A 121,804-nucleotide genomic window follows, 5' to 3' on the forward strand; every position below is an offset into this window, starting at 1 on the left:
ATGCTCAGTCAAAACACTCACAGTTGGTTTATAGATATCAGTGTGATGATGCACACATTTCATCACAAGGTTATTATATCACAGGTATTAGAGGGAACACAACAACGGTGACTATTTGTTTTATTGGGTTACTGTAGTTTTGTCATGCAGGTGTGTATAGTTTGCACATTGTGTATATGTCGAAATGTCATTTTACTGAAATGCATCTGACCAGTTTTGTTATTTTTTAAACAGAGCTAGCGATATGCAGTATGCTACACATTCAATGGGGTCCAAAAGTGTGAGTACACTAGTGAAGATACTTCCATTTTACATTTGTCTCATATTCGAACGTTCTGAATCTCTGAAAAGTAAACATGCCTTTCAAAATACACTACATTGCCAAAAGTATTCGCTCACCTGCCTTGACTCGCATATGAACGTAAGTGACATCCCATTCCTAATCCATAGGGCTCAATATGACGTCGGTCCACCCTTTGCAGCTATAACAGCTTCAACTCTTCTGGGAAAGCTGTCCACAAGGTTTAGGAGTGTGTTTATGGGAATTTTTGACCATTCTTCCAGAAGCACATTTGTGAGGTCACACACTGATGTTGGACCAGAAGGTCTGGCTCTCAGTCTCCGCTCTAATTCATCCCAAAGGTGTTCTATCGGGTTGAGGTCAGGACTCTGTGCAGGCCAGTCAAGTTCATCCACACCAGACTCTGTCATCCATGTCTGTATGGACCTTGCTTTGTGCACTGGTGCACAGTCATGTTGGAAGAGGAAGGGGCCAGCTCCAAACTGTTCCCACAAAGTTGGGAGCATGGAATTGTCCAAAATGTCTTGGTATGCTGAAGCATTCAGAGTTCCTTTCACTGGAACTAAGGGGCCAAGCCCAGCTCCTGAAAAACAACCCCACACCATAATCCCCCCTCCACCAAACGTTACACTTGGCACAATGCAGTCTGACAAGTATCATTCTCCTGGCAACCGCCAAACCCAGACTCGTCCATCAGATTGCCAGATGGAGAAGCGCGATTCGTCACTCCAGAGAACACGTCTCCACTGCTCTAGAGTCCAGTGGCGGCGTGTTTTACACCACTGCATCCCATGCTTTGCATTGCACTTGGTGATGTATGGCTTGGATGCAGCTGCTGGGCCATGGAAACCCATTCCATGAAGCTCTCTGCTGAAGCACTGTTCTTGAGCTAATCTGAAGGCCACATGAAGTTTGAAGGTCTGTAGCGATTGACTCTGCAGAAAGTTGGCCACCTCTTCACACTATGCACCTCAGCATCCACTGACCCCGCTCCGTCAGTTTACGTGGCCTACCACTTGGTGGCTGAGTTGCTGTCGTTCCCACACACTTCCACTTTCTTATAATACAGCTGACAGTTGACTGTGGAATATTTAGGAGTGAGGAAATGTCACGACTGGATTTGTTGCACAGATGGCATCCTATCACAGTTCCATGCTGGAATTCACTGAGCTCCTGAGAGCGACCCATTCTTTCACAAATGTTTGTAAAAGCAGTCTGCAGCCTAGGTGCTTGATTTTATACACCTGTGGCCATGGAAGTGATTGGAACACCTGATTCTGTGCAATAAAGATCCCTTCTGGTGACGCAGTGTTTTTTTATGCTAGATGACATGTCATGAGCAAAAATAACCAGTCAATGCCATTGCTCAGTCTTTCCGGCTTGAAACTGCAGTGTAGCAATGACAGTCTCAAAAACATTAGTTCAGACAGTCAGGGTTTCATACATTTAAAAAAAAACGGAACCAATTCTGTAGGGTGGAACGTTCTGTATAATGATTCTTCTTTAGAACCAGTTTCTAGTTCGCACACGTGTGGCTGAATTACTCCATCATATATAGTTTTACAGTGTTGGAGCTGGTGTGGAGTTGCATCTGAGTCCTTGAGTGGTTATTTTCCTGGAACAACTTCTAAATATGTCATTCTGATACACAAAGATGGGCTTTTAGAGGTCCATTTAGTGAACAGAGAAGGATTATAATATGTCAGTGTTGTGTCTACATCTCGATCCATTGCAAAAAAGTCAATGGATCGACAAGATGGATTGGTAGCTTTAATAAAACTACAACAGAATATGTTTAATAAAAGACTAAACATGGGGGGTCCAGTATATAAAACCGAATCCCTGGGGACATTTACTTTCTTTGATATCAGGTATCTGAAAGCGTCTTTCTGTTTCTCTACTTGCTCTGCACCATTCCCACAGTTATCCTCTTTCATTTATTCCAACTGGATCAAAGTGCTGCCCAGCAGGAGGAATGTGTCATGGGATACGTTTGCATGGAGGATCTTTCTGGTGCTAATAGAAGCAACTTGTTTGAGTGGCCTATTCCTGAGCACTTCATGTGAGTCACGGTGTGCTCTCCAAATGCATTGGCTACAGTGCGGCTAACAACACAACAGCAGCAGCTTCAGGTGTTGCTGTGAATCTAAACTGGAAAATAATATGATTCACTATTCTTGTACCAAAGAATAAAAGCAGCTGTCGCATGAAGATGGAAATCAGAATCTTTTTTCAGTGTAGCATGAGAAACTGAAGGAAAGCTCCTTTAATTAATTTTGTTTGTGTGAAATTTTCTTCATTGCCCAGCGCAGCAATCAGTTTCCTGTTGCAAAGTCTACCTCGATCCCTTGATAATCTTACTAAGTGCTTTCAAGTCACCTAATCCCTGCACTCATTTCATTTTTCATCCCATCCTCCTGAGTTTTGCTTTGGTGTGACATCAAAGAGGTAACACTACAATCACGCTGCCTTTCTCTTTCAAGTAATGGGAGATAATAGCACAAGATTACTGCCAAAAGTGATTTGTCCAAGTGCATTAAAATAACTGCTGAAACTTGGCAGAGGGCATCTTACATCAGAGGGGCTGCTTTGAATTACACAATTACACCTACATACAGGAGACAGGTTTGACGGAAATCAGATGTGAAGACGTAAACAGTATTTTTTTTATTTTGTTTCGTGTCTACCATATATTTCCTTGGGGCCCATAGAGCACATTGTTACCCCACGGAAAAGAGGAAAATGTAAGAGAATAGAGTGAAAGGGTTGTTTTTCAATGGCAGCAATAAGAAAACTGAGATGAGTCATGAGATGAGACTGAAATGGATGTACAGGATCTTAACTCTCCGCATGGAAGCTCTCACTTTATTTCCTACCACCTTTAAGGCCGCTGTTCATATGTTTCAGTCACCTCGCAACCGGGTCAGGTTTGTTTGAGCATGTGACCGGCTGGGCAATCTGCAGCATGGAGGGGAAAACTGCTATATTTAGTCGAGGGTATACTATGACATATCAAAATACAAGAAAATGTACCAGCAAGGCAGGATGTAATTCAGGGCTCAGGGAGATTTCTGAGCGAACTTAAGATTTAAAAAAAAAAAAAAAAAACACACTGGTCCGTTTCTATAGATGTTTGCAATTGTTGTAATTTCTACATAACACGGTCATGTAGAAATCCACATCTGAACCACAATTTAAAGGGTAAGTTAGTGGATGATCGTGGCATGATGTCTAATAGGCAACAGGTGTAGAGATCTGAAACATGTAACATGATCATCTGGTTTGAGTGTACTTTTACATAATGGCTTTGATGCCAAATTTTACAGGTGGTACGTCAGTCCACACAGGAAACAGTGTCGGCTAACATGGCTGCAGGAATAGCTCTGTCATTAACACATTGGAATTAATTAAAAGACAGCCAATAAATAGTTTTTAGTTTGCTCTTCACGACCAATTTAAACTGGACACAAATATAAATGCAACATACACATGTTCTTCCTTTCTGCCTTGGAGAAGAAGTTAAACATTCTCATTTCTTATGTTTTGGCTGGAAAATGATTCAGTTTCGTCAGTTGTGCTCTAGATGTTTTTCAGCTCTTCGACCATAGAATTAATCCACACGCTCTGGTCAAGTGTGTCTTTAAAGGATGATCGGGTAACGTGACCAGAAGACAGACAGTCTTTTAAACAGTGACTATAAAAGACCACCTTAAAAAGCATCTTTATTCAATGACATGATGCCTCAGATAACAAGAACAAATCATGGCGTTCCATACTTATTCCCCTATGTGAAAAGCAAAGGATAAAATTCAATGAAATATTACATATTGCATCTGTATTTTTGTCTCGTGGTTAGGAGGCTCTCAACAGACAGATCTGAATGGTCAAAACTGAAGCAGCAAAAGCCAAAACTATTCTAACTTTCACTTGTAAATATGGGTGAACACTGGAGACTTCATTTCCCATAATGCAGCTAAGTAGCATGTGTCATTAGACCCATGACGTCTGATGAATGACAGCATCTTTCCAATCTCAGGAACAAGTATGTGTCAAACAGTTAAAATTCAAGATACTCCCTCATGCAGCCTTTCTTTTGTTTTTAATAACAGCTGACAGTTCATTCCAGAACAGTTAAGGTTATGGCAGCAAACCAATGACTGTATTAAACTGAGCAATCATGTCCAAGAATTTAACTTTTGTTCTTAGGGAGGAAAATGTGTTATTTCTCCGGGTAAAGGTTACATAGTCTCATTTGGAAAAAAAACTCAGATTTTGAGCCACAGGAGACACTACACTGAACTATAACTGTTTGGACATGCTGAGCTGTACTCTTTGAATCTAGTCAACAGGAATGATAGAACAACATGAATCAAAGACAGTTTCTTTTATACAGTAATTTTTGGACAAAAGCTTGATCTACAGCAGGGAGTTATCTAAAATAAGCTAATAAATACTATGCTGTTGTCACTAAAGAGCATGAAAACTCAACTTCTCTCTTACAAATGAGAAAAAAAGCCTGTCACACAGTTCATGCTAGTTACTTTATTAATGTTACCAGCTAGAGACTCACTATGATACTAATGAATCTAAATGTTTTAGCACAAAATTTCAACATCATTCCTCAGTATAACTGATAAAGCTTTAAAATAAGAGCATATTAGAAAATATAAAAGTGGTTGTTGCTTTTTTTAAATTTTGGAATATCCTTAATTGAGCACAAAATTTGTCATCTTATGGGTAAAGTTGGTTTTGTGACCATAATTTACTATCATGACTCTTTCTGGCAATAAGTTAAGCTAAAAGCAACAGTTACAATTTCCCCACCACAGTCACAGCCTGACAAAAACTTGCTGTAAATCATGGATTCCCTTCAAATTTGTTGAAAGCTGCCATTTTAATTCAAAGCATCTTTGACATTAATTATTGAAATGTATCAAACTCACCAGATTTTACAGTCATTGATTGTCCATATGAAAAACAGGAAACATGACGTACAGATTGAAGTAAACATGAGTCGAATCAGAATCCTTTCACTGGCAGATGTTGTGAAACAATCAGCTCAGTCCATCCAGAGGGTTTTTATTAAAGTGTCTTATTTCTCTTCTCCACTTCCACAGCACTAAAATTCCATCTGCAACATAAACAGAAGTGCATCATTAAAGAACATCTGTAAAATGGCACACGTTTGTCTTCCATGATAATGATTTCAAGGAAGATTTCTGCAGTCTCATGCACCATTTGTATTTCACATTTGCCCCAAAATAGCCTTGTAGGTACATTATTTAACAAACAACAACAGCAACAAAATATGTTTATTCTCTATATAATTAAATATAGAACAGAAACATTTTTTCATGCTTGTGTCTAACTTGCTGCTTCTGATGCTGAGAGTGACAGTTTGATTTTCAAAAGCACCACAAATAACACCTTCAAGTAGCGGCGCGTAGGTGTATGTCTCAAATCAAAGTGACATATTACGAAATACATCTTCTGGAAATTCAATTTAGACGCCTCACAGAATATACCCCGCCAAGCTGAGCAGCTCGATGAGTCTGGCCTTACTGTGGTAAAATGAACAATGCAGGTGATGGCGATGAAGAGGAGGCCGATGATGATGGAAGCTACAGCAACGTAGAGAGCGTTCCTGCCCAATCGCCTGGAGCCGTCGTAGTCACCATGGAAATAACTGTTTCTAGACTGGGGAATGAGAAATCACTGTAAAACATAAAACTTCATCAAGACAGTTCGGGATTTTACCTCTGAATGTTTGACAAACCTCCAAAGTACAAAAAAAGGGGGCTGGTGGCACACTGTTTAATTCACAGCCTTTTATTGAGAAAAAGAAGGGTCCAATCACCTTTTTATATTTTGGAAATTTGCCATATTCAAGATGAGAATCACCAGTTTCGGCTGCATTTTGCTGGAAGATGCATAGAGAACCCTGCTTCTACTAAACCTACAGAACTAGTCCCCAAAAATAAACAGATTTGGTCCATTTAAATGACAATTGCTGCTTTCTAACGTGTTAAACTCTTGCTTAAATGGTTAAAATACACCTATTTCTTACATTTTTGGTAAAACAGAATACAGAGTTAACATTCTGCCTTCAGTCTGATTTAAAAGTTAAATCCATCAACATGCAACATGGAAACGTTTATTCGTTTTCCATGAGGGAAGATCATGTAAGTTTGTTTGATGGGCAGAGCAGGTGTCTGTGTGACTCGGTTACATCTTGTTGTCCAACACATCAGAACACTGTGTAACTGTTGAAGTAGCATAAATGAGAACACATTCATTTTCTCTCTGATATTATTTCCCTTAATGTTACATGTGTACTGTAAGATGACTCATCAGCTGAGTCAATCTGCGCAGTCCATTCTTACCATAATAGAGAAAACCAGAGCCACAATGTTGACAGGGTACGCAGGACAAAAGCAAGCGAAAATAGTCAAACAAAGGTAGCTGCGGAGTGGAGGTGGAGGTTCCTGCTCCTTTAAAGAACCGCGGTCCAAAAACGCACTCCCACTTAGGGAGCTTTTCACTTGCGTATTTAGCACTCCAAGTGCCATTGAACCTGGCAGCAACGAAACAGTCAGGGGGTGAAAAACACGCAAATTAAATGAAGTGAAAAGTTACAAATAACCTGCAAAACAGGGGAAAAAAAACAAGAACCTGAAAGGATGTAAATCCAACTTGAGAAGTTGAAATCCAATCTTTAATCTAGGTAATGTTTCAAAACCAGAGGCTCAAAAGTCTGCTCGATAAGTCTGATGTTGTCTGTTGGGTCTAATCCTGTTTGAAAGCTGGAAAAAAAGTGAAGTTTGTAGGAAGAGAGAGGGGAGAGAGGGGAGAGGATCACTAACCCTGCTGGAATCCATCCAGGACTCTGCCCTGACTACAAGTGTGAGGGATCAGACTCTGCTTACTGCTGCTGGCACCCAACACAAAAACACTCTCCACAGTCAGAGCCATGTAATATGTGTGAATGTTGTTAACACAGCAGAGTGTAGATGGCAGAGTCAGGAATTCTACTGCACCGTGCTTTTTTTTTTGTTTGTTTGTTTGTGTGGTTAAAATCTGGAATAGGTTGTAACAGTTGATACTATCAGGCCGCATATGTGAACATGTCCTCCATGCACAGTGAGTGTGTCTTGTCATTGAAGTGTTTCACTCCATAAACTTGGCACTTCAGTTTATTTTAAGTCGTTTTTCATGCAGCACTGCAGCCTGGGGGAGCACAGACACTCTGCACTGGAAATAATGGCCCTGCTCTGCGTGACCTTGCACTTTTGGTGTAAAAGTGACGTGTCACTTGTTCATATCTGCTCGAGGAGGGATGTCTTTTCTGACAATACCACTAGGAGTCACCAAAATCAGGACAGCTTGAGGTGATCTGGATGAACTCCTTGTGTGTAAGTTACATCTGAGACTGCATGAACATATGACATCAGTGGGAGTAAAATAAAACAATCACAAACGCTTTAGAATAATTTATTAGGATTTTCAAATTGAAATTGTCAGAAAAAAAAACAAGGAAAGCATTGCTGTAAAGCTTGGCGGGGGACAGCCCAAATCTTTAACTTTAACCGAGCTCACGTGGAGCTACAAGCTCCACTCGAAGCGTTGGCCCTTTTCTTTACATCAACACAACAAAATACATCATTAAAATCAATATACAAGGGGAACAAGATCTCAAAACAGAAAAATATAGATTCTTTTTTTTCTGAAAATAAGTCTTAATGCCGCAGAATTACCCACTTGTCGCCTGCCATTACCAATAATAGTACTATTTTCATTTGTAAGGTAAAAAATAACTTATTGCTTTATTGTAAGTTAAAAAGTTACAGTGTTGGTGTCCAGCAGTAGTTTTTTTTTTTTTTTTTTTTTATCGTGTCCCAGCCTGTCTGACAGAGGAACTACTGGCTGGATCAGGAAGTTTTCTGCTGTGCTGAACATCAAACAGGCTGCAGCAAGAAGGCTTGAACAAACAGGCTACTTGTTTTTGCAAATGTTGAATTTGTTCCAGCTTCTTGACTTTTCCTGCCAGCCAGTGTCGTCTTGTACTGAGGTCCTGTATCAGAGTCGACTGAGAGCGAGACCCTGTTCCATTTCTGGTTCCCTGCCCAAAACCCTGTCTGTTCACCACTACACGGAGCAGCAACTATATATAAACAATAATATGTTGGTTCCAGAGGAGCGCAAATTTATTAAAAACTAAATATGAAATGGGAGAGAGTCAGTGGAGAAGAGCAGATGAACCAAAGTGGAACAGGGCGACCTTTTTTTTTTTTTTTTTGTTCAGTACCAAAGAAAAAAAGGCAATCAAAATGCTCCTTCGATGCCAAAAGTAGTTCCATATTACACCTTGATGTATGCGCACAAACACTCACTCACACACACTCAGACACAATCACATGCACCTTCAATAGTGATAAAAGGACAGAACATGATCGTGAGTTTCTACAACTGCTTCTCTGAGAATGTCCTTCATTTGTTTTCACGGCGGAGAACACCGCATTAAAGAAACTTTTTTTTAAAAAGAAAACAATAAACAACAAAAAAAACATTAAGAAGTGAACTGCGCAAAAAATATATATAATATTTTCAAAAAAGAGGAAGTCAAGTCAAACCCCCCCAGATCCCATGAACCCCTGATTTCTCCTGTTTAAGGTTGTTATTCATCCGTAGTCTGTCATGTTTATCTGAAATTCATGAAGATGCAAAGGGACAAATTTGCTTTTTCAAGATGAAAAGCAAACAAGGGGATGACTTTGTAACAAAAACGGTTAATTAACTGAACAAATATACCAGACAAACTCCCGGAAGTTTATTTGTCAGCCGCTATCGTCGATGGCGCTGCGCTGAAGTGACGCTAGAGTGGACTGGCCCACAGTGTACACATATACCATATGCATACTGATAAAAGTAGTGAGATGAGCGCAGATAGTAGTAAATGACATCCAGTCAGCTGTTAACCCTTTTCCAAACCAACCAATGACATGCCAGCCGGTTCAGTAACCCATCCACCCCCCACCCCACCCCCACGTCTATGTACAATATCTTACAGGAAGACATAAAAACATTGCTTTAAAACCAATTACAGAATAAAATACCTTACAGATTATCATTATTATGTCAATATTAATAACAATATTACAAAGGTTTTGTTTTTAAAGACTACCAAAATATACATTTTAGTTTTTTTTTCCCCATGTTTCCGTGACACTTGAGTTAAAAAAGGACTTTGTTGGATTTGTTCTTCCTTTGTTAAAAATGGTTTTCAGACAAAGACCCATCTTGCACGGCTTTTTCTCTTTCTCTTCACATCGGTAACAGCGTTGAAGGATTTCATGATAAAATGACGTATCAGATTGAAATAAAATAATAATTAATAAAAAAAACTCAAAATAGTTCTCTGTGTCTTTGTCAAAGGTGACAAACGTTTCCTCAGAGATTTTTTTGCAGTTTTTCTTTTCTCAGCTTCAAAAGAAAAAACGGATAACTGAGGGGGGAATCTAGTTCTTACACTACATGAGGACAAAAGAGGAGAAACAGGGACGTTATGTTGAAGTGAGATTAGTACAGCAAAACAAGAGTTCTGGATTTAAAAAGATATTCAGTCGGTGGGTGAGCCACAGGGAGCCAGGAGAGCCTGGGAGAGCTTGTGGCCAGCCAATCAGATTGTGCCATCAATGGGCAGCCAGCATTGTGATTGGCTCATCAGCAGAGGAGAAACCCTCCCATCTTCTGTGACCTGAGTCTTCTCAGTGGTAGCCATTAGTGAACGCAGTAGCAATCAGAGGACCCTGAGGAGACATAAACAAGAATGAATACACTGTTCATTGGCTTTGTGAATGTGTGCGTTCGTGCATGTACTTAAGTGTGTGTGTGGGAGACGGAGGGGGTCTGTGACCTACCCCGAGACCGTGGCCGAACCCTGTGCTGGGGGCTGGGCTCGCGGCGCTGATGTAGCTGCTGACTCCTGAGTCCTGATTGGCTGCAGCATACAGGTCAGCCATTGGTCCAGGGCTGCTTGTGCCCAGGAAGCCAGCTGTGCGTGAAGGGGTGGAGCCTGAAAGGCAGGAGAGGACGAGTCAGGCTGCAACACCAGAGGGCTGCACACCACACACACATCTAAAAATATTCTTTTATTTGTCCAAGCAGGCCATTGTGCACACATTCAATCCGAGGCAGGCATACAAATATACAAAAATGCAGCCACCCTTTGTCTCACTATGCTTCACACACACACACACACACACACACACACACACACGTACCTCTAACTACTGCTGCTGCAGCTGCTGCCATTGGTCCATACGCAGTCAGGGGAATGGCTGTGGATTACACAACAAATCAAATTATTGCACAAACAAGTCATTGTGGCTCACTGTCATATCACATCACAAGTAATAATCTACAGCTCAGTGTGGTTGAATTGGCATCTGCTCACACATCTGTCACATCATTTAAATCCAACTGGCAGAGCGAGCAACACTGAAACAGCAACGGAACCGGTGATATAGCATCCAAAAGCATCTGGCTTCAGGTTCATAAATAAGAAAATAATGCTTGTAATAAGGACAAGAAGGACAACGTTTCCATTGTGAAGGTGTGAGAACAACTCAGAGCCACTAGATGTCAGTGTACAGACAGAGATGCTTGTAGATCACGGACTAGATGCACTAAATATCCAAAGGCTGAAGGTTTCTCCTAACTGGCTGAATCAGGATACACTTTGAAGAAACCTACAAGTTTTCAGTCTAAGTGTGATTCACAAAGCATTTCTGCACGAAAACAGGTCCTCTTAAGCCTAAGAGATGCTAGACTGAGTGGACTGAGGAGAGACAAAGATCAGCTCACAGGTAGCAACAGTCCACATCAGAATAATGTCATTTTAAATCACATTTTGATGGCAGGTGAGTTTCTGTAAGAAATATTCCTCAAACGAAAACGGCCGTTTGGATTCATGTTGGTTTGTTATTCAGTTTACCTTAAATAAACACCATATAAAATAATTAAATATAGAGATTTCCATTAAGTACTACATGTATCATTACCCCATTAAGTAATGAAGATTTGCTGTGACAAAAAAATGTAATCAATATTTTTAAAAATATTTTTTTTCACTTTTGAATTCAAATTCAATCATTGTTAATATGACTGAAGTTAACCTTGACCTCTACTGTTTTTGATTTTCAATTTATTTACCCCTTACTTTCTCTTGGCTTAGGTTTTCTCAGGATTATGAGTGGTTCTTCAGTGGAAAGTCATGCAGGAGGACTCCTAATGTAAAATTCCACATACCACCCCTGGATTCAAAGACAGAAATCTTATTTTGAAGATAAAAGTTCACTTGTAGAGACAGAGGATCTAACACTTTTCTAGAGATTTGTTTTCACAACGGCTGAAAAGAACATTTGACTGGAATGATTGCAGAAAGCTAGCATATTTTCACCTAAGTGAAATAGTTTATTAAACCACAAATGCTAATTGGTGAACACTGGAGCTACTTGTGGGTGGATTTTATCACCTTTGAGTAGAGTCAGGCTTGCTGTTTTCCCCTATTTTCAGTACTTATGTACTAAGCTAAGCTAACTGACTGAAATACAATTTCTTTAAACCTAAGCCTCATACAAAATGAAGTAAAACTGATCCTTGGACAGTGTAGCTGTTTCTCTACAGAACTAAAACGGTTCTGGGTGATGCAAGTTAACTGTATTCAGCAGCTTAGAAATCAAATACAGACTGTTTAATTTGGCTTTCTGCTGCTAAATAGCTTTGTTTTTCTCTCTGGGCCCTTGGAGGAATGAGGAGCCACTGACCTGTCAGCTCAGGGGGGTGGGATGATGTCAGGAGGGGGGTCCTCTCTAAATGGAATTCTAGAAACAGAGAAGGATGAGAGAGAGCGCTTTATAAATACAGTCACCATCCACCAGCCAGACTACAAAGCCATACGAACACACAGGCGGAGACAACGCCAACATGGGCGCACAAGCACAGAAAATTTTAAAAAACTACAGTGAGGACGAGGCAGGAAGGTGGGAGCAAAGGAAGAGGAGGGGCAAAACAGCCAAATGAATAGGGCTTACATAAGCAGATCAAATAAACAGAAGAACATCAAAAGAAAAATCACAAATCAAAGGTAGAACATCAGCCGTTTATATCTGAGACATAATCAGATCTTTCGGAAAAGAAAGAGGGTTTGAAAGAACAGACAGGAACAATTTAAATCACACTTGAATCCACAAGGAGCCACAAGTAACCATGAATGTTTGTGTGTCCATGAGGGTGAAACAGATCGGTCCACGTGGCTGCTGTTGTTCATACATGTTTCATGTCCTCTGCACCCACAGTTGAACCAGCTACATGCCACAGCCTGTGTCATTTAGCCTCTCTTCTGTCCCCGCCTGAAGACCTATAGTGGGTTAATTGTGTACTAGGTTTACACAGTCTTACCTGGGAACTGGTAAGTGTATCCGGGCGCAATGCCAGAGTAACTGCGGCTGGTGTAGGTAGTAGTTTGAAAACCTGGGTAGCCTGTTAGAAAGAGAGAAAATAATGAGTTTAGTTGACTTGGCTGAGTTTACGAAAAGCATGAAGACAAACTTATGAACTCAGAGGAGACTCATATAATAATAATAATAATAATAATAATAATAATAATAATAATAATAATAATAATAATAATAATAATAATAATAATAATAATAATGCAAATACATACAGACAGATCTAGACATGTGATCTATGCAGGTTTATTTTTGGAACTACTTCAAGTGTGCAGCCAAACATTTACCTGCTGCAAAGGTTAAACAGCCAGTCTGCTATCAGGTATTTCCTCTGTTCCAACACAGAAAGTATGACAAATATCCAAAGTATGTTTCACACTAATATCATTAAACTATGTGGATGTTATCAGTAAAAAAACAAAACAAAAAAAAAAACAATGACAACCATTGTTAAGTTTCAAATATTTCAGGTGATTTACTTGTTTTACTGCTCCGTTTCTCATCCTGGGTTCATTTTAACCAGCTGCTCAAAATTTTGAACTTCAAGTGAAGCTCCAGGTGACTGGGTTACTATTTTAACATAACATACAAGTTTCTGTCTGTATTTCTTTAACAATCAGAGGACTTGATCGTACAAGTGTTCGACTGTTTCTGCAGTCCTCTTACCTCCTGCAAATAATGCAACAAGTACATATAGTTGTAAGCAGTATGCACAAAACTGGGAGATTCTACTTTGTCATAATATTGCACCATAAGCTTGGAGTATCTGGGTTATATAACCACCACAGTCTGTGTGAAATGAATTGTCTGTCCACTGTCTGCATCTCAAGTTTGCTAATAGTCTTTCAAGACACTGTGACATGTGACGTATACTTTGCTGCATAAAGGATTCAGTATTGTGGGTCAGAATTGAAAGCATTTTGGTTTGTACACTGCAAAATCTGATTTAATGTGGTGGGGCGTCCTGCTGTGTTTGCTAAACTACATTTGAAATACTCTACTTTTATTTCTGGCATAAGGTATAATACCGTAAAATGTTCATTGACTTGCATTCTTGAGTGTGGCACAATCTCACATGGCCACTAGAGGGAGCCAAACAACCACCAAACATGTAGCCCTCAGTTGGTTTTCTCAATGAGAATCTTTTCAAACACTATTTCACTCCAGTATGTAGAGCCCTTCAGGCTGTGACCTCTAAATATTAGATACCTCACAGAGAATGATATCAGCTTAACAAGGGAGATACGTTTTATCCAAGTCACTAGTGCGTTTGTCACATTTTAACCCTGTGAATCTCGAGTAGTCTCTGGATATTTTCTGCTCTTGTCACTTTTTTGGGGCTCATTTTCACTGCAATATAAAGTTCTGTACCCTTATGGACAAAGCACATCCATGCTAAAAATAGCAGTTGATTTTTTTTTTTTTTTTTTTTTTTTTTTTTTTTTTTTTTTTTTTTAAATATTTCACAACAACTGAAAAAAACTCGAATGGACATAAACATCGTAAGTCCCCACAGGTGTTGTTACTAATACATTAAAATGTTGGCTCTGCATATACATATTAACTATCTGCATTTTGAATTGGTTTCTATACTTGTCTCCTATCTGTTCTGTATAAGCACAGCCTCTAGTTCAAAGTAGTTCCATCAAAAAGTCTTTAACTTTTGGTCACATGACTGTTGGTTGGCGTTTCACAGTTTCATGACAAGCACAGATTTTTTTTCTTTTTACAGTATCTGGTTAGCACAAGTGATTTATTTATGACAAAGTTTTGAAAGAAAATTAGAGCAAAGTGATTTTGCTTATTTTGATTGAAGCTTAGATATGGTCAGTTTTCCACATGGAATGACACTTCACGGATAAGTAACTGAAAAATGCCTTTCAAGCCGAATGAAAGGTTCACTATTATGTCATTTATAGTGTTTTTCCCCACAAGTTCAATAACTAAAAATACTCTTATTTAAATGTGGGTTTCAGGGTACAACTACTACTATCTCCAAATCAAGTTATGGCAGGTAAGTTGCAAGTTATGTCCACATAAAGAAAAATGGTGGCTAACATTTTCGTAACACCTGAATGTCAACATACAGCTACTTTATATGTATTTTTTTCTGTATTTAAATTCGTATCTTACCTAACATGCCGATGCCCAGCATGAAGGCGTCCATCCCATAAGGCATCACTCTGGAGCGGCCTCTGGCTGAGCCGGTCGGCGTCATCACCTCCTTGGGTTGAGCTTTCTTACACTCAACCTACAGCAAAGCAAACCAGTGTTCAGCAAAAATGTGCTTCATAAACTCACAACGCATAGTGGCAGTCAAACAAATCCTCATATCACTGAGTAAATAATGCTCACATCCGTACCATTTTATTGTTGATCTCATGGAAGTGGATCTCACACACTTTCTCCACCACATCTTCATTCTCAAAGGTAACAAATCCAAAACCTGGAAGAGACCATAACAAACTCTTAAAGTAATGCTTCAGCGGCTGATTCATCTGTTGTGTCTAGTATCGACTCTGCATACATAGATTTCAACAGTTGACCATGTGGAGTATCTCACATACTGTTAAAGGCTCCGTATCGACTCTGGATTTCATACAGTAAGACAATCACACAATCATATCTTGCAGGGAAGGACAAGAATGTCGGGGCTGATTACATGACAGAAGACAAGTGGTGGCTTCAGCCTCATCCTCTGCCTCTGCCTCTGCCTCCATCATCATCACAGAGAGCCGAGAGATGAAGCCTCGCATGACTTGCTTGTCAATCAGCTGTGAACATGGTGGAGGAAAGAGAACGGGGCGTGGTCCACCAAAACCTGAGCCCACTTTATCGTGACCAATTTCTCAAACACCCCCACATTCTTCTCCCCCGCTCTTCCCTCGTCTTGTGAAGTTAGATCCTCTCCTTTAACCATCCTGACTCTGAATCACGACCCCTCAGCGGGCGCTGCCCTCCCAACCCACACAGAGGACAGAGATAAATGAAACAGGGGAAGCAAGCAGAGGAAAGACAAAAGAATGTGATTGGAGAAAAATTCAGCCTCCTTCATGGAGGTTCACCTAATGACTCTATCACGCTGTTTCTCCTCTCATTTACGAGGACGCGTTTCGAGATGTCCCACTTAGTATGTCAACACATATTAACATAATGTGTGTGTGTGAACATGAGTGTTCGTACCTCTGTGTCTGTTGGTTGTTTTGTCAAACATAAGCATGGCATCATCGACCTGTGAGAACAAAGCAAAGAATAGATGAGCTTCGACATATTAACGCACGCACACACACACACACACACACACACACACACCATTACACAGCATGGGGTGCCATTGTCCCTCTTTAGCATTGGAGTAAGAGGGGAAAACAGATGGAGAGGGTGGAGGGGAGAGAGGGAGGGCTGACAGGTGACAAAGGAGAAAAGAAAAAGAAAGAATGAAAGGGTGAGAAAGGAAGAGAGCAATGGGGAAATCAGCGGAAAAGAGGGAGGTAAAGAGGGAGGGAGGGAGGGAGGGAGGGAGGGAGGGAGGGGGCCGTATAAAAATAAAATGACATACAATCTATCAATGTGAGAAAAGAAGTGAATGTTCTCCGTTCATGAGGTGCTGGAAGAAATTCTTTCAAATTCTGCGCTCTGTCTTGCCTGAGTTCTCACAAACTCTGTCCTGCTCTCGCTCTTTCTCTCCCACTCTCTTTTTTCTTTTCATTCGTTCACCCTCACCCTCTTTCTTTCCCTCTCTGCAAAGTTTACTATTCCCATGGAGACCCTGTAAAGAATTTCAATTAGAAGAACTTGCCCCCCTCCTCAACTCATTTCAATGAATAGGATGGAGAGAAAAGGGAGAAAAAGAGAGGGAGAGAAAGCATGTGAGAGAAAAAGGAGAAAAGGGGGGAAACGGAGGACAGATCATGGAACGATAAAAAAATCAATGTGGGTAAAGTTTTGATGAAGGACAGAAAATGTGTTGGTGAACATTCTTGGATTATAGAGCAGAGAACAACGTGAGCTGGGGTCTTTGTCAACACGCTCTCCTTTTATTCTCCTTCTCCCTCCACTTTCCTTTTTGCACTCACTCCACTGCCCTATTCATATTCCACCTCCTCCTCCCTCACTTGTCCTTCACTGGCAGGAAAGTTAGCAGCTTCTGCTGGAGCTCTGACGGCATGAGGGGAAGCCAAGGCCTGGGATCAGTGTGGAAATCAAACTTTTCTGTCTTTAAACAAAAAGCGATTCCCCAAAAATCTTCACATCATTGCTCTCCTACATAACACGAGGACGAATGGGGAGTATGACTACATGGCTATTTTCATTAGGCAGTACGCACTGAAACTCAAACCAGTGTAACATGAGTGTCAGAGGCCTCTGGATGGTCAGGCCATCTGATTTCTAACACTTATCGCAGATGAAAAGCCCACATGCTTCGTATTGTAGTCTGAGATTAAGTCTGTGCGAGTGTTTGTACCACGAAAAATGGCAAGTATAGGGAGGATCAAGGCTGCCTGTACAAGATTCCTGTCTCCCGTAACCCTCACCCAGCATATAGCATTGACACACAATCAGACCCCCCCCTCTTCTGTCCTTCATTCAGTTTTTATTCCCTCCCTCCCCTCCTCTCCTCTCCCCCTCACATCTTCCACCCTTCCGGTCGTCCAAACTCAATGACACAGCAGAGAGCCAGGGAACAGGACAGTAAGTAGACAGCTGCAAGCCAACATGTTATCATAAGAGTAGAGTTACACGCACAGCTAGCCCTCCTGTTAGCATTAGCAGCATCTATTCTGGAAGAGATGACCGACGGTTAACACTGCAGGAGATTTTGGAGCTGCTCTGCTGCTCTCATGGCAAATTTCCGAAGCAAAGGGGGACGGGGGGGGAGATCATACGGTGTACAGTCGTGCTAATAGTGTTTAATCAATTGTCTACCATGAGAATACATTGATGTGCAAACAGTTCTGTCACACGTGTGGGCTTATGCCGTGGTCGCACACCAGCCCCTTGCCCTTGCCAAAACCAATAAGGAGACGATCTCACGATGTCCACTGCCCAGGGTGCTGTAAGACAATCTGATTGGATAGCTGTGGGGGTCTGAGATTGGCTTAGCAGTGTCTCAGTCGCTAACTACTCCACATGCAAGCAGAGAGTAAAGAAAAGTTAAGGTCATATTCCCCAGTTCTGACATTCTCAGATGTACCGAAGCAAGGGTCAACTGAGATCCAGCCTTCGGAGCGCAGCATTAAAAATATCCAGTTCTTAGTGAAGCGTACAGCTATTGTCTGAAGAACAAGTGTTTGCTGACAAGTCCATTACACTTTTTTTGCGAGATTATGAAAGGTGGCATTCACATTTTTTCCCTGCTGTCTCCTCACATCTCCCTCTTTCATTCTGGCTCCCTCTCTCTCCGACCATCTCTCTCTAAACAGGCCAGCAGACAAAGTGTTCAGTCAAGCCTTCTAATCGCCAGCTCACATGGGTGAGTGGAGTCCCAACTTTTCCCGTCTGCCCTGTCCATGCTGCATTTTTCATCTTATCCACTCCTTCGTTTGCTTACAGCTCTAAAAAAAAAAAAAGAAAGACCTAAAAAGGGAGACTATAAATCCTAGTTTTTCATGTAAGGTACTTTAAGGAACGCAGTACAGGGAGGCAGGATAAACAGGCATGAAACCAGGGATTTCCTCCGGACTAAACATAATTTACTGTAAGGCTGAAATGCCTGAAATGCTAATTATCAAATTATCTACCTCCATGCCCAATTTACAGTTTAAAACACATTTCTGTGATGCACACAGGTTCTATAGTCAGCCTTGGCCTAAATGAAGGGGAGTGTTGTCCACTCCACCAGGCTGAAGGGGATTAGGAGACCTTCACCTCAGGATTCAGACTTATTTCATACAAACATGGCTACTGCAGCCTTATTGGCCTGGGGACATTTAGCAACAGGAGCTCAGATTTGTTCAGTTAGGAAACCACACATAAACACATGCCTCTGACTCCTCGGTTTGGTCCTAACACCTGACGTGTCAACCAGCAGCCATTCCAGTCCAGTTTAATGAAGTTTGCGTAGGTGTGCTTTCAGAAGTGGACTCCAAAAAATAAACTTCAGCCCATATCAAAGAGTTGCATAAAATGCATAGTGCATTCTGTGTTTTCCTTGCAAGGCGGTGCCACAGTATGAAAATAAACAGGACACTGAGTCCTGCTCCATCCAAACCTGCACCTTGTAACCAGGCTCAGATAATAAACAAGAAATACCTCCCGCTCAGCAGGAATGCACTGTGGGATTGCCGCTATCCATGATACAGCTTTGGTCTCACGTGTCCAAACAGTCCAAATATTCCCTCATCCTGCGGAGGGAGTGTTGTCTTAGATATGAGTGTCTGTAATCACCAGGGAGAACTGATTCGGCACAGAGCTGCAAACAGCCATTTTGGAAAGCTCAGTCAGGAAACATGACACATGTCACAACATCCACCTGAATGAGTGTGATGGTCACACACGTAATTCCCGGCCTACCAGGATCCGCAACTCCGAATTAAGAGACGTTACCTAAATTTGAACCAGCACCTAAAATACAGTAATACCCTGAGCATGAGTCAGAGGCCAACTGAGAGAAAATACAGCCAGACACGAGGCAGAAGGAGCTTCGTGCTGTTAATTTCTTCCAAGCCATTAGGCCTAAATCCTGAAGCAATGCTCATTTACTGACCGTCCTGCTCACCAAACGGCAGCAGAACCGCACACTTAATGTTTGCGACAACTGGATCGCTGGCTGTGAGTCTTGCTATCTGTCTGTCTGTCGGGATGTGGACAAATGTATGCAGGCTCGCCTCCCTCTGCAGCCGCCACGGTGCCACTGTCACACTTTCATGCACACACACACACACACACACACACACACACACACACACACACACACACACATACACACACACACACACACACACACACACACACACACACACACACACACACACACACACACACACACACACACACACACACACACACGTCTTTCCATTCATGCAAATGCACACTTCTCACATTTTTTTTAAAGGAAACAAAAAAACAACAACACTGGATTATACTGGGACAATGGGCGAAGGCAGGTCACCACGGCAACAAGCAGAGAGGGACTGGAGCAGGGTGTGTGCATGAGATGGGAGGGCGTCTGAAGTACTGATTTTGGGTGAGGTGGGGGGCTATTACAGGAGCAGCTGTTGCATTTGATTAGTTAATACTGAAGAGCCTGAACTCGACTCAAACACTCACCGAAAACCCCCAAAGTGTAGTTAGGTAAAAAGTAACCCCACATGTCCTGCATTACTTTTATACATTTAGCGCTCCTTCCATTTTTCTCTCCATGAAACGGTCACATTTGCTGCTCACCATCTCAACATTCCTCCTTTTCTCTGCCCTTCAACCTTTTCTGAGTTCCCCCTCCTCTCTCTCTATGGGGGGTCGCTTCTTCCCTTTCAGTCCCCTGCCATCTCCCTCTCCTCTTCCCCTCCTGCTTTTTTTTTTCTTCCTCCCTCTCCCCCGGCCACTCATCTGTCTCCACAGCATGTGTTTGCCTTTCACCAAATTTCATTCAAAGGGAGCTGAGAAGGACCAAATGCAGGAGCCGAAAACACTAAAATGTGATCAGAAAAGAGCAAAATAGCAAACAAAGGGGGAAAACTAACAAACTAAGTAAGAGTGTAGCCGACAGAGCAGAACCGGATTTTTCTTTCTTTTTTCAGTTAGCTCTCTCTCTCTTTCACTTTCAGTGTTCTCTGAAATTACGTCTTGACTCATAAGGGGAAAGGTGTAAAACCAAAAGGCGAAAAGCAAACAACATGTTTTAAAGAGAAGCTGAAAGGTGTCATAAGGACCAACTGATGAAAAATAATCTATCAAAAGGTATACAGTTCATTAGAGCAGTTATTTCCTACCAGAGGTACTTGGACCCCAGGGTGCACTTCACAAGGTACACGGAAAGACTGCAGGCTCTACTTGAGCTAGTAATTTTAATTACTTGGGCTGGTCCACATATTGAGTCAGCTTTAACACCTGAACACTACAAGTTGCCGCTGAGAGTCTGAAAACTAGTTAGTGAGTGGACAGAGGAGCCAAGAGTTAATGTGGTGTAAACAGCTAAAGTGGAAATGTTGAAGAATTTTGCTTAAAGTAATTGGCAGAAGTAAACACTTGAAGCAGCTTCAAATGAAATTATAAAAAATCAAAACTGTTTAGATTGACATATCTAATGTATAAACAGCTGAAATTATCATTTAAACTTAAGGGAAGAGCAGTAAGCAACTAACTGTCAGTTCAATGTTGGGAAAAAAAAAACATTATCGCATCCATTTTTAATATCCAAGTTAAAATCAGTGCAAATGTCCACATGTGTAAGATGATGTGTGGTGTCTGTGCAGGGTACACTGGGCTCAGACAGGAAAAAGAAGTGCATTAGACAATCTGAAAGACAGCAGCTTTTCACTGCGGTGGCTCCAGTGCGATGGCTACAAGCAGATAGCAGGTTTGTGCACAGTTTACCTTTCCAAACTGGTCGAAGTATTGCTTCACATCTTCGATGGTGGTATTGACTGACAGTCCTCCGACAAAGATCTTCTTTGTTCTGGTCACCAGCTAGCAGCACAGCAAAAGAAGAAGAAAGAGGCATCGTTTATCACTAATAACATTAGGTAGGGGGGTAGATGCCTGTGATAAAGAGACTTTGTGCTGGTTGGTGTTTATCTAATCTCAAAGGTTTCTGAAAGCTCTTGTTGGCATTAAAGCTATTTCAGTTTAAGGCCTCTGAGTGTGTGATACGTTGTGTGTACAGGTTAGCAATATGTGTGTGGCGTCATTTATGTGTGAGTTGAATGAATGGATGTGTGTGTGTGTGTGCGTTTGTGTTTATGTGTAGGGGGCAGCTCAGGGGTCAGGAAAGAGGGAACAGGGTTACGGTGTCAGGCTAGACAAGTGGATTGCAGCTCCTATTCAGTCACGTGTCCAACTCTAATCCCAGCCAACCAGGGCCCGATGATTAGGGGTGACACATGACATCATCACTGCTCCTCCTTGCTGTTAACCCCTTCAGGGTGCACTCACCTTCGGCTGAGCCCGGCGGGGAAACGCCACCTTTGGGTCGATCTGTAGGGAAGAAAAGGGTTGGGATGAGTTTTAAAACATAGCAAATGCTCTGATGTGAATTTGATTAGATTTTTTTAAATCAATATTAAGAAAAGCATTTAAGTGATAACCCAGTTTACTTGATTGGCCATAAAGGCATTGTTTCTACCACAAATACATATATTTACAATGAATTATATGTTATATAGCTGGCTAAAGGTCATGCACAGACTGCATTGTGTCTACAAGTTATTTATGTTTAGAGACAATGCCACCCCATAGAGGTCAATCTGTGTTACAACTCCAATAACAGAATTCCAAATACTTAATTCGGTATATTGAGTACACAGATTTGTACATAAAGTGCTCTCAACATCACTCACAGACAAAGAACATATGAAATCCACTGGACTTAACTATGTTTTAAATTCAAGGTCTGTGACAACACAAACATGAGTAATCCAGACTCAAACATGTAATTTGCTCTAAGACTTTAGTTCTGAAGTTAAAAAGGGGTTAAACAGTAAACTAATATTTCTTGTGTCTCTTCTGGGAGGGAGCCTGTGAGGCAGCACCCACCATTAAAATGCATCCACCCAGCTTATGTTTCTTTGGGAAAAGACACCAAATCTCTACCTGCTCCGGATATGTTGTTCGGTAGCTGATCCCACGCTTGTGTAAAGTCAATATCCCTCTGGGTATCAATGAATTATCACACTGTTAACTAACCCGAATTAGTTACAACACAAAGCCTCTAAGTCTGAACCCATCTGAAGGACTACAAGTCCAGAAATAGAACGTATGCTAATCTGCGAATATGTATAGTAGACCCTTGTTTATGCAAGCCCCCAAAATCCAAACACACCAGCCAAACAAACAGGCATGAGGAACAAAATACACAGCCAGACATGAATACGTACTTTCTCTGAACTGTGTGCTGAGACACAACTAAATGCATCTTAGCCACAAACTAGACAGAGCAGGGCAGTCTGGAATTCAAAATGAGCATTTAATATTCTGAATACATTTCAGATGGATAGATTTTTTTTCTAAATCTCACAAATCCTGACAACCACCATTTTGGATTAGCTAGACTTGACTGTATCCATATTTCTCCCCACTGGAATGTCTCAGCAGTGGTCAAGGTTACAGATAAAATTAGAAGTAAATGAGCTTTGAATGAGCTGGCCTTTAATAATGCTAAATATGCAAAGCCTGGCCTGGCATTTTAAATTTGTGTGGAATCTCATGTTATTCTCACTCAAGCCAGCAAGAGAGATGATTTTAGGTCACAGGACCTTGTAGTGTATTATGGTCTTAGAGTTCCATCTTTGTTCTAATAATTGGATGTGTGAAGCAAAACCCCTTGTGCCTCACACCGCCGCTATCAGAGGTATTGAATTGATATTGGCAAATAAAAGAGCCTATCGAACAGGCAAAAAATAATTACTTATAATGTGAACAGTACACACGATACAAGGCAGGCTGTTCATTCGGTATTCTAACAATCCTTTCATCTCTTCCCTGTGATATAGCCTACGAGGACCTTCAAGTGCCTCAGATTTACCGGGGCTTCGAGAGCGCAACGCTGTGTAACTAAGATGCAGCTGCAGCGTCCTTGGAAGGGATTGCAGAAGGACTTTGCACCTTGAAGTGGGACGCAAAGATGAGAAGAGTCATGTCACCTCCAGCTGGTCTAAGCACAAAGACAAAGGTGACAAGGACACGCAAAGCCACCAGCGACCATCGGCAACAGCAGCGCAACAACAGAGCGCACTCACAAACAATGACAACACAGCGTTTCTTACAGGGTCTCTGCTTAGTGGACCAAATGTAACATTATCGATGTGTGATTACGGTGACTTTATCTAACAACTATACATACCGTATGATCCTTTGTCCTGCCCAGGATTTTAGAAGAACAGAAAATAATAGAGGCCACAAATACTGCAAATAACAAGTGCTGATGTAACCATTTTTCTCACTGTCTCTCTGTTTACTAAAACCAATACAGTACAAGTAAAAGTCCACTTGTGCTACTGAAAAATAATTTTATGGAAAAAATATGACAAGCAAACAATATCTATAACACGACACAATAAGAAAATCAAACAACTACAAGAGGCAGAACTGAACCTAGTCCTATTCAATGTAGTGTGGGGTTATATTTTCCTGTAAATATATACTTTTCTAATTACACATTAGGGGTTGACTAATGTGATTTTTAAAGGTTGATCCAAGGAGACTGATGACCAATATTTTGAACCGACATACATTTACAGAAAAAATGAAAATCTTGGTGCCAAGATTTAAAATGACAAACTTTCCCGAAAAAAATGTTTAAATGCTTGTTTTTTTATGTTTTGATTCATTTTAAAAGAAGCTCTCCCGATTTGTGCTTCAGTGTCGATTAGCTACTACTCGTGACTACACATAGAGAGAGGCGGCGCCATTATAGTCAAAGTCGTGCATTTTTGAAATAATTTATGGGGAATTTGTTGAAAAATAACACTACCCATAATAGGAAAAATGCTAGAAATTGTCTCAGATAATCAGTCAACCCGTACTATACACAGTAATCCTGGTGTAAACTGGTTGTGAAATGTAGGCAGCGTGTCCATGTGCTTCTTCTGACCTCACGGTGCTGAGAGGTAACAGCCTCTCCTGTTCTGGTCGGCCCACCTGCCTTAAACTGTTTTAACACAAACTAGAGGACAGGAGCTGCCTCGAGGCCATTATGTGGCAGCGACACAGACCACGAGCTGACAATGACAGCAGTCAGAAACCACCTCATATCTGACAGAACACCGCAGTCACATAACGAGTACCACAGTAAAAAGAAAGAAAGAAAAAAAAAGCTACACGCAAATGTCGAATAGCCTTTTCATTAAATTAGGAGCATGAGGAGATTTTGAAAATAAATTTCCTGTCAATATATCTTTGTAAGATCAGTTTCTTCCTCTGGAGCTGCTTGGAAACACTGTCGTTTTCGTGTGAGCAGATCGTTACGTGTCTTTTCTCTCTTTTTTTGACTTTATCCAGTTAATTAAATCCCTGGCAAATCAAGATATGGCATTCCATTGATGCAGCAACCTTGTTAATACAACACAATGCAACCAGAGACATGAAAAACACACACCATGATATAAAGGTTGACAAATGTAACACGTGTTGTGGCATTTTGTCACATTGCCCACCCATACTTCACATTTTGACAAAGTACCAATGTTTCATAGCTTTCAAATCATCATGAGCTCTTGTAAAACAGCCTAATAATACTGAAGGTTACCAGCTAGACTAGGTTAGGCCTAATGCAAAATCTGTAGTAGTGCTACTACGGCTACAGTCATGCCATGCTGTTAAAAAATCATTCCACTCCAGTGAAATAACAGAATGTAGCTAACATGTAACTTCTACATCCGACTGTACTCGGAAGGAGGCAATAATAAATGAAAAATAAAGCATCTATCAGACTGGCAGATTAGCCTCAAGGAAGACAGATAGGCCACAAAGCAAAAAGTAAAATGACTTAGCCAGGTCACAGTTTGCAACACTCAGAAATAGCTCTTCAGAGGCTTGACATTTGAGAAGAGGCTCGGCCATGTAACAGGCCCAATCAGACCGGTGTGAAAATGCAACCGCTCATGAAAAATGTCAAAAAACCTTTCTAGGAAGAGGAAAAAAAAGTTGCTCTCCGCTGACTGCCAGTGAAGAGTTATAACTGAGTGTTTGTGAAATGGTCTGACTAACATCCTGCTTCATGACATCCAACCTCCGCTTCCATCTAAGCAGCATAGTGACAGCAGAGCCGACAATATGATTTTAGTGGTTTAGCTTTTAAGACTACGCTAATCTACGACTAAATAGTCACCTCACATGGCGCAGCGCATCCACCATTGTTACAAACTGGAAAACAAAAAAAAAATTAGGAAAATAAATAAATAAGAATGTCAAATCAATAGATGGATAGATAGGTAGGTAGATGGAGAGCAGAAATGGGAGAGAGAAGAGGTGAAAGAGAAAAAGCACAGGGAGAAAGAAAAGGCATTCATTTGGAAAACAGGCAGCTCATGAGAAAGTGGGCCTGTCCAGTGTAGCGGTGCAGTGGGGCCGTCCCAGCAGGCAGCCCCTCTGATTTCATTAATTAACAGGACAAAGACTACAAAACAGATGGGCCTGTAGAGGAACTGGGGCTCCTGTGCTACCCCCACAGGCACACATAACATATATACACACTCACAAGCACCCACATAATGTAGCACACATGTAACGCCGACACAAGTGACATATATATGCAATTAAAAGAAACACAGACGTCCACTCTTCCATATATAAATATTAACGCTCCTCTTCATATGTAGACACATTCAGGCTCTGACACACTGGCCAACCTGCCAAGACATTCTTGCAGCGAAATGGCAAACGCCCACACTGTTAAAAAGACGCCACAGGCAACCCCATTATGGTGGTATAATCAATATAAGCTAAACAAAAAGCCATAAACACAAGAGGAGACAAAAGGAGTTGGCATGTCAATACATGCACACACACATAGAGAGACACAGTGAGAGACTTAGTTTGGGCTCAGGCCAGCAGGGTCAATCTGCACAGCTCAACAATGGCACAGTAATTAGTTAACGAAGCTCACTAATGAGGACCTCCAACCCAACCCCATCTCTAACCCTCCACGAGCGCCCGACCAGAGGAGGTGGGGGTGATGGGGGTGGGGTTGTGCACATGTAGCATGAGCGAGAGCGTCCACCTCCAGAGCAGGTCCGAGCTTTATCCTCGGATCTGAAGCCACGCATGGACCTCGGAAGCCCAATCCAGTTTGTTTCCTTCAATCCGATTAGCTGCTTTTCAGATCCATACTAATTACAGCACAGGAGCCGGGCCTCCCTCTCTTTCCCTCTCTCCCATTCTCCACCTTCTCCACCCCCCCCCACCAGTTTTGTCCACGTCAGCATTAACAGCTAATCTTCCAGTCAGGAGCGAGGAGCCACTGCTAGCATCTAAACTCTCCAGGAGCCAGGTGTCGGACTAGTAGCCACTGCAGACTGTGGTGCCAGTGATCCACAGAGGCTGCTGCTAACATATGCTAGAGCTGTTATATTAGCACCTTGCTGACGACTGCTACTGGACCTTCATTGACAGTTGTGCCAAAAGCAGCAATTACCACTTACTGTAACACACTTTGGAGAAGGGCAGTCTGGTTTACTCACTGTAACATGAAAGGAAAATATAGAATCATCTGTACCTTCCATATTTTCCTTTCTATGAAAAATTGGCTCCCTTTAGGTTGTTAGTTTCGTATTACACTTAGATTTCCAGAGGTTACTTTAGGACAGTAACCTTTAAAGAAATAACAATGCTTTATTAGCACACATTATTGATACATCATCATCGAATACATAATTCATAAGCACAGCCAACCTCACTATGAATATGGCCAAAGAAATAATAATAAAGCGCACAACAATCCATCACCACAAAATAATAACATCAAAATCTAAAATCACTCCGTGCTTAAGCCGAGGGAAGGCAGAAGCAGCCGTCTTTCAGAGAATATCTCGTCTCGTCTTTTCTTCTTCCCGTAACTGGTTCCAGTAAAGCATTTCTCCGAGAAAACAAATACCAGTTGTGCCCTTCTTCTCTGTCCAGAGAAATACAGCAGCACACCACTGCCCTGAGGCCATACTCTTCCCCGACAGGAAATCTAACCTCTAACCAAAACAACAACCTCAACAGACCTCGGTCTGAAAACAAAAGATAACCTCACTTTTGTTGTACTTAGATTTTCTAGCAACACAGGTACTAACGATTATAATGCTGAACTGATATTCGGATCTGAGACTTGTCTTCTCCAGGGGGCAGATAAAACAATGCCGGATGTAACAGGACTGTAAATGTTTAATACCACGTGTAACCAGTGCTATGGACCTTGCACCAGTTAATGTAGTTTACTTCTTACAAAGCTCCTGTTGCTCTGTTTCATGCTGCTCTGTGTCTTTTTCCTGCTAAATGGCTCGTCTTTTCTCACAAACCAAATGCAGAAATGTCAGAGCATCAAATATACTTCCTCGTTCCAGGGAAGAATATCTTTATCATGCTGATTAAACAATAATATGAGAGAGAGCCCCAGGTGTGATGCAGAAACATGGTCCATGGAAAATACAGATAAGAACAAATACAGAAAACTGATTGTATTTAGAAGTATTTATGAAAACAGTGGCTTTCTAGCTATACCACATTTATCCATTTTCCGTCAATAACAGCTTATATAGTATTTCAAGAATTAGGCCACAAGCAAGAAGCAACACTAAAGTTGTTACACTTTAGCCTTGGCGAATATGACATTTCCAAGCAGACAAATTTTTAAAAAGAAAAATCTGGGGTCTTATTTCCGAAACGGAACGACAAAATGGCAACCATACCCCCCATTTAAAATGCCTGGTTGGATAAATGGTACCATGGCGTGCTTAGCCCCGCAGACTGCTGCCACAACAACCAAAGCTGCATTTGAGTCATTAACATTATTATTGTTTAGCCTTATGCTGTATTTTGGTTTATAATAGGGCACCGCCTCAGCCCACCAGTGCCCTGCCAAGCTGAGCTTCCAAAAGTGTCCAAACCAGCGTTCACACACACACACACACACACACACACACACACACACACATATATATACACAGGGTCTGGCTCTTTTAGACTCCGGCTGTACCTAGTTTTAAGAGGTAATATGACTCACTGGGTAACACTTTGGAGTTGCTTAGAAGCTACTTCCAAGCTACCTGGAAAAAAAACTGACAGTAGCAAACACTCATTTTGGAATAAACCATGTTGGTTTCAAATATTTACAATAACTTCCTAATTGTATAATCACCACCTCCATATAATCTTGTGCACACGTAGAGCGTAAATGTCATGACCTGACATTATCTGTGTGTGTTTTTGTGTGTCAGAGCTCTGCTGCCCAGGCGAGCCCAGTGTCTTAAGGTAATGCAAAATAGCTGAGAAGTTGTTATGGAGACATAAATCCCATTGGGCTGTGCAGTTCCAGCACCGTCTCCTGAGGCTGGCGTCACCCCCGGCAACAGGCTTGCTCCAACAACTAACCAGCTCTACCTTTTCTCCACCCCTGGGCTTCTGCTGCCTGTCTGTGCCACCGATTTTTACTCTCAAATGATCCTACTGTGTGTGTGTGTGTGTGTGTGTGTGTGTGTGTGTGTGTGTGTGTGGTTTGGAAGGACCACAAGCTGATGAGGACACACCCAGTCACCCATTCCTGCAACCGATCTACATGACCATGACAGCAACATTCACACCTTCATAGATATTCAGATCCAAGTCAGCAGCTCTGAGTCTCACCAAACAAACCACCAAAAGGTTCACGCACGTTTTAACGTCACTGTAGAATCAACTACGCACAAACACGCAGCCTGGCTTCTGTGATTTGTCCTATTTACCCACATTTGAATGTTCATGTGTCAGTAGCGTAGGAGGGGAAATTACACAGAAGTCCTCAATCAGAGCAGCTTTTTAAACTCTACAGACCTCAAGAGTTTACAGTAACATTTCATTTCATCTCATCTTGACCTCACAGACTTCCCCCTGCATCAGTTTGGGATCCTCAATCTCTGAAAGCTGCCACTTACACAAAAAACTGGGTGCTGTTACTTCCTATGAGAAGAAGAAAAAAACTTCTCTCTGCTGTGCATAAAAAGCTGTGAGGGTTTTGCACAGGGGCTCCTACCCCATTCAGGTCCCCAGGTAACCATGGCAATGAAGACCAAGAAAGAACGCTTTCATGTTGGCGCCCTGAACCGGGATTTGGAGGGGGAAATGAGCAGAGAGGGGGAGGAGGAGGGGGCAGCTCCTAAACGCACTCCTCGACTTTACAAGCCATACGGTGGGAGGCAAAATGCACCGAAGGGGGAGTAAAAAAAAAAACAACATGCAACACAGAATCCGAATAGGAAAAGTTACCCAAATCCAGCTCTCCAAAAAAAAAAAACAAACACAACTCACCGTTTTGGAATCCAACTCGTGTCTGTTTTGCGCCAAAACCTTCTCCACGCCAGCTTGTTCCGCGTATGTTACAAAGCCGAACCCCCTGTAAAATGACGAGGGGAAAGGGCGAAAATATGACCAAAGAACATCAGAAATCGGAATGCAAACTCAAACTCGCTCATGGAGGAGCATGAGGTAGCTGCTATCCGGTGATAGGACGGCGGTGCGCACACGCCTCCTTCTTACCTCGACCGCTTGGTAACGGGATCCCGCATCACCATGCACTCCTTCACCTCGCCAAATTTACAGAAGTACTCCTTCAAGCCCTCTGAGGAGGTGAGAAGAGAGGGAGAAATGGGGTTAAATGGGTAGAGGGGTGATAGAGAGGTGTCCTACAGGCCCCGGTGAGGAGCTGAGGATGGCCGGAGAGAGACAATGGGGGCGGGTGGACCACGTTGTGTTTGTGTCCCTCCGGTCCTCCAGAGATTGTACTACGGCTGCCTATCTGGCCATTCAGCATAACAGCCCATTAGGCCCTGTGGAGCACAAACAAAGCTACACTTGGTGACGATGGCTGTTTTGACACAGCAGCAGCCGGATAATAACAAGAATAAAGTGTATCCACGCGTCTGTCTGCGCTCTTAAAATAAATGAATGGATCGAGCGCAGCGCAGCGCAACATTAAGGAAAACATCAACTTCTGCTGTAATCGATCACTTTTTTTTGCTACTATCTTCCTCGGTTATTAACAACGATGGGAAAAGAAAAAGGGGTTGCATGTGCACGATTTCCAGTGTTAATCTCCAAATCCTAAGAGCCTGATCCGTGAATGAATAGCAGGCTTTGATTTAAACACGCTTTTTGTGCTTAACTTCAGGTAACAACGAGGGGTTATTTATGAGGACACATGCATGCAGGGGAGTAAATGCATCCAGACTTATTAAAGTAGCGTGCGGGACAGCTCACCTTGTGTTGTCTGCCAACTCAGACCCCCGATGAACATTTTGCTGAATGAGAGAATGGAAGAAGAAGAAAAAAACAAAAACAAAAAAGTACGCGTCATTCAAGCACAACAAAAGGGCAAACATTCAGAGAGAGACAGAGAGAGAAGAGGAGGGAGATCTGGAGGATTTATGTTGCATTATGAGCATCAATAAAGTAAAAGAAGAAAAGCATCGGCCATGTTGCGAAGTCACCAATCGGGCCAGTCGGGCCGTTATAATCCCCTAGAGGAGGGAGGAAGAAGAGAAATAAAGGAGAGCATTTTCCAGATGATTGGGAGGAAAGAAGTTGCAATGTGGTGGCCCTTGTGGATGGGGAAAGAAATAAATAAATAGAAGCGAGAGATAAATAAACAAATAACAAGAAGAGGAGGTTGGTGGTGGTGGAGGGGGGGGGGAGGGGGGAGGTTGGTGGTGGAGATGAGGTGGTGGTGGTGAGGAGGGGGGAGGACAGGCGGAAAAAAAAGCAGCGGTGCGTCTGAGTCTCCTCCGCTGAGTGGATCCATCCCACACATACATACATACAGAGGCGCGCGCACACACACACACACACACACACACACACACACACACACACACACACACACACACACACACAGACAGAGACAGAGAGCACATTACGCACAACACACGGCAGCGTGCTCGTCTTTTGTCTCGGCGCGGCTCCGCTCCCGCACTGAACTCCAAACTAAAGTCCAAGGTGAACTCAAACCGGGCCGAGAGGCGACACGGAGGAGAGAGAGAGGAGAGAGGGAAAGGCAGAGAGAGACAGAGAGAGAGAAAGAGAGGAGAGAGCCGGGCCGGACCGAGGCTGTTACCAGGGGTCGTGGGGGGAGTTGTCCGTGCCGGAGGACAGGCTGCTCTGGCTCCCTTCCGTATCCATTCCGCTCTCCGCTCTGGTATATTCCCGCACTGTGAAGGCGAGGAGAGGCAGCGAGGCTCCACTGCTGCTGCTGCTGCTGCTGCTCCAGACTCAGGGGCGGGCAAGCACGATGGGAGGGAGGGAGGCGGGGTGAGGGAGGGTGAGGAAGAGGTGGTGGGGGGAGGCAGCAGAGGTGGGGGTGGGGTGGTTTATTAAAAAAAAAAAAAAAAAAAAAGAGGAGGGGTGAGCGAGGAAACAGACAAATGCTATATACGCGCAAAGAGAGAGAGAGAGAGAGAGAGAGACTCCGCCTCTTACCTCGTTTTTCCTGTTGCCTCCCCCAGCCTCGGACCTCCCTCCCTCCCTCCCTCCCCTCCTGCACATTGCCTGCCTTTATTCATGCTGCCACTGGCTCTCTCTCTCTCTCTCTCTCTCTCTCTCTCTCTTCCTCTCTGTAGTGTTTCCCCGCCGTTCTTGTCATTGGCTGATCACAACAGCATGGCCCATTAAAGCATATTGAAGGATATGGAGGTCCACAGTAGCCACACTCTGTTTAGCTTCAACCACAACAACAGGAGAGCATGTTTCCAAAAAAAAGAGGGGGGGAAACTAGAAGACATGCAGGATAAAAATCCATCACACATGCACAAGTTTTGGAATTATTTTCCCAGAGCTTGCCCCCTCGTTGGTAGTCCTTCCACTTGAAATGTATGAGCCGGTTTTGGGCCAGAGGACGACATGATGGAAAACGATGTCATCCTGTAGTGCCATGTTCGGCCTCAGGTGAAATGAGGCATCTGTAGCCAGAATCCCAACTCTGTGTGAGGCAGCTAGCTGGCTGGCTGTGAAGTCACTCTCGTGTTTTCAGATTGCACATCAGTGAAATTCTGTTTTCTGCCTGTGTTATTGTGTTATTTGATCTCTCAGTGATGTGAGTCATACTTTGATCTAACTGTGTTGTGATCACACATGATGTCACTTAAACTTAGAGACCCATGATATGCAATATAATTAGACCTGCTGCCCTCTCAGATGTCTTCTGTGACCTCACAGATCTGAACTGTGACATCACCTGTGTGGTCGCATGCCACGCCAATCTTCGCCCGACATCACGCATTTGCCTTTTGGCAGGGTTGCTTAGCAACAGGGGCGACTTAGGCCTGGTCCGCAGGGAGCCAAAAGCCAACTGAGGACCCTCGAAAACAGCCACCGCTCATCCGATCTTCATCAAACTCTACACTGCACTTCCTCGGGTTCACAGAGATACACCTGCCATGTTCGAAGTGGATTAGATGCACAGTTTGTGAGATATGAGCAGACAGACACACGGAGACAGACGTATTCCTTCCTCTATTAATGACATGACCAGATGTAATGTGATTTGATCTTATATCTGATGTGATCTGAGTCATCGCTGATCTAATACGATGTAATGTGATATTATATGGTGTAGTTTTGTGGTTGTACATGTGAAGGGAGTCTTTGAAAACATCATGCAACAACTCTTTGAGTTTCTCTCTATCCACCAATCATTTGTGCCTCATCCAGCCCTCAGCCCACCTGTTCCTCCTTCAAGCCTGATCCATCACATCCAAAGCAGCTGTGATCACCATTTCACATCCCTCATCCAATCACAGTTCAAACCTGGCCTTACCCAGTCCCCCTTCTCTCTCCTCCCCATGTGACAGGCCGTCCTAACCAGCTAAGTGGCAGATTAGCAGCATTACCTCTAAGTCAACCATTCTCTTGGCCGTGGCGAGCCTGGTCAGCTGAGCAGCTTCATCACATACTTTTTAGCTGCTTCTGACAAAAAATGAAACAAGTGATCCCCTAAGTAAGTTGTGTGAAATGCACTTACTTAACCTGACACAAAAAAGTAGCTAACAGCATAATTCATGTAGCTTGGGTGCGTTTTTTTTTTTTTTTTTTTTGCAACAAATCCAGCTGAGATTGATCAGTTTCCTGTAAATCTGAACAATGTATTCAAATCACACAGCCTCTTGTCTGTGTCTACGTAGCATGGTAAAAGAAAGAGCAAGTGAGGACAGAAGCAAGCCCAAAAAAGAGACACTCTTTCTGCACCTTACTAAAAGTTATCAGCCGTGATCAGCTAAAGTTCCAAAGCAGCACATGATGATCTGTGCATGTGCCGGTTGTGCGATGAGCCGCAGGGTGTTTGTGTGTTTGGCAGTTGTGGAAGTCAGTGAGCAGAGGCAGGTCAGGGGGAGGGTGTGACTGTGGCCTGGTGGACCATAGCGAGAGAACAGTATGTAGGACAGGGCCTTGCTCTAGCTAACCTATCCTGGCTGGAGCCATGGTTGGGCGTGCTGAATTTCTGCATGCATGATCAATGGCACCGAATAAAAAAGAGAGGAGAAAGAAGAGCGGGATGGGGGAGGGGAAGGAACAAGTTGGAGCAATGTGAAAAGATACAGATAGATTACAGCGAAATTATTCGGCTTTGTTGGATTACTAATTTAGTTCCAACAAATATAAGAAGTGAAGAGAAAGAGAGATTTTTTTGCAGTTGGAGAAACTTCGACTGACTCGCTTTGTGAGCTTAAGCAACAGTTTTGGCAGATTTGAAACTCTTGTAAAGTATGTGTGAAAGCAAAATTTACACAACTGTGCATGTACTTACGTGTGTGTGTGTGTGTGTGTGGGTGGTCGGGTCAGTGTGAGAAAGGTTTTCTGTGCACTCATTCTCATTTCTGCCTTTGCTCTACTCTGTTTCCATCCCTCTGGTCTGCTGCCACCTCAACACACGGCAGCAGTTTGTCCACTTCAGGTCTTCGTTGCTTTTTGTTTCCTTGACCACAGCTGACCCAGAGTGGGACGCTTTTGTCTCTAAGCGACCTCTGACCCGTCAGGGCCTGGGACCTGCTCTCCATCACCCTCGAGGCAGTTTGAAAAAGAGCTGAGAGGGGGAAAAGAGTTAGAAAGCCAACTTGTGATCATCTGAAAAATTGGCCGTACGCTCAGCTGCAGCAACAGCTTTTAGAGGTGGCAGCCATCATTTGAATGTGATGCAAAGTGTAAACAAGCAACAAGTAGTTCGAGGAAGACTCCACTAAATCAAACGCAGTCAATGGATAATGAAAAAGGATAAAAAAAAATGGAATGTTTGAACAAGCAACTCCTTTTAAGCGGAAGCCAGGAGGGCATTTTAAAGCGCTCCATTTGCTGTGGGTGTTTTTCCCACCTGGCAGGTGGCGGGGCTGAAGAAATCATTACATGAGAGAGGAGAAGGGAGGAAACAAGCACACCTGTGACTGTGCCAGGAGCCCCACCTCCATTCTCCAGTCACAATCCCTGCATCCCCCAGGGGAAGGTGTGGCAAAGGGAAAGAGACAAAGGGAGGAGAGAAAGGCAGAGGAAGGAAGAGATTGTGGGGGAGATTTTCATGCCTCTTCAACAGTTGACTGAGGGTTGAGTTAACCTTTTATTAATCGTGCACACACAAAACAAACTGGACTGAGAGCTCTGAGAGGCTTCCAAAGGTGGCTGTGGGCTTCCTGTGAGTGCAAACACACCGCAGCCTGTTTACCTTGATGACACAGGACTATTACTGTGTGACGGAAATCTGCGCTGTAATACCACACAGACTGCTGGGCGGACGAATGCAGGAACAACACAACAACACCCAACACAGACGGCGCACAGAGGCTTCTGGTTACAAATCAGCAGAGGCCTAACACTTAAAGACAGATTGTCAATACTGCACTTGCCACCATGGAAATTGGTATGGGAATCACAGTTTGTTAAAGGACCGTCTATCCATCACCGCTGTGCTGAGTGCATTATTAACTCTCAAATAAGTAATTATCTGTTATGTCTTGTCACATCTACGCAGCTTTACTAGGCATGACATTAAATTACAGCATCTATTCAGTTTGAAATAAAAAGTTTATTCAAAAGTGACACGTATAATGTCTCTTTTTTTCTTAGTTGTCACTGCAAGCATTTCAAAAAGTAGCTGTGATGATGAACTGACATTAAAAAAAAACTTTTAAAAAAGGATGTTTTATCATGTTTACAGTAGATGCACCGTCCCACATGTTTTCACGTCTGTCCTGACCTCTTTCGGGGCTGAGATGATGTCACGGAGCAATAACTGGAAATGACACAATGACACATACGGATGGAGTCACGACCATCTCCGAGACCATCCTGGTGCTGACTGAAAAGGGACGACTGTACAGTGACTCATCACTTCTTTGCGGGTAATGCAGTGTTAACACATGATGGATTTCACACCGGGGCCTCGGAGCAGGACGACAGAAAGACGGGGCAAAAAAAAAAAGAGAAAGAAATGAAACAAGAAAGGAAGAGTGAGAACGAGAAAGAAATAAAGAGGAAGCGCAAGAGAGAGTACGAAGGCGTGGATGGAGGGGGTCTTATCTTGGAGGGGGTTCAAGAAGGAAATCTACTACCTCTAACCAAAGTACCTTCCAGACATGAACAAGTGGAGTTACAGTCTGTCCCTGTATCTCTTTTAATCCTTTTTCCACTCCCCCCTCCATTTCTTTTCACAGGACCTATCAACGCCATTCCTAGCTGCTATTTATAGGAGACCACTGCCCCCACCTCCACCACTGTCCCCCTGCCTGTGTGTAGGTCTAGATGTGTGTGTGTGTGTGTTTCAGGGGAACCTCAATAAACCTGTGCTTCTCACTCCTAATCTCAATGTGGTGTGATTCACCGAACAGAATATATGGGGAAGCCAGTTACAAAGATAGATGTGTGCACGTGTGTGTGTGTGGGCGTGCGTGTGTGTGTGTGTAGGGGGAGGGGTGAATGAGCTTGATTTATCCTACCTGTCCAGTTGTTTCCGGTGTGTGTGTGTGTGTGTGTGTGTGTGTGTGTGTGTCGATCCACGACTGACTGCTGAAATGTATTCCGCGAAGGCCTGAGAACCCACAAATCATCCCTGGAAAGAGTGTGTATTTATTACTGAGAATGTGTCTGTACGGCCGCATATGTTAATTGTACAGAGTCCAACTGGATATATTGGGATTTCTGCTTTACCAACACATGGTTTAGTAGAGCACAGCTGCTTCACTCATGTGCTGCAGTGTTCAGGCCCTACAGCCTGATGGAAGGCTGTGGGTATTGATTTATGACACCGTTCACCATTTGTGACTCACACCAATTTAAAGGAATACTTTACTTTTAGGGGGGGAAAAAATTGCAAGTTGGGTAAAGTCACTGATGCCTTTTGAACCTGCAGGTTGTTTGAAGGTATTTGTGATGAATAATGGGATTGGCTGAGCTTAGCCATGTTACTGAACATCTATTGGATCATGTAGATAGGTAGAAAAAATAATACACCTTTAAAAATCTTCAATAAACTCTTTAACTGTACTGCACTTTGGATTGTATTTGTTTGTAACATCGCTGAATTTGCCATTAAAGCTGTGTTAAACAATATTTTCATATTGATATACAGCAGATCAAGTTATTTGTTGTAAGCAAAAGGGAGTAAATAGTGACAACACAGTGTAGTACATTTTATTATCTGAGAGCTCAGTGTTTTCCATTTAGACCTTGTGGGCCACTACGTTTTACTGCCTTTTGAGCAGGTAGTTAAAGTTAGAAACTTACAGGTAATCATTGTAGCAGAGGCGGGCAAAGTACTCGGATCCTTTACTTAAGTAAATGTACCAATACAGCAATGTAAAAATACTCCAATAAAGGCATGAAAAATCCTACTTAAGTAAAAGTAGATTAACATTAGCGGAATTAAAGTAAAAGTACTGGTTTTGCTCCTCTGACTGATATATTATCATATGTGCCAATATTTCAATATTAACAGTGAAGCCCCAGTGTGTGAGCAGCATTTTACTGTTCTAACTATGAGGTGGAGCTAGTTTAAACTGTTACATAAAGGTTTATATACAGGGACAGCAGATAAATCTATAACGGTTGTGAGGTAATTATTGAGAAAGAAATGAAGAAAAAAGAATGTTCTGATGTATAAATCTGTGGTCAGTTTTTTTGGACTTTTCTCTAATGTTTTTTTTATTTTTTTAATTTGAACACCTACTGAAACCATGTCAGAAGCCGTTAATATCACATAGAAATCTGAAATATGACCCCAACTACACACTACTTTTTTGTGACAATGTGTTATATTTTAAAAGCGTGTTATATTATCCATTGTTTAAACTCTTCACCTTATAAGTAACTAGCAAACTAAAGCTGTCAAATAAACGTAGTGGAGTGGAAAGTGCGATATTTCACACTGACAGTAGTTGAGGGGAAGCATAAGTAGAATAAAATGGAAATACACAAGTAGAGTACCTCAAAATTGGAATGAAGCACAGTATTAGACTAAATCTAGTTACCTTCCACCACTGCATGTTGAAACATTTAGCAGAAAAAGGCTGCAGAAAAAAAAGAAAAGAGAGAAACAGAGAATAAATGTTGGACCCAAACAGGTTTGCTTACACCTTTCTAAGACTTTTCACCATGTTAGTGTTGTGTTTACACCTAAATTCTGCAGCTCCATAGTGTCCAGAAATTGAAAACTTTTGACCACATCCTGCCTGCAGAGCTTGACTGCCACAGCTGAAAAAACAAAGATTCACAATAATATTTAAAGATGATGGGAGACCCCAGCAGGCCGTCTGCAGCTTTCTAAGTGTCTATTATCTCACAGCTCCAACCTGATGTAATCTTACAAGGTATATATTAAGAGTGTAGTCAAGGAACAGATGATGGTGAAAATTGATACTGCTTGACAAAGAATTCATGAATGTATGAGAACACTAAGTGGCACAGAGAGAAAGAATGAATGCAGGAATTACAGTGAGAGAGTTTAGCCAGAGAAAAGATGGAGGAAAACGGCATACAAAGAATACTAACAGAAATCAAATGAGGAGGAAAGAGCAAAAATAAAAAGCAGATTGTGTATGTATTCTTAGATATCTCAGTGTGTGCTTCTGTGTGTGCAGCTGTGCAGTGACAGAGTGAAGGGAGGAGAGAGCAGAGGGGGTCCATTGTGGGTTTCTGTGTGGCTCAGATTGTCCTCGTCTCTGGGAAAGTGGAAACTCAACACTCCTCTCCAGAGGTCTGGTTACCAGGTGAGAGAGGAGGAAAGAAAAGGGAAAAAACAGAGCGGGAGAGCGAGCGAGCGAGAGCTGCAAAGGTGTGGAGAGAGAAATAGAAAAGGAGACCATGAGATTTTGGGCATGGGAGCTGGAAAGAGAGACGAAAACTGAGAGAGGCTGTGAGAGATCAAGAGATGAACACAGAGATAGGGAGAAACAGCCTGAGAAAGAATAAACAGAGAGAGATTTGATTTAAATCCCACAAGACTCCAAAAATGGATGATCAAAGCGTAACAATCCTGAACAAATTTCAAAATTTATTGCATGCTATGCTAACTTATCACATGTGGCCTGTAGAGAGAGTAATGATACGGAATTAAAACGATTTTTATCAGCGTTATGTCGCCTCTGCAGTGAAACCAAAGCCACAGACGGATATTAAGACATCAGATCATGACCTCATCTGGAGTTTGAAGCAAATACCAGAGATTAATGTCAACATGTCCTGGCAAAATAATGAAAAAAACATCGATGGGATCCTTTTTCCCAATAAAACACAAATCAACTGAACTACAGGGAGCCGGTGGTACTGATTTACAACTTCGTTATGGTAGAACTCCCCCTACTGGCCACATGTGGGACTCTTTTGTCCAATCCACTCAACTTCATTTAACTGTTTCCTTCCTCAGAAATGAACGAAATGTCACATATGTTGTATCCCAAAATGTACATTTATTTTCTCATTTCACTTTTTACAAACTATATATATATATATATATATATATATATATATATATATATATATATATATATATATATATATATATATATATATATATATATATATATATATATATGTATGTATATATTTTACAAACACCACCTTTAACTCTGAACACCAAAGTTTACAAAGTACAAAGAGGCGGTACATTACCTAGAAGAAAGATCACTCAATTTCCAGACATATTCCAACTTGATTCTAATGCTTTTAGATGTGTGTCATGAGGCAAAGATTGAAAGAAATCAGCTAAATAAACCGAGATGGAAAAGAAAAATGTGTGATGTCACATTAAAATACAGGAGCCCAAATACATTTCTTTTTATCCACACTGAATCTATTATACCATCACATGCATCATATTAGATCATTTCTGCCCCTCTCTGAAGTTATGAGGATTATCAACTTGATTTTTTGAAAACCTGTCATTAGATGAGGTTACCATCTTTTGTCGGCTTGCAGTGGACTGTCATAATTACATTATAAATGGCTGTAACCTGATATTTTTCACTTCACTATCAACCAGACAAAACTGCAAAAGCAAAAAAAAACAAACAAAAAAAAAAACCGGTGATGATCTCAGAGGCCTCGGATCAAACTCTTATACAGTACTACTGTTGATGTGTTTCTTTGGGTATGAAAGCGGGGGAGGATGGGGAGGTGGGGAGGTGGGGAGGGGGCTGCAAAAGTGAGGAGTGACCATATGTGTTTGACAGGAGTGTTTTTGTGGATGGATTCTCTCTTTTTCCCCCGATATTGTCTGGAGTGGATTGTGGAGGCGGTAGCTCTGAGAACAGCTGCTTCTGACAAACACTGCGTAAACACTATGTGTGTCACTCGGGGATTGAGTGTGTGTGTGTGTGTGTGTGTGTGTGTGTGTGTGTGTGTGTGTGTGTGTGTGTGTGTGTGTGCAAATGTATGTGTGCGTGTGTGTGTGTTGAATGGGTGGTAGGACACTGCAAAGAGGAGACTAACCATCTATCTGACAGCCATTTGGTCTGTTTGAGACACATGTTCCATGGCTACTAGTTATGAGCCCGCTTTTGGTATTAAAGAGATCTATCAACAAATAAAAACAAGAAAAATTAACTGATTTCAAACCTCTTTCCAACAGCAGCTTCCTATTTGTATGTCAGCGACCGATATAAACCTACATCAATATAAAATAAATCACCTGAAAATGATTGCAATTAATGGCAATTCATCCTTATAAACATAAGAGGCAACTCATCTGTGACTGTAGTTGTGTGTGCGTGCATGAGTGTTTGAGCTGTAAGCATGTGTGTACATGTAGAGCAATAAGTGAGAGAATACATGAGTGTATGCACATGTCTGTGTGTGTGTTTGTATGTGAGCAGGCTGATATCACTGTCCTCCGTTATAAGCATAGTCTGCCTTGTTGTGCATGACCAGTCTGTTCTCCACGAAGTAGAAGCTGTCTGACCGGGTCTCATAAGGACACTCCACCATCTGACGGACTGCAAAACACACAATACAAGCATGTCAGTGGCCCAGCAAAGGCTACCTAACATGCATGCAATTACAATGGTATAGAATTGTATAGAAACTAAAAAAACAACTTTAAAAATTGGGTCAGTACTGATTAAGCAATTGAAATGTCCTAATGTTTATGAAGCTCTGTTGCTCACTAGGAAGAACTCGCAACATGATATGACAGCACAACTAGTCATGTGAGCCAGGCAACTGACAAGTAACTTAATGTATTATTTTGTAAACAACACAAATGGTTCAGATTTTTCTAGTCTGTCTTAATACAGTACTGAAATGTGCATTATGTACAGTGACATATGCAGAAGATTTGTCTAAGTTAGCCCGAGTAGCCAAATTAAATTCGGTGACTTCCAAAGTTTGGGTCTTTTTTCCCCAAAATTCTCTCATTTTGTTTCATGAGCCACAGCAGAGCAGTACTGGGTAGTAATCACATGTAGATTTGTTGGTTGGACAAAACCCTGGCAAGAAACTTCCACAGACTGTCAGGGTTTAGATAATCACTTGATTTGGCTAATTCAAACCACTGAAGCCTCATATTAGCTTTGGCAGAACTTTAGACTACTTCTTTTTTTTTTTTTTTTTTAACACAGACTCAGACTGTAACTAAAGTGCTGATTTAGGTTTTTTTTTTACAGTGCTGTTGTACTAGAAAGACCACTGTGGAGATTTGGAAGAATTGCAAGTATTGTAGGTATAGTAATAAAACAGGCTTGAAAATCTAAACTTATTCTTTTAAAAATTACAGAAGCCCCATGAAATTTATTTTTTATCATTAATATGTACATTTATGTTGTAATATATTCTAAAACATAATCAGATCCTCTACTATATGATGGCAACCAGTGGTTTAAGTATTGGCTGTTTCATCTACATTATGACACACTGTCTCATAAATTAGGGTCTATAAATGCATAAATGGATAAAATTGTCCAATTAATAACATCCAGTGTCAGGTTGAACATAGTCTCAGCAGACCCATCTCTATGGTCTGGCTGCATCTCATTGTTCTGCAATAGTGGAAGACATGCTCTGGCTTATTTGTGTTTCTTTACACAATCGTCTTGGGCAGGGCTAAGAACAGGATGCATTCAAAACAGTGTCACAGGAATGACTGTCAACATTTGCGAACAGTGAGGTAAGCACTGCCATTAAAACGGATAATTTTCAGGGGAAAAAACTAGCAGGGCTTTTTTATTGCACAATCCAAACCTTCACCAATACTTGGAGGTTGTTGTTTCCTTTAGTGAAGGTGATTTTAAAAACAGTAAAATGTAGATAGCGGAAGAGAAGGAGAAAGCATGTGAAATGCACCACCACAGGCTGGCTTAAACCTGCAGTCTACATCTGGTGACTCGGACTATGTTGAACAAAGCTGCATGTGGCTGGTGTAAGAGATGAAAGATTCTGTCAGTGATGTGGGTTGCTGGTACCTTCATCACCCAAAGCCTCCTTCAAAAATGATCATCACACCACATGCTTGATAAATATTTTAGATAATGTTACATTTACTCTACTTTGACACGTGACTCAGAAGGAATCAAAGATGCCCTTTCAGGAAATATCACTGGTAAGAACTGCTGATCTGCTCTTATGGTATGCACAGGGCAAACAAATGTGTCAATCTGAGTGGTTTTTCCCTAGACAAACAACATTTGACAAAAAAAATGTGACAGTCTCATCCAGGCTCCAGTATACCTTGATACACTCGTGACAGGGAGTTTGGGCATTTGTAGGTTCTATAATGGTTTTGGGTTGTGGAAAGATGACTCACCAAGGCTCTCAGACAGCTGAGGAAACTCATAGATATGTTCACAGGTATTTCGGCTGTTTGGGATACAGAAGCCAAAATCAAAGTCAAAGCTCTTCAGCAGGTGATCACGGAAATAGTGCCTCTCGATCATGCGGAAGTTGTTTAGAGGCCGGTTGCCGACCGTGAATTCCACCCTGATTGGACAAAGAAAGGAAAAAGGAGATCAAGGCGTTACAACTGTAGGTCTGGTGTTCATGTGTGACTCTAACATTGCTGCAGTCAGTGCACGGATAAAAATAATCAGTGTGGGTGTGTAGTTGATAAAAGACAATACTGCGTTTGTTTTCATTGTTTGTGCATGGAACAGGTCAGGTGTGTGTTGATGAGGTGTGAGTCACTCACGTAGCTCCCACAGTCCGCAGCCGCAGGAAGGCTGGAGTGAACTGGTAGCGTACAAATCTGCCTGCGCTGGCATCTGCCTCTCTGTTCTCCTCATCATCATCTGACAACAGCAGGTGAAGACGATGAAGACACTTTGCATGATTCACACTGTAGACTATTTTTAATCAAAACAACCAGTGATGGATGTTTCCAAACCAAGCAGCCTGCTTATTTTAAGCCACTAAGATGCAGCTGTCAGCAAAGTCAGGACATTCGTGTTTAAAGGTTTAGCAAACACATACTTCACAGCTGCACTTGTATTACAGGACAAACATAGAAACAAAACATTTCAAGGAGCAGGCTCATGTGCAGTACCTGTATGTGGTGGTTTGGCAATCTCAAATAGGACCGTGTCAGTCTCCAGGTCTCTGATCTTGAAGCGAACAAAGTCGATGTTATAAATATTTTCCTCAGGTTTACAGAGGTACCCTGCAACAATGACAGACATGAGTTAGAAATCATCTTCAAGATTTTGCAGTTAATATGTACACTATTAACCAAACAGACTGCTTTGACAAGACAACGTGCAAAAACGTGGTCCAAACTTTGTGAAAAACTCTGATGTGTTGTAGTTGTATGTTGCTTGTACACACAACTTTGCATACATACATGGTGGTATATAACCATAAAAATACGATAGGGAAAAAACTACTGTATGGGGCTGCAGTATCATGACAGAGCTAAACAGTATATCTCACTATATATGCTGGTTTTAAGAAATAGACTGAAAGCATTGATGATATCTTAAAGAAATGAAGCTTTTCATTTAGTTTGATTTCATTTCATATTTTATATGTTGCCTGAACAGCTGTAAATGTAGGCCATGACACAAATAGGGAATTTAGCATGCTGTGTTTTTCCTGTTATTTAATACAGACCATAAAAAGGCCTGTGTGGTGAGTCCTGGTCTTAGTATCTCAGTGGTGCTCTGAGATTTGTGTCAGTTTGAAGTTAGCTAAAGTCACCATGTCACAAAACTCCTAATACTACACTGCCAGTGCCAAATGAGCTGCTTAAAAACACTGAATGATTAAGAATTCTTTGCGTTGTCAAATATGCAGGCCTATTTTTCTTGTAATTATAACATATATGATATTTAGTACGTCCATTTTCGTGTGACGGTCGGGTTAGCGTGTATAGCTTAGCTGCTCGTTCATTTCTGTGTTTTCAAAGTAAATATACTGAACTCGGTTACATTACGTTAAAGCAGCAAAACAACCAGAAGCTACAGAGAGACTCAAACCTCGAGTAGCTACTCTCAGTCCGAGCACGTCCTCCGGCGTGATGTGTCCGCTCTGTTTCCGCAGGTCGTCCTCCGTCACTGGCCTGCTGTCCACCTGGCTCCTCCGGGACTTGAGCCTCTTCAGAACCCCTCCACCGGGCTTGCGGTCCCGCGGAGGCGCCGCAGTGCCGTGCCCGCCGCCGCCGGACACATTTTCAGCAACAGGCGCGTCGCTGCGGGCTTTGGCTCCGCTCATCGTTCACCCTCCTCGGCTTCCCTCGCGTCTGCCTCTCAGGTAAACGCTGGGAGAAGAAGCAGAAGAACAAGCAGAAGAAGAAAAGGAAGAAGAAGAAGAAGAAGAAGAAGGAGACGAAGATGGCGTCGTGGATGTGGCAGGTGAAGTGTCGGTGAAACGGTCAAGCTCTTGTTTTTGTGAGCACATGCTGTACAGTTGCCATGACAACTCGTTCGGTGAGCCAGAGGAAGGAGTCGCAACGTCCAGCAGGGGGCGACCGAACCAACAGGAACCCTCAGGGAACCTCCAGGGAACGTTACCTGCAGTTCCCTCAAAGGTTCCCGGATGGTTGGCTTTTGTAGAATTGTACAAGGAAGTTGCAGTTTTTTTTTGTAAACAAACAGGAAACTTCCAGTGAATCTTCAGGGAACGTTTCCTATAGGTTCCCTGATGGTTGGCTGTTGTAGAATTTTACAAGAAAGTTGCACTTTGTTGTAAAGAAACAGGAACCTCCAAGGAATGTTCCCTAAAGGTTCTTCAATGGTTGGTTTTCAGAACTTTACACGAAAGTTACTATTTGTTGTAAAGAAACAGGAAACATCAGGGGACCTGCAGGGGATGTTTCCTAAAGGTTCCCTGGTTGTTGGTTTTTGTAGATTTTTTTGCAACAAAAAAATTGCGTCTTGTTTTAAACACACCCCACAAAACTAAAACCTTAAGTGAACGTTCAGGGAATATTCACTAATCGTTGTAAACAAACAGAAACCTTCAGGGAATGTTTCCTGAAGGTTGCCTGATGGTTGGCATTTGTAGACTTTTATAAGAAAGTTGCCATTTGTTGTAAACAAACAGGAACTTCCAGGGAATCTTCAGGGAATATTTCCAAAAGGTTCCCTTGATGATTGGCTTTTGTGGAATTTTACACGAAAGTTAGTTTGTTGTAAACAAACAGGGACCTTCAGGGATTGTTCCCTAAATTAGAATTTTACATGAAATGAAAGTTAGTTTGTTGTAAACAAACAAGAATCTTTAGAGAATGTTCTCTAAAGATTCCCCAATGATTGGCTTTTGTAGAATTGTTTGCAATAAGGAAGTTGCCGTTTGTTTTAAACATACCCCAGAAAACTGAATCCTTCAGTGAGCGTTCAAGGAACTTTCCCTAAAGGTTGTAAAGAAACAGGATTGTTTTGTAGAATTTTTATAATAAAGTTGCAGCTTGTACACAAACAGGAACCTTCAAGGATCATTCCCCAAAAGTTCCCCGATGGTTGGCTTTTGTGAAATTTTACAATTGCAATTTGTTGTAAACACAGCCCAGAAAACAGAAACCTACAGGAACCTACAGGGAAAAGTCACAAAGGAGGACAGAAGAGTAAATATAGTATACTGAATAAGCAGAAAGGAGAAAAGTTGATCTACAAGAGAATAAATATTTGAGAGCAAACTAGAGTGCTTCTGAGTCATACTGCATGAACTATATTTCACTATTTCTTAAACTGTCACCTGGTGCCTGAATTTTTCTTTACATAAATGGCCATAGGCATTGATTAAAAGAGGAATGCATGGGAAAGGTCCCGCTTAATATTTAAAACATGTGCATTTGTCTCCCCAATAAAAACATTAAAGAATGAAAAGTCTAACATTTACTCACTGTGCCAGAATTTCATGTTTTCCTTCATACAAATAAAGACAGTACTACCACAAAGTGATGCAGAAAAGATGAAAATTCTTATATTTCACTCTGAAAAGGCGTATAAAGTAACATCAAATGTAAAATTTCCTTTTTATTTGTTTAATTTGTTGTACTATAGGTTATTAGAGACAAAATACGAATAGATTTTCTTCTGTGGCTAAGAAATACATTTAAGATATATTCTACCTGTGCTGTATGACTTTAACCTCACACACACACATCACACAAGGAAATAAATGACCTAAGAAGTGAAGCTCTGAGGAGCCTTTATTTCTCCAATTTGCTGAAACTTCCCTTGTGTGTTGTTTCCTGCTCTGAGGCAAAGCAAATTAACGTTGTAAAGGACCAGGTGTTATGCAAATGCAGTGATGGGCAGTTCCTGCTGTGAAGAAGCCCCAGGTAGCCCCAGCTCTGTCCATAAAGCAGTGAGAGCTGCATGGATCCTTATTGCTTTTCACTCTCAGTAAAGTGGCTTTTCATCTCAGTCAGAACCTGTTTATCCAGTCCACTGGGCAGCAAACTGCAGTCAAGCCAGACACAATTAGAGGTAACTTCCTGTCCAAATTTCCACAGCTTTGCTTTTCAGTTAAGTTGTGGTGAGTCACTTCAATAGATATATTTTTAAAATCCTCAGCTGTATGTAAGCCTGACAGACAGGCCTAACCTTTCACTGTAGTGCTCACTTTGTATGAACTACTATAAACCAGCACGAGTTTTATTCCTGGACTTTGCACCGTGGAGCTGATTTTCATGTTTGTTACAGTCATTCAGTCACAGTGGCTGAACAGAAGTGGAATACTAAAAAACAAGCAGCGCAAACTTAACAGAGGAGCATTCAAAGAATCAAAGATACATACTTTACTTCCCTTCTAAATTATTAGCAAATTTTGATTGAAGTGACCTCTTGAGAAACTGAGAAACTCTCTGTCCAAGCAAGATTTTTAAATTCATGCTTTAGTTACCTTGAGAGTGAACTGTTTTACATCTCTTACTGACCTATTCAAAATGCTGTTGCTACAATACTGACAAACACCAAGAAGAGAGATCACATGACTCCAATTCTTAGTTACCTGTGCTTGCTTCCTGGTCAGTATAGAATTGAATTTAAGACCTTAATCATTGCCAACAAAAAAGTCTCTGAAAGGTCAGGGACCAAAATATATCAGATATGTGGTTGTTGAAGCCTGGAAGGTCTCTAAGATCTGGTCATTGTGTTGACCAAGTTCCCCTTGAAACTTAGATTTGCCTCAAATTTGTATTAAAAAGCTAAAGACATTTTTTCCCTTGCTGTTTTTAATTATTGTTTTTTTTTTTTTTAAATTAAAGTAGTTTTTTTTATCCTTTTCTGCTGTTTTAGTCAATCAGTTTTAATTATTCTGTGAAACTTGTACTGTTTTGGATTTTTAAAATCTAACTATTTTAATTTTATCCTGCAGTATTAAGTATTTTATATTTTTCAAGTTTAGTTTTCTTCCCTTTGCTTGCAAAATATTTTGAAAAACCACTGTGTAAAAAGTTTTCTACAAATTGCATTAACTACATTTTATTTGCTACTACTATATTGTTGGCAAAAGACATTTTTGCTGCAAAACAGTGAACTAAATACTGCAGTTATCTTGAATATAACTTTTGAACACTTTACAGAATGACTTCAAGCTCAATTTATTTATTTTCGATTAGAATTTATTTAATTTCTGTGTTTTAATTATATCTTTATTTTTATTCATTGGTTGATTTTTGTTTTTTTAAATTGAGTTTTTAGTTTACATACCTCTAACCATAATTTGAAAACTATTTCTGCATGTGTTGCTTTATTTTGACAGGATTAGACGCCTTCCCTTGTGTTTGTTTGCGCGTCTTTAGTCGGGCGGAGGGAGTGTCTGCTGGGCGCAGGAGCAGCCTGACGTCTTGTTGGTGTGAATGACTTAAAAAAACAGTCTGACAACAGCTCAGCAGGCGAGACGATCACGGAAAGCCGTAGAGCACTTTTTCTTTTGGAACTTCTTCCCGCTTCCACCCTCCCTCCACCTGTATGACTGCGTGAAGACGAAAGGTAGAAAAACAAACTTTGTACACATTGATTTCGTGATGATGGGAAATGTGAAGTTTCGCAGCAGGTGCACAATCCGTATTACTGTGTTGTAAGCCTGGATATCCGCATACAATGTCTGCAGTTTGGTTCACACGAAAAGTTACATTCATTTATCCTCCTTTGTCCACTTTCAGAGGCTGGTTCAACGACTGGGAGTTCATTGTTGACGCGTTTGTTAGTAACTTATTAACGAAACGAAATGAAACATACAGATTTAAAAAAAAGTTCATTCAACTGTCTGTCATTTTTATCGCGGTATTTGGTTGTTTGAGACTTAATTAACCAAACTAAGCGCTTGTCTGGCAGCATCACTCAAAGCAGGAGAACTAAATGAGCAAAACCTAAACATCCAAATCGAAAGGCAGCCAGTGTAACGTTAGCCTTGGCAGGGAAACAGGCTCTAAAGACAAACAAAGATAAAGAGAAGCCTGCAAGCAAAGTGCTGCTGCACACACACACACACACACACACACACACACACACACACACACACACACACACACACACAAAAATGATTCTCACTGACTCCTGCCACCCATGAAATCCATTAAACAAGCAATCCTCGTCCATCTGCTGCAGTTTTATCCACAGGACAGTGTTTGTTTCTTAGGAATTTAGAGGATGGAACAAACAGGACACGTCATTTAACCTCACTGGGAAGTGTGCACAGCTTTGATCCCATTGCACAATACCATGCATGCCCAGGGGTGATGTGTGTTTAAGCAATGTAGTAAAATAACAACAACATGCAAAAAAAAAAAAAATTAAAGTAAATGCACATACAGACTGTTGTTTGGAATCAAAGCAGTCCATGCAGACCAGCTGCAGATTGATAACATGACAGTGCTGATGCTGTGAGTGTGGCACAGTATCAATCTGCGGGGCGTGGAGTTACCGGTTTGGGCAAAAGTCTTACAGGCCAAACCAGATACGTGCCGTGTACAATGCCTGTGGTATTCAGTGTAACCGATTAGGAGGCATGACTGTTACTTTTTTTTCACATGGTTTACAAATTTGTATCGCTCATATGACAGTTTCAGGACGGTTGGAGTTTGTTTATACTTCAGTGGTTTCAGTTCAGGGGGAGATCTGGTGAGACTGTCATTTCTGTAGATCGTGTTTCAGGTACATGTGATGACTCATCAGGCCTGTCTCTGACGAAGCCTCCCACCTGCCTGTTTTCAGTCCTATTTGAGCAGTTTTTCCTCCTAAGTGCAGTGTGAAGTGACAGCACTGAAGGGCAGCTCACTTCCACTGTCGATTTTGGTTTTTCTAACTATGTAACCCTTCATATCTGTAAACGTTATCATGCAGACTTATCTGTGTCACATTAATCCACCTAATATCACTTTGAGTAAAGAACTGAGACTAGCAGGAAGACCTTTTGGAGTTACTGTTGTTTACTCAGTATGATTGAGTACTTTCTCTTCACCCTTGCCGTAGTAATGCGCTTTTAAAAAATCTGGACTAACAAGACCTGTCCAGTCTTCCTTGTGACAACGTAACCAACTGGCTTTGCCAGCTGAGAGTGATAATGTTTTACTAATGTATATATGTGTCTTGTATGTAAACAGGTCCTCTTCTTCTCTGCTCTTTTCTTTCAGCGACGCACCTATGGAGGGCACCGTTCAGGCTTCCCAGACTGGAGGCGCCTCAAAACCCAAGCCAGGTCTGGCCCCCAAACCTCGGCTCACTCCCAAGCCCTTCTCTCTGCAGAAGACCACCGCCATTCGCTCCATTCATGCTCCAAAGACAATCCCCGCTGTACCTAAGTCAAAACCAGACCAGACAGGAAAATCAGAGGCCACAGGTGTCCCCAAACCAACTTTGACCAACCCTGCTCGAAAACTGCCTCAACCAGCTTCCACCTCACTCCCCAAACCAAGCTCCGTAAGCGTTCCGACCAAAACTCGACCAAAAACAACCGAAACAAATGAAGCAGGCCTCCATGAAGAGGACACTCAAAAATCTGATCCAGTCTCACAAATAACTCCATCTAAGGAGACTCCCAAATCTGAGCCAATCCAGAAAGGTGATGTCGTCCAAACGAACCATAAAGAATCTCTAGATACTGTAACTAAATCAGCTTCCACCTCAGAACCCGAACCAAGCTCTGTAAGTGTGCCCACCAAAACTCAACCAGAAACAAGCAAAACAAGTGAAGCAGGCCTCCACAAAGATGGTACTCTTGATTCTAGTGCAGAAAAATCAGATCCTGTCCCACAAACCACTCCACCCAAGCAGGCAACCAAATCTCAGCCAGCCCAGAAAGACGACGGCGTCCAAACGAACCACGAAACATCTGCAGATATTGCAACTCGCTCAGAGCAGAAAGATGGAAAAAATAAAGAAGAAACTCAAGTATCTGTTGTCCAGAAGGTTGAGGAGTCAAGCAGCGATGGTTCCTCCGCAGCCAGTCCAACATTTCGAAGGGGCAGCACGAGGAAACGTCTCTCCATGGAGCTTACCTCAAAGTTTGAGTTAGGTGGTCTGTCTCTGCCCCCCCAACCTACTAAAGCCGTCTCTACAACCAACACCAAAGATCAGTCAAAAAAGCCACAACCAGAGTTGAGCAAGGCAACACCAGAGCCGCAAAACAGAGAGAGTGATGGAGCAGAAAAAACAGAGGAATACCATGGAGGAGACAGTATAAAACGCAGAATCAGTCTTCTGTTTGACTCGTCGTCGAGGCCGGAGGTCATGACAAAGAGAGAGGAGCCAGAAATAATAAACGGTACAGGAGGTGTGAAAGAACGAATCAAAAACTGGGCCGCAGAATCAAGTTCTGAGAGCCCAAAGACAGAGAAGAAGCCTCAGGTTGCACCCCGAACTCGCTCCAAGAGGTGAGTTCATCTGTTGTGTTTGGTAACAAGACCAGACATGAATCAAATGAAAGGAGCATTATCTTGCAAGTTTAATGAAGCAAGAGGTTTATTTAAAGTTGTGACACATATTATGATTGGCTATTGTGGGCGACTTTTCCTTATATTCATTTTTGACCAATCTTTTTGGGCCTTTAATGTTATTATTACCAATCCTTTAATGTGAATATGGATTATGTGGTCTTTCCTCTCTTATATATTTTCATGCAGCATGTTAATTTTTTTTCTTAACCGGAGCTGTTATTTGAAAATATAATCATGCATATATTATTTGAACCAAAGCGTATTTAGGATTTCTAGGTTGCATTTGTCATTTGGGACACCATATGTGTAGAAAAGAAGATTCTTGTAATGTTTTGTGTGGCATCTTCCAGTTTCTGTTGTGAAGAGTGCAAGTCTAGAGCTGTTGAGGCAGGAAAGTTTCAAGCATAATCTTCTTTCCTGTCATGTTTGATGTGTCTGGAGAGTACGGGTGTGGTAAATGAACATTGTTGCTTGTTATATCAATACTGTGGCCAGATTTCTGTCCTTAAATAACTGAGGTTAGATAAGAGCACAAACTAGGCCACTGCCAAGTGTGAGTAGATATTAGATGTCCAAGTTGCTGCACGAGTGCACGCATAGACGAATGAAGGATCATTTCACCTATGTTTTTCTGTTGCCCCAATTACAGGTAGTTTGGATGACATTCAGGTATTAAATTGTTAGATTTCTGCTGCTATTCCAACTACTCACAATGTTGACAGTTTAACAGCAATACATCTTTTAGAAAATCAGTGCCTTTGCTGTTTTGGAGAGAGTTTTCACTGTCAATAGTTTTCATTGGAACTACTACTATATGATGATATGTTATGTGCTGGAATATTTTTGGAGACTCCAAGAAGTCATTAATCTGATGAAAAAATATTTTTAGAACATAACTCTTTGTAAAGTTGTAGCTGGTCTGCATTACATTTATGTCACAAAGATATGAAGTGTTACTCGGTGAGGCTTTCAAGGTGCTGCTCAGCTAGTTGTTTCCCCCCCACTTTCAGCCTTTATGCTAAGCTATGTTAGCATAAACTGCAGGCTGTTGCTTTGTATTAGGTCGTGCAAACAGGGTGGTATCCGTCTTCTGATGCAAACTGTCAAACTCTTAACACTCTGTGATCAGATTTGCCTGACTATGTTGAGACATGCCTAAGCACTGCTATTAATCAGTAAACATTTTTTAAAGCAAGCATCATCATTAAACTCTGATTTTCACAATGAATGATTGATATCTCTTCTGCAGCTCTGAGCCTGCAGCTGCTCCAACAGCACAGGAAACCCCCAAAATCCCACCTGAACGTCCTGCAGCAGAGACATCACCTCAGCCTGTGGATCCGATTTCAAAGGTGTCACCTGCTGAACAACCAACAGAGACCCCATTGGAAGTATCGAAAGACACTCTGAGTAAAGATAAATCACTGGAAAGCACAACAGGGACGCCAGAAGAGCAGAACAAATCGCCAGAAGGTGATGTCCAGCCACGCAGTTGTATCCCATCTACAACCAACACTGGCAACAATGAGGGCGACTCAGCAGCAAGTGAAAGCGGTGAACCTGCACTAAAGAGGAACAACGTCAAACGTCGCTCTGTTCGCTTTGGTATCGTGGAGAGAGATGATGGCGGGCCTCCACTCATCCTGGGCTCAGCATCTGAATCCAGTTCAGAAGAAGAAGAAGAGGCTCAGGGGGATGAAATTGATGAGGAAGTCCCCGTTTCAGTGCCTGTCTATAAAAGAGCAGGAATTCTTCAGAGGAAGAATGACGAGATCCAAAAAGAAGAAGAAGAGGAAAGACTGAAACATCTGGAATTTGAGAAAAAGCGACGAGCAGAAGAACATGAGCAGGCAAAGCTTCAGTTAGAAGAAGAGCAGAAACTAGAAGAAGAAGAGAGGGAGAAAGAAAAAGCGAGACAGAGAGAGGAGGAGAAACAAAGAGAGGCGCTGATGCAGGAGGAGATGGAGAGACGGAGAAAGGAGGAGTGGGAGAGAGAACGGCTAGAAGAAGAGGAAAGAGAAAAGAAGAGAATGAGAGAAGAAGAGATGGAAAGGGAAAGGCAGATGGAGGCAATGTTACAGAGACAGAGAGAGGAGGAAAGAGAGAGGGCAAAACAGGAGGAAGACAGACTTAAACAAGAGCAGGAAGAGAGGGAAAAGGAGAGGCTGAAGGAAGAGAAGAGGAAAGAGGAGCGATTGAGGGAGGAAAGAGAAAGACAGAGGCTGAAAGAAGAGGAGGAGAAACTGATTCAAGAAAAAGAAGAGCACAGATTGGAGAGGAAACTGAGCGAGGAGGAAATGAATATAGAGAAACAAAGAGAGGAGGAGTGGGAGAAAGAATGGGTGAAGAAGACGGAGACGTTGAATGGAGATGAAAGAGGCAGGGAGAGAGAGAAAGAGGAGGAGAGGATGAGGGAAAGGCAGAGACAAGAGGAAGAGGACAGAAAACGAAGGGAGCTTGAGAGGAAAATGCAGCAGGAACAAGAGGAAGAGATGGAGAGAATGAGGCAAATGGAAAAACAGAAAGAGGAGGAGAGGATGAGGGAAAGACAGAGACAGGAGGAAGAAGAGAGTAAAAGAAGGGAGCTTGAGAGGAAAATGCAGGAGGAACAAGAGGAAAAAATGGAGAGAATGAGGCAAATGGAAAAACAGAAAGAGGAAGAAAAAGCAAGGGAAAGACAGAAAGAAGAGAGAGAGAAAGAAAGATTAAGAGAGGAGGCGGAGGAAAAGGAGAAGCGATGGAGGCTGGAAGAGGAGGAGAGGATGAGGGAAAGACAGAGACAGGAGGAAGAGGACAGAGAAAGGAGGGAGCTTGAGAGGAAAATGCAGCAGGAACAAGAGGAAGAGATGGAGAGAACGAGGCAAATGGAAAAACAGGAAGAAGAAGAGATGATGAGGGAAAGACAGAGACAGGAGGAAGAAGAGAGAAGAAGAAGAGAGCAGCAGGAACAAGAAGAAGAGATGGAGAGAAGGAGGCAAATGGAAAAAGAAAGAGTAGAGGAGCTGGAGAGTAAGATGCGAGAGGAACTGGAAAGAAAGCAAGCAGATGAACTCAAAGAACAGCTTAGAAAAGAGGAGGAGAGAAAAAGAGAAGAACTTGAGTTGACCAGCAGGGAGCAAGAGTTGGTAGCAAACAAAGAGGAGCAAAGCTTAATCAGTTTTGATGATGATGATTTGGCTCAGAAATCAGAAGCACCACAATCCCCCTCAGCAAAAATCTATGAGCCTTCAGAGAGTGTCCTAGATGTTGTTTATGATGACTTCTCAGTGAAAAAGCCTCAAATCGATGTGGATTTTGATGATTTTTCAGTCAAACCAAGGAAAAGGGCCTTGCAGGCCAAACCAGAAACTACTACCTATAGATGGGCAGCTGATCTTATGGATAAAGAGGAGGAGGAAGAGGAGGAGGGGGAGCTGCTGGTGCCGCTGGATGTCACATCTCAGAAATACAACATATCAGAGCAGGTGGACAAACCAGACAGCCCTGAACCCACACCGGCTCAGGAGGAGGCAGAGGAAGAAGAGGTGGAGGTGGAGAAGGAGAAGCCAGAGGAGGAAGAAGAGGAGACGGAGAGGGAGGAAGAAGAAGACAAGCAGGAGGTAAGAGTCGTGACTTGTATTTGCTATCATACGTAGTTTTCTACTAAGTTTTCTTTTGCGATCGTCACCGTGGTTACATGGACAGGTTAATTGTTCAATTATGCAGAAAGGGTGAGGTTAGGAACAGAGGCAGGAGTGTACATGTAAATGTGGTTATTTCACCGCTGAATCACACCAGCCCGGCAGACACACACCTCACCTGCCCCAACACATTGCCATTCCTGTAGCACAAGGAAAAATATCCTGTCATACTCGCTTCTGCATGATTAAGTTACAGCTTGAGAACTTGTGCTTGTGTGCATGGCACGTGTTCATGTGTACTTTATTACTCACATGGTTCGTATGCAATATAAAAAAGTATGGATTTTGATTTTAGTCATTTCCAGGCTTGGATAAGTATTAAGAAATAACTTTCATCTTTATAAAAAAGTAAAGTTTTAAGCTTCATTTTAAAAGTAACGAGGGTGTTTGCCTCTCAAACTCCTAAATATTATAGCAAGATGTTTATGTCCAGGCTGTTTTCCCTGTTATTTTTTTGGAAAATATAAAATTCAGAATTTCTAACTATATATGAATCATTCAAGCAAAGTGTTTTTCACCTCATTTTGAGCAAACAGCTGTGAAAAGTTCACCTTTGAACTGGACCAAATCTAGACATTGAACAACAAATCATTTGGAATTGCATACATCCATTGCATCACAGATAACCAAATACTGTGTTTTTCTTAACACTTGTTAGTTTCTTTAGAAGCAGTGATGTACTTTTCAGAAAAATAAACTGACAGTCTTTTCTGCAGAAGAAAAAACACACATTTATGGCTGCATTTGTCATCATTTCCATGGATAGCAAATAAACAAGGCTGCACTTTTGAAATGATTTATCACTGAAGTGCTACTAATAATTCTTTGGGCAGAGATGTTGGTGTTACTTGTTGGAGTACTTAGAGATACAATATTCTGGCAACTCTTTGGTAACATAAGTTGAATTTTAAAACCATTAATTTACAAAATAGACATTTTGCCTTTTGTACTTAAATGTCAGAAATGAGCTGGAAAATATACCAAGACATCTGGAAATGAGTCTGAAAAAGTATGGAATTTTGAAAATGGAAAAAGGTATAGGAAACTGTACCCATGTGGTGGCATAAATCTCACATGGTGTCAGAAAGTAGGCACCCAGCTACTTTTTTGGTGACAGAAAACAAGTGGACATAATGCAGTAGTTGTGATTATGATGAGGATGAAGAAAATGAATTTAAGTCAATCTAAATAGCAACGCAAAAGAGGAAGACTTGGTATTACATGTAAAGGAGAGATGGATCATTTCACATTTTCACCTTGAATGCATCATCTCTAACTGCTAATGGTGAGACTTTCCATACTGAAATGTTGCCTCACTAGGGTTTTTGGTTGTGCAATTGCAAAGCCACATCAGCAAGTTTTGCCTAATACGTTTTTGATTTAATGTCGTGTAGTAACTTTGAATTTTCCAACACTGTAGTGAACTACTTGAACAGAAATTAGTCACCTGCAAAGGCTCCGTCAACAGAACTGTTAAATGCAGCATGTGAATGTGATGTATCTGGAGAATGTGGCAGTGTAGCTTTGAGCTTCAGTGAAAGAAGATTGTGATTTGAAAGAGGTTTTGCTAAAATGTTGGAATCAAGGTCTGTGGCTCAGGCATTTTTAGACAGGTTTCTGGTATTATGGCTGGGTCATATGATGATATACCATGAGACTTGACCATCACAGATTTTGTCATATTCTTTCTTTTAACATCTCTTGTACTATTAGTACATTGTAAACAATTTTGCACATCGATAACTGTGACTGGGTGATAGTAAAACAGAATTTTTACATGATGAAGTGTTATGAAGTACTTTGATTTATCAGCTTTCCAGAGGTATAGTTCAGCTTTGTCATTAAAATGTTTATTTACAGTTTAGCAGAGAGTATGAAAAGAAATTTGATACGATTACTGAATCAGCAACAAATCGGCAAGTTGGATTATGCTCACAACAAACTGAACCACAAACCAGCACCATAACAGTTCAGCAAATAACAGGTTATATCTTGTTTGGACAGAGACTGCTGGAAGATGACAGAAGATTCATATTTGGCATGACAGTGGTATTGATCTTCTAATCTAACTTTCAGCATGAAAGCAAGAGAATATTTTCTTTCTGCATCTCTGTCAAAACAATCCTTGTCTGTTTTTTCACCCATTATAAGTGTCTCAGTTGATTTCAAAATAATGTGCCAAATTGAGATTATTTGAAATAAACGGTAAATAATAGTTTATTTTAACGATTTAACAATATACATGCATTGTATAACTTAAAACAAATGGCTAATCATTTTAGGCTGTTTTTATTTTCACCCATCCATAAGTAATTTGCCATCAATATTTGGTTTATTTTAGGTCTGTAAAGCTGGGATGTCAGTAGCTTAGCATGAAGCTGGAGAACCACTGAATGTTGAAGACTCTGAGTATTAATTATCAAAGCAGTGCAGATTATCTCATATAATAAAATACAAGAAACTTAACGTGTATTTTCTGATTGAGAGAATTTGCATTCAGAGACCTGTTGAAGTTCTGAGGCAGTCACCAAACCATGTCTGAACTAACATCTGGGTGGATCCACAAATACATACACAGTGTTGTGTTAATCAGCTGGGCGGGGTGTAATAGTTGGCTGTTTTTAATTTTCAGTCTCCTGAGCTGTGTTAGCCTTAAGGTATGTAATAGGTAGCATGCCAAAGATTGCAGCCTAAAATATAAAATAAACCACTTGTTTGGGCACGCAGCAAGGTTGTTTTTAGTGATATTATGTCTCTGTCTGCTGCATATGTGCTTTAACAAACAAACCACAACACACAAAACCTAGAAATGTACTATGAGGAGGCCCTGTACAGAATTACATGTGTGCTGTAAAGACTATCAGCTTTGTTGCTTTGCTAGTCTCGTCTGTGGGAGCACATCCTCATCTTCTCCGCTGGGTGGCGCTGCTGCTCCTAGAAATCACACTTCCTTATTCGGCACCACAGAAACCATCAAGTTTATCTCATGCAGAGCACCGTACACTCCCATGATAAGATCACATTTACACTAAGCAGCATAGTTTTATGAAGTAAATGTTTCCTTTTCATGTTGGAAGAAAATCAACAGAGTGGCAGAGAGAAGCTTTTCATTTTGACAGGACAGAAGGAAGAAAATATTTACTGAGTAAACACAAGGTCTGCAGCCACCCGTGCACCCTCATTCAGGCTACTGACCTAAAGACAGACAGACGGATGGATGGATCTTCTAGTAAGGAAGACCCTCTTGGTGTTATGTAGTCAGCATGGCCTCATTTGGATCTCCAGCATGTCAGAATGACCATACATGGTGCCCCTATCTGTTCTCATTTTCTCTCTCTGAATCTGTCCAGCCTGTTTTCAGAGAATGAGCCCATCTCCCCCCCCAACACACACTCTTTCCAGCACACATGCACACAAAAGAGGATGGGCTAGTCCACAGACAAGAAAGTTCACATGTCTACTGTTCATTCTTTCAAACCAGTCATCCCAGTTGCTCAAATGCTCTCTCAGCCATCCACTAGCCTTCCTGTTTTCTGTTCCCCCTGCCTCTTTCGCCTCACAAAGACCTGGTTCATTCACCGGCTGCATTTACCTACGGGAAGAGAGCAGTGGAGGGAGGTCCAGAAAGCACCTTGGCCCAGCCTTCCACACCTTCCTTCCTTCCCTCGGGATTTTCCACATCCGAGCACAGACCTCCGCTTTGTTTTGACATGCTTTGAAATCACTCAGGTCGACAGGAGATAAAGGGGTGATCTACCTTCTTGTACTTTGGCATTGGATGTTTGGAGTGGCAGATATTTCCCATGCTGTGTTTTTTTTTCCCCTCTTTTTGTAAACTGGGACGTAGCAAGCAAGCAAACAAGCTTGACTGTGGCAGAACAAGCTTTAGCCAGAGAGAGAAAGAGGCTGCATGAAGAGGTAAATCTTCAAATTTAAACTTCCTCAGTCTTGTCTTGCTTCCAAAGATGCAATGAAGAGGAGTTTTTGATGCAGACTTCTGCCCGTTTAAATGAAAGATAATGCAGTGATGATAAGACCTTTCTTTGGGATGCTGCTGTTTGGGATGTCACATCCATCATAGTTAATGCTGCAGTGGAATAGTGTTGTCACAGTGCAAACACATGGCCGGCCGGACTATTTGCTTCTTTACTGAGAGCAAATAATTGACTGTTCCAGGAAGTTTGTGTGAGCTGAACCATAAAAATATGTCAAAAGAAGAAGGATCTTGCCCAAATGAAAGATGGACTATATCTTGTTCTGTATGACATCAGAAACCTTTCATCTGTGCTGCCTGTAACTTCTGCTGGGCTAAAATGACTACTGAACGGCAGATGACAGACCCAGCTTTCTGACTCACCCACAAAATCCCTTCATCTCTAACAAAGCTGAACCTCAGTTTCTCCAGTGACCCAGTTCCCATGGTGACCCGAGCGTCAGGACGACCAGCTGTGTGAGCTTTTCAACCATGCAGTACTTGGGAGGGAAACTGTCGGCTGCCCAGCTGCAGGTGGCAGGTTGGGTGGGCAGCATGCGACGGTCCTTGCATGGGGCTCTGGAGCTGGTGTGGGGCCCCTCGGAGGAGAAGCAAGACGAGGAAGAGGATGATAAAGAAGAAGAAGAGGAAGAAAGTGGAGGAGGAAGATTTCAGAGAGCCATGTCGCCGCTTCGTAGCTTCGCCAGACGTAGCAGGAGATCCTTGCGTCGCTTCTCCGTGAGGAGACAGCAGACTGTGCAGAGGAGAACCACGGAAACCTGCTCTGTAAGAACAGATATTAGTATATGACAACTAAATACTATGAAATGTTCTACACTCCACATACTCGGGTCAAATCTAATTATTAGACAGGCACTGCATTAACAGTCTGTTTGCATTTATGTGAGGTACAATGATGAATGAACATAGCAGCTTTTGAGGCCTGGGCTCTTCAAAGTAACACCCAACTGAGGCATTTTTAACTTGTTTGCTGCAAAACTCCTTGAATCCCATGTATCTAATTTCCTAGTCCAACACTTCCACATGTGTTAGCAGATAAGCATGCAAATCTAAACAGGGAGTGCAGCTGACAGCCGCAGTTTGTTTCAGGAAGGACGGAGTTATCTGATAAAATTCTCCGAATGTAGTGTTTTATCAGTGTACATGCATGCTCTTTCCCTCTCTGTCTGTGGTGTGTGTCAGAGATAAAACAGAGGACAATAACAAAGTGGAAAACACTTAGGTTTGTTCGACACCTGCTCTGTGTGTCTGTTTGTGTCTCTGCCCCCGAAATGTGCTTCTACTTTATGTTCAAACTACTTGCCGTCTCACTTCATGCGCATCATTTGCATTTTTTCCACGATATTTCATTACGTAAGTGCCCATTACGTCAGAGTATAATCTTTCATTTTACAGAAAATTGTCCAAAAAAATTTGAGCAACACAAAATCTATTATAGTCTTTGTATTTTTGAAATGTGCATTGTGGCTGCAGCTTGAACGTGAGTGTAAATGTGTTGTCTGTGTCTATGCATGTGGGTGTGCAGGAGACTCAAAGGCCAAAAGGGAGGAAAGAACCTGCAGGCTATTTTCACTCTTAATGTAATAATCCATGCTGATTCAGCTGATGCTTTGTTGACAGCTATCCTGCATCAGGGACTCATATAGTCTTGGTTAGTTGTGCTTGTGGCATCCTTAGGATGTTTTCCTCTCCACTTAACTGTAAACAAGCTCTGTAACACATTCCATTGACTGACAAAAATGTGATGCAGGTAAACTGTAATGAAGCAGACTCTGTCTTAACTTGTACGGCACATCCTCCACCTTTACAAGCACATACTGTCTTGGCACACAGAAGTCTAGTTTTCAGCTTATATGGAAGGTATGTCGAGACTGGTATAAAAGTTCTTGGCTTAAATGCTTGCTTATTACCAGTAGAATAAGCAATCTGCAAGTATGCATGCTCCAATAGAGTTTCCACAGTCTATATGAATCTTTGTGCAGGTTTTGATTAAAGCGGCACTAACAGGTATTTTATACTTACAGTCACTAAAAGTTAAAAAGTGCTACTCAAAAACCTTGATTATATCAAAAGCATCCACAACCTTTAGTTCCAGGGACTAATGTCTAGAAACAGAACTGAAGATTCCTTTAGCTATTTGTTGTTTGTGTTTCCAACACAGTCTGAAGTCCTGTCAATATCATGGAAATTAGTCAGCTGATCATAAAGGGATGACTGTTTTACTACATTGTTTTTGCATTTGACAGTGCAAAACAATGTTATCCTCATATTATTAACAAAATATCAAGATAGATCGGCGCCTCCTATTCACACTGGTTCTGGTAGTGCTGTTTTTGCATTGTAGCTCATTGAACAACAACTAAAACATTTTTTTTGCCATAGCAGGCTTGTTTTTAAAATGTTGTAAAATGCAGAGAGAAACACTGTTTTACTCGACCAGTTGGCAAGTCCCATCTTGAATTTTCTTCTGGTTTTATAAAGAACTGTCCCCCAAGCATTTGAGGGGTTGAAACAATCTCCCTGGTGCTTTATTTAAACTGTGGTTCCTACAGTGGAAACACGGATAGAGGAAATAGTTCTCTTCAGCTTTAGAAAATATTTAGCACGTTTAAGCTCATTGTTTTGTTTTTATGCCCACAACAGCACTGTTTTGTTAAATTCTCATTGTATCATCTTTGTTTTGAGCTGCAGCAGGCAGCCGTTTTAGATTAAAAAAAAAACAAAGCCTGCTTGGCCACTATACACAGATACATTTATCAACCACCACATTTAAGCCAATCCAAGTCAGAAGCAGTGCCATCTCTACAGTTCTGACTCATTGAGGCCTGAACTCCACAAGACCTCTGAAGGTGTGCTGTGGTATCAAGCACCAAGATGTTATTTTCAGATTCTTTAAGTCCTGGAAGTTGCGAGGTGGAGCCTCTATGGAGTTATCCAGCAGATCTCAAAGATGCTTGATAGGATTGAAAGCTGGGAATTTTGGAGGCCTAGACAGCACCTTGAACTCTTTGTGTTGTTCTTCAGCTCATTCCTAAATAATTTTTGCTGTGTGGCACAATACATGATCCTAAGACCTCTGTCAGCAGGGATGTGGTTACCATGAAGGAATATGTGTGGTCTGCAAGAATGCTTAGTTAGGTGATACAAATCAACTTAGCATCCACGTAACTGCCAGGATCCAAGAGCATCACACCACCTTTGTTGGCCTGCCTTCTTTCCATAGTGCATCCCTCTGCCATCTCTTCTCCAGGTAAATAATGCATGCTCCATGTCCACATGATGTCAAAGAACATGCGATTCATAAGACCAGGCCACCTTTCTCCATTTCTTTTGTTCTGATCCGGGTGTCTGTCATGCTATTAAGGTTTTGAGCAGTGTGCTGCACTAGCTCCTGTGTGGGATATGACCACACATGGCAGCCTTTCTTTTTTGATATCCACTGCATAACGGGACTCCTACAAGACCTGCTGTTTTGGAGATCCTCTCGCCCGATCATGTAGCAATCAAAATGTTACCCTTGTCAAAGTTACTCACATGCTTCCAACACATCTACTTCAAGAAATGGCTGTTCACCTGCTGCCTAATAAATCCCATCCTTTAACAGGTGCCACTGTAACAAGATTATCAGTGCTATTCACTACACCACATAGGATTTAAATGTTGCTGCTGATGGGCATATTTGTGTCAAGAGTTGGTAGAGACCAAAACAGGGATAAAAGGAAAATGAATATTGGACATATTTGTCAGATTGCGACAAACACAACTCTTAAGCGTGGCTAATTTTGCTCAGTGTTTGCTGAATGTGTGAATAGCTGGCGAACATCTAATATACCTCACATGTTGAAAACCTGTTCTACTGCATTAAAAAGACATATTTTTACTACTTTAAAGCAAATACATTTTCTTTCCAGTGTACTTAAGTGAAGTTGTCAATTTTTTTTGTGGCAGAGTTATGTTTTTATAACACAGACTTGAGATCTGCTTCATGTTACTATGCAAATCATACTGAGATGCACTCGCCTATTGTATCATTAATTGTTGCAAAAATGCACCTTTGCCAAACAGGTAATAATTTGAAAATTAATTTAGTTTCTTTTTGAATTTGCAAGAAGGTGCCACGGTCCTTGAACTTGTTTTATGGCACTTACCCAGGTTGTTTTCTCCTGACTAGATCCTTGCTTGTGTTGTATCTACTCTCAGATGTACGTCACTTTGATAAAAGCATCTGCTAAATGAAATTGTAAAAGTGTAGAAATTGTAGCTATTTCGAATAGTAGAAAATGGATAGGACTAGATTTTAATGATGTGGTGAAAAAACATTAAAAACTATTTGAGCATCACTGGCTACTTCTGTGGTAAAGGTGGCACAGATTCTGGAGAAAAGGCAGTAGAATTGTATCAACTATCTCCATTAGAGCCGACTTTGTTTATTTCTCTACATCTGAACGCAGACTGCGGTTAATGAAAATCACTAGAAGCCTTTTCATTCATGCTGTGATGCTGCCAGATAACAGGAAATGTGCAAATGAAGCTGCTCTGTGAGTCTTGAGTAATAAATGGGCTCATGGCAGATGAGACAATGGCACGAGTGTTTATTTGAGTGTTGTGTTGTATCCAGGTGACAGTATCAGGCAACACAACACTGGGATGTGCCTCTTGATAAAATGTGAAGTGAGCTTAAAGGAATGTTTGTGAGGAAGTTGCACTGTGTGTGTGTGTGTGTGTGTGTGTGTGTGCGTGCGTGCGTGCGTGCGTGCGTGCGTGCGTGTGTGTGTGTGTGCGTGCACCCATGCATTCCAGCATGTGGGCGTGACATCGAGAGTGTGTTTGGTGTGTCTGTGTGTCGGCATATAGGTGTGTGTGCGTGCATGCGCATGTTCCTGGTGTTTATTGAGGACAGCCCAGTCTCTGTGACCGGCTCATTAAAAGACGCATGCTTGGCTGGTCCTTCGTCCTCTCTCCCTCTGTAGTTAGTGATCTTGGCTCAGCACACAGTCCATTTTCTCCCTGTCTCAACTCCACAATATGAAGTTCTAATATGCTGATTTGCAAAGCAAAGACAAACATATCCTTCATGATAAAGCACCTAATCCAAAACAGTATAGGTTTGATTTTGAAACTGGGGTTGAATTTAGCAAATATGTCTGAAAATATAAAAAAAAAAAAAAAAACTTCATTTGATTTTACTCTGTTGCATTCTGTTGCATGTTTTTCCTTTTCTAGTTTAAATGAATTTTTGTGTTCACTTCACAGGTGCAGGTTAACAGTTTCTCCACAATTGATGACAACAAAGACACTGATGCTTTGATAAGCAGTGAACCAGACCCGCAGGATGGAGTCTGTGAACTAACATCTGAAACCGGCAGGTAGGAAAGAGATTGCATTACAGAACAAACCCTGCTGTGACTCTAACATTTGCCTCATCTACTGTAATAGTGGCAGACGGGATTGGGCAGGTTTAAGTGTCATCTTGCCATTCCGATCAAGGAGTGGCTTCACATTGAAGTGATTTGATTAAAACTGTGTACACCTGAAAAATAGAAGCCCTATAGCTATCTGAGACTGAAGTGTTAAAGTAAGTAGCCTGGGGGTGCGAGTTGGCGGGCCAGATTTAGCCATGGTTTCTTAGTATTATCAGTGAGGCATGCTGTGTAACCGATAATAAAACACATGCTTGCAAAACTCTAGTAAATTTCTTTTTCTTATTTCAATTTTTGTTGACCAAATATGTGGTTCAGATGCCAAACTAAATCATCCAACTTAATAAAACATGCAATTTAGAGACATAAATCCTGTAGCAGTATAACTAAGTGCAGCTGCACAGTAAAATGTGCCACTAAGTATTTGCAAAACTTGAGCTCCCTGTGCCCCCTTGTGGTTAACAGAACACAACACAAAAGAATTAACTGAACTAAAAGCTGAACTGAACTCCACCTGTGACATATGATTCTAAGTAACTTTCATTGTATTCAGTTCGGAGCTTGTTCCTGAAGATGCTGATACCACTGATTTGCACAAAGAGCCAGAGTTGGCTCCTTTCCCTGAGGTTGGTGACTTTTTGTTTCTCAACTTTCCTCCTTAATAAAAAAATGACAGTCACTATGTGCTTGTTACTTGCGAATGCAAACTTGCCTGAGAAAACCACTTTTCTTGTATCTGCATTTTAATATTGTGACACTGTGTTAACACACACCGGTAAATACGGTGTATTTGATTTATTGCTTGCTAGATTCAGTTTGTGTGTCTCTGCACAGAGCTCCACTCCTCTCCTTGACACCAGTGCACAGAGATCCAGGGCAGACCTGGGTAAGAGGCGAATCCGATCGCGTCCGTCACGCTCAGTCCACACAGGGATGACACAGATGGAAGGACTCGACTGGAGGGCCCATGACTCCACAGGTTATAACACTGTTTGTAGTGTTCTCTAATCTACCGTTCAAAAGTTTGGGGTTCGCCTAGAAATGTCCATATTTTTGAAAGAAAAGCTTTTTTTTCCAATGAAGATAACATTAAATTAATCAGAAATCCAGTCTAGACATTGTTAATGTGATAAATGACTATTCTAGCTGGAAACAGCTGATTTTTAATGGAATATCTCCATAGGGGTACAGAAGAACATTTCCAGCAACCATCACTCCTGTGTTCTAATGCTACATTGTGTCAGCTAATGGTGTTGAAAGGCTAATTAATGATTAGAAAACCCTTGTTCAATTATGTTAGCACATGAATAAAAGTGTGAGTTTTCATGGAAAACATGGAATTGCGTGGGTGACCCCAAACTTTTGAACGGTAGTGTAAATAAAGAGCTGCTACTCAGTGATTCTTTTCGGTTCGATGAAAAAAAGCCATGTCTTGACCACATGCATCCACTCCTAAAAAAACATCTGACAATGTTGATTTATTGCCTGTTTTGACTGATCTGCCAATTCTGTGTTTTTAGACCCAAAGGAGGCAACTTTGAAAGAAAGGGAGTCTGATTCTGAGGAGGATCAGCCTCCACCAAAGACCGGCAGTTCTCTTCCTCCCGCTTCCCACAGAGTCCCCGTGTTCCCTGGTTTGAGCCCTCCAGGTCTACTTGTAAGCTCTCAGCGCTCAGCCTGCATAACTTTATTGTGGGAAATATAATGCAAATGAGTGTCAGCAAGTGAAATGTACATGCTTTCTATTTAAGGCTTGGCGTAAGAGAAAAACTAGTGAAGGAGCAACTTTACCACATGAAGAAAAGGCCAGAGAGGAGAAAGAAATTCTAAATGAGGAAGCAGCACCATCTCCCTCACAGCTCTCGCGCTCTCCTCGCTCTGCTGCACATCTCGCAGGGGCTGCACGGGTGCTGCCACCCATAGGCGGCAAGGACGGAGGGTAAGAGCAGAGACTGCCCGCAAATATTAACAAAATGGTATAAATGCTGAGACCACACCAACGTTATTGACGTATTGACTCTGTGCGTCATTTAGTGCCGTCTCGTCGCCCGCTTGGCTGAAAGAGTTGAAGTCTAAGAAGCGTATGAGTCAGCATGGTGGTGATTCTTAGTCAGGTGAGTAATTTCATATTATTTAAAAAGCAGAGACACTCATATTATTAGTAAATGTTATATTAAAGCATCTTGCTAGACCGATTTTTTAGGCTGAAATAATGGACAGTTCTGTCAGAATCCTACTAATAAGCGTCAACAGGAAGTCAAACACTTGTGGGTTTTTCTATATCATACTGTTTTCACATCGAATAATCAGTGTAATAACATCACTCCATTCACATTATTTGCATATTAATAACATAATTTTTTTTAATGCATTTTCTTTCTTTTTTGGCCTTTTTGTCAATTCATTCAGATTTTGTCAAACACACATTTTAAGTCTTTTCTCATTTAAATCAACCATATGGCCATTTTATGCAAAAAAGCATCTTTTGGATGACTTCTATTTGAACAGATTTTTGCTTTTAATACATTTTTGGTAGGGATGCATGCAATTAGATTTTTGCCAACATCTGATATGCTGATATTTTCCAACTCATTTTGGCTGGTTGTCGGTGCCAATATATGCACATAATTTGTCCACCTAATTGCAGAGAATATTAGGTCTCTCTTGTAGTAAAATTACCATTTTATTACGCCAGCTCTTTTGGTGATGGCCCACTGGTAGATACAGACATAAAATACAATGTTTTTCATATAGCAAAAATGAGTAATGTAAAATGTGCCATATTTGTTTTTATGTAACTTTTTAAAATAACACTGTAAACTTTTAGCTTGTCAATGTTCTTTTTGTGCCGATATTATATTTTAAAACCCCAAATTGTGTAGAGTATTAACAGACTGAACAGAATGAGCAGTAGGTGAACATTAAGCATGAAAGATTTGACATTTGGCTTCTACAGTGCATTACTGTAATATTGTAGAAGTGGAGGCATTTTTAAAAGGACACATTTTCATGTGAGTCATAAATGAGTGGTGAAAAATTTCTGGCATTACAGTCAGGAACATTCAGATTATTTAATTTCAGCCAGCTACTGCACCGACAGCAAAGACAAAAACAGGAAGCTGGCCATTATCCCTGCGACATTTTCTCCTACCATCACCAAAGTTGCACAGTGGGTAAAAACATCTTCAGCGTACCAGAATGCACTTTACTCTGCTTGGTGCACTTTTACTCGCCTGTGAAAGTGCAGTTCCCAGCCATACTTTGCTCTTAAAATTTTAGGCACATGCTAAAAAGGAATGCACTCAAAGTAGTGCAGAGTACTTATAAACATATCCAAGAAATATTATACTATAAAAGCTAAATATATGATAGGAATGAGATGTCGGTTGAAACTTACATTTGAACTCATGTTTTGTTGCCTTCAGGAGACACTGCTGCTGCTGTTCAGCCAGAATCAGTCCACTTGTGCTGCTACTCCTGCTGCTGACAGACACCTTGACATGATTGCTGCATTCTGCACTTCGAGTGCCTTATTTTGGACCTTTATTGAGAATTTAGGCTTCTGCTGAACACAGAGGCAATCAAGAACTTTTTACAGCTTGTAAATGAAATATAGTGCCAAGGCTGTGTGCCCAGGCTATGATGTGTCAATGCCAAGGGCATGTTTTTTCAACTGTTGTATTGAGGCTCAGTGGGATGCCAGTGGACTTCAGAGCAAAGCCATGGACTGTCTTATTGTTTCAATGTATCTGTCACACACTGACAAGGACTGATGACAGGAAGCCTTCAGCAGGGAATCTACATTCATACACATGCCTTTATATACTTGTGAGGACACTCGTTAACATAAAACATTCCTTTGCTCCTTATTCTAATCCTCACACATCACAACTTAATATTTAACCCCTGATTTACATCTGCTAAAACCCTAGACCATAAGATAACCCTCTAAGAACCCTGAATAGACAACCAAAATCCCCACAGTGGTTTTAAACTTAAATCTGTCCACATAAATATAGAAAGACATGTAAAAGTATAAAGATATGTACATAAATACTGAATATAACAGTGTGTGTTTAGTTTAAATTTTACAAATTTCTTTTACACATTATAACCAATCACAAGTCGTCTCAAGTAAATCTTCAAGCACTTTAAGAGAAATTATAACAAATTACTGTCCATACAATACATCCAAGCAATAGAATAATCCCATATGTCCAGAGATGATTTTTTTTGTCTAGTTTATTTTTAAAAAAAAGTTTCCTCAGGACTTAAATAAGTACTACCTGATATTACTAATACACTCAGTAGCTGGTCAGAAAATCAAAAGCAAGATGAGATAAGATATTTGGGGTGTAAAAACAGAACCCAGATGTTTGGTTTGTACATTTTTAATTCTAGAAAAATGCAGTAATCTGTTCGAGATTCTTTTATGTGCCTTTTTAATGTGCACAAATGACTGTCATGAATTCTGTAATCATTTATGATCAACATACTGTATATTAAGAGGAAATTGAGGGAATTTTATTAAAACTTTTTTCTATGAAATGAAGTTGCGTGTTTGTTTTTGATAGTGGAGCTGTCACGGCGTGAGGGGTGAACCCGAGCTGAGAGCACACAAGCGTGGAAGCGGGGCTGAAGTAAAAGGTGGATTTATTGTACTGAAGGAGTGAGGTAGAGAACTAATAAGTGCAGAGTGAGCTAACGTAACTAACACAACAGGGAGTGACGGTACTGGGAGCCAGCGGTCCTGGGCGACGTCCGGAGCGGTGTGGGCAGGCGGCGGAGAGGGAGCAGGAGAATCCAGCTCCAGGAGGGGGGAGGACGGTCAGAGCAGGCAGGGGATCCGGAAGATGCAGGTGGTGCAGCAGGACTGGGAAAACCGGGCAGCCGGGTTGGCGATCTGGATAGGAGAAACAGGATTAGTTCACGAAGTATTACTAGTAACAAGATGTGCAAAAAAGGCAAGAGCGAACGAACTGCGTCAGCAGAGTTTCCGATCTGGCAGGGAGTGGACTGTGTGATCGGCTTTTATTGTGGAGGTGATAATCAGGTGTGCCTCACTGCAGCTGCCCGGAGTTCTGTGGATGACAATGATTATGAATGAACGGCAGCTGTGAAGGGCAGCTCCACCCTGCGAGAGAGAGGGAGAGAGAAGGAGGAGAGGGAGAGAGGGAGAGGAGGAGAGGGAAAGAGAGAGAAGGAGGAGAGGGAGAGAGGGAAGGAGGAGAGGGAGAGAGAGAGAAGGAGGAGAGGGAGAGAGGGAAGGAGGAGAGGGAGAGAGAGAGAAGGAGGAGAGGGAGAGAGGGAAGGAGGAGAGGAAGAGAGGGAAAGGAGGTCAGGTGGGGGCGGAGGAGGGGGCCCTGACAGGAGCATGGAGAATTTTTTTAACATTTATGTTTTTACAATCTTTTCTGCCTCCGCCATACTTTTTGGTCAACTTAAATGTAATTAATGTACTGAATTATATATTTTTTTAATTGGTACACAAGAAAGCAGAAAGTTGGATGCAAATTTTTGGATGGTAGATAAATAGAAAGGTAAAGAAACAGGTAGAAGACTAGAGAGTGGAGAGCAAGATAACTGGGTGGGGCCAATAGTGCTGAGTGAGACTGATCGCTGTTCATTCTCTTGGCTGGCAGTCAGTGCGTGTGCCCACTATAGGATAATGGTCAGGATGGCAGCATGGGCAGAGCTAGGCAGCGTTTGCCAGTGTGCCAGGGACAGAGGGCAAGCCTATTGAGACGCAGTGTGATGGACACAATGGGTGCGACAGACTTGCTGCATCAACAGGCTTTTTGCTGCTGTGGCCAGAAATAAACCATAAATACCCCCACTGGCATCCACCAACCGCTCGCCAGGCCTCCACAACCGCACACACCCTCACACTGAGACAGACAGGAAAAAGAAAGAAAAGAAAGAGGGAAGACGGAGAGCTTGGCTTGTACGGGGTGCGGTGAAGCACAAGCCATCCAGGTAAAAAATTATAATAATGAAATCATCCTCCTCTCAGATAGGCCTTTCTCTTCTGTTCTGTCCCTGTTATCTCTGTTTTCTGCATCCAAATGTTTGCTTCTTAAACAGTGTTTTGTGAATGAACTGTTGATGTGTTATTCCTACAAATACAGCTTACACAACTAGGATATGAGTGAAAGAAGCAAGTGTGCAAATGTCTTCTTGATTTGTGGAGAACAAAATTATAACCAAGCAGTTCTGACAACACATAGGCTTGTAGCATTGCAAAGAGGTAAATTTCCTTCATGTATAACTGTTAAAAACCTATTTCTGAAATATTTTTTGCTTTAGCTTAAAAAAAGTTGTACAGCTTACAAATATGTGTCGTAGATGTAACACTAAACAGTTCAATTGCTGTGCATTGTAGAGATAAAAATGACAGAACAGCAGGGAACCCCTGACCAGCTGCCTGCAGAGAAGGGACAAGGAGGGGCTGGAGCCACATATAAGGTACCAGAATTAACAAAATTAGCTTTTTAGAAACTTTGCGCATCATACCAACAGATAAATGTTTGAGTTTAACTGAAAAGATCTCAGAGACACCATGAGATTTAGACTGTATTGTTCAACTCTCCACCTGTTCCTGTCTTCTAGCTGACAGTATTTGAATATGAGAACTTTCGTGGCAAAAAGATGGAGTGGTCTGGAGAATGTAAAGATGTGTTTGAGAAGGCACAAAGAGTTGGCTCAGTCATTGTGGAGTCGGGACCGTGAGTGACTCAGTTACCCCTCATCAAATCAGTTCTTACTCTGTCTGAATCATGTTTTCTAGTTGTTTAATTGCTTAGCTTGAATGTGTGTATCGCAATTTCTCCATATCGTCAGATGGGTGGGGTTTGAGCTTCCAGGTTTTGCAGGAGAGCAGTACGTGCTTGAGAAAGGAGAGTATCCTCGCTGGAGCACCTGGACCAACTGGCAGACTAACTACAATCTGAGCTCCTTCAGGCCTCTGAAAGTGGTCAGTACCTGCCACGACACTGACTGTAGATTGGCAGTTTTGCAAAGGCATCTATGCAAACAATCAGGATAATATTGCAGATTTCTGCTGATCATATGTAAACAAGCTGTTTCTCCACCCAGGATAGTGCGGATCACAAGCTGTTCCTGTTTGAGAATGCAGGCTTTGAAGGCAGAAAGATGGAGATTGTTGATGATGATGTCCCCAGTCTGTGGGCTCATGGTTTCCAGGACCGTGTGGCCAGTGCTAAGGCTGTCAGTGGAACGTAAGATGAAACCCTCTCGGTCATAAATGTTACAGTAAATGTGAACATGGCATCCACTCGGTCAAAATCAAAAAATGTCTCCTCTGAAGGTGGGTGGGATACATGTATCCAGGCTACAGAGGGCGCCAGTATGTGTTTGAGCATGGAGACTTCAAGCACTGGAACGATTGGGGAGCCACTGCACCTCAGATCCAGTCCGTCCGACGTGTGCGGGACATGCAGTGGCATAAGAGAGGGTGCTATATTGCCCCTGCACCTGCCCCCACCCCTGCACCTGCCCCCACCCCTGCCCCAACCCCTGCCCCAGCCCCGACCCCCGCTCCTGTCCCTGCACCACCCAATCCCAAACCCAATCCCAACCCTGCTCCCAACCCCAAATCCCAAGCTCAACCCCAACCTTAACGCCAAACCACTAGCACCTCCCACAGTCACTGGGGAACGCTGAAGGCAGCTGGCCAGGCCCCAGTCTCTCCTCCATGCTCCTTATTAGTTTAGGCAATCTTAACCTGCAACTTTGGAAAACAAGAACTGACAATAATGAAACATGTATCTCTGTTGGAAATAAAGGTTTTGGCCCTGATTTTGGTTTTCTTTTTATCATGTACAAATCATTACAAGGAAACGTGGTAATTAGAGTATTACAATAGCCTGTGATATTGTTTAAGCAAGCAAATATGAGGAGAAAAGATCATTTAAACTGGAAAACAGTAGCAAAACAATTGCAGTAATTGAGGTCGGTTTAAGAGGCACTTATTTTTGGGAGGAAAAAAGTTTTTTGATGTATTTGTATGGGAAAATACATTTATTGATATCAGGATTGGGATTATCTTGGCTTGAGCTTGGAAACAAATTTGTGAGAAACAGACTGGGTTACAGACAGAGTTTTTAATAAATGGAAAATACAGGATAAGTGTTTCCTGGGGCTTGACCAATATTAAGAACTAAAATGGTGTTAGTTTCAAATGAAGAACATTACCACAGTGAAATCCATCCACTGCCTAAATTTTCAGAAGACCGTGACCACTGGATTCATCTCCTTAAGGCTAAATCACTCAAAGTCACTGTACCTAGGTATCGGTCAGACCTTTCTGTCTCATCTGCAGCTGGTGCAGAATGCTGCTGCAGGACTCCTAACTGGTACCAAAAATGGAAAGTAGTACACCTGTTTTTAGCACTCCTGTACTGACTACCTGTCAGTTATAAACAGAATTTATTTTAAGGTTATTTTATTTATTTATAAAGTCATGAATGACTTAGTACTTGTTTTTTTTTTGCCTCTACTTTATCTCCAGGCCTCTTAGATCCTCAGAACAACCCCTTTTAACTGTCCACCATTAGGCTAGCGATATTCTGTATTGATTTTAGAATTTAATATTACAAGTTGTTTACCTGTTTAGCTTTTCTTTGTTGTAGTTTTTTTTTATTTGCTTATTTTTGTTTTACAAATACATATTTTCATTGCTGACTGCTATATATAATTCCCAGCACTTTGGTCAACTGTGCTTGTTTTATAAAATGCAACATATATAAACACGCTAAAAGTCAGCTAAATCTGGTCCCTACTGCTTTATAGTTTTCTGAGCAGGCACCATATTAGTCCTTTTAAATTTATCAATGTGTCCCAACAAATAAAACTGTTTGATTTCAACAGAAAGCTGGTGAAATAGATATTTTGCCGTTTTTGGTCAGCATGAACTGCCCGTCAAGTAAAAAATCTACTTAAAACTTTGTTTTTGCTTTCTGATTTTAATAACAACGCATTAGTATATTGAGAAAATGTTCTGCTTTTTGTTCTCGACGTAAACAAACATTGACTTGTTATATACATGCCTTTCAGAAGAAGTGTTCCTTGTGGTCCATTGTCAGTCATTGGTCCAAACTACAGCTATTCCCGCCTATAGAGACGCGATCAGCCAATCAGACACCGTATTCATCATTAGGCTTGTGAGGTGGGCGGGGAACGCGCAAAATTTGAAAGTTGACCGGAACCAACGGAGACCGAGAGGAAAACAGTGTGCCTTTCAGTTCATTAGTGTTTGTGTGAACTAAAATAATTATTAGAACTACCTGCATGGCAGTCTGGTGAGTAATCCTATACCACATCGTTCTGCTTTTATAGATATGAATGAAGGACACTTGTGTGTGTTGCGTTTAACGTTCCTGTTTGTTAGCGAAGTGAGAAAACGAACGTTAGCCAGCGTTAGCTAAGCAAGCTAACGGGACGTACTGTTGACAGTTCGGTTCCTTGTTCCGTAGCTGTCCGTATCCCGTTAACGCGCTGCATTTTTGTTTTGACTCACCGTGTGTTGCTCTCTCAGAGTATCTCCCGTGTAGAAGCCATGTTGAAGTTCAAATACGCGAGTCAGGGCAGCCTGAAAACACTGTCGTCCTCCGCTGACCCCATCACCAGCCGCAGCTCGCGACTCAACCAGGTGTTTCAGGTAAAGTAATATGTAGCTTAAGTGTTCTCATACTAATAACCCCACATGTGTACTTTCGCACACACTTCAGATCGTTTTTAACATGTGTACTTTCGCACACACTTCAGACCGTTTTTAACCAGAAGCAGGAACTGTCAGTAGCTTACCTTCCTGTCCTGTGTTTGTGTACTGTCCCCAGGGCCGAGTCAGTCTGTGTGGGCAGCAGGCAGGATGCTCTCTAGGCCGGGAGGAGTTTGTGGAGGCTCTGCTGCTGCTCTACCAAGAGTGCACGTCCCCAGACCTCATGAAGATACGTCATGTGGCTAACTTTGTCAGTAAATGTAAGAATATATTTTACACACGTGTAAGAGTTCTGTGTTTATCTGATAAGTCCAATCTGTTCTAATACACCCTGATAGTATCAGTTGATGTAATTAGTTTAGCTTTTAAGACAAGCCTTTTTATAATAACTGAGTTGTTTATGAAGACTATAGTACTTTTATTCTGTTTCTAGTTCATTTTTTGCAGTCTCAACTGGCATCAGTGTGAATGAAGTCACTAGAATTACACAATTAGCAAATATTGACCATAAACAAAATAATGGACTGATGCCATGTTCTGTTCATTCATTCACTTTATTTAACACATATACCATTAGTATGTCCATAAAACTGCGTACTTCTAATAGAATAAGATGTTGTGTTGGTGGTATGTTAAGAGGTTTACATCTTGATAGTGGTTTCGTTTGAATACCTAGTTGTGTGTGTCTGTGATACAGTTTCTGAAGTGGTCTCAGAACTGCGGGCACTTCAGCCTGCGCCTCATGACTTTGAGCTTCGAGCAGTGGTGGGTCGTGGCCGCTTTGCCGAAGTTCAAGTTGTCCGAGAGAAGTCTACCGGAGACGTTTGTGCACTTAAAGTCATGAGCAAGACAGTTTTACGCACTCAAGAAAATGTAAGCTTTATACAACTTGTTCAAGTTCAATACTGTAACAGAATAGTTTCTATTTATTTTTTTCATTTGATGACTTGGCTTTACCACAAACTAGGCATTTAGTATGTCACAGCAGGAAAAGCACAGGTGGAAATATTAAAATCAGTGATGGCTGGGTTTCCACTAAGCTCCACTTTGAGGGTTCAAGTGCATGCTGACTCACTGGCACATTGTCATGGCTTACTGGGACACATAGTCATTGTAAATGTTATTAGTAACACTTGCGTTTTTCCTGCTATGACAAATCAAAATGTCTGCTATGAAAACAGCCCATCTTGTCTGAGCATTTCACATTTCAGGGAGTATCAAGAATGAAAGCCAAGGTGCAGTTATGGGATTATGAATGTTCAGTAATGACTTTAGACATGTTTCATATTAGCAGAAAATGGACATTTAGAGAGAATGAGAAGTATGTACAAGGCTGCTGCACTAAAATTATTTTCCAATCTGTATATATGTTAGACCGAGAGTGTTTTTATTTTATGTAGTCGGGATTCTTGCAAAAATTTTAAGCGTGCATTAATCCACTTGGTACTCCAAAACTGTAATGTTAAAAAGGACCACTGGAGTGTGCTGTAGGGTTGAAAACAAAAAATAAAATTTGGATATGTTATTTCACAGCTGTGTTCTTTCGCATATGACTAATAGACAAGATCTCAGTCAGAATAGTACATGAGCTGTGACAAGAAGGGATCTCATGTGAACAATTTCAACGAACAAGAAATATTTTATTTGTGCCACCTGTGAATATTTTTCTTAATTAAAATGACATCTCACTTATACAATAACAGCACAAACTGAAGCAAGAAAAGGAGAGCATAAATTATAATCATAAAAAGGTTATGATATTTTTATTAAGGTTATTGTCAGAAAGCATTTAAGCCACATTAAATTACTCGTGGCAGTAAGTTTTCTGTGTTTTAAACGCTGCTGACTAGCAGTTTCTGTAACATTGGTGTTGCTTACATTACATGTACATATACTGATTGCATGCCTTTTCAATTCTTCTTCAGGTGATTTTTCATGACGAGGAACGGAAGATCTTGTCTCTGAACAGCAGTCCTTGGATCCCACAGCTTCTGTATGCCTTCCAGGATAAAGATAATGTGTACCTGGTAAGGCTGCAACATGTTTTTTTATCTAAAGGATGAACTCCGATGTATATTTTTCATACATATCTCTGTTTTAAGGGTCTTTTGTAAATTTACATAGACCAAAGGGGATTATTGAGTAACAAAAATGTGGAGCAAATGGCACATACAATGTGCTTGCTGGTGTAATATACATTCTATAAAATGTGCAGAAAGTGCAAATCTGTTATGTTGTAGTACAGGCCTGGATGTAGTCTTTTTGACTGAGATATACAAACTACAAAAATCAGCACCACTGTCTTCCATAGCTCAGTGATTGTTTGCGAGAGTTTGTTTTAACTGCAGATTTAAGTTTAACAAACCAAACCTGTTGTTGGTACACCCATTTCCAATCCACTGACAAAAAAAGAAATGCTCTAAAGCTATTAAATTTACATTCAGTAGCAGAAGTTTGACACTGTTTGTTGTAGAAGTTAAATTGAATAGCCCAGAATTTTCTAATCTAGGTTTGGTGTCCTTGCACAGAGAGTTACAAATATTAAAAGTAGTTTTATTTGTATTTAATTTTGAGTTGTTGATGTATTCACGCAAAAGCTTAAACAGCATCTATTGAACTGAGCTGCACCGTTGTGGCGATTGTCTTAATCATTTAGATGCCTCCTCGGTGAGTGTCTTGTCTTGTGGACAGATACTAAACTTAGTATCTTGGGGTGCAGCTGACGAAGCTCTGTTCTCTGGAATATCTACCATTAGCTGGAGGACAACTTCTATCAGAACATGCAGCAGTTGGAGAACTGGTTCATGCTAAGCTCACCAAGGCTGCAGAGCAGAACAAGAATGTCATAATGTCTGCTCATGATGAAATATTTGACTGTCTTCGCCAACTACAGTCCAAGATGGTGGAGTTAGAGTCCTTCTGCAGGATGAAAGACTCACTGGAGAGGCAGCTGAATGACATTGAGAGGCTAGCTGGTTAGCAGTGACGGGACTTTCAAAATGAAATATTTGCATATAGCATCTTTAAAGAAATTTTACTTGGTATGTTATTCACATTTGTTGGTCGTTCTTTGAGTTAGTATTTTTAGTGTTTTCATAATCAAAACAGAAACAAAAAAGAATTCAGGGGAATTTGCTTTCATGCATGTCATTATTTGTCCATTGACTTCATTGTGTACAAGTTACCTGCCCAATAAAACCCCTACATTGTCTTGTTTACTCTTTCTACATTTAATTTATACACAGAATACAATATATTCTTTATTTCAATGTAACATGTTGTATAAGAAAACTGCACTGGTTGGTTCCTGCACCTTTTTTCCATTTCAACGGTGGTTTCCTGAATGTGACTAATAATACAGTGGGATCTGACAGAATAGTACATTAGTTGTTACAGCAAAGGAATCTGAAGTGAGCAATGAAAGAAATAAGGAAGGGCTCTGAATCAAAGGGCAATAGTAAGCCTTCTTTTAAAGTGAAAACAGATCACCTCACAGCAACTTTCAAGTTTTGTTGTGTCATCTTGTTGGCCTGCAGGTTGGCCACCAGTACATTCAATAGTCTTCAGGATTTTGTTCAGATTAATAACATAATTCAATGCTGGCTTCTCTGTGGGACACGGCCTCTTGGTGCTGGGGGCAATCTTAGGGGTTGCCTTGATGTGATTTGTTTTCCAACTGCAACTAAAATCAAAATGTCACATTCTATAAATTACCACTGGGAAAAGTGAGGAGGAAAAAAATCAAGAGCAGAGCTCACTGTTTCCACAAGCTTTTCCCATATAGATTACATACCCCATGGATCTCTGTACTTAATGTGTATTCATAGAATGAGTGAGTGATTTGACTCCGTTAAGGAGGGTAACAGACACATTTCCCATAATGTTCGGCCCTTTAATGGTCTCATCTTCAGCTGCAAAACACTCAATTTACTCCTCACAGAGAACATCCTGTGTAATCATTGTGATGACTGTTAACCTCACATACAATCTATTTTTTCCCTGATGACCTAGACTGGCTTAGGTTTTAGGAGAAAGCCTTTCCTGGTCAGCCAAGCCTTGTATTGTGTACTGCCCTTTGTTTTCTTTCTTACCCTCTATGTACCTTCCCTCATGCCCCCTGCATGTCTGTCTCAATTCTTCCTCCTCCTCTCTTTTCACTCCTCCTCTGTCTCACCCTGCTTCCTAACTGAGCATGGAGGAAAATACAAAGCATCCATCTTTATCCGTGTGTCAGCGAGGCACCCAGTCTCCCTGTTGCTAGGTAACACTGGAGAATGCTCCCGTTCATTCAGACTCGCCGACCATTCATGCGCCAGGGGCTCTCGCCTGTTATGGCTGTATGGCTGCAACCATATAGCTCAAATCAACTTGACTGTTGCATTTAATCTCAGGGTGCAGACAGCAGAAAACATTATGAGTCATCAGGAACAAGGTTGTTTTGTGTTTCCAAACTTTCAAAACTAGATATCTTTGAATAAGGGTTGTTTTTGTTGTGGCATTTGACTGAAAACATGTCGTCTTTCACACGTTATGATCACAGATTCACAAGCTACATGGGGATGTTGCAGTTATTCATGGTGTATTTTTAGCAATTAAAGACCAGTGCTTTGACTGCAGTATCACTGATAAATCTGCAATAGTAACCAGCGTTACATAACTGAATCTGTAATGAGGAGAGCCACCCTGTAAGCTTAAGCTGAACACAGCTTTGATGTAAGCTCAATCACATGTGGATTTGCACTTGTTGCTTTGTTTTTCCTTCTAAATATAGACATATTTATAGACCTTCATCAATGTTTCAACAGCATTTGGTACCAGACCAATCAAATTCAAACACAGCCCTTCAAAATCCCACGTGCTGGTTATGGTTTTATTCTGCCAATTCCTCATTGTATACAAATATGTCTTTAGGCGATGGAGTATTTGCCAGGTGGTGACCTGATGTCTCTGCTAAACCGATATGAGGATCAATTTGATGAGTCCATGGCACAATTTTACTTGGCTGAGCTGGTAGAGGCCATTCATGCTGTCCACCAGCTCGGCTATGTCCACAGGTAAGACATTGGTTACGAAGTGCAACCTCTGATTTAGGGTGATAGAAAGTCTAAATGAGATATATATCACTGTAATTTAGCGCAGAGTACAGCGTATGATGGTATATAAAATATTGCTGCAGTTCACAAATGTATTCCATTATCATCAGAGCAGTAGACTTCTGCAGTACTTAGGCAACAAACAGCGCAGTAGAAGCATTATCAAATGTCTTCCAAACTATCCACTTGCAGAGATGTCAAACCAGAGAACATTCTCATCGATCGGACCGGTCACATTAAGCTGGCCGACTTTGGATCAGCTGCCAGGCTGACTACTAACAAAACAGTAAGTGGATTACACAGTTTGCTTTATGCATTAACTTCAGTGTTCTTGGCAGTGACATCATTGTGTTTTATTAATGTTTCTCCAGGTGGCCGCTCCCACAGTGCCTGTTGGGACCCAGGACTTCCTTTCCCCTGAGGTCCTGGCAGCCATGAATGGAGGCTCTCAAAGCACCTATGGAGTTGAGTGTGACTGGTGGTCCCTTGGAGTAATTGCCTATGAGATGATCTATGGCAGGTCGCCTTTTTCTGAAAGCACTTCTACCAAGACAATCCATAACATCCTAAACTTCCAGGTGTGTAGAATTACTTCTGGTCTGGTACTTGATTTGATCTGATCTGAATCAGTCTGTAACTTGGAACTCCAGAAAACTGAAAAAATAAACTGTCTGCTTAGTGTTCCCAGTATAGTACATAAAATATGCAGTCTTAATTAAGTAATATCTGATCAGTCTATATATTATGTAACAAATCCTTGTTCATGCTGTGTGCCCACAGCGCTATCTAAAGTTTCCAGAGGAATCACGGGGCAGTAAGCAGTTTGTAGACTTGGTGCAGAGCTTGCTGTGTGGAGCGAAAGAGCGACTGGGTTTCCAGGGACTCCGCTGTCACTCTTTCTTCTCCAGTGTAGACTGGAACAACTTAAGACAAGGTGAGGAGATTCCTCTCCCTTGAGACTCTGTTCTTCTGTCTTTCTGGTAAACATGCTGAATTTGGTTTGAAACGCCAAAGGTTTGCTGCAATCATGTTAGTGGATAGATGATATATGACTATTAAGGTTGTTTACAACACATATATTTAAGTGTACCGTGTGGGTGCACATAGACAACAAACAGCCATTGCATTGCCAGTGGTGTTGTCGGTAGTAAAATAATGAGATTCTGTGAGCCGTTGGCAGTAGGCCAGCTCTTTCCTGAGGACGAGAATGGGAGGGAGGCAGAGACGAGAAGCGAGGCAGACAGAGTAAAGATCTGCAACTCATCTGCTTCTCAACAGACGCAGCACAAATCTTTTACGCAGGCGACACCAGACACGCTTTCTACGGCAGAAATACATGTGCATTTGTTGAATGTCATTGTTGCCATTGAGTTTGGCATTTTCAGCTTGCCTTCTGTTAGAAAACACACCCATAAGACTCAAATTTGTAGACATTTTAAGTAAAGGATGGTCACATTGAGGAACCACATCCCTACAGTGGTTCTGTAATTAACAAGTATACAGCTGCAGGGGCGATGAGTGTTTATTTTTCTCTTCAGAATAGCTTCTGTCTCCAGATGAATAAACCCTCCTCTTCTGAAGTGATTATCAAACATTTCTATGCCGTCATTTCCTCTGAGCTGTTTTCTAGTTATGATGATCCTATCAACACTGAATACTAATGAAACTTGTTATTTTAAAACCACATTATAATTGTTTGGATTTTTAGAGTTATTAATGCAGTTTTCTTTATGTTAATTATCTTAGAGTTACAGCTATATAATGCCACATAAGAAGCAGTGTCACATGTATAAATGTTTGTGTTTTCAATGCAGCCCTGCTTTATTGACACTTGAGCACAGATAGAGCTTTATGCTACAGCATTGGCTCCAGCTGATTAGCTTGCTCTGCTGCAGTGAGGGAGAGAGTGAGTGAGCATGTGTGAGAGAGAGAAGAGAGGAGAGGAGGGAGGGACAGAGGCAGCATGTGCATCAACGCGCGACTTACCGCACTCTAGGCTTCCACCGCTCTGCTCTGTTCCTCCTCCCTTCCTTTCTTCCCCCTTTCTCCTTGTTGTGTTTTTTTTTATTTTTATGTTTTTTGTTTTGTTTTTTTTTGCTACCTTGTTCATCACCGCTTCCTTTTTTTTTCTTGCCCTCTTATTCTCTCCTCTCATCCTCTTCTCCTGCAGTTCTCCCGCCTTTCGTTCCTGCGTTGCATGCTGAAGATGACACCTCTAATTTTGAGGAGCCGGAGCAGGCAGCCCCCTGGCCGTCCTCAGCAGCCCAGCGAGGAGCTCCGCCAGCGGGCTTCCAGGGCCAGGATCTGCCCTTTCTAGGGTGGTTCTTCAGCAGAGCGTTGACAATTTTGGCCAAAACTGAGTAAGTTCTACCTGTTTACTTGGCATTGTAGGGCTTTTTTCCAAGTCGAACCCCTGTTTTTCTCTAGTCAATGCAGAGACCTCCTGCATACCCCTCTATAACACCTTTGTTGGTAAAGACCCCAGACTAGCACTGGCTGCTGTTCTGCCTTTAGACTTCTCATTATCACGGCAACAATTTCCAGGTAGTCTTGTTTCAGGTGACCTAGCATGGTGGCCTGGGCAGTTGGTGTTGTCCCTGTCATTAGTGTTGTACCTGCTAGGGCTAAAATGGGTTTGGCCATATGCTGTGTCAGACAAGGAATGAGGGAGGGGAGGAATCCCCCCTGTTCTCTGGTGCTCTCTTGTTCTGATTCCTGTATTTGTGCCTTGAGATCACACATAGTTTATCCAATGCATAGATAGATCAAATGAATGGGCCAGAGGATGTGAGCTGGCGTTATCTTGCCATCGACACTGATTGGTATGCGGCTGAGTGTGTCAATGAGGTTTGCTGAGAAGAGGAACCCCACACATAGACACACTCCCACCCTCGCTGCTGTTATTGTGCTTTCTCTGTTACTGTGAAGCATAATGGGCTCCTGACTTTTATAGCACGGGTTTTGGGACTGTAATTATGCCTAATGGTGTTTGGCTTCTTAACCTCTGATAATAAAGCGAGAGGATGGGTTTCATTTCTATAGCCCCATGCCAGTGCTCTAGCAGGTTAATGGTGCTGGAGACTGCGGATCATGACAGCAGCAGCAACAGAAAGGGAGGAAAAAGCGTTAGCAGATTAGACAGGAAAAAGAATGAGACCTCAGATTCGGGAAGAGAATCTATTTCTATGGTTACTACTGTGATGTTTTTTTTTCCCAGTCCCCACCCCCATCTTTACCCGTCTCATCTCCTCCTCTTATTTTCTCCCTCTTCTAATGTCTCTGTCCCTTGCTGTTATACCATCAGTCATCTGTTCATGGTTTTTTTAGTGAAGCCAGTCATTTTCTCTGCTGCATTTGATTAAGAGGAGCTCAGAGCTCATAGAATGTGTCAATTGTGTGTGGGTGCATGCATATGTGTGTACACCTTCCTCATTACAATGCCAAATAGGAAAAAGAAATGAACGCAGAGCAAAGCATAATGAAATACCAATCATGTGTTTTGGAGCTTCCTGGTATTGTGGAGGGGGGTTTCATTCTTTCTGAACTTGTCTGTCTGACTCCTCATTAGGAAAACTAAACAACAAAATCCCCTTAACAGCTTGCCTCAAATGTATAAGCAGTCTGGGGTTTAGTGTCAGAAAATCATCTTTGCTGTGTGGTTTTAATGAAGACTCATAAATATCCAGGAAAATATACCCTTTTGAGGAAGTTTTGGTGTTTTAGAAAATGTACAAATATTTTTTAGAAGTTGTAGTTTTTTGCCCACTAGTGATTGGGCATGACAACAGTGTCAGCTGTTTGTTTGTCAGTCATCTAACACTTTAGTCAAGAATAGATACTTAAACAACTACTGATCTGATCAGAATGATTACTGCAAATGGCTACAGTGGGCATATGTGGATATACATAGTCTCCAGAGGATAATGGCTCATAATTTAGGTGACTTTGATCTTTTTATCTAGTGCTATCATATGGTTTATGGTTTCAGTTTGACAAGCCATCTTAGTAACAAAAGACCACATTTTCAGGAAATCTGTTGAGGACATTCACAGGCTTTGAGAATTGTTTCTTATGTTTTCACTGAGCCCTGAGCTTCCTTGTAGCGCCACCATCAGGACAAAAGCCCCATTTGAACACGCGCACAAAACAAAAAAATTCCACAGGAGATAAACCCCTTTGAACAAAATGACCCATGTCTTTCAGTGCCACCTATTTGAAATGTTTTGATTATTTACCACCATTACTGACAAGAATGGAAAATAATCAGTGTCTTTTTCCTTCTGTTCAGCACTTTCAGATAGTTTGAGTTTAATTAGTCGATTTAGACTTTTCAAATGCAAGTGGACCCATTTCTGCACAACTTTAGGGAGGAACGTCAATGAGTGTATATCTGTAAATGTCAAATGATTATTTTTAGAAGCTGCATTTAAATGAAAGCAAACAAAAAGTATTATACTTTGCATTATATGATCTGGTGGTCACATCTTACCCCCCTTGTTTAGAATCCATTTGGAACGACTAGGCTAGTGCACTCATCCCTGCAATTTTGTTCACATTTTAATGCAGGTGTATAAAAGATATGTTGGACTTGTTTTGTTTAGTTTTTTTGTGTGTAAACTTATTGCATGTGTGTAGGATAATGTGTGTGTGTTTGCATTTTTATGAACTATATTCTCTTTTTGTACCAGGTCAGTGCTGCTAAGCTTTTTACTTGCATATTTTGCTTGTGTCCCTGTCTTTCTTTGATTCTCTTCAATAATGCAGTCTGCACTGGCTACTCATTTATTTTTCCTCCACAGTTCAAAGACATGACAACTACCCAATTCCTCAGCTGTGAAAAGAGTGGCCTCGCATTTTCTCTGTTATAAAAAACAAGATTTCTCTTTTGCCTACATGATGCTTAGAACTCTAGACATATTACATATGCTACCTTCAAAACATTCTTGTTGTTTCCATTTTCAATTTAAAGCAGACACAGCAAGAAGTAGGAGAAATCAGAGGAAGATAGTGAAGAAGAAATCCCTAAACTCTCCATAGTTTTAAATTTAAAAAAAGATGTTGAAAACAATGCAATTCAATTCAAAAACCACCGACTGATGACTTAAATTGCCACATTATCTGTACACCAGCCCCGCTAAACTGTTCAACTAGGCACTGGAGAACTGAATTTTGATGTTGGACATCAATTTTTTATTGGCAACACATTCAGCTAGCTGGAACCCGTTCTTTACTTAGTCTAGATTTCTGTTAAAAAAAAAAAAAAAAAAAAATACAAAACTGGATTGTACTGGACCATTTTTGTTCATGGCATGAGTCAAATGTGTCTGTAGTTCCTCTACATTCTAAATCTGTCTTTAGTATACAGTGTATATATATATATATATATGTATATATATATATATATATATATATATATATATACAGATATATATGTACACATGTGCCATGTATTTCTGTTTCCGGGGGACATTTCTCAGTGCAGAGATGCAAAGGGAGCCGTGCTTCGTGATTATTTTTAACACAGTGACTCAGTCGGAGTCAACTTTATTAAAGATCCCTCTGCAGTATTTGTGAACTCATTCATACAAACCCATTCATTTATTCAGAAGACTTCTACTCAGAGTGGTGTTGTCTCTGGTTAACAAAAGAGTGAAAATTGACTTTTCCATCTGAATTATTCCAAAAGATGGGAAACAAAATAGGGCATCACCTTACATAAACAAGAAAAATGAGTGCACTGGACTCACTACAGAGCTCTGTGTAAACCAACCCCAAGCAACAACATAGCCCAAATTCTCCTGTCGCATTATTTTGTCAGGCAAACGGCAGATATTCCCAGTTCTACAGGACTGTTTTGTTCATGTAGTCTGTTTTGTCCAGAATACACGACAATGAATATAGTATATTTAGCTCTTTCTCTCTTCCAAAATGCTCTCTTGAATGTTATCCTAATTGTTATCATGAGCTTTATTGTTATCACTCTTTGACGTACTCTTCTCATAAAGGAAAATTGAGTCAATGCAGACCTTTATGCTGTCACTGCTCATTTGTGATGTGTGGCTGTTGTGTCTGCATTGTATGTGGTTTAATTACACCTACAATAATGTTGAGGATTGCTGTTGTGTTATGTGTCTATGTCATGATACAATAATGCTGGTCATCCTCATTCTGAGTAGCTTATGTGATTTGGAAATTACAAAGTTACAAATTCAAGTAAACATTTAGTTATTACAATGCACATTTCATAAATTTTACAGTATATTGAAATGTATGAAGTAGTTGTTTTTGATTTGTTTAGATAGTGGTAAAGAACTTTTGTAATGTTGCTTCCCCAGATCGGTGTCTGCAGGCCTCAACTCTCCTGCTAAGACCAACTCCATGGAAAAGAAACTGCACCTTAAAAGCAAAGAACTACAAGAAACTCAAGACAAATGTCACAAGGTAAGGGTGTACAGTCTCTTACTGCTTTCGTTCATGCTATTTGTTTTATGACAGACCTCTGTTAACAATTTGTAATATTTAGAAACTTGAGAATTAAAGCACTTTAGTAAAGTCCGATATTTTTTTTTTCTGTTTCTACTTATCACGGCAACTGCTCAATATGTTGACTTATAAATAAATACGAAGCAATATCTGGGAATAATCTGTCTTTGAGGCGACACTAAATTGGATATTTGCATATTGGAAACTGTAAAATTGTGCTTCCATATTTAGGAACTTTGTATTGAAGACAATCAGTCCATCATTTTGCGTTTTATTACCAGCTTTCTTATATTTATTCCAGCTGACATAACACAGACCAAGGAAGCTTCTGTTGCTGCTGTAAAAAGCCATGTTAATGTTGTGTGCATTAGAGTAACGTTACAGCTGCATGTTTTAAAGCGTTCCTTGTTGAGTGATAGATCAGAGAAAGCATTTATGATTTGAATTTATGGTTGATGGTTCCTTCTTATTTACAGCAAATGACCTCTAAGTACCTTTACAGTTCTGCCGCATTTAAGCAACATAAACCACTAATATTTGAAAACTGCTGTAAATGATCAACTTGTAGTTATTGGCGTTGAATAAGGACATGTGACATTTTCTCTGGTGAATGCAGATGGAGCAGGAAATCTCCAGGTTCCAGCGTAAAATGACTGACCTGGAGTCAGTGCTCCACCAGAAGGATGTGGAGCTGAAGGCCTCTGAGACTCAGAGGAGCATCCTGGAGCAAGACCTCGCCACCTACATTACTGAGTGTAGTGTGAGTCATACTACCAGCTTTGTCAATTTGCATGTTTTCACAAAAAACACTCTAGCAGAAGTTGGTATCTGTGAACTTTTTTATTACTGACCTTCAACACTTAAAAAATCTGCATCAAACTGGACCAACAACAGCCTTGAGTTCATGTACGTTTGTGTGTTTGCAGAGCCTAAAGCGAAGCTTGGAGGAGGCACGTGTTGAGGTCTCCAGAGAGGATGACAAGGCCATGCAGCTGCTGCACGACATACGCGAACAGAGCAACAAGCTGCAAGAAATTAAGGAGCAAGTATGTAAATTTCCTCATTCAAATGATCCACTGTCTCCTCCTTCTCATCACGATAATGATGTGGTGCAGTTAAAGATTTTTTTTTATAAACACTTAAAGGTATGTATACCAAAAATGTGTAGTCAAATGGGAAAAAAATGCCCGCATACATCCCAAAAGCTGTTGTCTTATTTGAGGATATTCTGCTATTTTCAAAAGTGTTATCATTATACGATAATAGCTGATAGTGGAGTCAATGGAGAAGCAGTGAGATTGTACTACTTCTCGGTGTGTCCTGGTCACACTGACGGGGCTTTCCCTCTGAGGACTCCCTTGTCCTCAGCACTCATAAAGGTCATCCCTGCAGATGGCATCCCTGCAAGGTGCAAGAGTGGAGACTTTGATCATTAGTCAAGAGATCCACTCTCCCTCCACTCAGGGGAATGACATGTAGTATTCATGGTATTTTAATACACACTGATAAGTCAAATGAGAAATAATAATAATAATAAATAAAACTTGTTTCTAAAGCCAAAACCCCTTAATCTCATTTATGAAATATGCTCAACAACAGTTGTGTCATTCCTGCCTATTTGAGTATCCTGAGGTGGTGACTGGTTGAAAATCTTGGTTCACATGAATTGACTCATCAAAAAGGTAGAGTTTTGATTTGCCACAGAGTTTACCAACATCAGTGTAACCTGATTTGTCTATAAAGATTTTTACAGACTTGAGCAGTTATTTTTCCTTTCACTTGGACCCCCATAGTGCAAAATTGGCAACTACAACTTTAAAGCGGTAATTCTTGAGTTGTTATCCTTGATTTTGACAGTTTTGGTGATAAATGGTCATTGCTACGGTGCACTGCAGGTTCTATAGATCACTGCACAATGAAACCGTGTCAGCAGATCCGTGAAGTATATCTTTGTCTGTATACCACTGGCTGCAAATGCTGCCTGCACTAACAGCTCAGCCCCTGTTCAGACTTCACCAAACAAACCTTACTGCTGTTGCTATCGCATTGTGATAAAACATGCAATGTAAAAATCTGCTGATTGATTTTATTTTAGGAAAAGCCAAAATACAGTACCTTATTCAAAAAACAAAGAACAGCCAAGACTTCCCTGTATTACTTTATTGGTTCAAAAATGTTTCTTTATACAAAGACATTAACAGTTACTTGTCTTTAGTTTGTACAGGATTTTTAGTGAGGTGTGTTGAACCTAAAGTAAGATATTGTAATGTTTTGAGGGTGGCTCTCTTTTTAAGCTGCTGGATCACAATGATAACTTATTCTGCACAGTTAATCTGCTCCAGAGAGAGCAAAAAAAAATATAAATATTCTATGCATAGTCCTGATTTGCTGCCAAGTCTGTTTTACGCTGCTGGAATTGCAGCTAATAGAACACAGATTAGAAATTTAATTAGTCTATTGGTATTTATCACAAAGAATATTCAATCAATAACATTAGTTTCACTTTGATTTGGCAAAAAAATAAAGTGATTTCCACATATCTTTACTTACATGACAGTGACTGATCTAAATGCACTTTAAGGAATATCATGTTTAACTATGAATTTGCGAAATATAAAGCTTAAAAGCTCTACTGTACACCTGTCACATTAGGAAAAAACAGGTGCGTTGAGAGTGCAGTGATTGGTGAAACACATATATTAACTTCCAAGATTAACAATTTTGCACTAGCATCCCTGTAATTCATCATTTGCAGTTGCAAATAATAATGCATTTTTAGATTCCTCAAAGCTCTCCATTATAACAAATGCTTCACCTTGACTGATGTAGGCGACACACAATCAGTCTATTTGGTGCGGAAGAGGAGTCAGAGGGCCTCCATTATGGCAGCATGCACAGAGCTTGATTAAAAAAAAATAAAAAATAGATTAACAAAAAAATGTTCCTAACCACTATTGTGAAACATAATTTACCACTGATTTTTGTTTTTTTGAGCCAGCTAATACAAAGAAAGCAGGCATGCGTCAAACTTGTTTTGTAGTTAACAACCTCTGGTTTTAAAGTTTTAAAATTTCATAGTTTCAAAGAATGTGACAGTGTGTTCAGGAATTTGGTTTAGATGTATATATAACGATGATCACAATGATAATACTTGTTATGGCATCACTTGAGAGTATTGCATTATACTGTTAGAGAAAAATAACGTAAACATACATGTCACACATAACTTGTTGACCACTTTGTGCTGTTCATTGGCTCCAGGAGTACCATGCCCAGCTGGAGGAGATGCAGGTGACCATCAGGCAGCTGGAGGAGGACCTATCAGCTGCCCGGCGTCGCAGCGACCTCTATGAAGCTGAACTTAGAGACTCAAGACAAACGAGTGAAGAGCTCAAGAGGAAAGCCGTGGAATACCAGCAGAGAATCCAAAAGGTATGTTTTGCACCACAAATGTTTATAGTTCATGTAATACAGATGTGCATCAAATAGCAGGACGAGGATTCACTTTTTGTCCTTAAGGAATGTTTGTATCCTTTATAAACTTTTCAAATCTTTGTGAAGCAAATCAAAAGTACAGCTTATTTTGTTTGTTTCTCAGACTACATCACACAAATTAAGTGTGAGTCAAGTGTGAGTTCCTTTCAAAATACAGCAAGCTGTCGGTTTTGTTTGAAGAGTACAGCATTTAGTAGTTGTGTGGATCTCAGTTGAAATGGTGTCACATGGTCTGGAAACCCACTGAATGCCTCTCTTTGGAAGCGATCTAAACATGCCAGACTTAAACCCCAGAGCAAACTCGGGGCACACTACTGTGGTGATAACATCTCCCTGATGGCCTGGAAGCTCTTGGGGGTCTTTCCAGAGGAACTCCAAGTGGTTTATGATGAAAAGTGCTGTCTGGGCTGCTGTGTTTGCCCTTTTGCTGAAGAATAAATGAATGAATCGTAAAATGCATCCTATAAATTCAACAAGCACAGCAGGAACAACACAATGCTCACTTATTTTGGCAGTTTTTTGCAGTCAATATCACGCAAGTTTTGATTTATAAATCTATCATTTGTAGATTTCAGAGTCAGACTGTTTTTATTCAAGTGAAACAGGAGTTTCAGGGAGAAAATTATTGATTAATCACTATTATGTTAATTATTTTTCAGGCCAAAGAGCAGGGGAAAGCTGAAGTGGAGGAGCTTCTCTCCAAACTTGAAAAGGTAAAAGAAAGACCAGACTGTTGCTCTTTGTCAAATATGCCATCGGAGCTGTAATTTTCCCAGTTTTTGTTGAGTGAGCTTACTTTGTTTTCTTTCTTAAGACTAACTCTGAACAGCAGGTGAAAATCCAAGAGCTCCAGGACAAACTGTCTAAGGTAATTCTTTGCTGTCATTTTTTAATTTCCTAGTTTCCAACAAGATTTGTTCTTCTTTAAATTACTAAAGCCTTTTGATCTGCTGTCTTTCCTAGTCATCTGAAAAAGCATTAAACAGTTTTGTCATTTTTACAGCCTGCTATGGTTCCCCATTTATTCTCCAGTATAGCTGTTTTTCTCCTACTGTCTCACTGGGTAGAATTTGTCCAAGCATATCGAGATGTTTGTCTTGGGACTCACTAACAGCCTTTGACCTTTTGATTTTTCCCCAGGCAGTGAAGGCGAGCACAGAAGCCACTGAGCTGCTGCAGAATGTCCGGCAGGCCAAAGAGCGGCTGGAACGAGATCTGGAGCGCTTGCGAGGCAAAACCGACTCTAGTGACACATTAAAGCGCCGCCTGAGAGAGACAGAGGTACCAGACTAAACCCACTATGCTAAATCATGCAGATTTGTTAAATATTGCTTCTTTGTTAAATATACTTTTTTGGTAATTGGACCATTCCAGCACAAGTCACTACTAGAAACTTGTCCATGCAACTTGTCTTATGTGATCTTTTTGGTTGTGTAAGCAGGAGGGCAGGAAAACCCTGGAGAACCAGGTAAAGAGGCTGGAGATGGTTGAGCGGCGGGAGAATAAGCTGAAGGATGACATTCAGACCAAATCCCAGCAGATCCAGCAGATGGCTGAAAAGATCCTGGTGAGAGAGCTACAGATAATGCTTGCTAATACTCTGCAGCGCTCCACCCCTAATTTCACCCCACAACCCGATGCCCACTCCTCCCACTGATCCAGCCCTCTCCCAATCTATCCTCATCAGTTATCACATGTCTATGCTATACACACTTTTCTTTAGAGAACTGAGCCCTCACAAATGGCTACTAGTCATCCAGTGTGAGTGCGTAGATAGATTTTGACATAGATGAAATAACTAGTGTCAACATGAGCAGGCAACGCTTCAGTCGACTGGTGGATTTCCAGCTTTTCAATGCAAGTTCCATTTTTTCTTTTGTTTTTCTGTATTTGGTGTGAGAGCAGACTTGGAATAGTTTTTGCTTTGTTTTTCAGTAGATTGTGCCATATTGTCTTCTGTAAATCCTGGGTTTTAGGCTGCTTAAGTAAACACCCCAGACTTATATTTCATCTGAGTGTTGTTTTTGTATGGAATACACAAGAAAAATTTTTTCTACATTACAGCTTGTAGTATAATTGTGTGTTTACAGTTATGGTATTAGATATATCCAATTGTACTTGTAAATTCTCCAGGAACTGGAGGAGAACCTGAGGGATGCCCAGTCAACAGCTCAAAGAATGGAAACCCAACTGGTTCAAAAGGAGAGGCTTTATGAAGACAAGATCAAGGTGCATAGATGTAATATTTTCCAGACCACTGAGGATATTTTTGAAATGTTTATATGTATATTTTTGCAGTAGTCTCTCTGAGTCAGTGCTGACATTTTAAATCAGTGTTGTTGTGGATGTAAGGCAAAGCTGTCACATGTTTTACGGTGAGATCTGACACCGCACTAATTAATGTATCCACACCAGGTTGTACATTTACAACCATGTCATGAATGATTGCTTTATCACATAGCAGATTACAGGCTTAAACCTAAATATGAATTTGCCGAATCAAAACTGCCACGTCTAATATTCACGGGTTGTGACTCAAGGTTCTGGAGGCCCAAATGAAGGCAGATCTGGCTGACAAGGAGAGCCTTGAGGCCAGAAGGGCGCAGCAGGAGGAGGAGTCGAGGGAGAACTGCAAACTTATCAGCGAGCAGAAAGCAGTAAGACAACACATCAGCAGTTTTTGAAAGTCATATTCCTCTCTGGGATTTGCTCTTAAATTATTTACTGAGGTCTGCAGGAAGCTTGATTTAAACCAACTAAGAGTAATTTTGGAATATTAGAGCAGGAACTGTATATACAATTGTCCGGCTTAAAATTTTCTGTTGTTGTTTTGTTTTGTTATGTTTTTTACCTCATTTGTACTATGAATGTCCAAAGCACTAAATGCATAAATGTCAGTGAAGTTAAGACTTGTTTGTAAAAATAATATTTTCTTCAGAGATTCTTCTGAGAATATGACAGCCAGACTCAATCCATGTTTTTCATTTCTGCTTCTTTATACGGTAGTTTGTTATAGTAGTTCAAATGTATTGGAAAGTACAGTTAAAGAAGAGCGATTAAATTGCAGTATGCTTCATGTTGCACTATAAAGCCTGGGCTTAAATTCTAATCTGGTCAATGTGGTAGAATTGAGGCTGTTAAGAAGCTTTTAGAGGTAGTCATCTGACATTGACAGCAGACGATTCAGGTAACACCTTAATGGACTCTAACAGGATTTTGCTGAAGTACAACATTCTGTTGCCTATAAAAAAATCTTCCTGCTGAAATATGTGTGTTCCATGATTCTTAGTAGGACTTGGTTATCAATCAAAGAAGAACATATCCTTGCATTTGACTCTGTTTGGATGTAATTTACAGTATGTTATTGTGCCTCCCTCCTACAGACCATTAATGCTATGGATTCCAAGATGAAGAACCTGGAGCAGCGTATTGCTGAGCTGTCAGAGGCTAACAAGCTGGCTGCTAACAGCAGCATCTACACCCAGAAGAATATGTAAGTTAACTAGAAACTCTGCCCACACTGCGCTTTCATGAGAGCCCCCATGCACACTGCCTCTGTCTCCAATTGCTTCATTAGCGTGCACTCCCAACAATATGAGCAATGGCTGATATGTTGCCCTGTGCATAAACTGTGTGTCATCTCATAGGTTTAATATTGGAAATGCAGCCTTAACTAATCTTAATGAAGGAATGTACTTAAGGAATTTTAACAATAATTTATTGTCAACAGAATTCTCAAGCTTGTCTTTACTAAAATGAATTAGCTACAGTACATTGCACTAAGAACAACTGAGGTTTGTTCTAACTTTTGGTTCACATAACTACTACAGAATGTATTTGACTTAGACTTGTAATTCTAAAGTTTTTATATTTTAAATAAATGCTGTGCTACTCAAGAGCGTTTTGAAAGATGACTGCTTCTAAACAGGCACTATAATAGGAATCTGTGTGTGTATTTTTGTCAGGAAAGCCCAGGAGGAGATGATCTCAGAGCTTCGACAGCAAAAGTTCTATTTGGAGTCTCAGGCAGGCAAGCTTGAAGCCCAAAATGCCAAACTGGAGGAGCACCTGGAGAAGATGAGTCAGCAAGAGCAGACCAAGAGAACCCGGCTGCTGGAGCTGGAGAGCCGGCTGCGGGAGGTGAGGCAACAGGAGGCAGAGAGACAGTGCAAAATCTGTTAGCTCAAGATTAAGTAATTCACTTTAACAGGCCCACAGTGTAGCTTTACATCATTACCATCCACAAAAGGGATTAAAGCAACTGATCAGCAAGCAAGCACAGATACCTTTCAGATAAACAGCTAATTAAATACAGGTCTGTAATGGCACTCTTTGCAAAATTGCCAGTGGCTTTTTTCCTTTGTTATCTCCGGAACTATGTTGTTGCATGGCTGACAAAAGCTGAGAGAATATTCTATAACCATAAAAAAACAAAGCAGGAATTTGTTGCAGTCACCACTTTACTCTAAAAGTGGAAGACTGTTTGATGATCACCTAAATAATTAATATCGCATTAGGTTTAAGTACATAATGTTTCTCCACCACACTGAGAAAGACACTTCCAAATACATTATTTGTTTGTACATTCAGTGCAAGTCTGCATTATAAAAAGAGGTTTTGACATAATTGAGGACCACAATGTCCGTTTTCTCCTGAGAGCTCTCACCCCCTGGTGAGCTGTCTGACGATGTTCCTGTTGGACAGCTTGCTGACTGGATGTCATATCTCTACCTCCACACTCTTCCCTACTGAGACGTGATACACAGATTGGCACTAATTGCAGACCTCTCAGCACCCTCACTTGCAAACACACATACACACAAATGCATACATTCAACTTTGATTGCCTGTTCCTTCTCTGTAGCGTCAGTATTCTATAGAAAACCTGAATGCACTCATGTCTATTCATTTTTTCATATAGTTTGCATTTCTGTGTCTGATAGTTGAACTTGTCCTGAAATCATCTAATTAATCTCCTTTTGTGCTTTTTCCTATCCCAACTTGACTTGCATAACCTAAGATTAATTAAAATGGCATACTTTGTCTAGCTTTGTCGTTTCATTACTATTGTCCTGCTTTACACCTACAGTTTGGTGCTCTATGAAGGTTAAAATAGATATATAAATACAATCTGTTACAGGTCTGAGTTACTATAATATGAACACAGTATTCACCCTTAGCCTGTCTTTCTTGTAGATGGGCTTAGAACATGAAGAAGAGAAACTGGAGATCAAGAGGCAGGTGTCAGAGTTGACCCTGTCCCTGCAGGAGCGCGAGTCCCAGATCAGCAGCCTGCAGGCTGCACGTCTTGCCCTGGAGAGTCAGCTGCAGCAAGCTAAGACTGAGCTGGAAGAGACCACTGCTGAGGCTGAGGAGGAGATCACAGCCCTCAGGGTAAGACAAACAAGCACATATGTGTGCAATCAGTCACTCACAAATGCAGGTGCAGATGCATTCAGTACATTTTGATTTAAGTCTGTATTATAAATGCAGTAAGAAGGAAAGTTCATGTTACATTTTTAAACAATCTGTTTTGAATAATGCCGTCAGCAATACGTCACTCCTCATTATAGTTTCTGTTACTCAGATATGGATGTATTTTTGCTCTTCATTTGTTCTTGTTTCTCACAGAATCACAGAGACGACATTCAGCGCAAATTTGATGCCTTGAGAGACAGTTGCTCAGTAAGTGCTGCCACGGGCTTTTGTCTCTGCTTTCAGTGGCAGAAGAATAATTTGTCAAATGATTTTCTAAGACCTTTGAATGTATGGTGATTCATGTGCAACTCCAAAAGTTCATATGAATGTAACAATGTTGTCCACTGAATCATGTGTCAGGCATCAAAATGTAGCTATTACAGAGCATTGTTCAACTTTTTCTGAACACTTGATTCCAGGATTGTTTAATACATACACTTGGTAAAAAATTTTCTTACAGTTGTCACAGACATGAATCCTTTTTAATGCACTGATTCATAGTGTAGCACATTATTCCAGTTACACACTGTGCATTGTACGACTTTGTAAACATGAAGAACTTTAGGCACATCAACTATTTTCTTTGATGTCACTGTTACTTTGGTTCTTTGCCTATTTAAAAATAATGAAATATCCATTGTCATTTGAACATATATCTTTTTTGATAAAGTTAATAACAGACAAAAATGCTTTTGTGCTTTGCATTCTGTACATGTATTCAGTCAACAAAATTGAGCTATTCCTATTGAAGAGTGAGTCATTATATCAGGGTTGATACATCCATTCAATTCAATTCAATTCAGTTTTATTTATATAGCGCCAATTACAGTCAAATTGTCTCAAGACGCTTTGCAGAACCCATATGCCTGACCCCCAGAGCAATCCCCAAGGTGACAGTGGCAAGGAAAACACCCTTTTAACAGGGAAAAAACCTTGAGCAGAACCCGGCTCTAATGTGGGGGGACCCATCTGCCTGCTGGCCGGGCGGGTTGAGAAGGACAGAAGAGGTAGAGAGGTAGAGGGGTGGAGAGGGTGAGGGATGGGAGAAGAGGGAGGTGGGGAACAAGGAACATATAACACACCATCTGTCCATCCAATATCTATACACCGCTTAATCATCATTGGAATTTGGAGTCTATCCCAGCTGACTTAAGGTGAAGGCAGGGGACACCTTGGACTGGTTGCCAGTCTATCGCAAGACGACACTTCGAGACAGACAAGCACACTCACATTCACACCTACGGACAATTTAGAATTACCAGTTAACCTCAGCATGTATTTGGACTGTGAGAGGAAGCCGGAGTACAAGGAGGAAGAACATGCAAAAATGCAGAAAGCTCCCAGGCCAGGACGTGAACCGGGGATCTTCTCAGTGCTAAACACCAAGTCACCATGCAGCCCAGGGTTGATGCAGTACTTTTTTTTTCGCATTTGCTGTGAAAGTAATTATTGACAGGATTAATATCTTATGCTCAACACATCACTTTATTTAACCTGAAACTAAGATATCTAGGGAAAATGAATTTGATATTTGGCATCATGAAACACCAGTTTACCACATCTTCGTACCAAAGATTTTTGTTACTAGTGGGGCTGGGATTAACTGTGTTTTTATTGTACATATTGTAGCTGTAGATTATCTACAAGAAACAGCAGCCCAATGACTTAAATGGTTATGACAATTATTCTCCACCACTCCAGGCTTTTGTTGCCAAAACCTTAAAATATCTTCGCACTTCCACAAGCAAGGCTAACACCTCTGCCTGTTTGTGTTGCCTCAGGTGATCACTGACCTGGAGGAGCAGCTTACACAGCTGAGTCAGGAGAACGCCGAGTTGAACCGGCAGAACTTCTACCTGTCCAAACAGCTCGACGAAGCATCAGACGAGAGGGAGGATCAGCTGCAGCTCAGCCACGAAGTGGACCGCCTGAGGAGGGAGGTGGCTGACCGTGAGATGCACCTCAACAATCAGAAACAGGTAACACACACATTTACAAATTAGAGCAATTAAAGTACATTAGCTGCTAACCTCAGGTCGAAAGATAAGGTGGAAAGATATATTACATAATTAAAATGATATTATTCGGATATTATAGTGATATGAGTAACTGATTAATGTCAATGTCTGACCTGGCCTTCTTTTTGTATCTTTAACCTGAGATACTAATTTTCACAGCCACAGAAATGATGCTGTAACAATTTAGCCTAATAATACTTGGACCATGTGCTGTTAGTGAAAATTCAGAGACAACAATCACGTGGTATCACCAAAAGCTGTGAAAGATGTTCTTTTCAGTCTGTTCTTTCATTTATGCTCTCAGAACATTGAGACGCTGAAGACCACATGCAGCATGTTGGAGGAGCAGGTGGTGGAGCTGGAATCTCTAAATGATGAGTTGCTGGAGAAGGAGAGGCAGTGGGAGGCTTGGAGAGGAGCTTTGGAAGATGAAAAAAGCCAAGCTGAGAGACGCACCAGGGACCTGCAGAGACTGCTGGACAATGAGAAGCAGAACAGGTAACATTGGAGCATCTACATTCTTACATTTACATGTACATAGAAAATGATATTGTATACCATTGTATTTATACATTAAATGTTTAACCATTATGGCTTGTTATTGTGCTGTTCAAAGGCTGCGTGCAGACCAGCGCAGCAGTGAGTCTCGCCAGGCAGTGGAACTGGCAGTCAAAGAGCATAAAGCTGAGATACTGGCATTACAGCAGGCTTTGAAGGAGCAAAGACTGAAGGCTGAAAGTCTGTCTGATACTGTGAGTCTGTTCTCTATAGTCTAACTTTAACTATCTTCACTCCTTTAAAATAAGTGTCTGGCCTTGCCACAATCAACAAATATGCATTTTATTAAAATGGAAAATCAACACTGGGTTGTGTCACCAGTTAATGTGTTCATGTTCTCACAGCTCAATGATCTGGAGAAGAAGCACGCCATGCTGGAGATGAATGCCCGCAGTTTACAACAGAAACTGGAAACAGAGAGAGAACTGAAACAGAGGCTGATGGAGGAGGTAGAAAATCAAATACAACCAACCTACATAAAATACCTACACATAACTTTCATTTTATTACATTTAATTGACATGTTATTCACTATAACTCACTCATACACATTCAGACTGTTTTTAGCTAAGAAATATACTTAAAATCCTTTTTAAAAAAATTTTATGCCTCTGTTTAAGACATCTGTTTGGGATACATATCTGTTTATGTGGGTTAATTATATTTGTGTCCACTTTAAATGTGGCTGATTTTTAAATATGATTTTCTTATTTAAATATTTGTGTGATGGTGTTCCACGCAGCAAGGGAAACTCCAGCAGCAGATGGACCTCCAGAAGAGTCATATTTTCCGTTTGACCCAAGGCCTGCAGGATGCCCTGGACCAAACTGACATGCTCAAGACTGAGAGGACCGATCTGGAGTACCAGCTGGAGAATATACAGGTGCTCGATGCAATGCTTTTGCAATTAAATGAAATACAGTTGTCTCTGGGGAGAAAGAGAGACCTAGTTAGATATTAAAATAGTGCAACTGATGTTGGCAAGTAACAAGCTATCTCAGTGGGACTAAGAGGACAAAGAAATCTTCAATCATATGTTCCCAAAGAGAATTTTTTTTAAGGTTTTCTTCAGAGGTATTTCCTTCTCTGAGCTCTTGTTTTCCTTCCTGCAGGCGGTGTACTCCCACGAGAAGGTGAAAATGGAGGGGACAATCTCCCAACAGACCAAACTAATTGACTTCCTTCAGGCCAAAATGGACCAACCCACCAAAAAAAAGAAGGTATTTTGATGATAACTATGTAAAAGCTATATTAGATTGACAATCAGCTTCAAGGTATGCAGTGTTGTTTATGTGTAATATTAGTATTGTCAACTGTGCATATTTATAAATGAAATTCAGTACCATTCCCTCTATGAACAGGGTATATTTGGTCGACGGCGGGAGGATGTAGGCACCACAACTAACGGGGCGGTGGCTCCACAGCCCCAACCAGCAGTTCCCATGCAGTACAGTGACATGAAAATGGCATTGGAAAAGGAGCGCTCAAGGTGTGCAGAGCTGGAAGAAGCACTGCAGAAGATGAGAATAGAACTGCGATCCCTTAGAGAAGAAGGTAGGGACAGCCCTCTTACACATCGATATAGCAGAATCTCTTAGATTTTATATCCTAATAGCATCCGTAGACAAGCTGAGTCCCAAAATGTCCAGGAGTAAGATGGAAAATCTCTGCCAACTTCACAAATGTTGTCTGTGGCCAAGCCAAGATTCTGATCCTCCTACAGAAGAGGGCAAATGTCTCAAGTACAACGATCCTGTATCAAGTATCTGAGTCTCTGAAAACCTGTTTTTAAACTGTTGTCAACACTAAGTCAGAGAGATGTTGATTTAACTCCTTCAATCTTATTTTTCCCTCTGAACTCATACCACCAAAAGTTGAAGTCTGCCATCTGAGAAATTACATCAGTCAGCTCAGGAAATTCTGTTTTATGCTTCATCCCTTATCTTTTCCCAGACATGTTTTAACAGAGTTACCATGGCAGCATCTTGCTCCATTACCTGCCAGGTCCTATGAGGTTAATTTCAGAATCTATTCATTTTTTTGGTAATGGAGTCAAATGTTTCCATCTTAATAGCTACTGATCTAATATTAGGTTACTTTATTTGCTTCTGTTGATGCAGCGGCTCATTTCAAAGCCCAGGAACATGTGGGTTCTTCCACACCAGCCCAGGCTCGGCATCAGATCCTCATGTCGGCCATCGTCAAATCCCCAGAACATCAACCCAACCCCAGCAGCCTGCTCAACCCCTCCACTCGCTGCAAGGAGACTTCTACACCTGAAGGTTAGTGTAATAAACACACACGGATAAATCCGGTGCAACCTCTAGCACATCAGCCTGAATTCAAACCATGGATTTCCTGTTTTGAGGCTGTATACTTTTCCTCACAGGAGCATTCGACCTTATGCTAACAAATGGACTCCCTGGTCACTTGTTTTGTTTATGTGGTGTGTTTTATGTGTGTTCTCTCAATGGCCAGTTTTACAAAACAGGATTATAAAGTGAAATAAAATGGATAACTATGCTCAGTGCATTTAAGCCTGGAACTCATTCCGAACCAGGAACATGGACTAAAGTTTAAAAAAAACAGATGGACAGTTTTGGGTTTTATTCACTGTGCATTTATCCAACTAACGCTGTAATCCTGCTTGGGCCTGTCTCACAAAGTGAAGCAACAGTGGATTAGCCAGGTAACATTGGTTTTAATCCAAGCCTTCTGCTATCACAAAGCTAAATTGCAATTTTTATGGAGTTGATCACCATGGAAACTGAACCTTTGCAGCATATTTCACAGCTGCGTAGCCTGTTCAGTAGACCACATCCAAAAGTGTAAACAACCCATTGTCTAATAAGCTCTGTGTAAAAAATCTAATGACAGTCCTGAAAGCACTGCATTCACATGGAAGTGAAAAGCTTACCAGACCAATCGAATCTCCAGCTATAATCTTTAGAAGCCCAAAAGAAAATATTTGGCTGGGATAGTTAGACTTGCTTTGTGAATCAGGCTCTTAAATGTCTGTGTTCTTTTGCTTTCACTTAGCTATTGTTAGACTGCTCTCTCCTTTCTGTCTCTTTCCTCTTGCTCCTCACAGAAAAGAGGAGGGTCACGTTTGAAAGTAAGTTAGCAGTCACCATAGTGTCTCGTCAAACAGTTAGGAGCTCATCTACTGTACATGCATGCTATACTGTGCACAGGCATGCTCATTATCACACTGTACATCTGTTTTATTGTCTGTTGGCTCCCTGTAACTTGACCAAAAACTTTTTTCTTATTGGTCAAGAACAAGGTTCTTGTCTCTTTTTGTACCATCATTCCTGGAGTCATAATTTAGATAGCATATGGTAGCATAAGCAGTTTTTCACCTAGAAACATTTTCTTACATCCCATGCTCATTGGCATGCGCAGTCTGATTCTGATTGACTATTTTGGAATACAAGAACATTCATATATACCATTTATCTGCAATTAAAATTCATTATTCAAATTGACCCATATGGCTTAAAAACAGGATCTCATTCAGCTGTTGCTGACTACCACAGCGATTAAGCCTGTAACAAAATATTATGGTGCCACATTTTCCTCACTTCAGTAATTCCTATCACTGCCCACTTCTACTTCTCCTTTTGCATTGTAGAATTTGGGCGTCGTGTGAAAGAGAGAATGCATCACAACATCCCTCATCGTTTCACTGTGGGCCTCAACATGAGGGCTGCCAAGTGTGCCGTCTGCCTGGACACTGTGCATTTTGGACGGCAGGCTGCCACTTGTCTAGGTCTGTATCCTGCCCTGTAGCTGGGCAGACTGAATGTGAAAATATTTAAATATTTCAGAGGACACGTTATTGGCCAGCCTTGACAAAAATACTGGAAATAATTCTTGTAGCACAGCCATCACATTAGTCTCCTTCACATGGTGGAATCAGATTTTCTTGTTTTGGCTGTCGTCTAAATTCCCACTGTTATGAGTCATAGAAAAGAAAAATGTGCAAGTTTGATGCATTTGCAAGCCAACAGTGTTGAGGCAGTGTAAAAGCACACATGGTAATGTGAAAAACACAATAACCTTCCTATTGTTATTGGCACTTATTGTGATAACAAGTGCAGAAGAAATGATGACAGCTTTTTGGATATTTTCATTGTGATAATCCCTACCACGCGGTGCCTATGTTCTCTCAAACATGAATCTTTGAAAAACTCTTGATTGTGACATTTTAGCTACCTTGGAAATGACAGGACTCTATTACAATAGTGTGTAATGACCTGAGTGAGAATTTTTGAGCCCTCTCTCTGTCTTCTTGTAGAATGCCACACCCTGTGCCATCCTAAATGCTCACCATGTCTTCCGGCCACCTGTGGTCTGCCAGCTGAGTATGCCACTCACTTTTCAGAGGCTTTGTGCCGAGAAAAGGCAAACTCACCTGCACTACAGGTCAAAGAGGCCAGTGGGCATGTTCGCTTGGAGGGATGGATGAAGCAGCCTAGGTAACTATTTTGGTCCTTTCATGCCATGTTGAACATGTGCAATACATTGCATAAGCAACATTGAGTGTGTGTATGTGCATATTTGCTTACATAGAAACGGCAAGCGTGGCCAGCAGGGCTGGGAGAGGAAATATGTGGTTCTTGATGGAACCAAAGTGTCCATCTATGACACTGAGCCCAGAGAAGGTCTGCACTATTTTTTAATTATTGCATTTTCATTCATAATAGAAGCAATACTTTTAAACTTGACAGAAAATTGCCGATCCAATCTTTAATGAGGTAGTTTTGTCATAATTTAACTATATATGTTGGCATGTAGATCAATACTGCAGAATCCAATAGAAATCAAGCTGTGTTTTTCTTCAGACTGCATGAAGGCTGAGGAGGAGTTTGAGCTCTGTCTGCCTGACGGAGAAGTGACCGTTCATGGAGCTGTTGGAGCTTCTGAGCTCATCAACACTGCCAAGTCAGGTACTGGATCAATACTCGCTAATCCTGCTACACTCAGACTATTCTGGGATTGAAGTGTATCATCTTCTCCCCAAATTTTAAATTGAATTCTTCTGTCCCTTCCATACTTTTAATCCCAAAATACAGTAAAATGTTGACAGTTCTGCTCAGCTGTGATATTAAGCCGCTTGCAGAGTAGCCAATCGATCCATCTCTTGTGTCTGCACACAGACATTCCCTATGTGTTGAAGCTGGAATCACATCCCCACACCACATGTTGGCCAGGCCAGTCCCTCTACTTCATGGCGCCCAGCTTCCCTGACAAGCAGCGCTGGGTGGCGGTACTAGAGTCTGTTGTGGCTGGTAGCCGTGGATCTAGAGACAAAGTGGATGCTGATGCTGTAAGTATCATATGTGGCGTATTAGATGTTTCTTTTTGTTTCAAGCGCTCAAAATTTAAGCTTACTTTAGTGTATCTGAGGTGTAACAAAAGCCCAATGCCTCCTTCATACAACACAAGCTTGGTTATTCAGCCCATTTCAAATGGTAACTTTGGTGTGAAAATTGGGAAAAATATATTGAATGCCTCCATTAAACATCAGCCAGTGCCTTCACTTCTTTTTCTCCCCCTCCCTCTTCTTTCTCTCTCTGCATGTTCTCAACATCCACATGTTGTATTTGTTGTCATTGTCTTTGTTTATGTGATTATACTGTGCGTGTGTAAATCCATTCAACTCGGTTGTGTGAATCATATTATAGGCAGGTGTTTCTAAAAGACAGAAGAACCTATCCCCTCTGGTTCAGGTACAGTAAGCAGCTGCACGAACGCTTGGGCTTCAGTCGACCGACCGACTGAGCATGCAGTAGCCATACACATCTACACATTTGACACAGATGCTCTTTAGTGCAGGTCAACACAGTCTCAGAGTTGGTTACTGAATATGATGTGTGGGAATAGCTGCCCTTAAATAACAGCTGCATTCACACATAAAGTTACATAGTGCATGGGTGTGAACAGACTGCTGTGCACCTTTGACTTGGTGTCCTTTACTATGTCATGCATGCTTCTGCAAAGGCCATGCACTGCTTAAACCCCCTTCACTGAAACATGGCAGATGCTTAAACACACACACACACACACACACTTAACTTCAGTATGCAGACAACTGCTATTGGTGCTTATGTGTTTGTTATAGTTTTAGAAGAGGATTTTAGTCTCTCCTACATTATGTGCCAAATGACCCTTAAAAATTATGTTGCATTTTTTCCTGAACTGTGTGTCAACATTTCTCCTTGATTAGTTGTGTTTCCAATGCCAATATGCATTTAAAAGTTTAAAATGCAGCTTTTTTTGCTTGACAGCACCACACTGCAACTGACTATTAGACCAATGTGTGAACATCTCTTTTCATAACCACAGGCAATAATATATTTCTCTAACAGCCTCCACTTTTTTAGACAGGCTATACACAAGATTTTGCAGGATAGCTGAAGAATTTTATTCCCATTTCACCACAAGGACATTAGTGTGGTCAGACATTCATGTTTGGAGATAAAGCCTCTAAACCATTATTTACTGCGAAAATATCCCTGTGGTATTCACAGAGTTTGTGCTTGATTGTTTGATTGATGTGTTGGCTAAGAGCTACGTTCCAGTGAGTTCATTACAGCCATGGAACATATAAATGTTCTTATACCATGGCCTTTTGCCATTGAAATGTTACATGTAATCAAACTTAAAATGCCAGTTGTTAGTGTATAGATGTAGCTGAGATTGATCTTGCTTTCCTGTTTCAAATGTTATAAAACATAGTTCCAGAGTCTGAGATTTTCTGCTGTTTGTTAGTCAACATCTAGCTAAACAAGAAGGAGTTTGCAAGGCTTTAACTAAAGTTATATAACCCTGACAAGTTTTAAAACTTGTCAAGGAAAAATAGCAATGCGTAGTGAATAAAACTGTATGTCCAGCAGGGATAAAGTTACATAGTTCTCTCGCTCTCTCTGTCTCTCTCCCTCTTTCTCTCTTTCTCTTTCTCTTCTCTGTCACAGACACTCAGATAGTTGCCTTCTCGATGTCTCTCTCACTTCCTGCCTCTCCATATTTCTTTATTTTCTGTTAAGTTTGGTTGGATTTCCTCCTCAGTCTGCTCAAATCTCCCCTGCAGCTTTTCAGCAGCCTCTTTCTTCCTCCTATTGTTGGGTCATTTGGACTTCCAGATTCACTCAAATATGATACACATTTAAAAGGATGTTGCCATGGTTCTCACCGTTAAGCTCTTTGTCTTTTGTTTTTGTTTGTTTTTTGTTACACAAATAACCCATAACTCCAGATTCTAAACCTGCAGTTAAATGCTGGCTACATTATAAATTAAAGGTGTTAGGGAACTAAAAGTTATTCCACACCTTCCAATCATCAGAATCTAGGATTTTCATTGACCATGGTATAAAAACGTGAAACAAGACAGTGAGTTACTTTGTAAAACAAAACAGAATTGTGTTCATACTTAACTGTCGTGAAAAATATCAAACAATGCTTTGCCCAACATAAAAAAATAGTGATTTTATTGCATCTTTGGAGGAAATATGTCAATTTTCTGGATCAGACATAGCGTCAACTCAACCTAATAACGATCATAGAATAATTTGGTGTTTGTGAAAGCTTTCTGGCTGCCATCTTTGCTGGGTTAGCTTGTCTTGCTTTTAAGCAACTGGTCTGCAGGAAGTCATCTTAACCAGCCTCCTTCCCCTGCTCCATGTCTCTCTCTTTGTTTTTCTTGCCTCGATAGAAACTTCTGGGCAATTCTTTGCTAAAGCTGGAGGGAGACGACCGTTTGGACATCAACTGCACTCTGCCACTCACTGACCAGGTACAAAGACAAAAACTTGCAGCAAACAAGGAATCTGAATAGTTATCTGTTCTCTGACTGCTATACAACCATTTCACTTTTTAAATTCCTCTGTCTTCCTTTCAGATTGTCTTGGTTGGCTCTGAGGAGGGTTTGTATGCGCTGAACGTTATAAAGAACTCTTTGACCCACATCCCTGGCCTGACCTCCGTCTTCCAGATCCAGATCCTGAAGGAGCTTGACAAGCTGCTAATGATCACTGGTCAGTACGCGGAGGCCATTTAAATACAGGGTTTCTGCGGGGCAATAAAAAACATTAACAGTCATTAAATTGATTTTGCGAAAATTAAGGCCTTAGATGGCATTAAAAATCATTAAATTTGATTCTCAGTGGCATTAAAAATTCTTTCTGCAGTTTTCAAGAAATATATTTGATAATAATAATATAATAATATGTAATTATAGACTGCAATTTGTCAGATATGTGCAGCTGCGTAAACATGCAGAAGCATTGCGATAATTGTTCTGACTGGTCAGGTACAATTGCCAAAAACTGCATTTTGGAAAGTGGCCGGCCAGTTGGGCCAGGTGGAGGATAGCTGTGAAATGGGGAAATGCAAATTCCAGCAAAAATGGCTAGAAAACGTGGAATTCAGAGACTGACTGCAGCCTGTCAGTGGTCAGGGGTGGTTTCCAGATTCAGAAATAGTGAAATGTAGGGACAGTTTTCATATGAAAATTATCTTTTACGAAAAAGCAAACCTGTGTAATTTGTTGAGTTCACGGTCATGGCATTAAATAGTATAGCATTAAAATGGCATTAAAAAGCATGAAATTTGACTGGCTGATTTCTGCAGAAACCCTGAAATAACATTACAAGTCATTGCAGATCATTTTGATTCTTAAAATAATCTCTCATTTCAGTAAAGTTTTTACTATAATGCCAGATCATTTATTTCACACTACACCTACATTGTGTTTCTCTCTAATAAACAATTATTCTAAATACAAAACTGATTTTCCTTTGAAATCTGATAACCCTTCGATGTACTTTAACATTATGGCTTACTCTTTTAGAAACTGTCTCATGTAACTGGGAATAATTGTGTATGAATGTACTGAAGTAAGGAGCCGATTGCTTGTAGATATCATTATACATTTGATGTGTCATTCAGGGGAGGAGAGGGCTCTGTGTCTGGTGGAGATCAAGAAGGTGAAACAGTCTTTGTCACAGTCCCATCTCCCAGCTCAACCTGACCTCAACCCCTTCATCTTTGAAACGGTGAAGGGATGCCACCTCTTCTCCTCTGGAAAGGTGAACCAGGTTGCTGTTGCTTACACCAAACCAAATCCCTCTAGACTGTGATTCAGTCAGAGTTAATGAGCTCACATCACATCACAGTAATAGCACTGCAGTGTGCTGTCTGATTGCAGATATTTACTGCTGTCCTGATTGCAGAGTTGTTCTTTCTTTACAGATTGATAATGGGACCTGTATCTGTGCCGCTATGCCCAATAAGATTACAATTCTGCGACATAATGAAAGCCTCAACAAGTTCTGCATCAGAAAGGTGAATGAACCGTAAATGTGAACAGCTAATAGATGATGTCATAAGGGCGAGTGTTGTATCAGTGTGATGTTCTGTGTTTCTTCAGGGAGTAAGGAGTTTGAAAAAGTGGCACAGTCACAGTTACAAACTTTTGTTTGTATTTGCAGGAAATTGAAACATCCGAGCCCTGCAGCTGTATCCACTTCACTGGCTACAGTATCATCATCGGCACCAACAAGTTCTATGAGATTGAGATGAAGCAGTATGTGCTGGAAGGTAGGTCAAATCCTCTACCGATGGTATCATTTTTTTCTTAATATTATTTCTTGGCAACCCCAAGTCTGCGCGAGTGTGATTCTGTCGCTGTGTGGCTTCAGCTTTCACACCTGAACGAGCTCACTGATCCTGACGATCCTTTTTTCTACAGAGTTCCTGGATAAAAACGATGTGACGCTCGCTTCAGCTGTCTTTGCTGCGTCCTCCCACAGCTTTCCAATCTCCATCATCCAGGTCACGACGGCTCCACAGAAGGATGAATACCTGCTATGTTTCCATGGTTAGATATTTCTCTGTGTGGGCATACATGTACAGTGCATTGTGTATACACTGGAGCACATCCACCTGTGCAGAAGCCAACATTTAACAGTTTGTGTGAGGATCTGCAATCAGTGAATAGTTTTTGTTGGCATACAATTTCTGCTTAGTTCTAACAAAACTGTTTTTATTTGTGTTCACAAGAAGATGGGTTTGAGCGACAAGTGAAATTTTTCTTCCAGAGTTTGGTGTGTTTGTGGATTCATACGGCCGTAGAAGTAGAACTGATGACATCAAATGGAGCCGTCTGCCTCTCTCATTTGGTTCGTATAAATCAATATGTTCTTAGTGATGCTTGAAAATTTCTCTTTATTTTATAGTTATTTATATGTCAACCTGTAAATTGATTGTGAGTGGGGTTTTGTTATTTCAGCCTATAGAGAGCCCTACCTGTTTGTGACCTATTTCAACTCACTGGACGTAATTGAGATTCAGGGACATGCTGCTCTTGGGTAAGATTGTTTTCTTCTTTTTTTTTTTCTCACATTTCTTAGGTTCGATTACTGCCATGACTCAGGAGACACTTTGAGAAAAATCATCCATTTCAGTCACTGTGTAGTCAAAATGTCTGATTTTCTTCTCTCTTTCCAGGCCTCACTCATATGCACACCTGGATATCCCAAACCCACGCTACCTTGGCCCAGCTATCTCCTCTGGGGCCATATACCTGGCCTCGTCCTACCAGAACAAACTCCGGGTCATTTGCTGCAAGGGAAACCTGGTCCAGAGCCAAGAAGGTGGAGGAGATCTGCAGCGTAACGGCTCCGGACGCAGGTGAGGACAAACACTATTTGTTGAATCTGCCCGAGTTCACAGTCACCTTCTCTTGTCTATGATTCAGTTTGGTGTTATGTTAGTAACATATCCGATCCACAAGGTGCCTTTAAATTTCTGTTTATTTTTATTTATGCTATGTCAGGAATACTTTATTTATTTTGTTATTGACTGAAATGTGTATGAGGCACTGAGTATCAAGAACTGTCAAGTTCTGAAAGCTGGATTGATTTTGTGGCCACATTCGTAATGTTGTTGTTGTTATATTTCTTGGACCAACAACTGCCTGACATAAATCACATACATTTTACTATTTTTAAACAATTTTATTTAGGCATGCAGAGAGATAAATTATATTCATTCCTTTGTTTCTTTATTCAATTTATGTAAATTAGATGGTAAACAATAACTGTGGATTGAAAATCTTTAGATAAAAGTAAAGGATAAGATTAGAAATGCGCATTTCACTGGCTTATTTATTTATTTCAGCACACTATTGATTCATTAATTTATTATTAGATGAAGTTTTGTCTTCTGCTAGGTTGGAGACTGTAGATTTTTAAGCACACTGCACTCTTTTATCCCGGGTACACGGGTCTTGTGGACAGGGCACTGGGCATAGCTGGCTGGCACTGAAGGGCACAGGTTGGCATCCACTGGTGGTGATGGGAAAAACCTGCCTTTAATGATTGACCTGGTTATAAAACAGGAGAGTAACACCTTCATTTTGTTTTTCTGCAGGAGGAGGAGTTCTTTTTTTATCTGTAACAAATCTTAAGATGTCCTTTTTTATTTATTTTTCTTTACCCTATTAAAGTTGCTTTTAAGAATGCCTCCTGTCAACTGTAGAAGGGAAAACGTTGAATAAAGACTGATTTCTTTTATGTCCCGAGACTGGTCTATTGCAATCTGAAGCTCACTAACAACTGCGCTTTGCAAGCCTGTCAGCTTTGTTCTTCAGTTATTGTTGTCTGCTACTGACTCTACTCTCATTTAGCAAACTAAATGGAGTTGATGGGTTCAGTCTCTTCTAATTACATATTGTAATGTTGTGTTTGTTAGCTTACTGAATGAGCCTGATTGCGAGTCCATCTATCTCACCACATCCTCTGAGCGACCTGACTCCCACGGTGCCAAGCAAAGCCTATGACCTGAAACACAAAATAACTTTTTACTGTTAGCAATGCTGCGTGCTCGTCTTTATTCCTCGGCTCTTCCCAACAGTCCTAACAAGCGTGGGCCTCCTTCCTACAATGAGCACATCTCTAAAAGGCTGGCAGCCAATCCTCTGGTCCATGGAGATCCTGGTACACCTCACCGCTACCGAGAGGCTCGCACAGAGTTCAGGAGGGACAAATCCCCCAGCCGTCCACTGGAGAGAGAGAAGTCTCCTGGCAGAATGCTGGAGAGCCGGATAGTGGGGTCTCCTGGCAGGGCCATGGCCGACCCCCGGTTGGAGCGCTCCCCGGGCAGAGCCATGGCAGACCCACGCATGGACCGCTCCCCTGGCAGGATGATGGACGTTCGTAGGGAGAGGTCTCCTGGACGATTTGAAGAGCGCCAAAGGCTTCATACTGGCTCTGGACGCACACCCATAAACCCTGTCAACAAGGTTTGTCAGTCATTTCTTCCCGATGCTCGCTATTTATAACCCCACAGTTGTTGTCTGCAGCAGAATGCACTATAGTTACTACTTAATTACAATGATGAGGAGCTATCTCAACAACTTCTGGGATCACTGACTGTACATGTACTGCTCCCTGCTAAGTTTAAGTTTTTAGTGACATGTATTGTCAACTGTTGAATGAACCTATAGTAGATAGGTTGGCTTAGTTCAAACTTTCATGGTTCCCTGATGACTGATCCAGTGGTATCGGTATCTAGTGCCGCCATCAGGTTGGCATTTCCAGTTTTTAGTGGAATATCTTGACAACTTATTGGATGGATTGCTGGGAAATAAGCGACAGATCTTTAAGTAAGATCTGTACCTCTTTTATCTTGCAACATCATCCAGTTGTTTGATATATATCATTTTCATCAACCTCAGCTGTACTGAGTTAATTAAATGGTTACATGATAAGAGGTTAAACTAAACTTTTAAATCCAATGTATATTACTTGCAACGCATGTTAGTGTACTGAGTTAATAAGCGGGGAAAGATTACATGGTTATAGATTCCTTGTCTAATTGTTATATTAGTGACTTTCAATTGACATATCTCAATTCATTGCAGTTCTCTAAATTGTGGCCTTTACTTCTCTGTGTATTAATTTGACTTTATGTGTTTGACTTTTTCCTTTAGGTGTGGGACCAATCATCAGTTTGAGGAGCCACAGAGCCACATACCCATTATGGACAAAGTCATCTTTGGAATGAGAAATGAAGGAGCAGAGAACCAGTGAGAATGTCACCAACTCATGATGAAACACTGCCACACATCTGTTTTGCCTGAAATCCAAACTGAAAAACCCACAGAGGGAAACATCTGTAGCTGTCAGAACATAGAGAAACTAGAAAAATAAAGAGATGTCATTAGAATAAAGTTATCTTTTTCAATAAAGGTCAGCAAAATGCCATATTAACAACTTGAGCAGGGTTTTTTTCCCAGTGTATCTGACCATGTATTCTCTCCTCTGAGAAGGGATTAGTAGTTAGTTATGATTTGTTCTTATACAAAGAAAATCTGAGATACGAGAGCTCAAGTTATGACTTGACTTGGTTGGTTTTTGCTGGCTTCACTTAACTCCGGACAGCAGTGATGACACTAGATAAGCACAGCCGTAGCAACTGTATCTTGCGAGTCATGCCTAGATGATTACAAAGTCACCAGTGGCAGAGGTTCATTCAGAATAGCATTAACACTACTGGCTCCTTTCCACACTCAGCTCTGTCCACAGTAGCTATAGATCAGGGCAGATGTGTAGCAGGTCACGTATTGTACATCTAGTCATACTTCTGGCTCCAACCCTGCGCCCGCTTGTCAACACACAATCATTATCGGCTAATTACAATCATTTTCAGCTCAGTCGTCTGTCGACACTTTGATCAGTTATGCTGGCGGGACTTGCCTGGAGCACAAAGTAACAGAATAGAAATTAAATCAACCCTCCCTGAACAATCCGCCCTGTAGAACCACACAACAGATAACGATTGTCTGCCTTCAAATAGGTTGACACTAAAACTGCACTACCCACACTCCCCAGCAGCAATGGAGCAGGACCTTTCTAATCCTCCAGAACGCTATCTGACTGTACATAGACGAGACATAATTTTATATATATTGAGAAGGAATTTCAAGGCTGGATAAGCCACGTCTATTTTTGTTAAAGAAAAAAGTGATAACGTGTCCTCTTGAATGTCCGATGAGTATTCTTTTAATATGTCCAAACGTCCTTTATCAAGTGAGTGATTGTATCTGGATCAAACTCGTGTATGCACTTCCATGTGTCCAAGGCAAAACCTCAGTGCTGAAATAAATGATGGGAGGCAAAAAAAAAGATCATGTTTGAAGCTTACAACATAGTACTTGAGCATTTCTTTTTGTACAATGTCCCTTATTATTGTATATAACCCAAACTGTTTAAGGTGAAGATGAAAATAATCTTTGTTTTTTTTCCTGATTCGTAAATGGCATGGATATGTATATCTGAAATGAAACGGAGTGTTGTCTTCTGCTTCTGCCTCATTTGGGTTATATTTTTATTCCACAACTTCACAGCGAAGCACGTGAATTATATCTCCTTTCTTTTAGCTGTTACCTATTTGCACAGTGAATTCATAACATGATTGCTAAATCTCTTCTTTTTCTCTTATTAAGGCACTCTTGGCAAGTTAAAACATCCAGTCCAATCTGAAAATACGCTAAAATCCATTTAAATTTATTTATTTCACTCAGCTGAGGGGATTTTATTTCTTTATATCGTAATCTGATCTATGGAAACAATATTCTTGTGGTTTTTAGTGATGTTTTTTGAATGTAAGCAGATGAGATGCCACGCTTTAACTTGCCCAGTGTGTTTGTCAATAGTAGGCACTTGTTAAGAAGACATTTCTTCAATTTTGACTCCACTATGGTTCTTTTAAGACAGAAAAAAAACACGTCCTGAATGTATTTTAGCCAAGAAGATTAGAGCTGAGTCTCTGGTTTTATCAAAAAGCACCCGATGCTACAGATTGCACACATTTTCAGCTGGCCTCTATAGGACTCTGTACAAAAGGGTTTTCCATCTTGTTTGATTTTATTTTTATATTCTTTTAAAAATGGATTTGCTTTCACATGGTCCTGAATCATAATGCTGTAACGCTGGATATGATATTGATGTCTGCTAACAAATGATTTATTAGCGTTCCCTGTAGAGATTTTGTCACAGAATATTAAATATTATAATCATTGTCTTTCGCTTCGAATTTGCCTCCTTATTGAGTGATTGTGTGCCTGATGTCATGAACTGTAGATAAAGTTGTAACGCTCTCTACAAGGTAAAAAAAAAAAAAAGAGAAGATTTGAGATCATATTTGAGGCCATTTTCTCTCTTATCTTGTGCTTCTAGACTTTTTAAAACTGCCAGTGAATTGGCCATTTGTCCACGTCCATTGTGTTAGAAGAGGTTAGTCTATTTATAGGCATCTGATCGCAGCGCTCAGCCAGTGACACAATAGGCTGCCATTCCAGTAGCTGCAGCGGCTGCTCAGAGCCGAAGCAGAGAAGTTTTCAACAGTAGCATCTGCCTCAGTCAACAATAACTCGTCTAATTCTGACCTCCTTGTACACGACATGCTGTGAAATGACACCGATGACATGTGCTCTTAGTTCGTCCGCAGCCGTGTATTCGACAGTAAAGCGTGTAAGGAGGCTTTCAGCGCCTCTCTTTATATAGATCACACACCTGTGGCCTCACCTCCTAACCTCGGCCCATTCAACTCATTTTCACACACTGTCACTTTTGTCGACCTGGGAGCCACAAGTCACGCTGGATGGCTTGTTAATGGTGCGGAGACATGGCACATTGTAAGGATGTGTTCAGTGTCAGCAGTGTCACACTTCACTATGTCACACCTACTGCTGTTGACATCCCTGAGCTTAGTTTCACGAGCTCTGCAATGCAAACAGAAGACTGAAGGACATGATTTGAAGCTGTTGTTCCCTTTGCCTGTATAATGTTTCCTCATTATCGGTTTTAAGAACTTAAAGACTATGGACGGAGTAGCTGTAATATGTTCTATATAACAACCATCATAAGCGCCAGTAAAGATGGTAATGGGGTCTCCAAGTACTTTTTATCAAATGGGCACAAGAAATCATTGAATATCAAATCAAGAGTTGCTAAAGATTTTATTGGTGAGAACTTTTGAATTCATGCGCCACGCTCCGGTTGCTTTACTACACCAGGATGTTGGCTTTGATACCTGGTTTACTGAGCGTAAATTATGAGTCAGAAATATCCTGACCTCTGAAATGTTGTTTCTCAAATGGAGTATTTCTGGCATCAGTTGAACTAATGTTTTTTTTTCCTTTCTGGATTAAGTGCAAAATATAGTATATACTGCATAAACAAACCATCTTAATAATAAGTAGAGCAGAACTTCTTGTTTTTCTGCAGCATTTATTTCTTAATCTAAGAGCCTGTTTGAAGTTACAGAGTTCCCAAGTTATCTTTTACTGAGAGGCACTGCTGCATTTATCAGCCTACATGAAGCTCTGTTTATTCAATAACAACTTTTATTTCTATATTTAGAAATGTGCAGTGTGTTGCACCTATAGGATTATAAGTCACATACTGCTGATTATGTGTAATGCCTTTGGCTTGTCTCTAACGTGCAGCTTCCACTTTGCTCAGTTTTAACTTTTGAAAACCAACACACAAGATGAACCTGAATGATCCACATCAAACATGGTCCAAATATTCTGCTTTAAAATCCACAGATGCAGTCTAAAGAGTTTTCTGATGTTCTAACCATAAACTGTTTTGTCTCTTTATTCCACTTCCAGCAGAAGTCTGTTCAACTTTCAGTAAAAACGGCATAATTTGTCTTCGATAGGCAAAGAAAAACCTGGACAACGGATCGACTAATTTGACACATTTCATGTTCTGCCTTTTGTTTTTGAAATTACATCCCTTCCATTCACTTAAAACCACTGCTGTCTAACATTTAGACAGTCAAGACAATGGTCTGTGGACAGATTAAGTGCTTTAACCTTCAGCCTGCTGTTGATATTCTAGACCAGTTATTCCACTCTCTTTGTCCAATGTCCATCGTGACCACACAGGGAGAGTGGCAGCTACTGAGAGGTGTGTGTGTTGTTGGCGAGTGCTCAATACTGTATGTGCTGTATGAAGCATCATTTACCTGTCACTTCCTAAAGAGGACATAGTTTATAAATATCATCCAGTGGAGCTGAAGGTTGGGGCTACAAAAGGCCACCCACAATCTTCCCATTGTTCACTGGCATCATTGTTGGTCTGACCTCCCAGCTGCTCAGCCATGGTAAGTCAATGTGTGTATGTGTGTGTGTGCTTTTAGTTTGTGCGAGGACAGGTGTGGGTTGTTGGCTTCAAGGATGCTGCTTTTGTTTTGGATAGATGAATATATGGGATAACTAATATTCCAGCATTTTCTGTGATGATTTATAAGATTCATTTAATACCAATTAAAGTGCTTGTTAACTAGCCTAATATGTCTCAGCAGATTTAGATCTTCAGCTTGATTATAAGTTATGCACTTGTGTTGCTGTACAAAAGCTATTTTCACTTATTACGGCGCTGTTTTCTCTCATTAAGCCACATAACCTGCTTTATTCCAGTTGTTTGAAACGTAGCTTCACCTTAACTAGCATATCCTTTCTGCATCATCTCTCCTCCTTCCCTCACGCTACCAAAGGCCCCCAAGAAAGCCAAGAAGAGGACAGCAGAGGGAGCCAACTCCAATGTGTTCTCCATGTTCGAGCAGGCACAGATCCAGGAATTCAAAGAGGTGAAAGCTGCTGAACCAATTTTTATTTCACTGATTTGCATTCGGCTGAGAATGACAAAAAATGTTAAAATGGTGTAAGAATATGCAAGCCAGCTCACCATGTCAGGGATTGTGATCCAAGTGTTTCCGCGTTGAAAATGCAAAAGCGATACAGACAGAGAGGTCTCCGCTTTCCCTCCATGCCTTTCCTTTTCCATTGTTCATTGTTGCAGTATGCCCACCTGTCTATTTCCCTGTCGCTGGCCTGACAGCAGTGAGGCTCATGGTATGTTGGTATGAGGGTCAGCGGTGAGACATCCAGACTGTGTCATCAGTGATTAGGCTGCAGATGAACTGCTGGACATGCCCTGGATGCCACACTGAATCCAAGGGGGCTTGTGCGTTATAAATACTTAGCAGTATTCATCTATAAAGATGGTGCATGAAATATTCAAGGGGAGAAAAGAGAACTTAAAAATGAGTTCTGAATGGGCTCAGAACACGTGGTTTCAATCTGCTTGCATCTTTTCAGCATAGAGAGTGTCATTCATGTGTCTTTATCTCAGGCCTTCACCATCATGGACCAGAACAGAGATGGCTTCATTGACAAGAATGATCTGAGGGACACCTTTGCTGCTCTCGGTACTCCCACATCACTCACATTCAGCCTTAGAAGATATTGCATTATTTTTATGGCCTTCAGAGTGATGACTGTGAGGATTAGTCATGAGCTAAAATGCAAAACAGCAAATCATCAGCACCCAAAGTCCACATTTGCCCTCATGTGCCACATCTGAATCTACTCAGTCTGCTCGTGCCATATGTTCATGTTGAATATTTACCGCCGCAGGACGTCTGAATGTGAAGCAGGAGGAGATAGACGACATGCTCAAAGAGGCTCCCGGCCCCATCAACTTCACCGTCTTCCTCACCATGTTTGGCGAGAAGCTGAAAGGTGAGAACACGTCGGCTGAAGATGCTAATTTAAGCAGAAAAATTACATCTGAGTCATGCAAATAGATCATAAATCTAAATGTGTTAATGTAATAATGTGTAATGGCTGCTTTAATGCTTTCAGGTGCTGATCCAGAGGAGACCATCCTCAACGCTTTTAAAGTCTTTGACCCTGAGGGGAAAGGGGTGCTGAGGAAGGACTAGTAAGTGCTTTAACGCATTTCTCACATCATATCAATTTGCAATATGCAAATCAGTTGGAAGCCTGGCTGAGCTTTCACTCACAATTCATGACTCAGTGCGACTGCGATCATTCATCCCAGCACAACTTCACAATGAGCAAAGACCATTACGACCCGAATATTTCCTCCTGGTGTGAACACATCATCTCATGCCCTGTTTTTTTCTTTCTCTCTCCAGCGTGACACAGATGCTCACAACACAAGCCGACCGATTCTCAGCCGAAGAGGTACATTGCAGTCTTTTTCCACTAATTATAATAATTACAACAGATTGCTAGGAGTGTGTGGGAGAGTCCAAAAAAATACAAGCACGAACGTCACAGTGACGACCACCTTTTTATGTTCACATCAGAGGCACGCTAAACAAAAAAACAAATGTGTGAATCATCATTACACTCTAGTGCAAACTGAGCTGTTTTCAGTGCAGTGGTGGTAATATGTGCCTTTTTGTTGGATAGATGGAGCAGATGTTTGCTGCCTTCCCCCCAGATGTGGCAGGAAACCTGGACTACAAGAACCTGGTTCATATCATCACTCACGGCGAGGAGAAGGACCAGGAGTGAACTTTGTATCAGTTTATTCACCAGCTAGACAGTCAGTCTCTTCACTCTTTAATGACTCAAACCTGCCGCCCATGAAGAAGATATGGACTATTTAGTCAATTTTTATGCCCGCTTTAGTGTTTCTGTGCTGTTTTCTTTCTCTCGAGACCACAGAAGGATCCTGACAAAGTGTTCCGCAAAAAAATGCATATTTGACAGCATCAGCATAACGAGCTGTCTTGTTCTCTTTCTGCTTTCTCCACAGTATATTTCCACATTCACCTAATTTAATTATTTTTCCTTATCATTTTATACACTGAAAAGTGCTGCCTGTCTTTGTCAAATTCACTTGTTCGGTCTGTGCATGTCTGTTGAATAAAAGTTTTTGAAAACAGTTAACAGCTATCTGCTTTTTTTAATGCAAGTTTTTAAAACATTTTATCTGAGAAAACAGTAAAAGAAGCTATATATTCATGTGAATGGTTCTCATATGTTTATGGGATCATAGGATTGCTGCATGACTATACCAGATATTCTATGTTAGGTAGTGAACTTGAGAATGGCGGATGTGCTTTTGGTGACCCTCTAAACACCCCCCCTGAGCTCAGTCTAAATCAACCGGTGTACAAAATAGACCAGTGTGTCTGCTGTATGCACATGAAAATGTTTGGCTACTGAAACAAAGGGCTTTAGTGAGACAAAGCCCTGTTGTTATTTTAGTGCTGTGCTGATGTGAGGAGGGTAATGCTATACTGTGGAGACTCACTAAAGGAAGCCACCCAGTGATCCTCAGCGTCCTCACCTACCCCGCTTGTCAGACCTTGGCGGGGGTGATGCAGGGCGTGAAAATCCCTGGTTGTTCCAGCTGGAGTGTCCACAAACTCCACATTAAAGTCCTGTGTGGTGCAGAGGAGACGAGCTACGTGGGGAATGGTGAGCGATGAGTGTTTGGATCAGCTGGATATTTGAGTCTGTATCATGTGTCCTGCTTTAACTGTCTCTAAGTACAGACTGTAGCCACTGAGCGACGGGAGACTTAAGCGCATTTTTCATTCAACCCCCTGCATGTAATCTACACTGCAAGTCCAGCAACAAAAGGTAGACAAAGTTAGTAACTACAGGCTGAACAATATAATGGAGCAGTTAAAGCCAAACTGTGAGTGGAGACCAAAATAGAGCTACAAAAAACTGTATATCGGAATAAATTCATCAGGTTGCCTGAATCATGATGCTGATTAAACGCTATGTCTGCAGGGTGTGTAAATTAGGAATCATTTGTTAACATTAATTATACAAGGTGATAATAAGCCAGATGTTGTGTTTTCAGACAGTCATGTTTTGCCCCCAAATGTGCAAGAAAAACATGTTAATTAATGCACCTTTAACGTTTATATTCTCACATCAGATGCAGCAGACTGTCTTAGCATGGCTGATGTAACTTCTCAGCCCATGTTGTGCTCCAATTTCTTTATCTTTGACATCAAAACTCTGCCTGTAGGCAGGTCCTGAATTTATTTTAAATAGTGCCTCATAAGCTGCATGCAGTCAAGCACCACAGTGTGATGATGCAATATGTTGTTTACCATCAGAAATGTGTTGGAATCTACTTTTAAAATGAGATTTTCCTCAATTTTCTACATCATAAGGCTAGTTAACAAAAATTGAGGAATGAACAATGATATCTTCTTGCATTATCTCCTCTAAAAGGCCACTGATGGCAGGAATCAACTGATCTAAAGTCCCTTGAACCACAATGCACTCCTTTCCCAGGCAACTGTATCAGACTACAGCCCAGAAAAAACAGAAAAATCCCATTATGTATTCTAATCAGTTTATTTAGATATAGAATAGAAACATGTATAAACCTTGAACAAAGCTTTGTCTTTGAGGGGCTTCCCTAAAACTGGGGTATACATTGCAGTACATTATCGAGCAGCACATGCTAAGATTACAGTAGATTTAAAACACTGACTGACACTGACGCTTTACAAAAGAAGGCTGAAATAATGACATGTAACAGTATATCGTCACTATATAGCAGAAAAAAAGTTAATGTCAGACTGAAACCATGTTCTGAACTATATGTGATTTAAAAATTAATACTGTAAGAATGAAAGCAGACATCATATTTTTTTGTTATCTGACTCAAAGGCAGCTATGTATAACCTGCAGATAACTGAACTCTTCTGACAGGCAGACAAATTGTAAATAATTCCTGTTCCTTTATTTCTCCACATTTGGTCACTTTCAGATTTTTAGGGATCTGTGGTTTGACAGAATGTTCTTGCTTCAAGAAAAAAAATAAAATGATGCTTGCTTGATGATGATGATGGTAACAAAGTCAGTTAAAGCTTTGAATAAGATAAAATTCTCTGATGTGTAGCAAATAATTCCTATGTGAATCCTCCTCTCTTCTTGAAATCTCAACCCTCTTTTGCAGGAAGAACGTTCTTTAACTTCCTCTTCATGAAAGTGTGCCGTTTGATGTCAGGGTCACAAACACACATCAGATATCACGTCTCAACTCTGCCCGTACCACTTTTCCATATGCTCACAAATATGTGAGTTATGTGAAATATACTAACCCTAGTTTTTCCACATTAAAGTACAGACTGTGGAATTTCCCCGTTTCAAACATAAACCTGTGAAAACACTTAAATTCTAGTTACAGTACTTGTTTATTTCTATATTTGTCCAAAAGTAAGCATGGACCTGAAGACAAATTTGTTGTTTCACTGGTCAAAATGATGTCACATTTCTTCTATATACTGTATATTATTCTTATTCTACAAAGTTCAAAGCAATCTTTATTATCCCTGAAGAGCAATATGTCCTACAGTCAGCTGTACGCCACAGTGGTATGAATTAGACCACACAATAGACAAAAAATGTAATAGTAAACTTAACTTAAATTAAATTAAATATTATGCCAAGTCAAGCTTCACTGGAGACTCTAAAATGATATTTGACAAAAGCATGGTTTAGCTTTTTTCTCACTGTGATGACTGTCACTTAATCTGAATTTCTGTCAAACTTTGTCTGTGAATACCCTCTGGTGGCCGATGAAGAAAATGAAAGATGAAATAAATCAAATGGGAATCCATAATGATAAACAAAGGCTCCTTACATGCCCGAATGAAACATTTACAAGCCTGATGTATCTCAACTTTTCAGGAACTAACAGAAATCTGGATGAGATTACATCAAAACCTGCAATAATCTCACTGCTGAACACACACACTAATTCCCTGCAGTAATATTAAGGCAGTCATTTATCGAGGGAATCTTTCACAGTGTGCTGAAGGTGCATTTAACACTCTCTACAGAGGTTCTTATTGAGATTTAATAAAGTGCTTAAGTGGCTTTTAGTCTATATTCACCATTGACGAAAAAAGGAGGATTTTTTTTCTGTGAGAACTGTGGATTTGTGCTGAGTGTGTCTGTTCAAAGGAGGCTTCATTTATCCAGCGGGGAACTGGGTTGGGAGTAAATTCTGTCTTCATTCAGTAATGTGAGTGTAGTATCTGCATTTAGATGACCAGATGTATTTGTTGGCTATTTTTACTCTAATTCTATTATAGTGTGTTGAGAAAATAGTTGGAAAAGTCCTTCAAGAAAAGATATTCTCACATTTGTATTTTACTGAAGACATACTTTTTTTTATATTCACAGTACATATCAAACTCATCTGGCACATAGATTTGATGTTCATACGGGTTCAGAGGTTAAGTTTCGGAATACATTGTTATGAATGGACAGATATTTGTATTTGTGGGAAACACTTCTCTAATATTTCCTAAATGTATAAATGTGCACTTCCATCCTTTTGCAAGTACTCACCAAGATAGATAAACACTAAGAAAATAGATGAACCTAAAGCACAAACTATAAATAGAAGACACATTAAAAATATAATGGTTAAAAGTGAAGGATGCTGTGGGGAAAAAAGCTGTACTGAAAGTTATAAAAACTTAAACGGGGGACTATTTTCCCGCTCGAATACAAAATCAGGGACGCATTTGTCTGAAGTCCTATTTTACAAAAGTCCTGGGTGTTTTTTGATCCAGCAGAGAGAACTCTGCTGTTTACCATCAATGGCTGTGTTTTTCCACTGAGGTACAGAACTTTACATTGCAGTGGATCAAAAAACACCTCAAACATGTCTTTTTTGCAGTACAACAAAGTTAAAATTCCATGAAACATAAAACAGACCAAAAAAAAGAAAGTTACATTTGTTTGATAATTTATTTAACAAATTTCAGATTTGTTTCTCAATTACGTGTAAGTCAAGTCAAAGTCAAAGTCAGCTTTATTGTCAATTCTTCAACATGTACATGACACACCAAGGATCGAAATTACGTTACTCTCTCTTCGTGCAACAGTAGACATTAAATAAACACTTAGAAAATAAGATATTAAAGGGCAAAAAAGAACAAAGGAAGCAAAACTAGAGCCGAGCAACAACTAAGAACTAAGAAAAGCAGAACTGAGTAAAATGTAAACACGAAAAAATATATAATAAATAAATATATAAAATAAATATAATACACTACTAGAATATTATTTCAAAATATATAATATTGGCCAATTTAACTATTGGCCAAAATTAGACTACACAAATTTAATTTTGGAAAACTGAGGATTCCCTATAAACAAGCATATAGTGGGGAGGAAAAAAACTCCCTTTTAACAGTGACAAAACTCCAGCAGAGTCGGGAGGCCAGCAATCTGCTTCAACTGGTTGGGTTGAGGGGAAAGGGATTGCAGAGAATAATCATCTGCACTTGAAATGTTTTGGACTTCTTTTTTTCTTCTTAATCTTTTTGCCTTTCCATATTTTTTAAGCGACCAGGTATTATTTCTTTTTTTCTAATTCCTTCCTGGTAGCTCTGTTCTAGCGCTTTATGCATCACTTGAGCCTGAACTGTTTTGTACTTCTCGTATCGCCGTCTTCATCGTCATCTCTTTCTCTCTTCTTCCA

At 40.9% G+C, this 121,804-nt stretch overlaps 7 protein-coding genes across 14 annotated transcripts; 4 read left to right on the forward strand and 3 right to left on the reverse strand.

Moving 5' to 3' along the window:
- Positions 1-4,005: 4,005 nt before the first annotated feature.
- On the reverse strand, positions 4,006-7,153 carry LOC111577867 (transmembrane protein 233). Its single transcript, XM_023284351.3, has 4 exons — positions 6,974-7,153; positions 6,685-6,875; positions 5,864-5,998; positions 4,006-5,432 (listed from the first exon to the last, which is right to left on the reverse strand). The coding sequence occupies exons 2-4, from the start codon at positions 6,868-6,870 to the stop codon at positions 5,421-5,423; spliced, it is 333 nt and encodes a 110-aa protein (XP_023140119.1). The 5' UTR covers positions 6,871-6,875; positions 6,974-7,153; the 3' UTR covers positions 4,006-5,420.
- A 623-nt stretch (positions 7,154-7,776) lies between these two features.
- On the reverse strand, positions 7,777-31,934 carry LOC111577856 (RNA-binding protein Musashi homolog 1). The gene is made up of 14 exons (XM_023284328.3): positions 31,757-31,934; positions 30,904-30,944; positions 30,184-30,265; positions 29,956-30,040; positions 21,907-21,948; positions 21,349-21,441; positions 15,997-16,045; positions 15,177-15,259; positions 14,947-15,064; positions 12,761-12,841; positions 12,127-12,183; positions 10,582-10,638; positions 10,219-10,373; positions 7,777-10,107 (listed from the first exon to the last, which is right to left on the reverse strand). Exons 1-14 carry the CDS (start codon positions 31,819-31,821, stop codon positions 10,066-10,068), a joined length of 1,050 nt encoding a protein of 349 aa, XP_023140096.1. The 5' UTR covers positions 31,822-31,934; the 3' UTR covers positions 7,777-10,065.
- An 8,545-nt stretch (positions 31,935-40,479) lies between these two features.
- Positions 40,480-58,605, reverse strand: LOC111577865 (protein unc-119 homolog B-like). Its single transcript, XM_023284348.3, has 6 exons — positions 58,357-58,605; positions 44,577-44,857; positions 43,649-43,762; positions 43,295-43,394; positions 42,914-43,086; positions 40,480-41,108 (listed from the first exon to the last, which is right to left on the reverse strand). The coding sequence occupies exons 2-6, from the start codon at positions 44,809-44,811 to the stop codon at positions 40,996-40,998; spliced, it is 735 nt and encodes a 244-aa protein (XP_023140116.2). The 5' UTR covers positions 44,812-44,857; positions 58,357-58,605; the 3' UTR covers positions 40,480-40,995.
- LOC111577862 (golgin subfamily A member 6-like protein 24) lies at positions 48,361-69,123 on the forward strand. Its single transcript, XM_023284343.3, has 10 exons — positions 48,361-48,536; positions 50,180-51,418; positions 52,731-55,080; positions 64,409-64,521; positions 65,129-65,201; positions 65,410-65,554; positions 66,096-66,232; positions 66,327-66,514; positions 66,610-66,689; positions 68,001-69,123. The coding sequence occupies exons 2-9, from the start codon at positions 50,190-50,192 to the stop codon at positions 66,683-66,685; spliced, it is 4,311 nt and encodes a 1,436-aa protein (XP_023140111.2). The 5' UTR covers positions 48,361-48,536; positions 50,180-50,189; the 3' UTR covers positions 66,686-66,689; positions 68,001-69,123.
- A 724-nt stretch (positions 69,124-69,847) lies between these two features.
- Positions 69,848-72,393, forward strand: LOC111577863 (beta-crystallin B3-like). Its single transcript, XM_023284344.2, has 6 exons — positions 69,848-70,551; positions 70,958-71,040; positions 71,185-71,300; positions 71,416-71,548; positions 71,671-71,813; positions 71,903-72,393. Exons 2-6 carry the CDS (start codon positions 70,966-70,968, stop codon positions 72,213-72,215), a joined length of 780 nt encoding a protein of 259 aa, XP_023140112.2. The 5' UTR covers positions 69,848-70,551; positions 70,958-70,965; the 3' UTR covers positions 72,216-72,393.
- A 1,364-nt stretch (positions 72,394-73,757) lies between these two features.
- Positions 73,758-112,529, forward strand: cita (citron rho-interacting serine/threonine kinase a). Of its 8 annotated transcripts, none has more exons than XM_023284334.3 (50): positions 73,759-73,895; positions 74,132-74,254; positions 74,433-74,574; positions 75,012-75,187; positions 76,240-76,341; positions 79,226-79,368; positions 79,600-79,693; positions 79,779-79,985; positions 80,188-80,341; positions 81,578-81,767; positions 85,743-85,848; positions 86,507-86,650; positions 86,817-86,936; positions 89,152-89,322; positions 90,045-90,098; positions 90,200-90,253; positions 90,526-90,666; positions 90,824-90,952; positions 91,519-91,614; positions 91,926-92,042; positions 92,769-92,878; positions 93,351-93,525; positions 94,582-94,779; positions 95,017-95,070; positions 96,645-96,842; positions 97,186-97,379; positions 97,498-97,633; positions 97,784-97,888; positions 98,182-98,322; positions 98,552-98,659; positions 98,801-98,993; positions 99,560-99,721; positions 100,531-100,554; positions 101,074-101,211; positions 101,740-101,920; positions 102,015-102,106; positions 102,287-102,391; positions 102,602-102,771; positions 103,130-103,174; positions 105,157-105,237; positions 105,343-105,478; positions 106,392-106,531; positions 106,695-106,787; positions 106,934-107,042; positions 107,194-107,322; positions 107,543-107,623; positions 107,734-107,812; positions 107,952-108,134; positions 109,359-109,746; positions 110,437-112,529. In XM_023284334.3, exons 2-50 carry the CDS (start codon positions 74,153-74,155, stop codon positions 110,458-110,460), a joined length of 6,414 nt encoding a protein of 2,137 aa, XP_023140102.2. In that variant the 5' UTR covers positions 73,759-73,895; positions 74,132-74,152; the 3' UTR covers positions 110,461-112,529. The 8 variants fall into 8 exon arrangements, with proteins under 8 accessions (XP_023140109.2, XP_023140102.2, XP_023140103.2 ...); XM_023284335.3 differs by having other exon boundaries at positions 90,827-90,952; XM_023284341.3 differs by lacking the exon at positions 101,074-101,211 and having other exon boundaries at positions 73,758-73,895.
- Positions 112,530-114,554: 2,025 nt separating this feature from the next.
- myl2a (myosin, light chain 2a, regulatory, cardiac, slow) lies at positions 114,555-117,217 on the forward strand. Its single transcript, XM_023284316.3, has 7 exons — positions 114,555-114,620; positions 115,014-115,106; positions 115,652-115,727; positions 115,936-116,040; positions 116,164-116,242; positions 116,460-116,508; positions 116,740-117,217. The coding sequence occupies exons 1-7, from the start codon at positions 114,618-114,620 to the stop codon at positions 116,842-116,844; spliced, it is 510 nt and encodes a 169-aa protein (XP_023140084.1). The 5' UTR covers positions 114,555-114,617; the 3' UTR covers positions 116,845-117,217.
- The last annotated feature ends 4,587 nt before the right edge of the window (positions 117,218-121,804 follow it).

Source organism: Amphiprion ocellaris, chromosome 5 (assembly GCF_022539595.1).
Source record: "Amphiprion ocellaris isolate individual 3 ecotype Okinawa chromosome 5, ASM2253959v1, whole genome shotgun sequence".
Classification (NCBI taxonomy): Eukaryota; Metazoa; Chordata; class Actinopteri; family Pomacentridae; genus Amphiprion; species Amphiprion ocellaris.

Coding starts and splice junctions, on each gene's coding strand:
- LOC111577867 (XM_023284351.3), bottom strand. CDS start 6,870: ATGGCACTTGGAGTGCTAAATACGCAAGTGAAAAGCTCCCTAAGTGGG. Junction 5,999..6,684: donor CTCTGGTTTTCTCTATTATG/GTAAGAATGGAC, acceptor CTCATTCCCCAG/TCTAGAAACAGTTATTTCCA.
- LOC111577856 (XM_023284328.3), bottom strand. CDS start 31,821: ATGGATACGGAAGGGAGCCAGAGCAGCCTGTCCTCCGGCACGGACAAC. Junction 30,945..31,756: donor AACTCCCCCCACGACCCCTG/GTAACAGCCTCG, acceptor TCTCTCATTCAG/CAAAATGTTCATCGGGGGTC. Junction 15,065..15,176: donor ATGAGATCAACAATAAAATG/GTACGGATGTGA, acceptor GCTTTGCTGTAG/GTTGAGTGTAAGAAAGCTCA.
- LOC111577865 (XM_023284348.3), bottom strand. CDS start 44,811: ATGAGCGGAGCCAAAGCCCGCAGCGACGCGCCTGTTGCTGAAAATGTG. Junction 43,087..43,294: donor CTGCGGACTGTGGGAGCTAC/GTGAGTGACTCA, acceptor TTGTCCAATCAG/GGTGGAATTCACGGTCGGCA. Junction 41,109..42,913: donor TCAGCTGTCTGAGAGCCTTG/GTGAGTCATCTT, acceptor TGTGTTTTGCAG/TCCGTCAGATGGTGGAGTGT.
- LOC111577862 (XM_023284343.3), top strand. CDS start 50,190: ATGGAGGGCACCGTTCAGGCTTCCCAGACTGGAGGCGCCTCAAAACCC. Junction 55,081..64,408: donor AAGAAGAAGACAAGCAGGAG/GTAAGAGTCGTG, acceptor TTCACTTCACAG/GTGCAGGTTAACAGTTTCTC. Junction 66,515..66,609: donor ATAGGCGGCAAGGACGGAGG/GTAAGAGCAGAG, acceptor TGCGTCATTTAG/TGCCGTCTCGTCGCCCGCTT.
- LOC111577863 (XM_023284344.2), top strand. CDS start 70,966: ATGACAGAACAGCAGGGAACCCCTGACCAGCTGCCTGCAGAGAAGGGA. Junction 71,301..71,415: donor GTCATTGTGGAGTCGGGACC/GTGAGTGACTCA, acceptor CCATATCGTCAG/ATGGGTGGGGTTTGAGCTTC. Junction 71,549..71,670: donor CCTTCAGGCCTCTGAAAGTG/GTCAGTACCTGC, acceptor TTCTCCACCCAG/GATAGTGCGGATCACAAGCT.
- cita (XM_023284334.3), top strand. CDS start 74,153: ATGTTGAAGTTCAAATACGCGAGTCAGGGCAGCCTGAAAACACTGTCG. Junction 105,238..105,342: donor CTCTGCCACTCACTGACCAG/GTACAAAGACAA, acceptor TCTTCCTTTCAG/ATTGTCTTGGTTGGCTCTGA. Junction 107,624..107,733: donor CCGTCTGCCTCTCTCATTTG/GTTCGTATAAAT, acceptor TTGTTATTTCAG/CCTATAGAGAGCCCTACCTG.
- myl2a (XM_023284316.3), top strand. Junction 116,041..116,163: donor GTTTGGCGAGAAGCTGAAAG/GTGAGAACACGT, acceptor TAATGCTTTCAG/GTGCTGATCCAGAGGAGACC. Junction 116,509..116,739: donor ACCGATTCTCAGCCGAAGAG/GTACATTGCAGT, acceptor TTTGTTGGATAG/ATGGAGCAGATGTTTGCTGC.